At 41.7% G+C, this 125,732-nt stretch overlaps 1 protein-coding gene, 2 long non-coding RNA genes and 1 other non-coding gene across 4 annotated transcripts; 2 read left to right on the forward strand and 2 right to left on the reverse strand.

Moving 5' to 3' along the window:
* Window positions 1-31,568: 31,568 nt before the first annotated feature.
* LOC142141435 (uncharacterized) lies at window positions 31,569-36,831 on the forward strand. Its single transcript, XR_012688670.1, has 4 exons — window positions 31,569-31,629; window positions 33,480-34,041; window positions 36,313-36,355; window positions 36,727-36,831. It is a non-coding gene; the product is annotated as an uncharacterized LOC142141435 (long non-coding RNA).
* A 9,564-nt stretch (window positions 36,832-46,395) lies between these two features.
* LOC142141437 (uncharacterized) lies at window positions 46,396-54,067 on the reverse strand. Its single transcript, XR_012688671.1, has 4 exons — window positions 53,919-54,067; window positions 47,274-47,658; window positions 47,086-47,196; window positions 46,396-47,000 (listed from the first exon to the last, which is right to left on the reverse strand). It is a non-coding gene; the product is annotated as an uncharacterized LOC142141437 (long non-coding RNA).
* LOC142142029 (U2 spliceosomal RNA) lies at window positions 50,537-50,722 on the reverse strand. The gene has a single exon (XR_012688984.1). It is a non-coding gene; the product is annotated as a U2 spliceosomal RNA (small nuclear RNA).
* A 1-nt stretch (window position 54,068) lies between the features above and the next one.
* On the forward strand, window positions 54,069-103,803 carry IPO5 (importin 5). Its single transcript, XM_075199927.1, has 26 exons — window positions 54,069-54,248; window positions 59,782-59,862; window positions 60,654-60,846; window positions 61,459-61,561; window positions 64,025-64,121; window positions 64,671-64,775; window positions 66,041-66,163; window positions 66,255-66,375; window positions 66,508-66,595; window positions 66,888-66,994; window positions 71,457-71,581; window positions 71,830-71,919; window positions 72,269-72,442; window positions 74,224-74,442; window positions 75,427-75,510; window positions 76,012-76,144; window positions 77,548-77,669; window positions 89,976-90,072; window positions 90,380-90,552; window positions 97,025-97,136; window positions 99,993-100,048; window positions 100,390-100,512; window positions 101,003-101,222; window positions 101,306-101,534; window positions 101,871-102,012; window positions 102,986-103,803. Exons 1-26 carry the CDS (start codon window positions 54,168-54,170, stop codon window positions 103,070-103,072), a joined length of 3,285 nt encoding a protein of 1,094 aa, XP_075056028.1. The 5' UTR covers window positions 54,069-54,167; the 3' UTR covers window positions 103,073-103,803.
* Window positions 103,804-125,732: the final 21,929 nt, after the last annotated feature.

Below are 125,732 nucleotides of genomic sequence, written 5' to 3' on the forward strand. Positions count from 1 at the left end.
GGTAGGCTCATACAACACTGGCAAGACAGTGGGGCTCACATAGGGGAAGCAAACAGGAAAAAAAGAAAAACTATTCACACTTTGCCAATAGGGCTGCACTCTGCTGGAACATAGCAGGAGCTGGATCTGAAACTAACCACCCTGAGGGTGGTATAGTTTCAGTTTTGCCTTAAAGAACATTTTATTGAAGCATATGGTGCAGTGCTTCCAATGACCCAGTGTAGGGCAAGGACTGTGTTGGAGGCTTGGGACACCTCCTGAAGGGAACAAAGTAAAGAATGTAACTTTTGTCATGGTATTAATACACTGCCCCATTTGTCAAGATACCAAGATATTGGAGCTGGAGCTCCCAATACAATCCCAGTAGGGGAGGGTTCACAGATTACACAGCCAAGGACAATAGAAAAGACACAATATTAGATTTAATACACAATATTAAGATACAGTGAAATAAAGTAATAAACTATGTACAATAACACATTTAACAATAGCCATTCTGACCCTTACTATTCTCTGAATGGTGCATCCTCCCAAGTGAATTTATTTCCAGCTTCAAGGGGAATGTTATTTCCATCTTGAGATCCCAGCTGCTCGCCATGTTACCTGCTACCAGTGTATTAGGAACCTGATACCCAGTCTATCTACTCTTGTAGGCTCACCAGGTTATCAGATTCATGGGTTCTCCTGATGGAGGCAGCAACATAGGATCACTGCAGGATAATAGTATAGATCAGCAGTCTAGTAAAATAACAGCACAGGATCTGGTTGAAGCCAAAATTCTAACACCGGAAACCCAGAGTAGCATACAGTGAGGAACAGCAATACCTGGTAGGAGCCTAGACACCAGTCTCCAAAGAACCACACAAAAGGATCCGTCCAACTCCTTATTTTAATGTGAGCCAAATTCACACAAGTTTGGGATACACCTTGGGTTGGTACAAGATACCTCAAAGCTCCAGGATTGAGAATAAGTCACAAAGGAGCTGACCGGCTTGTCTCTGTTCATTACCTGCAATCCCTTCTAACCCCTTGCATGCGTGTAAATGAAGCACCAGTTGTTCTGGGCTTCCTGCCTGGGAGAGAGTGATATAGACCAGTGGTTCCCAAACTTTTGCAGTTCGCGGCACCCTTAGAGTCTCCAAATTTTTTCAAGGCACCCCTCCAAAATAATTATTGAGCAGTCCTGTTTTAGAAGTAGTTGGGTCAAAAAATTGTAATAAGTATTTAGGTCAGGACAGAAATACTTATTTAGTTGTATGCAAAAATGCCCCCTCTGCATCCAGACACTCTGCCCTCAGGCACTCTGCCCCCTCTGCATCCAGACACTCTGCCCTCAGGCACTCTGGCCCCTTTGCATCCAGACACACTGCCCCCTCTGCATCCAGACACACTGCCCCCTCTGCATCCAGACACACTGCCCCCTCTGCCTTCTGTCACGCTGTCCCCCCTCCTCTGTCCTCTCTCACAATGTCCCCCTCTGCCCTCTCACACGCTGTCCCCTCCTCTGCCCTCTCACACGCTGTCCCCTCCTCTGCCCTCTCACACGCTGTCCCCTCCTCTGCCCTCTCACACGCTGTCCCCTCCTTTGCCCTCTCACACGCTGTCCTCCTCCTCTGCCCTCTCTCACAATGTCCCCCTCCACTGCCCCTCTCACGCTGTGTCCCCCTCCTCTGCCTCGCTGTGCCCCTCCTCTGCCCCGCTGTCACCATCCTCTGCTCTCTGTCCCCATTCTCTGCTCTCTGTCCCCCTCCTCTGCCCCGCTGTCACCACCCTCTGCTCTCTGTCCCCATCCTCTGCTCTCTGTCCCCATCCTCTGCTCTCTGTCCCCATCCTCTGCCCCGCTGTCCCTATTCTCTGCGCTCTGTCCCCATTCTCTGTGCTCTGTCCCCATCCTCTGCCCCGGTGTCCCCATCCTCTGCTCTCTGTACCCCTCCTCTGCCCCGCTGTCCCCATTCTCTGCTCTCTGTCCCTATCCTCTGCCCCACTGTCACCATCCTCTGCTCTCTGTCCCCATCCTCTGCTCTCTGTCCCCATCCTCTGCTCTCTGTCCCCATCCCCTGCTCTCTGTCCCCATCCTCTGCCCCGCTGTCCCCATTCTCTGCTCTCTGTCCCCATTATCTGCTCTCTGTCCCCCTCCTCTGCCCCGCTGTCCCCATCCTCTGTCCCGCTGTCCCCATCCTCTGCCCCGCTGTCCCCCTCCTCTGCCCTGCTGTCCCCCTCCTCTGCCCTGCTGTCCCCATTCTCTGTTCTCTGTCCCCATTCTCTGCTCTCTGTCCCCATCCTCTGCTCTCTGTCACCATCCTCTGCTCTCTGTCCCTCTCACTCTGCCCCGCGCCAGGCGCCAGCCATAAAAGAAAAAAGAACACAGAAACCTACCAATCCGTCGGGCGCCGGGACCCAGCAGCCTCCTCTCTCCCGCAGCTTGTTAATGACGTCGATATTCAGTGATAGCTGCGGGAGAGAGGAGGCTGCTGGGTCACGGCGCCCGACGGATTGGTAAGTTTCTGTGTTGTTGTTTTTTTTATGGCTGGCCCGCGGCACCTCAGTGACAGTTTGGGAACCGCCGATATAGACTATACCATATATGGGCTTCCTGCAAAAACTTTTCCCAACAGTCTGTCAGAATTACTGATAGCCCACCTGACAAAAGCTTACCTAAGAGTAACACGTGATAATACTCCCAACCCCAACGCATGAAGAATAGCACTGCACTTGCATATATATTACAACATTTCAACAGGGTTATGGCACTAGCATATAGGGTTATCGAGTACATCACAATTACATTAGGACATAATCACAGGGTATACTTAACCGCCAAGTAAAGTGACATTGTCTCTTTCCCAGTGTTCCCTGGAATCTGGGGAACATCAAAGAGGCTATAAAATTACCAGTTCTTTAGTACATATTTTATGATAAATGAGTTACAGTGTAAGTAAAGTGAAAGCAACCCCTGTTTCATCACACCATTCTAGATGAATGGAGTAAAAACCCTGCTTAAGAGTCAATGAACATATATATATATGTTTAAAGGTATTTTACCAGTGAACATGCAAATCCACACTGGTCACTATTGTTCAGCTGTATTGTTGTTATTTTGTATTGCTTATTTCAATTGTCTTCAGATATTTTTATATATATTGTCTTCTTATATGGATTTTTTACCTCAACTATTTTGTATGTACCAATGAATCTATGGCCAATCTTAGCTGAGAGAAGGCATCGTTGACTGTTTACAGTAGATAAGCAAACTTTGTCACTTATTTTAAGATTAGGTTCTTGTCTCTCGTGACTATCTGGAGACCTGAAAGCTTTTCAGATTTGTAAGATATGCTCAGAACTGGTATCCATTACTTCAGAAGAGAAAGAAATGAACAACATTTAAATTTAAATTTAAAGTTCCTGTAAAGGAATTAGGTGAATTATTGTGAGCAAAATCTGCCAATGCTAAATATTTGGTCTAAACAAATTGATTATCAGATGTGTATTATCCTCAAAATTGTTCCAAATATTCTTTAGTCCTTTCAGTTTGGGCATTGGTTTTCGAAAAGTACAAGGAAGAAAAAGATAAGTTAATTCCAAATAATTTGCAGAATTTCCAGACTATGCTAGCGGGAATTCCATGATACTTGAATACTCGATCCACATATATCATGGCAAATTGTTTCACAGAAGGTATTGAGACATTTTACTTTAGTGATCTACAACTGACATACTATGGTGTCCATTTTTTAATGGTAAATCGACTGTCACACATTGCACCAGCTAAACCTGCATTATGGTCACTGTTCTCACCTGTTTCCCTCTTCCTGCATTCACTTGCTGGTCTGAACTGAGCATGCACACACCTGGTCTGCTTAATACTTCCTGCATCCTCTTGATTGGCTAATTGCCTGTCAGCTCTGTTTATTTAAAGCACCTGCTTCTCTACCAAGTTGTCAGATCTTCAGGTCTACGCTCTTATTCAGATGTCCTGTTCCCTGGCTCCTGCTTGCTGCCTGTTCTCTGAAGTCTCCAGCATATCTATCCGCAGATCATCACAGCCTCTGTGACTACTCCACTATCCTGTGGTAATGCTCTGCAGATTATTGCTACCTGTTCTCTGAAGTCTCCAGCACACCTATCCACAGATCATCACAGCCTCTGTGACTACTCCACTATCCTGTGGTAACGCTCTGCAGATTATTGCTGCCTGTTCTCTGAGTCTCCAGCACATCTATCCGCAGATTATCAGACTCTGTAACTACTCCACTATCCTGTGGTAACGCTCTGCAGATTATTGCTGCCTGTTCTCTGAGTCTCCAGCACATCTATCTGCAGATCATCACAGCCTCTGTGACTACTCCACTATCCTGTGGTAACGCTCTGCAGATTATTGCTGCCTGTTCTCTGAGTCTCCAGCACATCTACCCGCAGATCATTGCTACCAGTCTCCAGTATAACATGCATACTCGCCTGCTGTTCCTTACTCTCAGTACATTGGCTTTACCATTGCCCTGGGAAACTGCCTCTTAGTCTCTCAGTCATTGAACTACTTCTCATCCGTGGCATCTTCAGTTATTATCTTGGTTCTCAATAAAGCCTCGCTCATCACCCCTTAAGAGGGCCGCGATCTGTGGTCTGGGAGCAGCTAACTCCAAACTCCCTTGCGGGAGTCCCTGGCAAGCACCTCCCTCATCGTTAGACTCTGCGCCACTCGGGAGGTAATGTCACGTGAGCCAGCTGACGGGCAGTCCTCTGACCCTAACTCAGTGACATTGACTATTAAATATGTGAATAAGCAGATCAAATGGAGCAGAACATGAAGATTTATTTCTAGCACTCATTTCACAAGCCTCAATATACATCTTAATATTTCTTTTACAAGTAGGCCACAAAACACTCTTGTAAGTAGCCATATATTTTAATAAAAACCTGGATCTGAGCAGTTTAGAGTTGTGTATTTATTATAGGATTAATAGACAGAGATTGATTGGAAAATATAGTCATTTAGGATGTTTTTGAAATTTAGTCTCTGGGCTTGTTAAAATTGATGGAATAACGTTGGACTTAGAGCAGCAGGGAGAATGGGAAGGATTTTTAGATGAACCTTAGTGTTCAAGCAAAAAATATGATATAGAGCATTGGCTATGATAGTTTTAGTTCCTACTATGTAGGTAATGTTAAAGTTCAATCATGAGAAGAGAACATGGACCATCTAATCTGCCGGCAATGACATTTACTGAATCCATATATGCCAAAGTTTTATTATTTCTACCATGGCAGGATGTAGAGCAGGCCTGTCCAACCTGCGGCCATCCATGTGTTGTGAAACTACAAACCCCAGCATGCTTTGCCAGTAGATAACCTGTTGATAGCTGAAAGGGCATGCTGGGACTTGTAGTTTCACAACATCTGGAGGGCCACAGGTTGGACAGGCCTGATGTAGAGTGTCTTCTAACCAATGACACTATTCTTCAAATGCTTATTTGATTGCTAGCAGTTATCTGTTATCTACATCATAGTTCTTTTCAACAGAGGAAATTTCATGGAGAAATAGGCACAAGGTGAAGATTTTTGGGTGTTCCAAAGTACTGAGAGAGAACTACCAACACCAATCACAGAGCCCTCAGCCTCCACAATAAAATGTTGCAGAGTATCAGTTAAACACAATATTGGAGTTGAGACACATTTTTCTTTAATTTTAGTGAAGGTCATATCTGCTTCTGAAAACTAATTCCCTGGATTAGAGTTCTTTAGTAAAGACAGGAAGTGAAATTATTAATGAATTGTCTATAGTAGTTGGCGAAACCCAAAAACCTCTGCATGATTTTTTTAAATTCTTGGGTTGAGCTCAGTCTAATATATTTGGAACCTTTCCTGGATCCGTGTATAAACCTGAGCTGGTGATGTCATGTCCAAGAAAAGGAACTTCAGGGGCTTCAAAAATAAATTTCTCTGCTTTATCATACAAATAAGTTTCTCTGAGCTTGGCCAACACTAAATGGACGTTGTTACAATGTTCTTTCAAGGAAGAAGAGAATATCTATATGTCATCATATAGTATAATAAAAAGCCCTAAAAAATGGCAGCGCATCACAGAGACCAAATGGCATGACTAAATATTCATAATGCCCATCTCTGGTGTTGATATTCATTTTCCAGTCATCACCTTGCCTGATCTTTATCAAATTATATGTTTCTCCTAAATCTAGTTTAGCTCCACATATATGATTAAATACAACAATTAATGAGGTAAGTTATATTTATACTTAGATGTAATTTTTATTCATATATTTGTAATTAATACAAGGGTGGAGACAACCATATGTTTTTAGAAGAAGGAAAAAAAGAAAAGAAAAAACTTTAGCAATAGAAGTCCAAGGATGAATATGCTTAAGTGTCAGGCTCTGTACTAGTGCAAATCTTATATGATCTGCCAGCATCACTGTGAGCACACGGGTCACCATTTGAACCTATTTTATAAAATGGCATAGCTGCCCCGCTGCCGCAGACATAGGATATGCTGTGCCACCTGACACCTCAAATGTCTATGAGAAATCTAGTGCTGCTGGATTTGAAACAAGAACTCTTGGGTTGCAGCAGTGCAGGCCCTGCACTTTGAGCCACAGGCTCAGATAACCTTCTGAACCCTTGTCATTTTCACTTCATCTGTGCAGATCTGCAGCAAGGAATGGTCTAATGAACTGCTTGCTAGCAATGGGTTGCCAGCACCTGCGGCTTGTTACCACAGTTTCAAGCCTAAAAAAGCAGTCCTCTATTTTCCTGCATAGTCTTGCTACAACTAGGTATAAATATTTGCTTTTGGGGGCATGGTAGCCAGTAACATATCAATAAGACAGTCATCATTGACTCTACCCTCTACTTCACTCCCTGCATCTAGTGCCTCTTGCCATCCAGTCAACTTCATCTTCAAAACATTGCCAAGATTTGCCCTTTCCTCTTCCTGGATGTCACCAAGATTATTGTCCATGCTCTTATCATATCCTGCCTTGCTTATTGCAATCTTCTCCTCTCTGGCTTGCCTGAGAGTTGTCTGTGCCCCTACAGTCTGTTCACTGTGCCTCTCTGCAAAGCCCTCTATTTGCTCCCCATTCACTCCAGAATATAAGCTACTTACCCTCACCTATCAAACTCCCTTTAATGTCTCCTCTCCTACATCCCTGACCTTATTCACTACGTGCCCACTCCATTCTGCTGGTGACCTTCTCCTCTGCTTTTCTATTACCACCTCATACTCTCACCTGCAGGACTTTGCCCATACTACTCACCGCCTAACCAGAATCGAGCCCAACCTCCAATCTTTCAAGCGTTCTCTCAAAACTCACCACTTGCTTACCTTTCCAACCCCATTCAATGAAAACTCCCTCCTTACGCTCCATCTGCTCATTCCACTAACTTCCCACCACTACCATTGTTTCCATTTGTTACCTTGCCCCTTTAGAATGTTAGCTCTCACGAACAGGGCCGTCTCTACCTGCCATCTCCTGTCCTCACCTCCTTGACTTGTTAAAAAGGCTTCTTTATGCTAAATTGTTGTATGCTATTGTTTGTTCTCTTGCTCCAATATTAATCTGCATTATGTTCTGTTTGTGTATTGCTGACTGTACAGTGCTGCCTCAAATAAATGTTGATGATGATCACAGTCATAAGGTCTGTGGGATTGTAATATTTTAGCACATTTCTTTCAAAACAGCATATTCTGAATAACATAATGGTATACTTTGTGGAACAAGAAGCAACACTAATAGCTTCATTTAAACAGGTTTGAAGACAATATGAACTCTATTTTAGGGATGAGCGCACTCGGATTTATGAAATCCGAGCCCACCCGAACGTTGCGGATCCGAGTCGGATCCGAGACAGATCCGAGTATTGGCGCCAAATTCAAATGTGAAACTGAGGCTCTGACTCATAATCCCGTTGTTGGATCTCGCGATACTCGGATCCTATAAATTCCCCGCTAGTCGCCGCCATCTTCACTCGGGCATTGATCAGGGTAGAGGGAGGGTGTGTTAGGTGGTCCTCTGTCCTGGTAGATCTCGTGCTGTGCTGTTTAGTTCTGTGCTGTGCTGTTTAGTTCTGTGCTGTGCTGTGCTGTGCTGTGCTGTGCTGTGTTCTGCAGTATCAGTCCAGTGGTGCTGTGTCCTGTGCTCTGTCCTGCTGAGTTCCGTAGTGCTGCTGGGTCCTGTGCCGTGTCCTGTTCAGTCCAGTGGTGCTGTGTCCTGTGCTCTGTGCTTCTAAGGGCATAGTTATTTCCCCATTATTCCCAAGTTTTTAAAAAATAAAAAAAAAGTAAAAAAAAATAAAAAATTAAAAAAAAAAAAAATATATATAATAATTATAACCAAATTTGCAAAACCAATCCAGCAGTATAAGTCCATTGGTACTGCAATATTACAAAGTTCACACATTCTGCAGTATCAGTCCAGTGGTGCTGTGTCCTGTGCTCTGTCCTGCTGAGGTCCGTAGTGCTGCTGGGTCCTGTGCCGTGTCCTGTTCAGTCCAGTGGTGCTGTGTCCTGTGCTCTGTGCTTCTAAGGGCATAGTTATTTCCCCATTATTCCCAAGTTTTTAAAAAATAAAAAAAAGTAAAAAAAAATAAAAAATTTAAAAAAAAATAAATAAATATAATAATTATAACCAAATTTGCAAAACCAATCCAGCAGTATAAGTCCATTGGTACTGCAATATTACAAAGTTCACACATTCTGCAGTATCAGTCCAGTGGTGCTGTGTCCTGTGCTCTGTCCTGCTGAGTTCCGTAGTGCTGCTGGGTCCTGTGCCGTGTCCTGTTCAGTCCAGTGGTGCTGTGTCCTGTGCTCTGTGCTTCTAAGGGCATAGTTATTTCCCCACTATTCCCAAGTTTTTTAAAAATAAAAAAAAAGTAAAAAAAAATAAAAATTTTAAAAAAAAAAAAATATATAATAATTATAACCAAATTTGCAAAACCAATCCAGCAGTATAAGTCCATTGGTACTGCAATATTACCAAGTTCACACATTCTGCAGTATCTTGTGCTACATATAATGGAGACCAAAAATTTGGAGGATAAAGTAGGGAAAGATCAAGACCCACTTCCTCCTAATGCTGAAGCTGCTGCCACTAGTCATGACATAGACGATGAAATGCCATCAACGTCGTCTTCCAAGCCCGATGCCCAATCTCGTAGTACCGGGCATGTAAAATCCAAAAAGCCCAAGTTAAGAAAAAGTAGCAAAAAGAGAAACTTAAAATCATCTGAGGAGAAACGTAAAGTTGCCAATATGCCATTTACGACACGGAGTGGCAAGGAACGGCTTAGGCCCTGGCCCGTGTTCATGACTAGTGGTTCAGCTTCACCCACGGATCTTAGCCCTCCTCCTCCTCCCCCCCCCCTACAAAAAATTGAAGAGAGTTATGCTGTCAGCAACAAAACAGCAAACAACTCTGCCTTCTAAAGAGAAATTATCACAAATCCACAAGGCGAGTCCAAGGATGTTGGTGGTTGTCAAGCCTGACCTTCCCATCACTGTACGGGAAGAGGTGGCTCGGGAGGAGGCTATTGATGATGTAGCTGGCGCTGTGGAGGAACTTGATGATGAGGATGGTGATGTGGTTATTGTAAATGAGGCACCAGGGGGGGAAACAGTTGATGTCCATGGGATGAAAAAGCCCATCGTCATGCCTGGTCAGAAGACCAAAAAATGCACCTCTTCGGTCTGGAGTTATTTTTATCCAAATCCAGACAACCAATGTATGGCCATATGTAGCTTATGTAAAGCTCAAATAAGCAGGGGTAAGGATCTTGCCCACCTAGGAACATCCTCCCTTATACGTCACCTGAATAACCTTCATAGTTCAGTGGTTAGTTCAGGAACTGGGGCTAGGACCCTCATCGGTACAGGGACACCTAAATCCCGTGGTCCAGTTGGATACACACCAGCAACACCCTCCTCGTCAACTTCCTCCACAATCTCCATCAGATTCAGTCCTGCAGCCCAAGTCAGCAGCCAGACTGAGTCCTCCTTAATACGGGATTCATCCGAGGAATCCTGCAGCGGTACGCCTACTACTGCCACTGCTGCTGTTGCTGCTGTTAGTCGGTCATCTTCCCAGAGGGGAAGTCGTAAGTCTAAGTCTTTCACAAAACAATTGACCGTCCAACAGTCGTTTGCCATGACCACAAAATACGATAGTAGTCACCCTATTGCAAAGCGTATAACTGCGGCTGTAACTGCAATGTTGGTGTTAGACGTGCGCCTGGTGTCCGCCATCAGTGGAGTGGGATTTAGAGGGTTGATGGAGGTATTGTGTCCCCGGTACCAAATCCCCTCGAGATTCCACTTCACTAGGCAGGCGATACCAAAAATGTACAGAGAAGTACGATCAAGTGTCCTCAGTGCTCTTAAAAATGCGGTTGTACCCACTGTCCACTTAACCACGGACATGTGGACAAGTGGTTCTGGGCAAACGAAGGACTATATGACTGTGACAGCCCACTGGGTAGATGCATCCCCTTCCGCAGCAACAGCAACAGCTGCATCAGTAGCAGCATCTACAAAATGGCTGCTCATGCAAAGGCAGGCAACATTGTGTATTACAGGCTTTAATAAGAGGCACAACGCTGACAACATATTAGAGAAAATGAGGGAAATTATCTCCCAGTGGCTTACCCCACTTAGACTCTCATGGGGATTTGTGGTGTCAGACAATGCCAGTAACATTGTGCGGGCATTAAATATGGGCAATTTCCAGCACGTCCCATGTTTTGCCCACACCATTAATTTGGTGGTGCAGCATTACCTCAAGAGTGACAGGGGTGTGCAGGAGATGCTTGCGGTGGCGCGCAAAATTGCTGGACACTTTCGGCATTCAGCCAGTGCCTACCGCAGACTAGAGGCACATCAAAAAAGCATGAACCTGCCCTGCCATCACCTCAAACAAGAGGTTGTGACGCGCTGGAACTCCACTCTCTATATGCTGCAGAGGATGGAGGAGCAGCAAAAGGCCATTCAGGCCTACACAGCCACCTACGACATAGGCAAAGGAGTGGGGATGCGCCTCAGTCAAGCGCAGTGGAGACTGATTTCCGTGTTGTGCAAGGTTCTGCAGCCATTTGAACTTGCCACACGAGAAGTCAGTTCCGACACTGCCAGCTTAAGTCAGGTCATTCCCCTGATCAAGCTGTTGCAGAAGCAGCTGGAGAAAGTGAGGGAGGAGCTGGTAAGCCATTGCGATTACACCAAGCATGTAGCTCTTGTGGATGTAGCCCTTCGTACGCTTTGCCAGGATCCGAGGGTGGTCACTCTTTTAAAGTCAGAGGAATACATTCTGGCCACCGTGCTCGATCCTCGGTTTAAAGCGTATGTTGTGTCTCTGTTTCCGGCGGACACAAGTCTACAGCGGTGCAAAGACCTGCTGGTCAGGAGATTGTCCTCTGAAGAGGACCGTGACATGCCAACAGCTCCACCCTCATTTTCTTCCACATCTTTGGCTGCGAGGAAAAAGCTCAGTTTTCCCAAAAGAGGCACTGGCGGGGATGCTGATAACATCTGGTCCGGACTGAAGGACCTGCCAACCATTGCAGACATGTCTACTCTCGCTGCATTGGATGCTGTCACAATAGAAAAAATTGTGGATGATTACTTTGCTGACACCATCCAAGTAGACATGTCAGACAGTCCATATTGTTACTGGCAGGAAAAAAAGGCAGTTTGGAAGCCCCTGTACAAACTGGCTCTATTTTACCTGAGTTGTCCCCCCTCCAGTGTGTACTCGGAAAGAGTTTTTAGTGCAGCGGGGAACCTGGTCAGTGAGCGGCGAAGGAGGTTGCTTCCTCACAACGTTGAAAAAATGATGTTTATAAAAATGAATAATCAATTCCTCAATGAAGTACAGCACTGCCCTCCAGATACTACAGAGGGACCTGTGGTTGTGGAGTCCAGCGGGGACGAATTGATAATTTGTGATGAGGAGGAAGTACACACTGTAGGGGGAGAGGAATCAGAGGTTGAGGATGAGGACGACATCTTGCCTCAGTAGAGCCTGTTTAGTCTGTACAGGGAGAGATGAATAGCTTTTTTGGTGTGGGGGCCCAAACAAACCAATCATTTCAGCCAAAGTTGTTTGGTAGGCCCTGTCGCTGAAATGATTGGTTTGTTAAAGTGTGCATGTCCTATTTCAACAACATAAGGGTGGGTGTGAGGGCCCAAGGACAATTCCATCTTGGAACTTTTTTTTTGGCATTATATGACCAATCAACAGTCGTTTGCCATGTTCAAAAAGTAAAACCAAATTTTAAAAAATTCAAGAAATTAAACCAAAAGTAAAATGCCGTGTCATAATTTAAAACAAGAGGTATTGACGTGCTCTAAAACTACTGTATTGTTGTTTATATTTTATAAACACTACACTTGAAAGCTTGAGTCTTTCAATAAAAAAGTAACTGTCCATTGCACGAATATTTGCAACAGGGACAATTTTAGGGTTAAGAAAGCCAACTAATAACACTTCGACGCTGTCTGTCTTTATAAACACTACACTTGGAAGTTGGAGGCAGTATTGTGGCCCCGGCACCAAATTTACTACCGGGGCCACTCCACTGTGCAGTCCATATTTAGGTGTATCAGATATTAAACAACGGTGACAGTTGATGCCCAATTTTTTAATTATATTGTGGCCTCGGTACCAAATTGTGTATCGGGGCCACCACACTACGCAGTCCAGATACTTGTTTGGTGGAATTCAGACCAGTTGAGGGTTTTATTATTATATTGTGGGGACCACTCTATCTATACCACACTACAACTCTATACCACTCTATTTCATACTTTAATTCTATTTAATACTTTAATTCTATTTCATACTTTAATTCTATTTAATACTTTAATTCTATTTCATACTTTAATTCTATTTAATACTTTAATTCTATTACTAATTACCATAAAGAGGAACTGCCGCTTCTATTTAATACTTTAATTCTATTAGTAGTTACCATAAAGAGGAACAAAATAAACCAATTTTACCAAAAGTATAATATGACTTAGACTTACAAACACTACACTTGAAAGATGGTGCCTTTAAATGAAAAAGTCAGTCTTCATTGCACGACTATGTGCAACAGGGACAGTTTTTTGGTTTACAAAGTCAACCAATAACACTTGGACCCTGTCTGTCTTTAACATACTTGATGGGATCTCAATGACGAATTGTCTGTACCATGTTTGGAGGAGGTATTGTGGCCCCGGTATCAAATTGGGTACCGGGGCCACCCCACTACGCAGTCCAGATACTTGTTTGGTGGAATTCTGACACGTGGAGGGTGTATTTTTTTTATTGTGGCCCCGGTATCAAATTGGGTACCGGGGCCACCCCACTACGCAGTCCAGATACTTGTTTGGTGGAATTCTGACACGTGGAGGGTTTTTTAATTATATTGTGGCCTCGGTACCAAATTGTGTACCGGGGCCACCACACTACGCAGTCAAGATAGATAGATGCGTATCATAGATAAAGTACATTCAGTGGTGTGGGGCAAATTGAAAAATATTCAAAATGCACTGACATTATCAAAAACAAGAGGTTGTCACACGCTAAAACTCCAACATGTATATGATGGAGAGGATGGAGGAGCAGCCGTATGTGTAGTGTAATGCAGACCTGTTGAAGGTTTTTTATATATTTTATTGTGGTGCCCAGTGCCCACTCCTCTAGGCAGTCCAGGTACATTTATTGGTGCGATTCATAAAAGTTCAGGGTTTTTAATATATTGTGGTGACCCACTCCTCTACGCAGTCCAGGTACATTTATTGGTGCGATTCATAAAAGTTGATGGTTTTCTTATTATATATATTGTGGTGACCCACTCCTCTACGCAGTCCAGGTACATTTATTGGTGCGATTCATAAAAGTTCAGGGTTTTTAATATATATTGTGGTGACCCACTCCTCTACGCAGTCCAGGTACATTTATTGGTGCGAATCAAACAAGTTGATGGTTTTCTTATTATATATATTGTGGTGACCCACTCCTCTACGCAGTCCAGGTACATTTATTGGTGCGATTCATAAAAGTTCAGGGTTTTTAATATATATTGTGGTGACCCACTCCTCTACGCAGTCCAGGTACATTTATTGGTGCGATTCATAAAAGTTCAGGGTTTTTAATATATATTGTGGTGACCCACTCCTCTACGCAGTCCAGGTACATTTATTGGTGCGATTCATAAAAGTTCAGGGTTTTTAATATATATTGTGGTGACCCACTCCTCTACGCATTCCAGGTACATTTATTGGTGCGAATCAAACAAGTTGATGGTTTTCTTATTATATATATTGTGGTGACCCACTCCTCTACGCAGTCCAGGTACATTTATTGGTGCGATTCATAAAAGTTCAGGGTTTTTAATATATATTGTGGTGACCCACTCCTCTACGCAGTCCAGGTACATTTATTGGTGCGATTCATAAAAGTTCAGGGTTTTTAATATATATTGTGGTGACCCACTCCTCTACGCAGTCCAGGTACATTTATTGGTGCGATTCATAAAAGTTCAGGGTTTTTAATATATTGTGGTGACCCACTCCTCTATGCAGTCCAGGTACATTTATTGGTGCGATTCATAAAAGTTCAGGGTTTTTAATATATATTGTGGTGACCCACTCCTCTACGCAGTCCAGGTACATTTATTGGTGCGAATCATAAAAGTTCAGGGTTTTTAATATATATTGTGGTGACCCACTCCTCTACGCAGTCCAGAAAGATACCTTGTTGCAACGTTTTGGACTAATAACTATATTGTGAGGTGTTCAGAATACACTGTAAATTAGTGGAAATGCTTGTTATTGAATGTTATTGAGGTTAATAATAGCCTAGGAGTGAAAATAAGCCCAAAAACTTGATTTTTAAACTTTTTATGTTTTTTTCAAAAAAAATCCGAATCCAAAACCTTAAATCCGAACCGAGATCTTTCGTCAAGTGTTTTGCAAGACAAATCCGAACCCCAAAAATAACGAAAATCTGGATCCAAAACACAAAACACGAGACCTCAAAAGTCGCCGGTGCACATCCCTACTCTATTTGACTATCTCACCCATCTGCCAATCATCAGAGGATTATGTGTATGCAAACAAGGAAGACTAAAGACTGAGAAGAATGAATGAATCAAAAATAGCATATTTTCTCAGCGTCTTTAGTGCAAACAGTTATATAAATCTCAAAACAAATCACAATGTCTGTTATGCAAACAATCTAAACATGTACTGAATTCCCAATGGGCATAAATTAGAATACTTTAGAAACTGATGATCTATGAATTATCTTGCAGAATTACAGTCTAGGAATGCTATGAATACCAAATTCCCAATGCAATTTGGAATTTTACTATATATATTGTATGTATTTTCAAATTTTGGAGAAGATACCTACATGGGATTCTCCAGGAAGTCTGAATTACTTTTACATGGAAACTGATAATGCCCATTTACATGGGTTTTTCTTAGGAGAATTTGGTTTATGCTTGAAGATAGTCATAAGTTAAATGGGTGCAGATAATCTTCATTTCGGCTATCTATGGTCAATTTTATTGGCAAGTTGCATGGTGCTTTGCAAACTATCAGCATGATAGTGTACCATTGTATATTTTATAACTTAGGAAAGCTCCACAGAAAACGTTTTATGAAGGGCAGGATTATTCCATTGAGATTCAGTAGCCACTGACAAATCACTGTGAAGTGTTCCTCAGCAGAACTCCTACCCTTTGTCACAGAACTCAGACTTGCTGGCGGATCTGTCTGGGACATCATAGAGAGTCTCAAGGAAGGAATCTCTGGGGATTCAAACCAAACACCCAGATCTGAGGATCGCTATAAAGTAGTGAAATAATCATACTCTTTATTGTGGTCACAGTTTGAATTGCAAACTGTCAATGAAAGTGACATTTTTTTAATGTTCATGAGTCCACAGAGAACCTGTCAAAAAGGATACATTTAGGTTTATGTATAGAAGTCATGTTCAAACTCCTTCTGTTCACTGTGTGGCCTCAGCTCTCAGGCATGTAGTTTTAGTCAATAGCCAGAATGGCTAACTTGAGATCAATGAGGCTAAAGCATACACAAATGGATGAAAGTGGTACAAAATTGTCTGGCAAAATGTCAAAATTAAAACAGGCACTAAGGTCAGGGCAGGCAACAAAGAACAATTTTCAGGCACAAACTGAAGGTCTGCAACAGTAAACCAAAAGGCAAGAACACCCAGGTTAGGAAAATCTAGGATGATGTGCTATCATTTTAAAGTGTACATATGCACATGGACATGGTCATCCCCCTTTTGCGTATCCTATCACACATAAGGTTTGGCATGAACCATAACTTAAATGATATTTCAATAGGTTGCTGATTTGGATCTAACCCATACACTTATCTTTTCCGCTGAATAAATTGCCATGTAAGGAATATCATCTAATAATCCATTGCACATTACAGAATATACTGTATGTGATTACTCTATGCATCTGGTAAACTTAATTTGCACAATTAAATTTAAGTGAACAGCGTTTCCCTTCATGACATTGGGATTTTCTTATCGACATTGTGGAAGGCTAATGCTTTAAACAGCCGAAAATGGGAATGTACACGTGAAGATAATTGTAAGTATTTGCTAATTAGGGTCTGTGTGTTTTCCATGACTGGAGTGACTGTTTCATCATTCTGCTATTTCTAAATCAATATCGGTGACTATTTACCACGGGTGTTCTTGATGTACAACTTATCATAATGATGCTGTGGAAGTCTATCCCTAAATTCAACCTCAAACTGGAAAGGACACATGAATATATCCACAAGCATTTGCTAACAAGTGTACATTTGTTTCCACCACTGAAGGAACTTTTCCGTACTTCTTTGTCACAAATCAAAAGTGATTTATTGTAATCCAACTTTGCTAACTTGAGTTACTGCTCACTGGTGAGTTTTGCTTACAGAAACAAAATGCTAATTATTCTCACAACATATTTCTGAGAATCCTTGTGCATATTATTGAGAAATTAAATTGTGCTTGATGCATGCAGGCATGTTTTAGGAGATGAACATCAAAATTATGTTATACAACTGGGTGTAGCACTAAATCTGTTGATTTGGGGTTTTTAAAAACAACTTATCTTTTTATTTTTCGCATTAATAAATTATGAATTTCTATTATTAATATATTCGATATATATATGTATTTATGAGTAGAAGTGTCTTTGATCTCAGCGCTGTGCATTAGGCATAGACTGGGAAAGTTTACCTGTTATAATTAATCCGTATCATTTACAATGTGCATATTAAAAAACTTAAATAAAAAATTTATAGTTTGAGATTTTCTGTGTTCTCAAAGACTGATCTAATTATAGGATTGTTATCGCAGTTAAAAGCCTTCCATGCAGGAAAATTCACCAATTCATGACAAGATTATAATTTAGTGTAATGCCATGATTTCTAAATTGTCTGAATTGCAATATTGCATACTTTTGTATATTCAATCATCTATGTTGGCATTGTGTATTCAATGTAATATATTTGACGTAGGAATCATCTTTCTTAGATTATCTGTTGTTTCGACAGACTGCCAGACTCTGTGTTAATTAGGTGTATAATTATAGATTGCAATTTCCCTTTTCCTAATGTGCAATAAGTATTTTGCTCTTAACGATCCAACTCTATTTTGAGACACTTGGAGCCAATTCCAAATGCAGCCTGTTTTCAATGCTATGCAGTACACAATGTTATCCTCATGTGTTGGTTGTTTATGTGTACTTATTGACTATTTACTTTCATTTAGACAGTATATAAATGGTGTTAGATGCTTTAAACATTAATCTTGTACAGCTAGACTATCATTTAGATTTTTTTAATTATTCTGTTCTGACACATTGAACTGAAGAGGGAATGCTCTTCCCTTTCACATTTTCAAGACCTGTATGCGATATTTTCTGAATGTAAGCCCTCACACATGGCAGAGTGTGACGATTATGTAGTATATCTAATGACTGATTGTTATTTTCTGTTGAATTCATGCATGACAATGTGAAAATTTTATGTAACTTTTTAATGTAATCTCAGTGTGTGCTTTGCTAGATGACATGAGTTTGAAGTTATGCAAGTGCATTAATCTGTTGAAAATAGCCATATCAGTGAGATATAGGCATCTTAGGAGTTTGAAACCCCAAAGTTATAAACCATCTAGCCAAGCAGAACGAGCAGAGGTGAGAACTCAAGGTCCTGTGAAAATTCCCGATCTCAGGACATCCCTAGCTCACTTTGAAAGCCTTCTGAAATTTTGGAGATCAATCTGTCCTTATAGACAGCTAAACTCCAAAGGTGTTGGGTGAGGGCTATGTGGAAAAAGGTTATAAAATCTTCTGACTTAGACAATAACGTGTGCAATTCAATTCAGTTATCAAGACTGAAATGTCCTATATTTCTCAATAAGTAAGTAGTGACTCTGATCTTATTTCCTATAATATTTGCTGAAACTTATTTGTGCAATATATTGTATGTCTTGTTATTACTTTTTGTAACTAAGCCTTGGAACCATTTTTCAGATTAAATAAATTTAATCTAGTGTGTTCTCCATGATTCTATGTGAACTTGCGAAGCCCAGGAAGGCTCATGGTACATGTGTATGAGATTTAAGTGTGAAACATTAATAAGTGGTTCTAGTGAACGTAAGGACACCATAATAAATCCTTTGTGGTGGCAGAAAAGATGTATTCATTGCTAAGTGACTAAGGTGACGCCAGTCACGGCCAGCTGTTCAGATTGCTGTATCTGTAACAGGCTGGGCATTCGTGACACAGAGGATGGGCATTCTTCATTCACTTAAATGTGTCCGCATGGAGTGATTTGAGCACTGTGGTAGCTGGTGGTTTTCTAGATGTAAATACGCTAGTGTTCATGTAACTTTTCATATAATAAGAATCTAAATATGAAACAGCCTTATGTATCTAAACATTGTGCAATTATTTAAACTGTCTAGGCATGGTCTAAAAGCAAATTAAAAAATGTCCAAAAAGGAATAAAAAGACTGTTGGCCCATTATATATCTTATATATAATATTCATTGGTCTGTTTGTTTGTCTGTCCGGTTATGCATTCGGAAATCCCTGCGACCCCTGAGAGGCAGACAGAGATCCTGCCCGGAAGTTCTTATTGTGTAGTAAACACAATCAGAGTGGCCAGGCAGAATTATCTGCTGACATGGAGAAGAATAAATTGTGAGACTGACAGAGAGAATAGGGTGGGGTATAAATTCCCCCCCCCCCCCCCTGAGAAGGAAGGCTAGTCCCCCCTGGCCTGCTAGTGACCGAATTATACGTAACACAGAACATTCTAGATGATATGCTATTAATCAGCCTATATTGCAATCCTCATATAAACCATTAGGGGGGCATTTTTATTCAAAAACACCAATGACTTGAGTATACTCCAGACATTATCAAATGGCATGTATCTAACCTTAATCCTGCTAAGAAAAATCATTTGGTAGAAGGTATGCTTTCTGGTAGAGCTAAAGCTGATATTGTTATGGTTGATGTTTGGCTTGATAGTTAGATTCATAGTGCTATCTCAATTCAGTCTGAATACACAGGATTATAGTTCATATACAAAGTAAAAATGTATAGATGACAATACTCTTGTACTCTATTAAATTGGATGAGCTCAGAGTGAGGAAACAGATTAGGACACAAAGAAAATACCTGCTTAAACATATGGATTTAAAAGTTTTTCAATGCGTTTATTAGAATATGTGCAAATTGTCACACTGGAGGCTATAGCTTTCATGGTGAATAAGGGTGAATGTCTGGCAACACGTGAGGTTGTCAGACATAGCTGGAGTCAAGGGTCACAGTGCACAACTGCAGAGAGACAAAGTTTAAGGACAACACCAGAAAATCAGACACTCAGGATGTAGTTTGCACAACAATTCAAAACCAGTGGTTTCCAAACTTTTTCAGTTCGAGGCACCCCTAAGCCAAAATAATGACTGTGTAGCCCCGTTTTTTAAAGTAGTTGGATCAAAATAGCGTAAGTAGTATTTAGGCCCCTTCACCATCATAATGTGCCCCTTCACTGTGTCCCTTCACAATGTGCTCCTTTCCAATGTGTATGTGCCTCTTCACAATATCACATGTGCCCCTTTAGAATATCACAATGTGCCCCTTGTCTTACCTTTTACTTGCCCTTCTCTCCTCTGCCTTCTTCAGCTCCTCACTGCCTCGCTCTTCACTGAAAATGTCGAGCGTGGTGATGTCATGCCCAACATTCACATTCAATGAGAATGGAACAGAGAGGAGGGCGCTAGGTGCCCTCCTCAAGTTGTTGTTTTTTATCCCCGGCTGACGGACAAACGGGTGTTGGCAGAAGGAAGCACCTGGCGCCCACCCGTGCCTTGCCTACTCTCTGCTTATGGCTGCGGGACCCCTGGGAGCCGCAGCGCAATTTGAGATTCGCTGACCTAGGCATTAGCCCAGTAGGACTCTAACATCTCACAGAGGTTCATACCTATACTAGAGCCCAAGACACGTGTATACTTCGTTCCATATATAGTGATCTGGTAAGATGCAGGTGGGCCATTAGTGATAACATCCTTCTGACTGGATTGGTACTCTTCTTTCTGACTGAAATCCGGGATGATACTATTGTATGACCAGAAAACAGTATATGTGCCTGCAAACACCTTGGATTCAAAGGGGAGGGCGAAAACAAAATGGCACCAATATTTTTCACAGAAGAATTGACACTGAAGAGTCCTAAAACAGTAGTGAGAGGTTGTAGATAACTGTAAAGTATTTTCTCCAGATGTAACTCTAAGGGGCACATTTATCATTTATCGTTGAAATAGAGAAATGGTTATCAATCCTTATCGGTACGGATAAGTATTGATTCATTTCTCAAATTTATCAAAACCGGAGTACAGAAACAGCAGTCCCAAAAATCTGCTGTTTCTGTGAAAAAAAAAAACATACTTACCCCCCTCTTCGGAAGCGCTGTCTTCGGGTCTTCTCTTCACTCTTCAAGTGCGCATGTCCAGTTCCAAGAACTGGACATGCGCACATAGATCGCCTCTCTGTCTCTGCAAGAGAGAGAGCGCTGAGTGACAGGGAGGGATTATGTGATCCCTCCACACATGCGCTGTACAGCTCTGCTCTCCGGAGCAGAGCTGACAGCATTAGATTTCCTCAATTCGGATGATGTACGCCAGCTGCAGCTGGCGTACATTAACATGACAAGTTCCCGAAAAAAATGTTTTTTCGGGACTTGTTAGATTGCGGCCAGGAGCAGTCACCATTCTGTTGAATGGTGACTGCTCCCAAAAACGAAGAGGAGTGCAAAGCAGCAGATATCCATGATATCTGCTGCGATGCCCCCTTAATAAATTTGCGGAGGACACTGTGGGACCTTAATTATCCGTTAAAAGCACTATCGTGCTTTATTAAATATGCCCCTATGTCCTTTCAAGAGGCATCAAGACTTATGGACAATTTTAGATCATGTTGCAATGTGCCACTCCAGAACAGTGCTTAGTTTTTATCTGAAAATATCAAATGCCTACTTTGTTAAATATTTGTTTGCCACCTAAAAATAAAAGGGAGTGATGGATTTCATGTTCCATTAGTGGATCCTCCTAATGAGACAGTTCTCATGATCAACACTTCTTCACTATCTGATGCTGCGCCCTAATGGGGGCTTACTTTATTGTTACAAATTCCTACATCAGACCATGCAAGTCACAATGTTTAGCACGACACATGACAACTTTCATAATTCCTGTAAAATATTCACACCTCGACCTGGTGGCTGCCTGGGAGGAATTTTTTTCTCTTACTATAACTACAGTACACCCACTGCTCCTTTGGGACGTATTTAAGCCATTTCTGCAGGGCACCCTGGTTCACAGAGTTGAGGGCCACAAAAGATTTTCTCAGGAGGAGAAATCACGATTGGAACAGTCTTGTTATGATTTGGAGTAGGCTTATCTGGTGTTGTGGTTGCTCAATGATCATTTAACTTGGTTACATGCGCAGAAGGCAAGGGCTGACTATTTACTTGATAGATCTGCCTGCTGGCTGCTCTTCTCCAGGCATGCTGTGTATGCACAGGGAGACAAAAATAGTAGCCTAGGATGGAATTACAAAACAATACTATATCTGCCATAATTGATGGGTTGGGCACCACTTATTTTCAGACTGAACATATACCTATTGCATTCCGGGCCTATTATTCGGACTTATATACCTGAAGAGCAGACTACTCTGAACCTCAGTTGCATGACTATTTGGCATGGCTGCATCTCCCTAGATTCTCTGTGGAGGTCGTGGTTTGCCTTGAAGCACCTATTACTGAAGAGGAGATTGATGCGGCTATAGCGTCCTTCCCCTGCAATTAAGCTCCGGGTGTTTATGGGTTACCATTGAATTGTAAAAAAAAGTTTGGGGACTTATTCATACCTAATTTATTAGCCAATTACAATGAGTTCCTTGACGCAGCCACTTTACCACCATCTATGTCAGAGGCGCTGATAGTATTCCCAAACTGGAATCTTATAGACCTATCTCTCTTCTGACAACAGATGTCAAAATTTTGGCTAAGGTACTTGCTATACAATTAAACATGGTAATTGCCCAGCTGATCTAACCAGACCAATGGGTTTCATGCCCGGAAAATCTACGGCCATTAATCTCAGACGACTTTTTACCCATTTGCAGATGCCAGGTGGGCATGTGAGTGAGGCAGTGGTAGTATCCTTGGATACAGCCAAGGCATTTGCTTCTGTGGAATGGGAGTATCTGTGGGCGGTTATGCATAAATTCGGTATTGGTCCCATATTTCTATCCTGGGCGAGACTGCTGTATTCGATCCCTGTAGCCAGAATTAGAGTTAATGGACACACTACCTCCCCTTTTAGCTTGGGCAGGGGTACAAGGCAAGGCTGTCCCTTTTCTCTGGCCCTTTTCGCCATTGCTATAAAGCCTTTGGCAAGTTCGATACGTTCGCATCCTGGAATCTGCGGCTTCAGGGCACAAGGAGGGGGGGGGGACACAAAGTTCAGCTCTATGCCGATGCTATTACTTTGCTGCACAATGGTGCATCTCCAAGAGTGGTTGGGGGGCTCCCTTGCAGCTGACTTGTTGAGCCTCCTGAGAGGATGGACGGGGTTGATAGACCACCCATACATGCCCTATTGGGTTCCTGGAATAGGGGAACAGTCCTGCCATTACTTAGACAGGCCTTGATGATATGGAATGTACTGAGGGCGACGTTAGAGAGTGTGTGAATAGACTCTGAAACCCCAATGTGGGTTAACTCTACTCTCCCTGAACTATTTTAACTGAAACAGGGATTACCTCTCTTGTACAGATATATTGTAATGGTAACCTTAAACCATTTGCTCAGTTGCAATTAGACTTCAGCCTACCAAATTGTTTTTTTTATACTTACCTTCAGTTTCGATTTGTCTTGATGGCGTAGTTTGGCAGCACTCCTCTTGTCTTCGGTCCGGATCCTCTCCGCTCACTCCTTAGGCAGGTTGGCTACATTGAAGCCATTTCAATACTCTATGCTAATGTTCTCCTCACCACTGATAACTTGGAGGATTTACACCGAGGATGGGAGACGGATCTGGGTCCTGTGGCTGATAAGGATTGCATGCTGGATAGTGCTAGGGAGGTTACCTCTTGTACCAAATATAGCCAAGTTCAACTTATATCTTGCATAGAGATATACTATATACTATACAAAATACCACTCTCTGCGCAGGTTGCTTTGGATGCGTGCCAAATCAGATGCTGTAAACCCAAAACGCGGAGATGCTGGTGCTACCTTCTGATACCTACTCTGAAGTTGTCCTGTTGTTGGAGGATTTTGGTCAAGGGTGGTGGAGGGTACATGGGATATATGTATCATGGTTTCATTGCTGTTCCCCAAAACATGTGTGTTCAGTCTGGGAGTGAATCATTTGCTGGGTCAAAATGCTATTAGGTATGTTCTTAACCTCTTTGCCCTGGCCAAGGTAATTATTGCTAGAACATGAATGGCCCAGGGGGGGTGGCTTTGCTGACTGGGTGGCCCTGGTTAATGAAGCTGTAGGGCATGAGCGAATCACATATCATGCATGGACTGCTATGCCAAAATACTTTAAAGTGTGGTCCAGATGGGCAACGGCAAAATATGCGGTGCAGTCCCTGGCTGCCGACTTTGATCTGGGCTGAGAGCCCCCCCCCCCTTTCCCTTCATCACTCAATCCGCATTCATATATACATTATGTTCCCCAGGATTGGCTGTTCTGGGGCACTTGACCTACCATCATTCCTATTCTTCGACGCCTCCCCTTCAGAGCTGAGAGTGCCTGAGATAGATATGCATATGTCTCTTAATGCATCATATTGCAAATCTACTGTGGTATTACAATGTTCCTTTACTTGGACTTATCAAGTGTATGATATATAATGGAACTATATATGTTTGTTTTGTTTTTTGTATTTCTTTTCTGTATTGTTTGGAAAAAAATCTAATAAAAATATTATATATATATATATATATATATATATTCACAGCAAATCATCTAATTTCATGTCTCTTCTCACTTGGAAGTTGTTTTCTCCATATACCGTAGTTTAACATTATCAAGAATACATAGGTTTGCAAGTAGAACCATATACTCATACAACAGTGACACCATGTGTTGGATATCTTTAATTGAAGTTTGAAGTGTTCTTCCCATAAATGTAACGCAGTGTGATCTTGTTGCCATGGGAACATTCCTCACTCTGAATGATTTCATTTTATTTTTGTCCCACATGAAAAAGACCATGCTATTGTCCTCTGTTGTGCATTAATACATACACACACACAGTAATGATTAAACAGACCATTGGTTGGAAGAATTTGCAACAAAATAAAACAATAATTGTTATATAGTAGACAGAATGCAATGTGTAGATACATTATTTAGGCCTAATGAACTCATAACTAATTTCTATTAGTGAAACTAATTTAAATAGGCTGCAGAGCATATTTATATAAAGAATGGAGGTAATTTATGAAGCGCACTTTGAAGTCAAATTACTTTACAACTGTGCGCAGTTATCAAAGTGTGGGTGTATACTGCAGTTTGCCATTCCGCTACTACTCCTACTGCCTTCATGGTAAAATTATACATTTTTCATACTGCCACTTCTAAATTTCCACTTCAACCAATAGTCCAACCTACTACCACAGCAAAACCACTACTTTCATTAAATTAAACTTTGCACTTAAATACTGATCAGTGAGGGGAAATGGCAATTCCTTTTGTTTGAATCTTTGTTTTATTTTGCTTACAAATGCATTTCCCATAAAAAGTTTAGGACACAATCCCATCTCCAGCCCAAAGCCGCTGCAAAGACCAAGCATTCTTGTGGTATGGGAATAAATGTGTGTCCCACAGTGTCCTTAAAGTTGCACCCTCCCCACCCCTTTAATAAACTTGCGCCACAAATTTACATTTTGCTTTTGCACTGCTCTGAAAAACTGGGCACGCTCATGCGCCTATTCCGTACTTTGCAAGGACCACCCACAGTCTGCCCAATTCCTCCCATCAGCTGGTGCAAACTTCTATAAACAACACCAACTTAGTCCATAAACCTATGGAAATTTAGGCTTTTACACACATTGAGGTGCACAGTGCCTCCAAAGAGGGCTTTTTGCAGCACCTCAGCCATTTTCTGCTTTGTAGATGAGGCCTAGTGTATTCTCCAGTTTGAAAATGATGTGTTAGTTTATTTACTCAACTTCTGCATTGTGTGCTCCAACATCCTTTAGCTATACATGCTTGCCCTTGATACTGACCTGTTGCTTGCAAACAATTTGTATTGATGGCCCTCATATTTCATTAATATCATGTAAATTAATAATGTATTTCATACAAACACACATGATGAAATGTGCATGGTATTTTATTCTCTGATTTACAAAAACAATTACAAGCAACAATATCACAGAAAATGTAGCACTCCTTTCCCTAGCACACTGAAAGGGTTGGTAAAATGTTCTCTTTCTCTTCAGTGCCTCCACCCACGTCTTCTACACAGTATGGTGAGATGCGGACTGTGACTAAATCCATCAGGGATTTGACTCGGGAAGACCCTTATACCCGACCACTCTAAATAATAAGGTACCGCCCACTGTGGTTACAAACAATCAACTGGGTGTTTATTTTGAGGAAAATGAATGGGAGAGGTGGCTTTAAATAAGGGGAAGTTATAAACACGATAAATTGGACAGCGGGTAAGATATTAATCAAAGGCAACAGTACAGTAAAAACAGCTCTCAAAGTCTCGACCTTGGTCAGAGTGAATGCATGCTGGTATACCATAGTGCACAAAGAACTTCCCCCATAGCACCTTAGCAACTGTACCAGCCCTCTGGTCTTTGGTGGTGTAGGCTTCGACATAGCGAGTGTAATGGTCAGTCCCCACCAGCACGTTGTTCCCTTCATCCGGCTCGATGGAGTGGAAATCAAGGCAAACTAGCTCGAGTGGCCCACTACTAGTGATATTCACAAGGTGAGCAGATCTGGTGGGTAGAGTCTTTCTTAATATACACCTGCCACAGATCTTGCAATATCTTTCGATGTCTGCCTCCATCCTCAGCTAATAAAACCTGTCTCTATTGAGCCCGGCAGTCCTAGATGACCATGTTCGTCGTACAGAGCCTTAAATGCCATATCCCGATGCTTTTTTGGCAACAACAACTGCATTCAGGACCTTCCATTCTTCCCTTGGGACTCTCAATATAGTAGTCCCCTTCTCACTACTAGGAATTCTCTCTGACATAACAGTAGAGCTGTCTCCTCACCCTTCACTCCACTGCTCAGCAACTTCTGTTTGTACTGCTCTGGTCCAATGGCTGGATCCTGCTGTTGATCTTCCTTCAGCTGTGCAAAACTTAGCTGCTGGAGGTCTCCCGTCTCCAGATTGGTCAACCAACAATATGATGGCGGTAAGGCCTTCTCAGTGGCTCCTAGAGAACTGATGCTCTCCCTCACAGGAGGGATGGTCACTTGCCCTTCATGGCACATCCCTCTCACCCTTAGGAACAGGGACTTTGACCCAACCTTCCTCCTTTCCTCCACACGGTCACTCATGCAATCTTGAGAGAGCATCCGCAGCCACATTAGTGTTCCCAGGCCAGTATTTGATGCTAAAATTGTAGATTGCTAATGCCAGGCAACGATGTCTAGTGGCATCAAGCTTTGCACGTAGGTCAAAGGAATGTTATCTGTTTGCCCCTCAAAAGTAGCACTGCAGAGGTAGTTATGCAACTTATCCACTATAGCCCACTTTTGCACCAGAAATTCTAATTTGTGGACTGGATAGTTCTTCTCACTGGGAGACAAACTTTGGCTAATATAAGATACTGGGCGAAGCTTCCCATCATGCTCCTGGTACAATACTTCCCTGAGTCCTATGAATGAGGCAGCAATGTGGAGTACATACAGTAGGGTTGGATCAGCATAGGCCAGTACTAGAGCCTCTGTCAGGCACCTCTTCAGCTTCTTGAAAGCCTTCTCACTGGCCAACGTCCACCTCTGTCCAAATTCTTCATTCACCTTATGAAAAGGTGTCTCTCTTTTTCGGGGGAACTACTCCTCTGGGTGGTGGGTAACCTTACGTCAAGTCAGTCAAAGGCTTTGTGAATTTAGAGTATCCAAGCACAAACCTACGAAAGTAACTACAGAAGCCTAGGAAAAACCGGAGCTCCCTCAACTTCATGGGCAGAGACCACTCTAGCACGGCTTCCACCTTAGCTGGATCTGTGGCCACTCCCTCTCTGCTGACCACGTGCTCCACATATTTTATAGTGGTCTGGCATAGGCGGCATTTGTCCACGGAAAGCTTCAGAACATGTTCCACTAGCCAATCCAGGACCTTGAACAGCCTCTCATGCTCTTGAAGGGTCTGTCCAAAGACTATCAGGTCATCAAGGTAGACTATGACCTCTCTGAAGTTATTGTCTCCCACAACCTGGTCCACACAGGTCCACTCTGGCATGTGGCTGGGGCCCTGGAGATTCCCTGTGGCATCCTCTTGAACTGGTAGAAACCCATTGGGCAGATGAATGCAGTCTGTTAGGCAGTCCAAGGCCTCATCAATCCTTGGTCAGGGATTGTTCTCTTATTCAGTTTCCGTTAGTCCACACACTTGCGGATGTCCCCGTTCTTCCTTCGAGCCACCACTATTGGAGAGACATAGGGGCTTTCAGACTCCATGATGACCTCTGTCTCAAGAAGCTACTGTCACAGTGTTTGGTGTGTCTCTCTCCCTTTGACTGAAGATGAGAGTCTTAACCACTGTTGGGTCGTGGACTAACTGAAAGCCTGATCTTGCTAGCTGTCCCTCTCTGCTCACATGCAATTCACTAATAGCGAGAGTCTCCCTCTCCGCACATCAGCTCGCTTTGCTGGGTTATCTCCCTCAGGCTGCTTAGGCAGCTTGATAGTGAATTTTCTGTAGTGATCCAGCAAGACCTCTCTATGCAAATCTACGCCCAGCTTCTCTTTTCATAGCTTGGGTATCCCTCTTTTCCTCTGTAAACTCGGTTGTTTCAGCAGACTCTGCTTTCCACACACACCTCACTAATTCTCCTGTTGCTGCCACCTCTCTCAGTCTCCCAGTACCTCTTCCTGTCAGCTTTTTCCTTCCTGCCTCTCTCTCTCTCTCTCTCTCTCTCTTCTCCTCACAGACTCTCTGGTATGGCTGATCTCTGCTTCACCCTGCATTTCCATAGCAACCTCAGCACTTGGTTGCTCAGTATTAGCCAGCCTGGTTACACAAATAATAACAACAAGGAATTTTCTACCTTGATTGAGGTGTGCAACTGCACCATACACCCCAGCTACCACACTGCGATGATGTAGATACAGGGTTAAAATTACTCAGATTAACATAATTAACCTTTAAGACTTTGTAGTTTTGGAGGAAGTTGGATAGAACTGAGAAGTATAATGTGTGACAGTATTTTCTCCTAAGCCCTGTGTTTGGGAAACAAATAACATACAGTAGATTCCCTATTAATTCTTCATAATATCACTAAGTTATACCTGTACTGAAATCTATGTACCATTTATTTGGTTTTTACCCTTTTCTACATAAATATTATTTTAACAAGTGACAGACTATGTAATAAAATATGTAATGATAACTGGAATGATAAATCTTCAAACAAACTATTAATATTCCTAGAGAGATACATTTATTTTGTATATCCTGCTCTCCTGAACACACAACATTGTTCAGGATTAGCACTTTTATATCTCAGGTTGGCTAGCTGTTTGAATCTGTCACTGCTGAAAGGGTTTTTTCCACTTGTATTTTGCTAAAAACACACACACAGAGTAGTTGTATAGTACAAGGTTTCTCTCCCTTTGGAATATGTACACCAAGGGGTATATCAAACAGGTTTAACTTTAAGCTGTTAAATTAAACTGAAAATAACAATTTAATATATGTGATGAATAAAATATTCTTTAAAAAAATGAATTTGCAGATTACCCATCGATCAGTATCAAGCCACATGCTATGTTTAAACATTTATAGATTTGAGTTCCAGGGCCCAATGTAGTGCCACATAGTAAAAAAACAAAACAAAACACTGATGCCGTATTAAAAGTAATTTCATTTACATAAACACTCCCCTCGATTATTCATTGTTCAGTTTATTATACTCCTAAATTGGAAGGGATGCTCTTCTTTCCTCTTCTATTCAATTAAATCTTCTATGGCAATCCAATGGTTACAAACAATAAAGAAAATGCGATAGACATCAAGAATTTGCTCCCTGCTGAGCAACAACACGAATAACAGGTAGATCTGCAAGTAACAAATCAAGAGTAGATTTGCTTTGATTGAATAATCAACATTTATTTAAGTAGCGCCAGCAAATTCCATAGTACTTTACAAATGGGGACAAACACAGTAATAAACAGACTAGGTAAAACAAAGAGGTGAAAAAGCCCTGATCGCAGGCCTACAATCTATCGATCGAAAGTGTCACCTGTCTATAGCCTAACAAAAGGAGCACTCTGAATTGTCTGAATTGTACTAGGTCAGGGGCGCACAGAGGATTGTCAGGGGGGGGGGGGGGGTTTCTCCCCGCCGACCGAAAAAAAAAAAAACACGAGAGAGCTGCGGCGCATGCGCCCACGCATGCGCAGCAGCTCTGTTTCGCCAGCGCTGTCCTATACAGAAGCCGCGGCGCTGTCTAAGAAGCGTCTGCGGCGGTGCTGTATAATACAGCACCGCCGCGGACGCTTCTTTGACAACGCCGCGGCTGCTGTATAGGACAATGCCCACTTAGTTAGCGCATGGGGGGGTTTCTAGAGACTCAGAAACCCCCCTGCGTGAGCCACTGTAGGTGAAAAAATTTGGGGACATCTTTGTAATTGTGACTATCAGTAGCCACAACTAATGAAAGGCGTGTGCGCACATTGCATTTGGTACAAAGCTGTGTAAACAGTGCTGAAGCACTGTCTGCCTCATTTATCTTATCTTTTTAATTTTGAGCCATTTCACACCTATAACACACTGCCACAAAACACAATTGTTTCCTGTACTTGTCATTAGCGCCATTACCTATGTAGGTGTATAAATAACAGGGCAATACATGGTATTAACCAGTGTATTTGCAGAATGCAGCAAGTTGTGTAACATCTCTTTTCAGTACTTCCCATTAGTGTAATAGTACATAGGCAATTCACTGGGATCTCTACAGCTGTATTTGTTTAAATACACTCACCAGCGCAAAACACAATTTTTTCATTATTTGCCAGTAGTGTCATTATCTATTGAGCTATATAAAATCACAGGCAATTACTTGTAATATCAATCCGTGGATTTGTTAAAACACTACAAGTGTAGAAAGGGCAATATTTGTTCAGCATCCGAAAGGGAGTCAATACTTCTGCATTGCCACAAAACATGTACACCAACTCTTCAGTTATTCATACATTATGAGGTCGATTAAATTCAGCCACGTTATTCTAGGAATAATGCGGCGCTAAAAGTATTACCATTATTATGGTCATTTTAATCTGGATTTTTGCTCGCGGCCCCGAGGGCTGTGAGCAAAAATCAGCGTTAAAATTAACATCCTAAGGTAATTTGGCGTACTTTTACCGTAGTAACGGCAATAATGTGCAGGTCGTGTTACTTTCGGCAGTATCAAGCCACCTGAATTGTTTCAATGTTCACAACAACTTTATGCCAGTGATAATGAACATAATAACAAAATCCAGGCAACTGTCACCAAAACTGTCTCCCAGAGAAAATCTATTAACAATCCCCCCAAAAAAAATCTATGTTGAAAAGTAGTATGAAGAGTCAATCAATTTTGCTACCTAGGGACAGAAAATTGTGAAAACATTCCTGAATTGCCCTGTACTACTTCCACCTGATTGTGATCCGCTATGAACCACTGAAATATTGGAAGGAGCCTGGACACGGTGTGCACAAAAGAGTTAATGTTTTTCTCTTTCACATTCTTTTCCTGATGTGGGCATGACTTGAATGTGGGTGGAACCATATTATTCATCTGATCTGTTTACTACAGGCAGCACAGACAAGGAAAACAAGGTAAAATTATTTTACAAACATACTGCAAGTTAGCTTTTGTGTTGACATTCTTCTTTAACACAGTACAGTACATCTATTGGACTTTCAGCACAGGTTGCTGTTTAAAGGAACAGTATAAAACAGAGTTTATTCTTAGAGCAAGTCCTATTTCCTGATACTGGCAATGTATGTCTTAAAGAGCACAGTGTCATAGAATTGTATAGTGATGTTGCAGCGAAGTTTTATGCAAAGCTAGTTATGTGTTGAAACAGTTAGCTTGACAGAGGTGCAAAGCTGAAAGCAATAACACATGGTACATTTTTTAGAATGCAATAAATGTGTGCTAAAATGTTGAAAGTAATGTGTTCCATTTGCAATGCACTTGACAGGCTAATCAACACATTAAAAGTGCTTAGTTAGAATTGAAAAGCAACCCTGACCCAATCACTCTCTTGCCCTCCCGCCTATAACAATAAATAAATGTCAAGTAAAAATTTTTACACTTCAATTGTTCATTTGGAAAATTACCTAGTAATAAAAAAACAAAAACAAACCATGAGACAGTGACTCTCTAAAACAATCAGCATTAAATAATTATCTTGATGAACAATATTAAATTTCAGTAAATAAACCAAAAATATTCCCATTGACATTCGTGTTGCTCCCCTGAATGATACAGTACCCAAGTTCAATTCTAACTAAAAAAATAAAACAAAAAACAGGAGCTCAGTGTCTTTTATACAGTTTGCTTACACAAGTTGTTTTACTTATCTTACACAAGTTGCATTAGTCACTCATTCTGCCTTGCTTAACATCTGTCACATGACCCAATCCTTATATTCATGGAAATGATAGTATGTCTACAAACAATTGGTTGCAAACAAAAAGAGGTGTTTTACCCCTGAATATATAAATGGGATATCGTATGAGGTGTGGCATCACAATTTAGAGGCCTGCCAATTTTGCAAAAATTAGATTTATCACAGTGAAATTATGACAATCCAGTTAAGAAAATAAAGGTCTTTTCTGTACCCTCACTCATTTCCCACCTTGCTTACCTAATATCTACAAAACGTAGTATAAATTGTATTAAAAAAAAGAAAGAACATACAGGTCACCGTTTCCATATGCAGAAACACATTCATAGTGGGCAGATTCGTTTAACTCTGTATTGTTCTAACGTAAAACAAACAGAGACAAAGATCACAAAAATATTATGTTTTATTTTGATGACAGCATTTACATAGTTATGTTGTAAGTTTTAAAGTCAGCAAACTAATCTAGCTATTCTCACTTTCCTTATTGCACTCTCCCTACTGCCAATGTATAGAAATAAAATTCTCTGCTCAAAACTCACATCCCATTCTACATGTAATGCTGTCTTTATTTATATTTACACATATTCTTACCTGACAATTTTAATTTAATCCTTACCATGTTCCTAATTCTTACCATGTCATGCAGATCACTGTATTAAATTGCATTCCTTCCCAACAGCTGAAATGACATATACTATTACGAAAATAAATACCTAATAAATGATTGGTACCCATTCCCCAAAATGAAAGCTGGAAACATAGGGGTGATTTACTAAAGGCATAAGATCTCTGTTAACTCCCAATGGCAAATGCATGCTCTCAATACCAAATCAGTATAGCATAAAATTCTAAAAATCACCTAGATTTTATTTTCCCCTATTCTGATTGGTCACTTTAAGTGAACACAGATTGCCTATGCTGGCATAAAAATTCTGCCTTAGTAAATCACCCCCATATTCTCAATATTTTTGCAGATTGCTTAGTTAATAAAATGTAAATCGAGTGCCAATGTATAATTTTTCTTCACAATTATTAACTCCACATTTCTTGCAGTTACACTTTTGACATGTCGTTGTTCCTCAAAAAATTATTATCAGAAGAAGAATTTAATGACAATTTCAACAGTGTGGAATGGGTAAACAAAACATTGGTATGCTTTAGCGTGGAGGACCAGCCACCACTGTGGAAGCTTTGGGGTTATACATACAACAATCCAAACGTTGAACATGCTGAGAGAATTGTTTTACGTGAACTCTCCAAATTTGTGGAATCAAGTGATTCAAAAAAAGATTTACAGTATAACGTCAACCTATATACAACCTACAGTCCCTGTCTGTCGTGCTGTGAAGAAATGTGCAAGTTTCTCAATAATTTCAAAGGCAAAATAATTATGAATTTAAACATTTCCAAATTGTATAAATTTCATGATAACAACAATAAAAGGAGCTTACAAATTCTGAAAAACTGTGGAGTGCAAATTAAAACAATGGATCTGGAGGACTATGAAAAGTGTTTTTATCTTTTTGTAAATCCAATAGAGAAATTCCAACCATGTGAAGAATTAGACATTCTCAGTCTGCAAAATAAAAGTGAACTTGATCAACTTTGGAATCAGGTACAGTATTACATTTGGCAGAAAGTGAAACTGTTGTGTAAACAATGGGAACCAAAAATAATATTTCAGCTATTATTTAAATAGTATAAATTCCAATAGTAATATGAATTGCCGAATAAGGCAACAAGTGAATATTATTCTTTTTTCTACTTTTACTCCCCCATTATTTTTACTGTGCATTTATTTCTTAGTACCAAGGAGGGGGCTACAGAAATTCGAGGGAAGAAGGTAGCTTCACAGTATATAAATAAATTTAAATTGTGTTATAGATATCATAGAATTCAGAATCTCAATGGGAGCTATATATTTTACCCCATAATTCCCACACTTTCAGTTTTTAGTAGTGTGTTGGGTTGTTATACAGAATTATTCACCGCATCGCAATATTGCATCTCATGGAAGGTAGTTTGTTGGTCTACCAGGCTTGTGCAATGAATTAAAAGATTTGACTGTGAGGTTTAGATGTCCTGCAATGTATCTTAAAGGATTATGCCCCCAGATAAATTTGGATCAGTGCTATCGTAAGGTCTTAGGACAGTTGTAGATTATTGAAGTTAGAAATTAAACAAAATACTGCTGTCTATATGGGTATGACCAAAAGACATGAAAGAGATTTGATTTGTAAGACATTTTCCCAAATGGTTTGGGGTAATTTAATGTTTGTGGGGGTTTTTTTGCAAAATTTAGATGGACTTGGGTGTTCTTTTTTCTGATAAATGGCTTCTCTCTTGTCACCCCACCCCATAGCCCAGACAGGTGCAGAATATGGGGGATTGTTGTCACATGCAGGCAGTGACCATTTCCTGTAAGAAATTCCTGCTTCTCCTTTAATGCTGCTGTATGCCTCTTGGTATCCTCCCTGATGAGTTTTCTCCTTGTCCTGTAATTAGCTTTGGTGGGATGTCCTGATCTTGCCAATGCACATGTTGTGCCACATTTCTCCACTTATTGATAATAGTTTTCACAATGTTCCATGGTACATGTAATGCATTTGAAATTCTTTTATACCCCTCTCCTGATTGGTACTTCTCAAAAATGAGAACCTGTATGATGTTTTGGAAGCTCTATGTAGGCCATGGCTATCTCAGTAGGATGCATCCAAGAAAACTGTATGGATATCCTATAGGACAGCGGATCTTTATTTGGGATTAATCACAATCACTTTCATTGCTGACAGGTGCATGCTATTTACATGTTTACCTTTTGATTTTGAATGTGATTGTTTAACTCTGAACTCAGATACAGCTTTATTATGAAATGATGTGCATCTAGGGTACTGTAGGTTTTTTATGTTCACTTGTTTCCTAAAAAATGTCTAGTTGTTTTTCACTTGAATTTTGTCAATTTGAATGTCAAAATAAAGGTTGGAAAGGGTCTGACAAGATTTATCTTTATTTACAGCTTTATATCACAAACACCTGTAATTTCAATAGACTTTTATTTTTGTATCCCTGCACACACTGTTGTATTGTTTATTGTTTATATTGGGTGAAAAGGAGAGGGTTTTCTGTTTGTGAGAGATCTGTTTCCTGGTCTGCATTTGGTAGGTGTGGAATGAACAAGTTAAAGGACAACTACATTTAAAATATGAGTTGACTATGTCCAGGTTTCTATTTTATGTTTTTTAAAATCCAGGAGGTAAATGTATCAAATAACGATATTTGCAAAGTGCCGATATGGTAAATTTAAATCGACAACAGCTTTAAAGGCAAGTTTTGTCTTTAAAGCCATTACCGCTTTAAATTTACTATGCAAAGTCGCCAGATATCGGAGATTTGCAAACATCAATCTTTGATACATTTACCCCCAGGGAAATTATTTAGTATATTGGAAAGACAGCTTTCCTAAAAGCTTGGCTCAAGTAACAGACTATCGGACTGAATGTCAAGGCAACTGAAGCGACTGCATTAGGCCCCAATGTGTTAACGACCCCAATTTGAATATCAAGGAGTCAAAAGGTTTATCTCCTATCTTGTCCATAAGACAAGTTCTGTGTTACTTACAACTTGTGTCCACCAAATCTGCAAAGGTTGGCAGCATGACAATGGCCCATTGGTCTTTTTCTGATTTAAAATAAAAAACAATGTCTCTATGTATCTGTTGCATTGATGACATAGAGTTTCTGACATAAAACATATTATTTATGCCTCACGCTCCTAATTTTGTTGAAACAGTCAAGGAAACATTGCATCCTGGTTGCTGAAATAAACATCTCTGTTTTAGCCATGATAGCTAAAGTTTAATGAGGCAAAACTATTCTTGTCTTTTCAGGAATTTGATGACACTGTTTTTAAAACAAATGAAGAAAATTTAGGTAAGTATGGTTCATATTGTATCTTTTACATAGACAGTTTTTTATGACATTATGAGAGTTCAACCATTCATTTTCAAATTGTAACAAAATATATACAATTTTGCTTTATCTTGCACTTGTAATCACAAATGTGGTGCTGTTATCACACACAAAGCACCATGATTCAGGAGACAAGACTGAAACCACTACATTAGCAGGCAGAGTTCACTAGAAAACACATGGAAGGAACCTGAAAATTGAGTGCTCAAACTGACCACTGAGAGCTATTCTGACCAAACGACTTAATAGTGTAGCCAGATACAAATGTATACACATTTATTTTATATTGGTTGGCTAACTTTCAATTTCATGTTATTATTTATAAAAATCAGCACTTTCTGGTTCAGAGGAAGAGTTTTCGGAGAACAGCAACTATGCTTCCATCATACTACAAAAGGATATCTCAACACCGAAGACAAATGAACATGGAAAGAAAACAGAGACAGAGACTCCAATGAAGTTATATCCAATGAAAGATAAGGATCAGCACAGAGGATTTAAGAGAAAGCTCTCATTTGATTAACCAAATTATTTTCTACAGTCTTTCCACATCAAATTAACACAGGGTTTCAAACTGACCATTACAGATTGTAATGTAATTTGGTATAATAAATGTTGTCATGGGTGTAAAGAAAACCTCAAAATCTTAGTCTGATATGTGCATTGGTTTTGAAGTTATATGCCCTTAAAGTTGCACTTTTTTAACTAAAAATTTGCTTTTAACATCTTGTTTTAAAATTGCATTTGGACAAGGTCTCATTTTAAACCTTTTATGGGTTTTTATACAATATAAAACACAGCAAAATGTTTCAATAAAACTTAAAATGTAACATATTTTCAAAATCAGAATTTCGTTTTTCTCAAAAAGCCATATTTTTACACTTTTGAAAAACATTTAAAAAATTGTTCATACTGTTGTTAATAAATCTATAAAGTTTTATTAAAAGCAAGTTTTTTTGTTAAAAATTGCAGCTTTAAAGGCATATAACTTCAAAGCCAGTGTACATATCAGCCTTTGGAAGATTTGGGGGTTTTCTTTACACCCATGGCAGCATTTATTATACCAAAATTATTTGAAATTAGAGAATGTAAAACTGTGTTGATTTGATGAGGAATGACCCAGTATTTAAATAGATTTATCTTTTATGAATGTAAAAGTTAATATCATTTTAAAAAAATCTTATGGGAAAAAAATGAAATCTAGGCCTGACTGTAGCAATCAGTGCTATAAATTATCATAATTATTATTAGTGTTTATTTATAGGGCACCACAAAGTTCTGCAGTGCTGTACATGCCAGTAGTACAAACAAGGTAGACATAGGTCACATAAGCAAAGTTCAATTGAATTGAAGGATGAGGGTATGACATGTAGAGTACAAGAAGGAGGGGAAAGTAGGGAGTGGTTATGCAGCAGTCTGGTAGGCTTTGGTGAATATGTGAGTTTTATGGGAGCATTTTAAATATTGGAGTCAGAGAGAGTGTTGCAGAGAGAGGGTGTGTGTACCAGACATGGGGAACAGTGCAGTAAAAGTCTTTAAGGCGGGAGTGAGAAGTGGTAAAGGGAGGGGATGCAGATGTCATTGGCTAAGAAGAGGGGGTGGGAGGGATTGTGAAAGGAGATGTCAATGCATTTGGCTGTGGATTCTTTCAAAATTGCTATTACCTGCACAGAGTTTCTCAGGAACTATGGGAGTCTCAGGCATGGAAATCACAAAGGGTATCTAGGAAAAACTCAAAGGAAGAAGCAACTTCTGATCTAGTGTTTTGTTTCAACTCAAAAAAAACTTAATATGTACACAAGTAAGATTGTACAATATTTGTACAAAAAAAGAAGGAAAAGTCTACAGTCTACATAAAACACTGCTAATTGTATTGAGGGGTTAACACAAATTTCCTACAATATTGCTGGTTTTGTATAAAACATATACCTTTATTCTTCTAGTAGACATGTTTGCCCCAACACATACTCAAATCCAACAGGATTACAGATGCATATAGAAATAAAACAAAGAAAAATAAATGAACTACACACCACTGAAAATAAGTTAAGGACAGTTTACTGCCCCTGGTATTCTGCTGCCCTAGGCCTGGACTTATGTGGCCTACTTAAAAATCTAGGTGTACTAACTACTGTTATGCACTTTTTATCGCTATCCAATAACGATTGTCGACTCTCGATTTGTGTTTCCAAAGCACAAAGTAATTTAATATCCAAAAGTAGCAGAATAATAATGCAAAATAAAACAAGTACAGCCGTTACTTATCGCAGGCTCTTTGGATCCAGTGAACAGTCATTCAGGTCTGAAGGCTGTGGTCAAAGAAGACTGGTCTATACAGTAAAACAATGCAGATGATGTGGCTTTCTTCTATTGGTCCAGGTTTCAGGAAGGTCCAGTGTACTGCAGGTCATAGGCCAGTTCAAACCAAAATATACAAAGGTAGGGGTCATCTCTCCGGGGGATGTGCTCCGACTTTCCCGCCAAGAATCCAGTTTCAACTAGTCTATTAGCATTTTACAGTCTGTATCACTGTAAAACATTTATTCCCTAACATCGCTAACATTGTATGCAATGTGCGATCCCTTCAGGGAATAAACCGGACAACTGCTGATGAAAAGGGGATTAAAATGATACTAAACATGACATAGTTCCTGCAACCTGAACCTTTGATATCACTAACATGCATATAACTTATAATACTAAACATAAAAACTGCTATATTTTGACATAAATAACGATGTGTTGCAACTACAATTAATGTGTACTAATTACAAATGTGTGTGTTCGTGTGAATGTGTATAAAAGTGTAAAACCTGTTATTGCCACGTGTTGCGGCTGGATACGCCCTTCCACGCTGTAGCGTGCTCTACGCATAATTTCAGACAAAGACAACCAAGTTTGCGCGATATTAATTGAAATGACTTTAACCAATTTGCTGATTTCAACATTACATAGTTTATTTCTTGACACTAGTCATTAGCTTGTAATATGTTGTGGATTTTCTCAAAAATATGGCAATATTCAGTAAGCAACTTTTGGATAATTGTATGAGTAAGCAGAAATTAACTGAAAATCAAGAAAACACAGTTCATCCTCTTATAAAAAAATTATGTTGCAAATTTGGGAATTGGGACATTGGAGGCTATGATTTGCATGAGCTATACCTCCAAATAACAAAGCCCGCCACTAAATTGCAAAGCCATGGCCATTTTTGCCGATATATTTAGCTTATTGCCCATTGAACACATGACTGGCCAAACAACATTGGGAATATTGAGGGTATATAGATCTATCTACATATTGCTGAATGATATAGGAGCTGATGCTAAATTGAATGTACAACCATTAGTGCTAATTTGCACAGCGCATATCCACAGTCAACAGGAACCCCATGGTGCGGGTTTTCCTGTTATAGTGTCATCAGCCCAGCCTGTCATTGTCTAGGGGCTTTTTCGGAGGGGGACAAAGAGCATGGTGCCATTACCAGCACAGGCTTTGAGCACCGCTGCTGAGAACCCTTTTGTTTGGAAAGGGGGAATGTTGTTTTAAAAATAAAATAAATTATAATCATTACAATATACACCAATCAGCCACAACATTAAAACCACCTACCTAAAATCGTGTAGGTCCTCCAAAAGCTCTGACCCATCGAGGCATGAAATCCACAAGACCTCTGGAGGTGTCCAGTGGTATCTGGCACCAGGACGTTAGCAGATCCTTTAAGTCCTGTAAATTGCAAAGTTTCACTACCTTCAGTGCCCTGCTCTGCAGCCCATTGCACCTTGTGTGTTATCTCCACTACTTCGTGGTAAACTCCTGGAGACCATCACATTCAGTATCTGCTGTTTACTGAGTTCTTTTGCTATTTCTGCCATACCCTACCGTATTGCATTCTGAAACTTGTGTAACCAGTGTTTAATAAAACCCACTTAAGTTAACTTCGCTGTTGTTTCATATTGGGAATCCTGACAAACAGGAAGGGCCTGCTTCATTAAGGAAATGCCAATATGTGCCATATTTCGTGTTAAATTACACCGCGTATGCCCAGAAACAGACTATATGCCAGTGAAAGCAAGTAAACCCAATTCATCTTCGAACGCAAATGACATCTCTGAGGTACGTGTTTTTCAGCTGCATCACTTGCACCAGCTGCAGGGCAGGTGTAAGTGCCAAGTGATGACAGTCACGCATGCATGCTAAAAAGTATCTGCAATCAAGAGCAACTGTAAAAATACATTTTATGTACAGTAGGCATTAATAACATCCAGAAAAAAGTATTTAATTGGGAAAAAAATATTTATGTTTTTTCCATTAATTATTATTAGCAGGTGACAATACTGAATGTTTCTGTGTGCTCTCCTGGGACTTTATATTCCACATTTTTAGCGTACGTATCCTGCAGTGTAGTGTATGTCTCAATATGGCAGGTGCCGTATGTGCAGAGCATACCTACACCCTTATTGAAGAGACATTTCTTCAGATCTGCTTCTAGTTGAGTTAGTGGCCACCTTTCAAACGGTGGTACTCACCATCACGATGAAAAAAACTCTGACGCTGGTATGGGCGACTTGAAGAATCCGAACCTGACATGTCTGATGAAAGTGTAACAACGATTCTTTAAAAAAATTACGTTTGGTAACTGCGACTATGCGATATCCAGCTGCTAGTAAATGACGTCACTGGAGAACGCGATGCTACTATGACTACTGTTAAGGGGGTATAAAACAAAGCGGTGGATGTACAATGTATAAGTCTTTAAAAAAAAATTGAACAGGCGGCGCTTTGTTCTATACCCCCTTAACAGTACTCATAATAGCGTCGCGTTTTCAAATGACGTCATTTACTAGGACCGGCATGTCGCATAGTCGCGGTTACCAAGCGTCATTTTTTTAAAACTGTTGCAATTACACTTTCATCGGACATGTCAGCTTCGGATTCTTCAAGTCGTCCATACCAGTGTTGGGAGTTTCTTTCATCGTAAAACCCCTTTCAAAATGTCTTCTAGTTCTCTATGAATATGGTAATAGGACATATTGCATTTTAGGCAGAGTTGTGTTTTAGGAACTGATGATATGGCCTCCACAGAGCCCTGATCTCAACATCATTAAGTCTGTCTGGGATTATATGAAGAGACAGAAGGATTTGAGCAAGCCTACATCCACAGATGATCTGTGGTTAGTTCTCCACGATGTTTGGAACAAACTTCCTGCCGAGTTCCTTCAAAAACTGTGTGCAAGTAAACTTCGAAGAATTGATGCATTGATTCTGTTTTGAAAGCAAAGGGTGGTCAAAGGGTGATCAATATTGATTTGACTTAGTTTTCTCTTCTGTTCATTCACCTTGTATTTTGTTAATTGATAATAAACTATTAGCACTTCTATTTTTGAAAGCATTCTTACTTTGCAGAATTTTTTTCCACACCTGCCTAAAACTTTTGCACAGTAATATCTATCTATATCTATATATATTTTGACAGTGCAAATGATTGAGGGCGAACAGATTCAGCAGGCATTCTAGAGGCTAATCACTTTGTGATTTTTTTTCTCTCAGGGGTTAAATGTGTAAAATAGAACCCCTATCCTCCCGCCAACAATGGTTAGTCAGCTGTAGTGAGTCTAATGTCTACTGCTAGCCTCCACGAACACATCAGAAATGTCCGGTAATGCTTCTCCACAACTCTATTAAAATCTAATGTTAACTACGGCCAACCCACTTAAGATGGCATGGACTTCTAGATACATTTAACCCTTAATATAAAAAACTTCACAAAAGTGGAGCTAGCCTTTAAGAAGTAGCTCTAGGAAAAATTGCTTTCAAGTGAGGAATGCAAAATTTCTGGGAAAAAATTGTTTCTAATTTGTATGCACATGCAACTAGAGAAAATCACAATTTATGTTGTAAAAAAGCAATATGGTGACAAGATCACAATAAATAGCAGTTATCATCTACACACAGTGGAGGCAGCTATTTTGTGGGTTCAAGCAATATTCATGAGAATGCCACCTCACAATTCACTAGATAACTACATCATCACTTAGGCATGTGGGACACATTTTTTTTAATATTTATTGCCGCATGTCCTAGAGATGTTACTAGTGAATTGATAGTCTCCATTCTCTCCAATATTACTTCAATCCTGAGAATGGCTGCCTGTCTCCACTTTTAAGCAATCCTTATTTTTTCTTGCATCAAAAATGGTGAAAGAACCGCAGATCACACTCCCAATCAGGCCATGGGCATTGTTTACTGTGTAGCATCCTTATTGTCCTCTGCATGTAGGTTTTGGCGAGGGCTATCAGGACGAACCCTAATATTTTGGGAATTAAAGTTGGGAAGGTAGATCATAAATTGGCTCTCTTTGCCAATGGTCTCCTTGCGGTGGTTACTAATCCGGTCGTTGCTCTCCCAAATTTGGTGGGTAAATTTAAAAAAATTGGCAAATATTCTAATTTTAAAATTATTCTTAATCTGTAGCTCTGAATATTTCTTCCCTTCCCCATACGGTATAAGGCCTCAAATATTCTTTTGCTTTTAAATGGCATACAAACCATCTTAAATATTTAGGAGTAATCATTAATAGAGATATTTCATAACTTTTTCAGCATAATCTATTCCCCTTGCTGGGCAGTCTGTGCAGACTTGAGGGGGCGGCGAAGGATGGGATTCTCCTGAATGGGCAGGATTATCATTATTAAAATGAATATTCTTCCACGAATATTGTACTTTCTTCAAACTCTGCCCATCCATATTCCACAGTCCTGGTTCTCAACTCCGAATTATAAAAGACTTCGTTTTGTGCGGAGGGAGGCCCCGGTTTAGTCACAACACTCTCTATAGACGCATCTGAAAGGACTTCAACTCCCACATTTCACTACATATTATGATGCCATTATGCTTGGTAGAATTGTAGAATGGACCAAATTGTGCAGAGATAAACAGTAGGTAGCGATTGAGGGCTACTTTCTTCGGTATCCCATTGAAGTTTTCCTTTGGCTCCGCAAATTTTCCATCCTACTATAGGCCCAACGTTGATTTGTTGGGACAGATTGCAGAAGTTGGATTTCATCTTTTCCCCAGTCTCGCCACTGACACCATTGTTTGCCAATCCTGACTTCCCTCCAAGGCTCCCAGAACAAAGCTTCCTACAATGGAAACAGGTGGGGATCCTGCATGGTGGCCAGTTGGTGTCTTCATCGGATGTGTCCTCATTTGTTGATATTCAAACTAAGTGGAAGTTACCAAACTCAGAGGTTTGGCGCTATCTCCAATTGAAACATTTTCTGATGTCTGTGGATACCTGTAAGGATGTTGGTAGGGTGTTCACTTTTTTCTAATTTATATGCAAGTCCAATGCATACCCCTCATACTTATTGTCCCCTGAAATTTATGAGGAACTGGGAACGAGATCTATAGGGATGATTGAGGAAAATGACTGATCAAATATCTTTTGGGCTGTCCAAGCATTCTCAACAAATGTATTGGTTGTAGAAACTCAATATAATGTTTAGACTAGATGGTATTGATGTCAAAGTCTTTTTGCTCAATTCTGTTCTGGGGTTCCTAATTTGTGTTGGAGGTGTGGTGTATGTATAATTTATATTGTCCTAAATTACGTGGCTTTTGGTGCAGTGTTTTTGCTCACACTAAAACTATATTGGGAGGGGTAATTTAAGACTCTCCCTCTTTTTGGCTCTTGCAAGAGACCGAAATCCCAATTTCCCAGTATAAAAAATCTTTTCTAATTAAACTAAACTGTGTTGCGAAGGTTGCAATCCCAGTTCACTGGCGATCCGCCACACCTCAATAAAGGAATGGTTCACCAGGATAGAATACTATTGTTAACAAACAAAGATTCAGGAAAAGGAAATACATCATCATTCATTCTATTGTACAGCTTTGTGTATAGTGTACGTTCATCAACTCTGTTGCTTCTTGCTATGGTAAGAATACTGCAAACACAGACTCAGAGGGAAAGAATAAGAAAGAATGGGACTTGTTGGACCAAGAAGTGGTTTCACAGGAGAGACTCCTTTTCACATATGCCCCCTATAGCAGGTACAAGACAACAACCCAGATGACTCCAGGAATTTTCAGAGGATGCGTGATCCCACATTATAGGAACTGCTCCAGTTTGTTACCCCACTCATCCAAAAGGAGGACACCCTTTTAAGTACACCCATTTCTGCAGAGCAGCGACTGATTGCTACCCCACGATTTTTGGCCACATCGAAAGACACTGGCTGATCTCAAACACAGCATAGCAATTACACCGCAAGTTCTGGCTTTGATATTACCTGAGATCTGTGAGGCTATCATACAAGTTCTGCATTGACAATATATGAAGGTCGGTGAAAGAATTTTTTTTTTAATTAAAATAGAGTGAACATATTAACATATTAAAAACATCACAAACAAAATATATATTTTACAAGTAGTAAGCACTTCCACTATATGCCAGCATACAGTGGAAGTGTTGGTTGGTGCCCTACAGACTGGAAGGGACAGGGGCATATTTTCCAATGTGTAGCCGGAAAGATGGCAAAGCAAAATTAATATTTACATGAATTGAGGGGCAAACATGCGTCTCTTAGGGCCTAAAGGCAGGTGGGGTATAGGACCATCTCTGCACACCAGAGATAGGTTGAAGGTGGAAAGGCAAAACGAATATTTACATGAATTGAGGGCAAATATGCGCTTCCACTGTCTGCCAGCATACAGTGAAAGCACTCCTTTGGACCTAAAGGCAGGAGGGTTATGAGACCCATCTCTGGTGTTCAGATCAGAGATGGGCTGAAGATGGGAAAGCAAAACTGTGGCAATTATGTACTATTGTTATTTTCCCTTAATATTCAGGTATGACAATGTATATTGTATGTAGCCTTGTAATGTAATCTCAATGTGTGGTTTGCTAAATGACATGAGTTTGAACCTGTCAATAATCTTTTGAAACTAACCAGGCGTGGGGAGATAAGCATCTCGGATGGGTTTGAAGCCCCAAAGTTGTAAACCGTCTAACTACTTAACCGAGCAGAGGTGAGAACTCAGGCCCTGTGAACATTCCAAATCTCAGGACATCCATAACTCACTTCGGAATGCTCATTTTGGGAATCAATCTGACCTCATTGAAAATGTAATTGCTAAGGTGGGGGGTGAAGAGCCTGTAAGAAAGGTTTAAAATCTTCTGCTTCAGACATTACATTGTGCATTTTCATGAGGGGGTCAGAAATGGCGGTAAAATGTCCTATCTATCTCAATTGTGTTCCCTCACACACACCGGGGGGTAAATGTATCAAACTGAGAGTTTTCCAGCAGGTTTGAAAAGTGGAGATGTTGCCTATAGCAACCAATCAAATTCAAGCTATCATTTTGTAGAATGCACTAAATAAATGATAGCTAGAATCTGATTGGTTTTTCAAACCCCCCGGAAAACTCTCAGCTTGGTACATTTACCCCCAGGTCTTAACTAGCAAGTAGTGACTCTGGTTTTATCTCCTATTTTATTTCCTGAAAAGTATTGCGTCTTATTATTAACTTTTTGTGGCTAATCCTTGGAAACATTTTTCAGATTAAAATACATTTAATTTAGTGTATTCTCCGTGATTCTTTCTGAACTTACGAAGCCCAGGGAAGCTCATGCTACAGGTGTATGTGATTTAAGTGTGAAACATTAATATGTGGTTTTGGTGAACGTAAGGACACCATAGTAAATCCTTTGTGGTGGCAGAAAAGGTGTATTCATTGCTAAGTGACTAAGGTGACGCCAGTCACGGCCAGCTGTTCAGATTGCTGTATCTGAGACAGGCTGGGCGTTCGTGACAAAACGCCCATTTTCAGAAAAAGAAATAGGCAATAAAACCAGAGTCACTACTTACTAGCTAAGACCTGGCGTATGTGAGGAAACACAATTGAGAAATATGGGACATTTCAGTCTTGATAGACCCCGTCATGAAAATGCACTATGTAATGTCTAAAGCAGAAGATTTTAAACCCTTCTTACAGGCTCTTCACCACCCACCTTAGGAATTACATTTTAAATTAGGTCAGATTGATTCCCAAAATGACACCAAGCATTCCGAAGTGAGTTACCACACTTGTACTTCCCATAGGTGTTGAAGTCTGTAGGCAGGAGAGATACGTGCTTGGCTTATCATGTTGTGATGTTGCCTGTGAAGTGGTAGTGGATGGAATGTATGCAATTGGGCCAGCCGGAAATGCCCATGCTCCTGTGTCGGGGAAATTGTGTCAACATAGTGTTTTGTGAAAGATCCCCCCTTTGTGTCCTATAAATGATATCATTCACCAAACATTCCATCTCCATTCGCATTTCGACAGGCAACCTTTTTATTTTTTTGCGAATATTGCTCTAAGCAAGTCGCATTCACCCGATTCCTTTGACATTAACTGGGTCGCAGACTCAATAATTTTCCAAGTAAGCATGTCGCTTTGTTCATGGTCATGTGCCATTTTTTTCCCCCTCCTACCAGTTTGATCCCCTTGTGGCTGGGTGGCTTTTATAGTGTCCTGTGTGGGTAGGTCTGTGCTTTCCTAGGTGACATGCGACGGTTTCCCACATGCTCTGCCACATCACAGAATCCATAAGAGCTGGCTGTGTAGTAAAAAAAGAATGTAAACTAGTTATTATGATAATACATACATGTATTGTTTTAACATTACAATAATCTTTCTCTTACAGTTTCCTGCGACGGTTGAGGAATGACAACTTATTGTTATAGATTTTGAAACACTTCAGAATTTCCCAAATTGTTTTCCCAGATTTGTCTAATGCCATTTTAAATGTTTTCCTAAAAACAAATAACACGTTTTGTTATATTTACAAATACACCCAAAAAAATACAATTACACAAAATCTCATACTTACCTTGCTATAATAGCGATTAAATTAGGTAAATTGTTGTATCCGTTCGTATACTAGGAAAACATCAGTCAAAATTCTTCCGACACAGCTGCAAACACGAGAGCTAGAAACGAATGAACGTTCATCCTCAATGCTCCACTTTACAGCTAGAGCTGTCTTGATTGGTCCACACCAACTGTAAACGTCCACTTAAATTTTAGAGAAGCCAGTCTGCCACAGGCATTACGTGAGAAGATGGTGGATGAACATGTGAAAGAGAAGTCATGGAGGGGTGGAGTGGGATGAAGAAGAAGCAATGCCATTGGAGGATGGTAAAAGAGCCAACGAAGCCAATGGGTCCAAGGGAGATGGAGATGATCGCGAGACTGCTGGACCAGTACAGCTACAACTGTCAAAAGAAGAAATACCAAAAAGTAAATCACTGAAAAGGAACTAGCTATGCAGAAACTCCTAAACCTGCTACGTGAAAAACTTCCAGATTCAAAAAAGGTGGTCCGACAAAGAACAAGGAGCAAAGAAAGTTGAAGAGAATCCGAAACGAACATAAAAAAAAGTGAGTATTAAAAGCAGTTATTAAAACATTGCAACACTAGTTAGCAAACGGTGTTAGTAATTAACGGTAACAATAACAATCAAACAATCAGTATTAGTATATCAGTAGATTTTTAAGGCGCCACAGTATATACATAAAACACTGGCATACAAGATAGACAAAATAAACGAACACAAAAACAAAAGGTATGAAGAACCCTGCTCATGAGAGAGCTTACATTCTAAGAGGGCACAGCTGAAACAAGAGGAGGAAATGTGATTCAAAGTGGAGATTGAGACAGTTGTGAGGGTGCATTAGTGTGAATAGTGTTATCGGGGATAAAGTCACCTCTTAAAAAGATGGGTTTTCAAAGAGCGTCTAAAGATTTGAAGGCTGTGGGAAAGTCCGATTGAGTGTGGTAATGAATTCCATAAGTGGGGAGCAGCACGGGAGAAGGTGGCGGGAGTGAGAGGCGGTTACCAGAGACAAGGTACAGGTCAGAGGTAGATCTAAGGCGGCAGGAGGGAGAGTATTTTTATATGAGACTTGAGATGTATGCAGGGCAGTGTTGTTGAGGGCTTTGTAGGTAAGGGTGAGTAATTTGAATTTGATTTTAAAAGGACACAGGTAGCCAATGTACAGATTTGAAAAGTGGTGCAGCAAATGTCGAGCGGTGAGAGGGGAAGATAAGCCCTGCAGCAGCTTTTAGGATGGATTGACAGATTGAAGTGTGGATACATGGGTTTCAGTAATGCCAGATAGCAGGAGATGAGAGAATCAACAAGAGTTTTGGTAGCATGTTGAGTAAGAAAAGGGCGTATAATGGCAATGTTTTTAAGTTATAGACAACAGGGCTGGGAGAGAGTCTGGTTGTGATGCATAAAGCAGAGAGTAAATTAGTGCCCAAAGAGAAGAGGTGTATAATGAAAATAGTAAAGGGCCAAGAACAGAGCCTTGAGGGACCCCAACAAATAGTGGCAATGGAGGGGAGGATGTACCAGAGGTAGAAACACTAAAGGAGCAGTTCCATAGGTAGAAAGAGAACCTGGAAAGAACTGTGTCACAAAGGCCAATGAAATGAAGGGTATGTAAGAGAAGAGGGTGATCAACAGTGTCAAAAGCAGCACAGAGGTCCAAGAGAACATGTATGGAGAAATGACCCCTTAGACTTTGCAGTAAATATATCATTGAACGCTTTTGTGAGAGCAGTTTCAGTGGAATGTTGGGGACGGAAGCCTGATTGCAGAGAGTGAAAAATGGAATGAGAGGAGAGAAAGCAAGACAGACTATTTGTATTACTATTTCTAGACTTCTCCCTTGCTGGTTGGTGTGTGTTGAGCCACCAATCCTTTAAGAAACAAACTATCTTGGAGTGCTGATAACAGAACTTTTTGTATGTGTATGTATATATACATACACAAACAAAAGGTTCCGTATGTGTCAGAGAACCGTCAGGAACTGAGCCAGAGACTCATTTGCAGTCATCTGTCTAAAGAGAGTGTCAGAATTCACAATATAAGACCACGGAGAGAGCGTAGTGAACAAAGTGGTTTTTATTAAACACCGGTTACACAGGTTTCAGGATTCAGTGCAGTAGGGTATGGCAGATATAGCAAAAGAACACAGTAAACAACAGATACAGAATGCGATGGTCTGCAGGACTTTTCCATGAGGTAGTGGAGACTGCTAGTAACAATCTGCAACAGGTTAGTCCTCTGAAACACTGGAGAGCTGAAAGCAGGTGTTGGTAGTACTACGCTGCAGCAGGATGATGCTGAAACACTGGAGAGCTGAAAGCAGGAATTGGTGGTAATACTGTGCAACAGGATAAAGCTGAAACACTGGAAAGCTGCAAGCAGGTACAGAATCACAGACAAGCCGAGTCATGGGTCACAGGAAGAGGTGCAGAAATGGAGGGACGAGCAGAGGTCAATATCAGGAGATCAATCAGGATAGGCCACAGGAACAGCAAGACAGGTAAAGGCAACAGATGATCTGGCAAAGGCTGCTGGGACAAGCAGATTGGAGAAAACCTAATTGTACCTGGTGGAGAAAAAAACATTGAAGCTAATGGGAAGATGGTGATTCCTGGAGCCACTGATGTACACACCCACTTATAGATGCCATACAGAGGGATTAGCAGGATTTTATAGGCCAAGGACAGGTGTTAAGCATCCTGGAGTAACGAGGCAGCCTGGGTCGTGGTGACTGTACCAAAGTGTCCTTAGATGTATATCAGGTAAATCTACTGCCGGCACAGCGTCTGAAGATCTGCGTGGAGAGATGCCTTTCCCAGCGGGCCTCCTGCGACAGAAGTCTACCCAATGGACCAAAGCTCTATTTTAACGCTCTCTGGCATTCCTGGTTCCGCCCTGTCAGTTGACATATGTCACGACCATGGCACTGTCAGACTGAAGGAGGACTGGAACCCTTGAAGAAGTGCCCAAGCCCCCTGCTGGGGCAGTAACATGACCCTATGGTACAACTTATTTCTGTAGAACACTTTCAACGATCGGGTACATAAAGTCGGATACCGAATGCCACCTGTGGCGAAAGACCACTGCTCTCCAGCCCTATAGGCCGGTATCAGTGTCACCATGTTACATGTGTACAGGGTCAAGGCTTTGTCTGTTGTGAGATGGTCCCGTCTCAGGCACCCATTGAGATATGAGTGTGGAAATCGAATGCTCTCACCTACCATTACAGAACTCACTCGGAATTAACCCACTCGAAGAAGTGGAGCACGAGTCATGGGAGTACTGCCATAGCAGGTCAGTGCCTGTGGTGGCCAGAGTAATTTGTTCTTCTTCCTGTTCTAAAAGTCCCATTCCTAGACTGCTCCCAGATAATAGGCGTATCAGATATCAACTGAAAAGAACGGAGACTACATTAGCTCTTAACGCAAAGGTCGAGAAGATATACAGAATGAGAGCTCGTAGAGCAAGTATGGGGCTGAACAGCCTAGCTGGCTAGGGAACCCGAAGGAAGATGTAATAAAACTCTGGTCTGCCCATGTCTCCAACGCCCTAATGACCCTGCAATGAGTCATGGCCGAGATGTTGTTTAGGTGTGGCCCTAGTCATGTCTGTCGTAGGCAGCGGATACCAGCGGTACAATACTTCAACGTGGCAGAGGATAAGGGTCATAGTTTTGTGAGCCTTCTTTTTGCCATTTTACAATCAGGTTTGTGTCTAATTAAATAAGGTTCCAGGCTTGGTGACCTGCCACAAACAGATCCACAATGCCTTTGTGCCTGGAGGTTTCTTCCTAATCCCCTGTGGGGAGAGGCAGAGTCCTTCATACCTAGCCAGGACAGGTTTGGAGGGCTGGCCTGAGTGGATGCCTGACACTTACATTCATGGCGCCCGTGTAAATGAGACCAAGACCCAGGTCAAATGGCTTAACGCCTCCACTAACCACCCAGCGATCGGGTTGTCCTGGAATGAACCCCCGATGCTATGTGCCCAATCAGGTCCAGTCCAGTATCTACTTTTAGGGCCGGTACTTGCCCACCTTGGAAGGGAGCACAGCAACGAAAAAAAGGCCACAGCACTAGCTTATATCTTCGCCGGCTTGGCAAGTAGCTGAACACGTGTCACTACTGACTGTATCCGCTCAATTGCTCACACTGGTGTAAATATATATATATATATATATATATATATATATATATAATATATGCCCCAGTCTGTACGACCAGTCCCAGGTCTTCTGTCCAGAGAGACTATTATTTACTGCATAACCAGTAAATCCTTATTGCCTGGGTGTTTCTATTTCAGCCATTGTTCTCGTGACCAGGTAAGTGCTGCCCCAAACCAGTTCCTCGTTTTTAATACCTTAGGAAGGCACCACAGTTGTAACAGGTGCAGGATGCGTTAATGTAGGAGATACCTGGTTTTCCTCGGCTCTCAAACAGTATCTCAATTTGAATGTATATAACATGTGGCACCTGTTTCAGAGTATACTCCTTTGTCGAAGATAACTCTAGACAGGATACTGTACACAGCAAAATGTATATAAACTGTGAAATACAATTTGTCACTTAATATACATATCTCTATGCTAAAAAAAAATACATGGCAGTACTTAGCCCTCCAGGAGGCCAAGGACCATCAGCGACATAGAGGAGAGGAGCCTGCAGCCATGTAACTGCCTTGCTGTCTACAGTTCCAGCTTCAGGACTATACCATTGCATTATAGCAAATGGGGAGGGAGCCATTTCTGGGCTAATCCACCGTGCTTTCTCCCTTATCTGCAGCTGTATCTGTCAAAAACGTCTGTAAAGTAAGCCTGTGTCAGCCTCATGCTCCTATGTCTCCATTGTGGCCCGAATCGTGATCTCTAGTCCCTCCCACCCCTCTCCGCATCTGGCGGTAAGTTGCATGATCCAAATTAGAAATGGCCGGCTTCATTTGCAGTATCCGGCACACTCTGCCTAATGGTAGCGCCAGGGATCGAACATGGTACTTATAATTTTTACAGATATATACAATAACTATATAAAATAATAGTAATGACTGAAAAAAATAGGTACTTAGCCCTCCACTAGTGCTTCAGATATAGGAGCCTGTCAGGAAGTTTGTATCTGCAACCTCTCCGTCTCCTGTGTGTCTTTCTGCTTCAGTAAGAGTCCATATAGCCTGCAAGGACAGGGGAGCTGAGTACCCCACTCCCTTCATGCAGCCTCTGTAATGGTACCTGCTGGCTGTCTCGCTGCTTCTATATGTCTAAGCGCGCCACTGCCATTACACATGCCACCACATATGTCTTTATCCTAACAAAAATTGCAGGAAAAGTGTGTACTCTAGTTCCCCCTATTCACTGATGAGTGGTAGACTTTGTACAATGCATCAAAATGGCAGGCACATCTACCAAGTGCTGGCGCTCTCTGCCCATAATGGTATCGTCGGTACTCTGAACGGCAGTGACCTAATAGTTTTGCTATGCACAGAAGGGGGCTCCGGTGTTACAGCGGCCCCTAAAACCGCTGGCAGCACCTGTCATGAGGAGCTGGCAGTGACCCATCTGGCTCTCACTGAACTGTTTCTCTCAGCTGCAGCAGTTTTCTGCATAGAAGCCCCCTGTCCGTTCTGCCTAATAACCTAATGAAAAGAGAAAAAAGAGTTAAGGAAAAAAACTTATAGGTGCAGTAATGAAAACCAAGCACAACTCCTTGGGCACTCAACAAACACTGAGGCTACACCTAAAATATTTATAAACTGTATCCCCTTTCGGCGTTGCACTCTGGGCAGTCGCCCCTATTGCACAGCCCTAGTTATGGACCTGGTAGGTAGTAAGTCTAACTTGGTACATTATAAAGTACCATGACAAATCCTGGGTTCTTGTTTGTGACACCATTGTGTTTAGCTTTACAGAACACCTACTGGACAGTATGTAGTGCAGTATATATTCAATAATACGTCTGTTTTTATACACAGATGCAAAAATATATATTGTTTCCGCGAGGGTCGAACTTGTGCGTGTTCTGGGAATTCCTAGTTTAATGGGAGTGGATATAATGAAAAGGGCACTTTTAACACTATCTCATTCATATGTCTGAGAAAATAACACTTACAGAAACAAATATGAATACCTGAGAGCACCGCTGGGAATTAAAAACGGATGGTTTGCAAAGTACAGGACAATCCCATCTAATGAAGTCTACATAAGAGATGGAGAACGCACACGCCCAACCCCTCAGAGTATTATTATTATTATTATTAATTTTTATTTATAAGGCGCCACAAGGTGTCCGTAGCGCCACACAGGGACAAACAAATTACAATACAATACAATGGGAGACAGCACAGTACAGTAAACAGTAAGCATAGTAACTCAATAGGCTCAATGCACAGCTAGAGAGGGCGGGGGAGGGGGAGGGTGGATCCGCAAACAGAGTATAAAGAAGATGTTCACTATATAAATACATAAAACCCCCGGCAACTGCCACTATATCTCCCGCGCTTTGCGGACAGCAGGGATTTCTATGACTCCGCAGTCACCACTCCCCCTTCCCTTCATCCTCTACTGAGCGAGACGTCACCGTCTGAGAGCGCTTCACAAACACACCCCGGTGTCTACCAGCTGCTGACCGATCAACCAATCTGCTTTCTTACCCGAGCACCCTCCTCGCCCGCGTCACGGGCCTCTTACCGGCTTCTCCTCCCATAGAACCCTCCTCCCTAACGGTCGCGTCCAATGTGCTGCCAGGGAATCTCCAACGCGCGGGACGTGTGAGGTCAGAGCGCGCGCGTCACCTCTCAGCCCTCCCTGGCCCCGCCCCCTTAGGCTGTCCCTCCGGCCCGCGCTCGGTCTCGCGCCCTCTCTCTCTCTCCCTCTCTCCCCGTGCGTGTGGAGCTGCGGATATGGCGGCCGAGCAGCAGCAATTCTATCTGCTCCTGAGCAACCTGCTGAGCCCGGACAACGGCACCAGGAAGCAGGCCGAGGTGAGCAGGGGGCCGGGGTTGGTTGTGTACTGTGAAGCGTCCCCTGTGACCGGCTGAATCTCACGTTGCACCAACGCGGCCCACGTGTGAGCAGAGAGCGGCGCTGCCCGGCTGATGAGCAGGGCACAGGCTCCCCTCAGTCCATAGTGATCCTATACACACCTGTCACTGGGTCTCTTACCCCTCATCTCCATAACACAGTACCCCTCAGTCCATAGTGATCCTATACACACCTGTCACTGGGTCTCTTACCCCTCATCTCCATAACACAGTACCCCTCAGTCCATAGTGATCCTATACACACCTGTCACTGGGTCTTACCCCTCAGTCCATAGTGATCCTATACACACCAGTCATGGGTCTCTTACCCCTCATCTCCATACCACAGTACCCCTCAGTTCATAGTGATCCTATACACACCTGTCACCGGGTCTTACCCCTCATCTCCATAACACAGTACCCCTCAGTCCATAGTGATCCTATACACACCTGTCACTGGGTCTTACCCCTCAGTCCATAGTGATCCTATACACACCAGTCACTGGGTCTCTTACCCCTCATCTCCATACCACAGTACCCCTCAGTTCATAGTGATCCTATACACACCTGTCACTGGGTCTTACCCCTCAGTCCATAGTGATCCTATACACACCAGTCACTGGGTCTCTTACCCCTCATCTCCATACCACAGTACCCCTCAGTTCATAGTGATCCTATACACACCTGTCACCGGGTCTTACCCCTCATCTCCATAACACAGTACCCCTCAGTCCATAGTGATCCTATACACACCAGTCACTGGGTCTCTTACCCCTCATCTCCATTCCACAGTACCCCTCAGTTCATAGTGATCCTATACACACCTGTCACCGGGTCTTACCCCTCATCTCCATAACACAGTACCCCTCAGTCCATAGTGATCCTATACACACCTGTCACTGGGTCTCTTACCCCTCATCTCCATACCTCAGTACCCCTCAGGCCAATGCTGATCCTGGTGTCTACTTATCTGTTGTGGAGAGCTTACCACCCCTGTCCACCTTTGGCAAACTCAGTGTGCTGTATAAAGTATGTCACCAGTAAACCAGGAATTAATGTGCTGATGCGACTACTGCTCTCGCTTGTCACTTTATTTCATTATTTGTCTACAAGGTCCATAAATACAACATAGCCAGTGAAAATGTCTGGGTCTCATCACACATTTCTAAAGTTTTGTGGTAATCCATGTGCCATGGATGTGTTGTACGATCTTCACACTTTCATTATTCTCAAAAAAACCAAAAACTTTTCACAACCAGCTAATGTCTTTGTTATTCCTAAAGTGACTTAATCCTTCCCCAGCAGGGAGCATTGTGAGGCTTGCAGGGGAATCACTGTTGAATGGAACTAAACTCCAATGTCTGTCTAAGGACATTCTCATTGGCTGCTTGTTTTATCACTGACATCATTGCACAGTTCAGCACTTTCTTTCTTGTTACAATTGAGAACAGAAATGCCAGGGTTTCAATCCCTTTTACTCTATTCACTGACTTCCATTGTTCTGTGTGGCTGGCTGTATAGGATATATGGGCACATAGATTTATACTTTAAGCAAATAGCTGACTTTTTTAAGTGCTTTAAGGTCCACCTGTGAGATGAAACTGGTACCAAAGTGATGCTGCCCAGTTCACTAAAGTTTTGTTGCGCAGGCTATCTGCTTAGTAGTTAAAGCTAATCTGTATGACAGTCTAAATAATATGTATGTCTGCGTGTGTATATATGTGTGTGTGTGTGTATGTATGTGTGTGTATATATATATATATATATATTTATTTTCTATCCTATCCCTGGTTACCTTTTTTAAATGTAGTTAAACCTTTTCAGTCCCCTCAATACTTCTTTAGATTTTAAGCTTTTCTAACATTCCATTTTTCTTTGTATTTATTGCCATTCCTGTTTGTTACCTTAATGCCAAAACATTATTGTATTAGAAATTCTGTCAAATTAAATGATCTCGAAGCAGATTATATATACATCTCAATAAGTGTGCTTAGGCACATTTTTTTTGTCTGTGTTTAATCTATTTTCGCCTATATCTGTAAACATGAAAGTAAAATGGCATTGTAGCTTAAAGAAAAGTGTAATCGTTTTTTCCCCCCACCAAACTTTGTAAGCTATTTTGTAATGGACAACGCTTTTTGTGCACAGGAGCGTTGTCATGTTGTAACAGGAAGGAGCCTTTCCTAGGCAGTTGCCACAAGATTGGGAGCACACAATTCTCTAGAATGTAATTGTATTCTGTGGCATTAAGAATTACCTTCACTGGAAGTAAGGGCACAGACAAAATCATGAAAAACAGCCTCAGACCGTACCATTATTCATCCTCCACCAAAAGTACAGTTGACAGTGTTTGGGTAGGAAGCATTCTGGCATCTACCAAACCCAGATTTCTCTGCCAGACTATCAGATGGTGTAATGTAATTCTTCACTGCAGAGACTGCGTCTCCACTGCTCCAGAGGCCAATGGCGATGTGCTTTACACCATTTTATTTTAAATTTGGCATTGTGCATGGTGATCTGAGGCTTGAGTGTGGCTGCTCGAACATGGAAACTCAAATCATGAAGTTCTCAATGAACAGTTATTGACTTTTCTACCAGAGGCAATTTGGAACTTAGTTGTGAGTGTTGCAATTGAGCACAGATTATTTTTATATGCTACTTTGAGGTCCCGTTCTATGACTGAGTTGGCCAAACACCAACAGTAAGAGTAGTAGATGAAGAATTCACCTGCATCTAATCATCCCAGGCTGATTGAAGAAAAATAATATAAGTTGATAGATAAATAAAAAAATGAGTTGCCTTTTCATTAAAACTCCATCATAGGAGATAATCCTGGATTAAGTCTTAGCACAAATGTCATCCCTGCAAAGTGCAGAAAAGCCACTACTATAAACTGGTCATTATGAATCTGACTTTGCAAATTTATTTATTTAAAAGGAAGTGAGTAAAACTAACCACAAACTAATGAATCAGAACAGTCATTTCAGTTTTTGTTGACCAATCTGCTTTTGTAGTGCTTCCTGTGTATGGCAAATTGATCAACAAATCATACCCTACAAATGAAAACCTCTGCAAACTTCCTACACTCATGCTGGAATTAATATCTTTATGGATTCAGAGCTGCATCAGACTTTCAAAAGCATACATATTTGGTATCCCATCTGGAGGGATATTTCTGTTTTTAGTCAGCATTTCCTTATACCGTATGTTAGTTACATTTCTGCATACAAATATGTCATGACAGTATGGTCAACTTAAGTATTAGTGGTGCTGGTTTCTAAGAACTGTGTTTTTGGATGTCTACACACTTCCTTGAATTATTTTGCTGTCTTAATCACTTATTTTGTCTTGACAAATGAAAAAACATATCCTTGCATTACCTACCCTACAGGTGTTAAAAACCACTAGTAAATGCAAGGTTTTTAACTTTCATAAAAGCATGTAAATGGGGATGGAATTGATTGGTTCCAATGATCCCATACCTACTCACGTTCAATGCAAGTGAATGAAAGGGGGAATCAGTGGAAGAGAACAGCATCAATGGAGTCTTAAAGCTAACTGGTCATTATGCTGTACTGCATAGTGAGAGGTGCCTCCAGTACACTTCTGTTTTGTATGCAAAGTGCAATAGAAGCACAATCCTTTCGCGAGCACTATGCGCAAAGCATTCAGCATGTAAAGCAAACCTCATAAATCCATTCACAGTTATGACACTCAACGGATAAAGCTTGTTCTTGGTGGACGTCTCCCTAAATGCTGGTTCCTAATATGACGAGGGGATTTTTTATTTTTGGGGGGGGGGAATTTAAGGTTTTCTGTTCCATTCATTTGAATTGTAGTTCAATGGTTCCAAATTGTTAAATGACCAAAGTCCACCTGGTGTAGATTAGATAGAGATATGTATATTATATATAATGTATATGTGTCATGGTGATTTTGATCAATTTAAAAACTGAACAAAATATCCTTTCATCGTCATTTATATAGCGCCACTATTTCTACAGCGCTGTACAGAGAGCACACTCGCATCAATCAGTCCCTGCCCCATTGGAGCTTACAGTCTTAATTCCCTAACATACATACAAACACAGAGAGTGAGATAGCAACCAATTAACCTACCGGTAAGTTTTTGGAGTGAGAGGAAACCGGAGCACCTGGAGGAAAACCTCCCAAACACGGGGAGAACCTACAAACTCCACATAGATAAGGCCATGGTCTGGAATCAAACTTGTGACCCCAGTGCTGTGAGACAGAAGTGCTAACCACTGAGCTGCCCCATATTTTACTAGAAGTCACAAAAATTCTGAAGGTTTACCCATTCTTGTTTACCACAGTAATTGCACTAACCTCTAGGTAACTTTTTTTTGCTAATGTTTCCCTCCCCATAAACAGAGTCTTGGAAACAGGGCTGCATGTAGCTTGTCCTGTAATGCAAAACTAAAAAATCCGTTTACCATTCATTGGCTACAATTTCTTCTTTATTTTATTTTTCTTTACATTGGAACGCATGAAGCTGCTTTGTATCATTAATCTTAGTCTAACATTCAACTTGCCCTTTCATGAGTGCGAATGGTTTAAACAGTAAACCTAGTTGTCGTGTCTGAACAGGTCTGGCTAGAAAATTGTTCAGAAGTTGCTCTATGCATGCTGCTGAGTGCTAGCATATTTCTGTGAAAGTTGATCCTTATAGCCTTTGTCACTGACTTTAAAAACTTTTATAAATGAATTTCTCCCGATGCGACCTCTTTAATGATTTTAACAACTACAGGGAAAAAAAGTCCTGATCAGCATGCCAATTCATGTGTACACACTAAACGCATTTTACAGGATTTACCTTCAGATCTGTGCTCTTCATCTGTCATAAACATCGGTTAAAAAGATCATGACTCTGCACACTCCATAGAGAGATATGGATGCTGCTGGTCTTTAGTGCATACACACTGCAGAATTGGAACAACATTGTTCCATCATTGAACAAGATTTTTAGTCTGGTGTAAAAGAACAAATCTGCTTTGGAACAATCATCGTTGGAGAGTACGCACTGTAATCTGGCCGAGCGGTAGTTTGTGGTGTTGGCACAATAATTGGCTGAAAACCCTGTAGTGTGTACCCAGCCTTATACTATAAATCACTACCATCCATTCTGCTGTAAATGTGCAGCTATCAAAATTGAAAATTCTATCTAGAAACCAAATTCGTGGGTTGTTAAAAATATAAATAGTGTGAGACGACCCATGTAATCTAATATTTTGTGGGCAGAGAAACATTTGATAAGTATAGTGCATTCACCCTAACATCGAATGATGGTTCAATGCAAGAGCAGTAGAACTATTACCAGACTGAATTTTTTTACATCAGATTTCTAAATGATGCCAATAAATACATTTGAAGCTGTAGAGGTGTTTATTTTTCTGGTTAGAAAACGTTTCTAATACTATGGCACCAGATCTTATTTTAATTTTTAAAATGTTAAGGTATGTTATTGCTTTTACAGGAAACCTATGACAGCATCCCTGGTCCATCCAAGATCACGTTCCTTCTGCAAGCAATAAGAAATGCAGCAGCTGCTGAAGAGGTGAGATTATACCCTGATTATCTGTTTAGCTTAGTGCATTTTTAAATCTAAGACATGTAAAGTGGTAAAAAAAACTCCTGTATGAGATGAATGAACTGTACAACAATTACTAGTAAGCAGATAAGGCTTATTATACAGCTCCTCATAATTTGTGTAAATTAGGGGAATGTTGTACAACAGCTGTATGTGGATTTAAAGTGAAAGTTTAGTTGAACCATTTAAGAGTGGCACTGCTCACTTTGTTCTTCCATGCTATATTGATGTCAGAAGATACCACACCAACACCCTCTTCTCTCTTACTATTAATATATTTGTTTTGGTGGACAGCACTTAAGATGTTTCATTTCAATCTTCCAGATTTTGGCAAATAGCATACTTCACACAATAAAGCGCACAGGTCAGAATAATAAAGATTAGGTAGGGTAAACTACATAAAAACTCAATATTGAAAGGTTATAAACAAAATCGGGACATTCACTGTTTTTTTTGGAATCTTTTTGCTGCAATGAACAGTGTTCATTTCCTAATGAGAGGAGCTTATAATAAGTAAGACTGTTCCAGAATGACTTTGGATACCTCTGCTGGTGTTGAGAATACACAACATTTTTAGCTGCTTCAGAGGCCAATCTTAATTTTGATAATGAGCAACAGCAACAACAAAAAAAATTGACACATGAGTTGTAGATGAATTTGGAGACATTTTCTTATTTGTGACTGCTTTCAATTCTGACTTCTTGTGATATTTGTCCACAGATACTACTCTTGAGCTTATTTTGGGTTATTTGTTTCAGACAAGACAGATGGCAGCCGTCTTATTGCGACGGCTCCTGTCATCCTCCTTTGAAGAAGTCTATCCATCCCTCCCTACTGAAGTCCAGAATGCTATTAAAAGTGAACTACTACTTGTCATTCAGCTGGAAGCTCAGTCCAGTATGAGGAAGAAGATCTGTGACATTGTCGCAGAATTGGCTAGGAATTTAATCGGTAAGGCCAGTCATACAATCTTAGTACATTATTTTTAATAGGATTGAAATAAATACTGCAAGTTTTCAACTCTGTCCTGGCTGATACATGCAATGAAACCTAGAAAATGCATTTCCAGTTTTGCATTCCCCTTTGAGGTGAACTAGTCACTGTACTGCACTTGAAAATGTCGTAAGTTGGATAAGTAAATGGTTGTTTTCTGTTGGGTTTAACTGCAATTTTTTTATATACTTCCGGGTAATTCAATTGACTGCGAAGTGCCACCAGAGCCTCGAGGGATGTGCTCCTGTGCATTTTTTTCTGGTTAAAATGGTTGAGGAATTTCCACTCGTTTTTTACTTGCACTTCTAAGGGGAGATTTCAGGCCAGACATTGCTGTGGAATCTCATCGCGTATGGCTTCGGTGACACTTTGCTTATAATTGAATCTCACCCATAGACATACAGGAAACCAATAACCACTCCATCTAAACATATGCCATTCTTGTTTTTACATACTGTATATATTTACTGTAATGCTTACTTTGTATTAGAGTATTCATGTATTCTTTCAGTAAAAAATAAACCTTTTTCCTTGTTCATGGCTAGCATTAAGATGTTAATGTCTTATCAGATGATGATGGCAATAATCAGTGGCCTGAAGCTTTGAAGTTCTTATTTGATTCTGTGAGCTCTCAGGATGTTGGACTGCGCGAGTCTGCTCTGCACATCTTCTGGTACTGTTTATTTATTTATTTTTTAAATGCAAGACCAAGCTACAGAAGGCTTTAGTAATACACCATATACTTATAACATAATATGTAGAAGATAACGAACTGTAACGAATGTCAGATCAATAATACAGATATACCTTGAGTTGCTGGTAAAATCTACAACAATCCAAAAAGAAATAAAGGTACATTGGAGTGATTTACGCAGTGTTATCCACTTGACGGCAGGCGAACACAAGTACAATAACAAACAGGGATGTTGAGGGAAGGTAGGGAGACAAGGGAGTGATTCATGCTACAGGATCTCTCGAAGTCCCTCCAATGGACATAGTGGAGGAAATCAGTGATAGACTATTTTCAGTCATCTTCAGGATGAGGCGGATTATATGGTTCAGTGTCGGTGAATTCTAACCAGCTGCCAAAGGTGGCATAATAGATAATTACATTTATCGACTGAGGATAACATAATGTCCATTCTCCGGAAAAATTCTATCTTGTCAAACCACTTTTTTAATGTTGGGAGTGTAATAGACCGCCCATGAACCAGGATTACCGTTTTTGATGCACGAATTGGACTATTTATAAGAGGGTTTTTTCTATTGGGATATTGGCATAGTAGTCCTATTAAGGAGCCAAAAAGATGGAGTCTCTGGGGTTTTGCTTACCAATGTATTTTTGTGAAGTAGAAATCGCCAAATTGCAGAAGGGACGTATTTTGGAAGAGGTGTTCCAACTGCCTCATTAAACCTTCAACTAATTTTTGCAGTCCCTGGGTAGATTCTCGACAAGAGGCTAGGGCAGCGGTACCATCTGGTTAATACTTTATATTGTGTTTCCAAAACCATTACACTAATCGAGCAGGCCTGAGTGGCTCCAAATATGTTTGCCCAATAGTTTTCCACAGCTGCACCACCAAGAGCTCTTTGCCAGTCCCAATGAATTTTGTAATTGCGTTAAACAGTTTCTCAATGAGCAATTTGTAAATCATAAATGGCAACTGAGATGGGCAAGCTGACGATATATATACACATAGACTCAAATATTGAGTTCCTTGCAATCTTTCTTGTGAACATTAGCTGAAGTCAGAAAATGTTTTAACTGGAAATAGCGCCAGGTTTCGGAAATTAAGCAGCAACTGCTTAGTTTTTATATCGCCAAATAAGGAAACGCCCAAAGAGGTCACCAGCTAGCCGGCACTTGAGATCCCCTCCTGATTCCAAAGAGTAAAGAGCCGTTGATAAGGAACAGCGTCAGAGGTGAGCTTTGGGATGTAAACAACGTTTGTGTCCACAACTTGCCCCATCAAGCCAGAGTCAGAACTATAGTGGATGATGCATAGTTGGCAATTTGTGGAGCCAGGAAACAAATTCAGTGGCAGTTCAAAGAAAGCTTTTATTCCTTCACATTTTTGCATTTAAGACTGTTCATACTAGCAAAATGCATTATTTTTGAGTGTAGATCTTATTATGATAACTTATGTATACCTGCTTTTTGCTGTTGGAAAGGTGGACTGATGCTAAAGCAAGAACCACAAATTATTTATTGGTGGTTATATGTAGAAAAATATGTTTGGTTTAGATAGCAAGTATTTTATAAAAAAATGTAATCTCCTAGGGAGTCATTGAGAGTCTACAATGTTGCAAAGCTAATATGTGTAGTGCCTTTAACCTGTTAACAAAGTTTCAAATGTTTGTCCACTGATAATCCTGTGGTAGACCAAGTATGAGAACGACATAAGAAATAATGTTGGGAATTGGATACTTTATGAATTATTGAAGTAATTTGCTGATTACAAATAAGTTTATTACAAAATCTCAAACAAGGGACCATTCATAAAATATCAAAGGTTGTCCATTTATGGACAACACATTCTTAATGAAACCTCCCCCCTATATATAAAATCATCCGTCCACTCCCAGTGGGAATTACCCTTGTTTACCTGAATATGTATTTATAAATATCTGTCATTAGAATGTTTAGTGCACACCTCTGTCAAATGAAATGTAACCATGCCTACTAAGATTTCAAATCTGAGATCTTCATCAATATTTAACCATCCTACAAGTTAGATGGCTTCCATAAAATGGTCATGCCTACTGAACAAGGATATAGTTTTTTTTTGTCCTCTCATCGCAGATACTTAGTCCTAGATTGACATTGTGCTCAACACAACATAAGAAATGACTGCTCCATCTTTCTAATGCTAACTTTAACTGTCCGCTTTGGCTGAGTTTGTAGTGTGTGATGTAATAAAAAAGGGACTTATAGTTTGAATTATATATTGTAATGCAGTATTTACATTTTGTTGAAGGTAGCATAACGGCTTATAAGGATGGATCGCTATAGTATAAGCAGTTTTGATAATTTTAATACCATCTTAAAATGTACTGTATATATAATCCAGACTGCACTGTTGATACGCAGCACCTGAAGAGATGCAGAAGTGTAACTATGTCTATATTTTCACAGGAACTTCCCTGGTATATTTGGAAATCAGCAGCAACATTACCTAGAAGTAATCAAAAGAATGCTTGTGCAGTGCATGCAGGACCAGAATAATCCTGGAGTAAGTATTTTTATCTATTGGGGATAGCTATATAATCTATATCTTTGCTGCTTATTCTTAACTACTAGTTGTATACATCAAGAAAAGGTTTTTCTGATATTTTAAGAGTGTGATTTGAGAATGACTATACATATTTTTAAAGAAATATGTTAAAATATGATGTAGTAAAGGTTAATGTATTTAACGCTGTTAAATGCACTTGCCTTCATTCTTAAAATCCCCAAATGAATTATGTTTGAGGAGCAGATTGGAAGGATAGCAGGAATCTTAAAGCTGCTCTACCACCTATTGTCCCTCTGTAAGTTCTGTGGCACCTGTAGGAGTCAGTGTTGGCATTGCTGTCTATCAACAAATGCCAAGCTTAGACAGTGCTACACTTCATCACATTGTAGTTATTTGCTTTGTTTAACCATGACCGTCCTGCTTTCTCCTCAAGACAAATTTATTTTTACTTGAAGTACTTTGCACAGAGTGCTTCTTATTAAAATCACTGTTACTAATGGCATGTTTTCTTGCATATATTCTTTATGGTTCTCTTTTCCCCTATAGATCAGGACATTGTCTGCTAGAGCTGCTGGTGCATTTGTTCTGGCCAATGAACACAGTGTCCCATTACTGAAGCACTTTGCAGACTTATTACCTGGAATCTTGCAGGTAAGATCCATGTGGCACTTTGAATTTACATATTTCTGGTCTTTAATACCTTTATATATCTTCTCACTTCAGACGATTATGACCATGCTGAATGTTTTTCAGTCAATGGTTTATTCCTTTTTTTTGCTTAATTTTTCTTTAATATTTTGACTTATTTCCTCTGCTGCCATTTTTACTTTATATTGCATTATGTCTTTTGCTTTATTTTGGCAACAAAAAAATGTTGGCTATAGATCAATCCTTTCATTCGGCTAGGTTTCAGATGCAGCGTCCCTAGACCACTTCATATACATCTTCAGTACTGTCTGTCATTCATGGATCAGATGGAATTTAGTTATAAAAAGGAATTAAAAAAAAATACGTCTAGAAACCTAATTTTGGAATTTTCAGCTTGTCACTGATCCCTGTTACCAGGAGTCATTTGGTCTGGTTCCTCACTTTAGAATTTATTTTGTACCGTCCATCCTGGCAGGAGTCACCAGGTGGATACACAGGAGTTTGTAGATCTGTATAAGCTCTTAAAATGATTTAGGATGTCCTAGAGCACTAAGATTTCAGTTTCCGACATGGCGTCCTTAAAGGCTGCTTTAACTAATAGAATGGAATGGTTTCTAAAGAGCCTCTCTTCACATCAGGGTTCCCTCTTCACAGGAAAAATGTTGGATCTTGGTATAAATGCCGTTTATTGCTTTTGTAGCTCTAATAGGAACTGTTAAGTTACACCACTCGAAGGTAATAATATTATACACTACATTTTTACTTTTTTACATATTGAGCTTTTGCTGGCTAAATCAGCCCTTTATCCAATCAAGGTTGAACCTGTTATCAGTGCACAATGATCGGTCTGGTCGTTTGACCAGGTCCCATGGGTTTAGTCCTGTAGTGCTGAAAACTAGAGATCACTGAGCTGCACTGCATCCTGGAGTCCCATGAGGTGGTGTGCGATTTCGCTATTAGCAGAACCTGTATAGTGCTTTTGTAGAGACCTGCATCATTGCTGCCCTCTAGTCCTTGTTTGTGAGTGCGACAGCCAAACCTTGCTGAGCCCTCCAGCAAGCATTGTGCTCCTCCAGGGTTCATAGAACAGACACTGCAAAAAAAATCCCTATGTAGACATTATCCTGTTTATTTCAGTGTCTGTTTAAACTATTACTAACATTTTTATTCCTTCATGTAATTGTGCAAACTGCCTTGGGCTGTGTAAAATTTAGATATTGACACTGTTCATTTGTTCATGATTCCATACCATTTTCCTGTCTTTTTAGTCTGTTAATGAATCCTGTTATCAGAATGATGACTCAGTCCTGAAGTCACTAGTGGAAATCGCAGATACGGTTCCTAAATATTTGCGACCCCACCTGGAAGCAACATTGCAACTCAGCTTGAAGGTACGAGTGTGTCCCAAAAAACAAATGTCACATCTGAAAAAATATTAAGCCAAGCCTGAGGTTTTATTTTGTTTTGTTTTTTAAAATGTAGTTGTGCGCAGACACCACTTTGAGTAACATGCAGAGACAGCTGGCACTTGAGGTTATTGTCACGCTTTCTGAGACTGCAGCAGCTATGCTGAGGAAACATACAAGTATTGTTGCCCAGGCTAGTAAGTAATCTTTGATTTATGCTGAAGAACTGAATATTAGAAAGCTGGTAAATTTTTACTGCACCAAGATTTCAAGTCTGTTTGTTCAAATACTTGGATGAAGCACATGATCCTTTTTTTTTTTTTCCCCAGTACCACAGATGTTGGCAATGATGGTAGATTTGGAAGATGATGAAGATTGGTCAAATGCAGATGAGTTGGAAGATGATGATTTTGACAGGTATTCTTCAATATGTGTGCAGTGTTGTACATTTTGATCGCTGCACTCTTTAAAAACTAAAACCCAATTTGACACTAAAGCCAGTTTTTTTTTCCTCTGAACTTTTTTTTTAAAATGAAAACATTGTCCACTAGGTCACTTTAAAATGCATCGCCTAAGAAAGGATGGCACAATACTTTCATATGATCCATGCCAAAATAAAGGAAATGGGATTCTAAATTTGTCTAACTCTTTGAAAATGGCTTATTTAACCTAAAAAAAACAACAACAATCTTCTGCCCCCTTAATTCAGCAATGCCGTGGCTGGTGAAAGTGCTTTGGACAGAATGGCTTGCGGCCTTGGTGGAAAAATTGTTCTCCCCATGATTAAGGAGCACATCATGCAGATGCTACAAAACCGTAAGTACTTTTCTCTTTTTTTTTTTTCCCCAAAGATGAAATTCATATTGCGTTACTACAATTTAATGACATTGCAAAGATTAGTGTTAAGTTTCAAATATATCCATCATATTAAGGGCCAGTGCAAAGTGCCCAGCTGTCTGTCTGGGTTGAGTTTATTCACTTAAATAATGGCTTCGTAGGGGAGCATAAAGCATAGATAACAATTAAGAATTGTCTTTTGCAGTAATTTTATAATACATCCAGGCTAAAGATACTGCACAGAAAGTGCATTCTTAATGTATGAATCCCTTTCAAAATAGCTTGCCTCGTTTTGCTTAGGGAACTTAGGTTCACTTTTCCTTGAACAGAAGAAGGCGATCTCCCTGGGTAAGCGACCCATCATTCTGACTTAATTTGAGGGTTTGGAAACTGGTCAGTTAGCTGATCAGGGCGGTTTCCCTCTTTTGCCCTCAATGCAAAGCCTTATGGAATTTAGAACATCTATCTTTCCCTGAGAAGTGTGAGGGCAAAAAATTGAGGCCTTCTAGGCTTTGATCATTAACAAGGAGGAAAGAACTTTTCATCTGTGTCCTGACTTTATCCAGTCTAGAGCCAAAAAGTACATTGCCCACAAAAGACTCCGTTATGCTCTTGGACTGCGTATCCGCTTTTCAAGCTTGAAGTCAGAGCATACATCTTTCAGCCCCAATTAATCCTGTATCTCCCAGATACTCTGATGCTTCCCTGATTCAGGCAATCAATGTTAACAATTCAGACCTTGGGTTACTAGACTAACCCTTCCATGTGCTGTACTGATCATTTTCATCTGCCCCCATTAACCCAGGCTGGTACTAATATGGTTCTAAGCGATGAACCAACAGCAATGTACATAGGAAATTAAAGCTATTTTAAGGTACCTCATTGTTTCTTTTAAGAGCTGCTGCATTAAGAAATGGAATTGTTATGGTCTTTATAAGGGCACTATGGGGGCATCCAGCTTAAGAGAAAACTCAGATTTTTCTATATCCTCACTAGGGAAATGATCAATGGACTGTAGCCTACTTGATGGTCCACGCTTCACAAAGCAAATCTTGAAGCTGTGGAGGGAGGTAGGAAAGGAAATTTAATGTGGATAAAGAAACAAGTTAGGTCTGGAATAACTGATTCTTCGTTGTTGTGAATGCTAAGGGTCAATCGGAAGGTCTTTGCTCAATCTTCACCCCTCTGCCTCCTAGAAGTCTCCTTGACCAAGTACAAGGAATCTTTCATATCTGAATCTTCAGCTAATTCACCTTGGCCAAGTGATCCCACCTGCACAGGTCCTTTACTTGAAGGTGTGTGTGGGGATAAAAGAAATGTTATCTGCGCTCACCACCCCACCATAGGATGTGCTGCGAGATGAGGAAGCTTTGGCTAATAACCTAAAGCTGTTTCTGCCAGAAGGGCTGCACCCAAACTGTCTGGGCTAAACTATCAACTAGACAGTTTTGCCTGACTGTAGAAAACCAAAGTTTTTTTTTTTTTGTTTTTTTTACAAGATAGACCAAGAAGCCACAGATGTATGTTTCTGTGTTTTTATTGTTTTTATTTGTTTTGTTTTTTTAAGTTTTAGCAGGCCTGTGGGTAGAGATTAATAAAGTTACCATAGTCGCACCTCAGGTATGCGATACTGTGCCGTCCACCAGCTGGTGGTGTCATTAACACGGTCAATCGTCATTCTCAGCAGATCTGGGTGTAAAGAGGTAGGAGTTCAGACACTGTCAGATTTCTTGGTGACAACTGCCTGATTCTCTCTATCCCCAGGTTCCAGTATTCCCAAGTTGCATGTTTGAGCATTGTGTGTACATGTAACTTCTAGTTGCTATTCCTGTCACTTCGCTTTATAAAGTGGTTGCATTGAAAGCCTACATCTTCACTGTATAGATACATATTTTCACGTCCTGGTAATTTGTGAGCGTGACTGAGTAAAATTAAGCAGTAATTGTGTACTCTCTCCCTCATTTAGATAAGCAATGTCCATTCTTTGGATACACCACATGTCCTTGGTCCAATTCACATGTGGGAACTTTTTAAATGATTGCGATACATGTTGGAGGATTGCTTGAATTTGTGCAGCTAACGAAGATCAAAATTATTATTAACCTTAATTTTAATATTGCAAGATGTTTCAAATGTTAGTCCTTTCTACATAATTTAACTTTTTTTTGTGTTGCTACAAAAAGCAAATATTTTTTTTTTATTTTTTTATAATTCTTTATTTTGAATGGTCAAGCAATACAAGGCATACAAGATACAAAATCAGAAGACATTTATATTGTAATGAAATCCAGTGAGGACATCCACAAAAAACTTGAGATGTAAACTGACCAGTTTGTTATGTTATTTCTTGCTTTACCTTACATCGATCAGACAACATCAAAATAGAACTGGGGGGGGGGGTGTTTAAATAAAAAAGGGGGAAGGGAAGAAGGAAGACCACAGAAGATAGACAAGGATGCGGTCAGAGAGAAGGCAATGAGTGTGTTAGAAGGTCGAGGGTTGGTAGAGCAGGAGCAGGGTCCCACTCGCCACACATGGGCCTCCACAAGGAAATTAAGTGTCAGAGGGAAACGCGCTTTCAGCCATTTGCCATAGAGCCCAAACTTGGCTGAAAGCGTAACCTCTGTCGTATAGGTGGGAAGTAATCTCTTCCATTGCAGCGACATTCCAAATTTGTTTTTTAAGGGCCGAAAAAGATGGAGAAGAACTGCGCTTCCAGTTGAGGGCAATGAGAGATTTGGCGGCTGTGAGGATGTGCGTTGTCAATTTTTTGGAGAATTTATCAAGATCCAGGGGAGGGTAGCAAAGGAGAAAGATCCAAGGGTCCTTCGCAACGGGAGTCTCAAATAAAGTATTTATAAAGCCACGGATCGTGTCCCAGAAGGGAGCAATGATTGGACAAGTCCACCAGATATGTATCATAGAACCCCTGTGGGCACAGCTCCGCCAACAGTCAGGCGACGAGGAAGGGAACATTGCATGAAGTCGAGTGGAAGTGTAATACCAGCGATAGTAAATTTTATAGGATGTTTCTTTTAGTCTGGTCGATATAGAGCTTTTGGCTATCCCCAGTCTCATGTCCTCCCAGGCCTCCTCATCTGGCGGAGGGCCGAGATCTCTCTCCCATTCAACCTCATGGGCTAGCTGAGGGTGAAGAGTGGAATCAAGAAAGATACTATAAAGCTGTGATATCATGCCTTTGGACATGGGGTGGAGTTTGCATAGGTTCTCAAATGGAGTGAGGGGACGCAGTATAAATTTGGGTGGCAGGGATCGCAAAAAATGGCTGATTTGAAAGAACTCAAAGGGTCTAAGCGTCCGATCTGGAGTGTGGGACTGGAGCTCAGCCAGTGGAAGCCACTGGCCTTGTTTCAAGAAGTCTGATGGAAATTTAAGTCCAGCCTGAGTACAGAGACGGTGTCTCAATCTAGAGTCCGGGAGGAAATATGGGATTAAACCAGATGGGGATCAGGGGAGAGAGGGCAGATGTAATCTTTAGTTTAAAGGAGTAGGAATCCCAAATCTTAATGTCAAATTTAATGGTGGGAAGGCGTTTAGAAGGCGAGGGGCGATGTATAGGGGGCAGGCCCCAGAGCGGGGTCAGATCAGGGAGGGCAGTATGCGCCGCCTCCAGGTCAAGCCATGACATAGAACCTGAGGGGGCATATGATGCAACAATTTTGCCAGGTAGTACTTCTTAATATCGGGTAGGCCCCTACCACCACCGGGAATAGGTTTCTTCAAGACAGCAACCGAAACCCGTGGAGGCCTATGATTCCAGATAAACAGAGTAAGAGCCTTCTGGATGTTGGATAGGAGGGTGGCAGGGACAGAAACTGGCAGGGTTTGGAAGAGGTACAGCCATTTGGGTATGATATTCATTTTTACTGTGATGATCCTGCCCAGCCACGAGATAATAAGGCGGTTCCAAGAAGCCAAATCAGATTGAGTTTTGGAGAAGGGAGGTGGGAAGTTCTCCTGGTAGAGGAGATCGTATCGGGATGTGAGGTAGACTCCCAGATATTTTATTTTCCTAGTCTGCCATTTGAATTTGAAAGAGGACCGTAATACTTCAGCCTCCTGGGGGGAGACATGGAGCAATAGGGCATCTGAATTTGTATAATTTATTTTATAGCTAGATACGTCACCATAGGCCTGGAGAACATTATACAGGTTAGGGAGGGAAATCGTTGGTTGGGAGAGTGAAAGCAGGACATAGCAAATAGATTTTAATACTACACTGGTGAGAACATTTTAGAGTGATATGCCTAATGTTACAGATAGCTGTGCTCTAACTGCTTTCATCACTAAGTATATACCAACAGTGGACCTGAAAATGCGCTCAATCAATTTCTAAAATGGTAGCCTATGTTTTTTTTCCGATGTTTGAAGGTATCTGCATTGACATACTTCTATAAATTCTCACTTTGGTTTTCTACAGCTGACTGGAAGTACAGACATGCTGGTCTTATGGCATTATCAGCCATTGGAGAGGGTTGTCATCAGCAAATGGAGAGCATCCTTAATGAGATGGTCAACTTTGTTTTGCTCTTTCTTCAAGACCCAGTAAGAATCCTATCTGTATACACTTAGACATTTGGCCGTCTCTTTTAGTTTTAATTGGGTCACTGGATAACAAAATGTCTGAACATACCATCTTAAAAGTTCACCCTTTAAATCAACCTTAAAATGGAAACACATATTCTTCTTTATAGGATCATGCTATGAGGAGGTGGTAATGGGTGCATTTTTTTAATTTTTTATATGCTTATGACACTGAAAAATCTGAGTATCTCTTGTGTTCACTGTTTTAGCACCCCCGAGTGCGTTATGCTGCATGTAATGCTATCGGACAGATGGCTACAGACTTTGCTCCTGCCTTCCAGAAGAAATTTCATGAGAAAGTAAGAACCCACTATGTTTTCCACTATGCATTAATATTTATGTTTTGCAAATGCAGTTTTGCTTATTTTTTTTTCTTTTGTTTTTTGCTCTTCTCTGCATAAACAGTGCTGTGTGCAGGGGCATGACTTGAATTATTACAATGCCCATTCAGTTGTAATCTCATTGGCTGGTCAGGGCCAAACAGGTTATAGTGTAATATGGGAGCAATAAAGACTTGGGAGCAAACTGAGCGTATGTGCTACATTCATTATTTCCAGTTTGTTGCTAATGTGTTGACCCACCAAACCGAAGTTTGATCACTAAAACAAAAACCCATTCAACCATACCACTATCTTTTTCTCTCTAAAGGTGATTGCAAGCCTGTTGCAAACCATGGAAGATCAAGGTAACCCTCGTGTCCAGGCCCATGCAGCTGCTGCACTGATTAACTTCACAGAAGATTGCCCCAAGTCACTCCTGGTTCCTTACTTGGATAATCTGGTTAAACACTTGCATTCTACTATGGTGGTCAAGCTGCAAGAGGTATGAATAAAATGAATGGCCCATCTTTTGTAATGCGTACTGTATGAAAACTGGGCAAACTTCTCTATTATATTGTGTACTATTTGTTAGGTAAATGTTTAGGAAAAATTGGTATTTATTAAACCAATGTATTAGTTAATATCTCTTAACTGATTAGTTTACTTTAAATGTAGATATTTGTATTTAGAAAATATTCCCATTACAGTTAAATAAACTGCTTAGAATTAGACATGTATAATTAATTTCTGGAGTGTTTGGCTACATATAACTTTACACGAAGCCTATCCTTAAGTATTTTAGATGTATTTTTAGAGGTTAATTTCTAGCAGATATTTGTCCAAGGTGGTGGTGGAGAGTAACACACATGATCATTACCCAACTCCCCTCTGCACTTTACATTTGTAATGCTGTATTTTACTAGCAGTAACAAGTTTGTTGCAGCTTTGGATGTATAAATAGTTATCCTTTTAGCTTAACACATTAGTGTAAGAAACTTCGGTATTTATCAAATAAGCATGTTAATGGACAAACGTTTTCGGCAATATAGAGGCAAAGTTTGTTTAATTTCCCTCCAATAAGTGCTTTGATTAAAGGAGGACCCATGGTTTAGTTTTGTATAACATCTTCTGTGATGTGAAATATTTAATAGAGATTTTAATAATTAATTTGAATACATGATATATAGTAGGAATTTTTTAACTTTGAACAATTCTGGTACAGGTGGTATACACTCCCAAGCTTTGGATGAATATCTGGTTACCCAACAGTTGGGATTGCATTAACCTGGTGTTTTAAGTTAGGGTTGTAGTATTCACCTTTATCAATTATTTTATCAGCTTGAATTATAAAGCCATCTTTTTTGGTTCTTGTGTTATGCCTGGTTAGTATAGCCCAATTTTAGCTATTGGGTGTATACTGATCCTTTTAAGCATAAATGTTCATGTAGGCATCTACTTTCATTTCCTAATGGCACACAAGAGTTGATGCTTCGTTATTAACCTTTAGAATGTTGTGGTAGTTGAGCAACTACTGTTTGCTCTTGATATGTATATCCTCTATTCAGAAACTGCTGTAGAGGTCCCATAACTTTAGTTGTAGGGAAGTTGTAATGCATTATTTCATTTGTAAGGCATAATTCATCAAGTACTTTTTGTCTTTTGATCCCTAAAGTTGTCAAGTTTTACAAAGTGATCTTTGCTGTCATTGAATTCATTTGTATGACCACTTTTCTTATGTTTGTGCTGAGAAAAGTAATTGTAGTTACGGTCATTTTGAAACTAGTCAACATGGGATCAGATTTTTTGAATTGTAGGCTGTATGTTCAGTGAATATAAACACTGTTTCGTGTTACTGTAATTCTCCATTATTTTTTGTAACTTTTTTTGACTACTCATGGAATATAGCTTCTTGAAAGTGCATTTAATTCTTTGTTTGGCCCGGAGATGGGCAACAGGCGGCCCTCTGAGCATTCACCTGTGGCCCCTGGCTTTTACCTGCTTTGTTAAAATAGTATTTTTTTTAGCTTGTAACACTTGTTTAGAGTGCCTGCTCTCTTATATATAGGTGTGTCTTCCTTTTGATTAAATGTATTTTAACTTCTTACTGTGATTTAAGGGTAATGAGCAGCCCTTGTGAAGTCAAAGGTCCACACCATGTGGTCTTTGAAGTGTCGTAGTGCCCATCGTAGGTTTAGGCTGAGAGAACAAAGCATAATCACTTTGCACAATGCACATGAATATGGAACGGTTAAGTAATCCTTCTTTTTTCTCATTGCCCATCAGCTAATTCAGAAAGGCACAAAGCTGGTATTAGAACAAGTTGTGACATCAATAGCCTCTGTTGCAGACACCGCTGAAGAAAAATTTGTTCCCTATTATGATTTGTTCATGCCCTCCCTGAAGCATATAGTGGAAAATGCTGTACAGAAAGAACTCCGCCTTCTCAGAGGAAAAACTATTGAGTGCATCAGTCTTATTGGTCTGGCTGTTGGTAAGGATAAGGTAAGACTTATGCTTGGCTCCAGTGGATTTTATTCAGTGAGTTTCAATTTTTGTAGTGCTATATGGTGAAACTTTAGTGCTGACATATGACATGAACTAAACCGTACAGGGTGCTGTTCATGAGAGCTTACAGACGAAAAGCTTATTGAGTTAGTAACCGTAATAGTAACTATTGCTAAGAAAATTACACAGTGACAATGGATAACCCTGCCACCACCTCTATTGGGAGCTGTCAAAATAGGGTAATTTCAATAGGGGAGCTACTCTATAACTGTTGGGAAAGATATTATATACACACACTAGAAGTGTACAGCCCCTTAACATTTGTATCAACTGGGCTTTTGATTAAGCAATTATAAACTACTTTTTCATTGTCCCCCTGAAAACTAGAGCCGACTTGAACTCCTGTTCCTATACCCTTCTCCTTCATCTTGCTTCTAATTTTTCCCACCTATACTCTCCTGTCTTCCTGTTTTCTAGGTGGAACTCTAATATCCACCTAAAGTCTACTCCCTATAACTAATAAATTATATGCGGCTATTCAAACAATGCGAAAATGGAGAAGCAGCAAGGTTACTTGCATTTCTTTAGTGAAAGGTCACCAAGTGAACTGTTACTATGTTTTGTTAGACTTAAAATATTGAGTTAAATATGCTGTAAATGAGAATGTTTGCTATTTTAAAAAGAAAACGTAAGAAAATGTTGTCTACAGTAGAAGATTAAGAAGTTACTTTCTTTCATATGTTATCTTGATGTAAAACAAAATGAGGGAATGTGAAAACACACTTCAAAGATTCAATAACTTGTTTGATTTTATTGTATATTATGTTGTACAATGAAAGTTATAAACAAACTATGTAACTTGTTGAGAGATTGAGTATAAGCTTGGTCACCTGTGGCTGAAGTTTTGCGGGAGACTAGCGTATGGAAGGATTCCACTGAGTTAACTGACTGAATATTACAAGCTGTCCCTTGTTGTTTCAGTTCATGCAAGATGCATCAGATGTGATGCAACTGTTGCTAAAGACTCAGACGGACTTCAGTGAGTTAGAAGATGATGATCCTCAGGTGTGTGAAATGTTCGCATATTGACTGTGCTGATTGTTATCTGTACAACTTGTTTGCTTATAAGAGTAAATGCCTTACCTGCATTTATATATTCATTTCTATCTTGCATGTTGATCACCAAACATATGTACTAGTTAGCATAGACTCTATAGTGCACAAAACATTAGAAAAAATAGCACACAAATTTTAATTTAACATAAGCTTAGCGATAACATGCAACATGACATAAACCGTACATGAGAGCTTACAGACTAAAAGATTATTGAATTAGTAACAGTAGTAGTCACTATTGCTAAGAACGTGATACCACCACAATGGATATTCTTGTCACCACTTCTCATGGGAGCAGTCAAAACACGGCAAGTCAAACTGGTTGCCTCAAACGTTTTATACGTTATTCTTTTACAGCTTTTGAAGATAAAGTTGTAGATGTTATCTTGTACCTTTTTCAATCAACAAAATGTGTACGGGCACTTAATTGTATACATTGTTTCTCCTAAGATTTCATACATGATTTCTGCTTGGGCACGTATGTGTAAGATCCTTGGGAAAGAGTTCCAGCAATACCTCCCTGTGGTCATGGGACCTCTCATGAAAACTGCATCTATTAAACCAGAGGTGGCTCTCCTTGACAGTGAGTTCATTTCCCCTCCTACTTATAATTGTGTAAACTTGTCTAACACAATATTCAGTGAGAATATAGTATGTAAATTACCCCAGAGAATAGAACAGGATCAGATAAGTTATATTGATACAGAAAGCAGTCAATTGGTACTTAAGCAGTCAAAGACTTTATAGATATGTTCCAAGAAGATTTAACAGAATTGTCAGGCGGGTTAATGTTTGTGCTTTAATGACTAACTGAACATGGTAACCGAAGGGTTTCTCAACTACAGTTCCTAAGGCCTACTAACATTGTGTTTCAGCATATCTATTGTGTATGAATGCATCATGGTGAATGCCTCTCTTTAAAGATTCTACATGTAACCAATTTCACCTATTAGTGCAGTCATACTAGAGCTTTAGAACACCGTCAGTTTCTGAGCAGGAATCATCCATTTCTAAAAGAGAATATGCTTGGTGAGCGTAACATTTCCCTGTCTAACAATAGTGATTATGCTCTCAGAACGCTACTCCCAGTGTTATCCTATTTAGAATGGGTTTCTTGGTCAGATCAGTGTCTTTCAAAAACCTCATCTGACTTGAGCTCGTTATACTTGAGTGATGACAAATACCCCTAAAATATTAAAATTTATCACAATAACCGTATGTACGTGGACATTCAGTAGACAATATTTCTCAAGCCTTCAATCAAGGATGCGGTTTAAGCCACGGAAGTGTCGAGCTAATGTTTAAGACAAAATATATTCGTGTATCCTACAGATTTTGTTGTACAAACATAACTGAGCCACCCCCAGTCACAAGCACACTGTTGCTGTAACTCTAATGTTGAAATAATGTTGCAGCATTATGACGTTGTATGATAACTACAGTGCTTAAAAAACCTAGTATTTGGCTCTGTATGTTTTTGTAAAACTACTGTAATAAAAATGGAAATTTCACTTTAGTCCTTTTCTCTCTTTTTTTAAATTAGCATGGTATTAATATAATACTGTTAGATTGTACATCCCTATCTCACACTGCCCTAATTCTGAGAGTGGACTTGACAGTAAAATGGTTACCATTAATGATCCCTGAGGACTGGAGTTACTAGATATTCCACCTTAGGCAAGTACTTACTGTTAATTAACGGTATAGTATTGTGGCCAAGAGACTTGAACATAATTGCCCTGCCACTGTCCAGCGCAGCCCTGTTCTCACCAATCTAATAACACGAGTGAGAATCACAGGATCAGAACTCCTGTCTCCTACTGATGGTTTGGTTGTGTAATAAATGGTACACATGGATGATCAGGAGAATGAAGATTATTCTAAGTATTAACTTATGTAAAAGTATGGCAATCTTTACATAGTGCTTTATTAATAGTACAAAGTGACCTACTATTTCAATTATGTTGGCTTTCTTCCTCTTCACAGCACAAGATATGGAGAGCATGGGTGATGATGATGGATGGGAATTTGTTAACCTTGGTGACCAGCAAAGTTTTGGCATTAAAACTGCTGGACTTGAAGAGAAGGCAACTGCATGTCAGATGCTTGTAGGTATCACAGATACAAGTAGTAATGTTTCGGAATTTGTTTCACACTCCTTTTTAATTAAAGCTTCAAGACATATCTAAATGTCTGCATTTGTACAAGAATTTGTTGGTTTAAAGAAGTGTAGGTAAATGACATAGTTTGCTATTACTTTTTACTTTTAGCTGTCTGTTAAATAATATTCAAATAGTTCACATAATTTTGTGAAAAGTCATTCACAACATCCGCAAGGCGATTCATACATCAAGTTTCGCATTCAGAATAGTGGAAGATGTGTGAACACACCAAGAGATGCGTATTTGCTAAACAACTCTATTGAATAGGGCAGTGGATCCCAATTTTTTTCAGTTCAAGACACCCTTAGGGTTTCCATAATTTTTTTTCAAATCACCCCTAAGCCAAAATAATTACCAAGTAATCTCCCGCCTTGCTTACTACTGGCCCCGACCGAGGCACCTCAGTGAGCCAAGGCGCACAGTTTGGAAACACTGGAATAGGGTATAGAGACAAGAAGGGGAAAGACGGAGATTGAAAGGAGGGGATGAGGTGAGTTTGGGCTTCACTTGTTCCACTGAGCGTACAATATGGTGCCTTTGAACTCTCCATTCAAACCATAGCAAGTAGTATACTCAATTTATTCCTTTTGGCTGATATAATATCATCCATTGACATATAGAAGTCCAGATGTGCAAACAATTCATTTATAGAAGGAGCTATTGGGATCTCCAGTGGGAACGGTATCACAGCCTTGTGGGTCACTATTTTTACTATTGTACTCTTTTTTTTTTTTTTTTTTTTTTTTTTTTTTTTAATCTGAGTACCTTTTTTCCACAATTATCACTCTACACTCTTATTGAGCACTGACCCTTTCCTAAGTTACGTTTCAGTACTTTCTCTGTATATTGAGTGTTCTCTTTAAATATTTAATTATATCAATATTTAATTCAATTTAATATATATATTAGCACTTGAGTAAAACTGTTAGATCAGTCATTGTTTTCTACGATTTGTTATTTTTTTTTATTTATTTTTCTCTTTCATCCAGTCTGGGGGACACTGCTTACCATGGGTTGTGGAGGGGAGCATGGGAGTTGGCACCTAGCTAGTTAATCTTTAGCACTGCTGACAGACCCCTCCCCTCTACAATCCCCCTGCCTCTTACTCTTCAGTTTTTTTTCTAGGTGCCCAAAGGAGTTGGGCAAGTTTTAGAAACAGCTAGTTTTTCTTTTATTTTATCTTTAATTAACTTTAATTTTCTTTATTTTTTAGTTTAGTTAGACTTAGGGCAGAGCTGGGAGTGTGCTCTATTATGGAGAGCACACTCCCAGAAAGGATGCAGCACTGACCGGGCTCTGTCAGAGAGAGCAGACTGCTCTTAATGGCAGAGCATTAGCGGTCAGATTACAGAGCAACAAGCGGTCTCCCGGCCCGCTGTCACTCTTGGAGGCTCCCCCGATAACCGGGGCTGCCACTGCAGGCAGAGCGCCGGTTATCGGAATACTGCGCCGGCGGCCACGATGACGTCATCGGTCTGCGGAGGTGCGCAGCAAAGGAGAGAGAGAGCGGGGGCCATACCAAGACCCCCCTCAGGAAAACAGGAGGTGACATCGGGGTATATATCGCTGCAAGAGACCTCTTCTAAGGGGTCTCCATAACTCTGCCAGAAAGATAAGTTCCTTTAAAAAAAAAAAGGAGAGACAGAAAGCTGCAGAGGGGGAACTATCACAGAGCTCCCCTGCTCTTCAGCACAAGTGGTACAGTCCGGTCTTCTGGCGCCAAAGAAGCCTGGGAAGGAACTTGTCTTGGAGGGAGCAGGCACCAGGACACTGCTGTTGGACTTCTCCCCTGTGTGGCCCTTTTGGCCAAGTACCAAAAAACCTTTTCTTTAACCATTTACAAACTGTATTTTATGGTTTGAGGAGGGAGGCTAGTAAGGATTATTGTAATTTTCTTACTTGCATAAATATTACACTGTCAGTTACACACATACAAGTACAACTTTTATTATAGATTAGTTGGTTTCTTGTTGCTTGCTCTCTCTCTCTCAATATATCTTTATCTAGTGTTTGGTGTGCTTTTCCTTTTAAAATGTCAGATAAGGGAAAAGGCCCTATTGCAAAAAATTTTACATGTTCCAGATGTCATGTTAAATTAACCTGTGGGCAGAAGGACCCGTTGGCGCTCTGCTCTGACTGTGAAGCAGGGGTCCCCTCTGCGCAAACCCCGCTTAGTCAGACCCCACTGACGGAGGAACCGGCCTGGGTGGCCTCCCTGACAGTCGGTTTCCTCTTTAGCACAGATTATCTCTCAATATACTCAGTTGCTATCTAGTGTGGCAGCCTCGGCCGCTAATAATGCTAGTTCATTGGACCTCCCTGCTACCACAGGTTCTATTGGAACGTCTATACCAGGACCTTCCTCATTGCTTACGGACCAGGCCCCTGTTCCCACAGAACCGGCATGGTCCGCAGCATTCCCCATGTTAAAAGAAAGCGGCTTAGATCCACTTATCCTCTTATGGTTGTTTCAGATTCTGAGGGTTTTTCAGAGGAGGAAGGGGAAACAATTGTTGATCCTGACCAGGTTCAACATTTGGAACAGGAAGAGAACACAGTCAGTTTATTGATTGGTTTTAGCGGTAAGACAGGCGTTGGACCTTCTGTCTCTAGGAGTAGTATCCTCCGGCTTCGGAAGTCTTTTTAAGAAGGCCAAAAGGAGGGTTATCTGGTTTTCCCCTTCTGTAGAACTGAGATATTGCAGAGGGAGCCTGGAAACAGCCTGATAAAAAGTTTTCTGTTCCCAGGAGGTTCTCTTCCCTGTATCCATTGCAGGAGGAGGACGTGGCTCGCTGGGAAGGTATTCCTAAAGTGGATATTCCAGTAGCCCGTTTGGCCCGACACACACTCCTACCAGTCCCGGGCTCAGCAACTCTGCAGGATGCCACTGATCGCAGAGTGGAATCTCAGCTAAAATCTATATTTCTAGCAGCGGGTTCTTCTTTTAGACCCACATTTGCTTCAACTTGGGTTGCTAGAGCCATGGAAGCATGGGCAGATCAACTGGCAGAGGCTTTACAGGACTCTGATTTACTTCCCCTAGCTTTACAATTGAAAGAGGCATCGGGGTATCTTTGAGGCGGCCCAGAGCACAGCGTCTGTGTCCTCCTCTATTCAAGCTGCATCTATTTCAGCAAGAAGAACGTTATGGCTGAAACCCTGGGAGGGAGATTCGGAATCAAGTCAGTTGAAACCATTCCTTTTACAGCAGCAGGTTTCTACGGCCCGGTATTGGATACTATGATTTCCCAGGCAACGGGGGGCAAAAGCACCACTTTGACGGTACTCTTAGGTAGGGGACGGGCCCCACGGTTCAGCTCCTTTCATCAGCCCTTTCGGGGGACCCACTTGCTAAGGGGGGCAGTCATTTAGAGGTAGACAACCGAATGCTCGAGGCCTATCGGTCAGGCAGGTCCTCGTTTGCGGCTAGGCGTCAGGCCTCCAAGTCTCAAGAGAAGCCTGCGTCCTGACTTCCACTCTATTCCCCTGGGGGTGGCGACAGTGGGGCAACGTCTGTCGCTTTTTCAGGAACAGTGGGCAACGTCATCCTAAGACCCTTGGATTCGGGGCATTATATCAGGGGGGTACAGGATAGACCTGCTGGGTCTGGTACCACATCGTTTTTTTGTAACCGCTTCCCCGAGATCCACTAAGAAGACAGGCAATACAGGCCTGTGTCGCCTCTCTTCTTTTGCAAAAAGTAATTTGCAGGGTCCCGGACAACCAGAAAGGGAAGGGATTTTATTCAAATCTTTCTGATCAAGAAACCGGACAGGTCCTTTCGACCCATTCTGAACTTAAAAAGCTCAACGTGCACTTACGAGTAGACAAATTTTGGATGGAGTCCCTAAGGTCGGTGATAAACAGCTTAGAGAAAGATCAGTTTATGGCCTCCATAGACATAAAGGACGCATACCTCCACGTTCCCATTTGGAGCGAACATCAGTCTCCTAAGATTCACAGTGGGGACCTCCCACTATCAGTTTTGGGCTCTTCCCTTCGGCCTCTCCACAGCGCCGAGGGTCTTCACGAAGATCATGTCGGTGATGGCAGCGTGTCTTCACTTAAAGGGGGTTTAGGTTGTGCCTTATTTGGATGATTTGCTCATCAAATCCTCCTCAGAAAATTGCCTACGTCAGCACCTATCCCTCACAATATCGGTTCTCGAGAGCCATGGGTGGCTGATAAACTTAAAGAAATCCCAGGTGGTCCCGTGCCAACGCATGGTCTTCCTAGGACCCCTCATGGACACCAGCCAGCAAAAGGTGTTCCTGCCGGTGGAAAAAATTACTTCTATTCAGAGTGTAACATCTCGGGTATTGTCCTCTCCCAGTCCCTCAGTTCGTTTGTGCATGCGGCTGCTGGGAAAGATGGTGGCCTCCTTCGAAGCGATCCCCTACGGTCGGGCTCATTTTCGATGCTTCCAGTGAGATCTGTTGACAAAATGGTCGGGTTCCCACCTGCGTTTGGATCTCCAGAGGATCTCGCTCTCTCCGGGGGCGAGAGAATCGCTCCAGTGGTGGCTGAATCAGGATCACATGTTGATGGGCAGGTCCTTTGCTCCATGCTCGTGGATCATAGCCACAACAGACGCCAGCCTGAGAGGTTGGGGAGCAGTAGTCCTTCACCTCAGGCTCCAGGGGCTCTGGTCAGTTCAGGAATCAGCCTTCTCAATCAACACGTTGGAGTTGAAGGCAATTCTTTTAGCGCTTCGGGGGGCCCAGACTCTCCTTCAGGGGCACCCAGTCAGAGTTCAGTCCGACAATGCCACGGTTGTGGCATATGTCAACAGACAGGGAGGAACAAGGAGTGCAGTGGCAATGAGAGTTGCAGCTCAGATTTTTCTTTGGGCAGAACAGTATGTTCCAGCAATCTCTGCGGTGTTAATTCCAGGAATAAAAAATTGGGAGGCCGATTACCTCAGTCGCAATGCGATGATGCCAGGGGAGTGGTCCCTCCATCCGGAAGTATTTCAGACTCTAGTTCGGAGGTGGGGTCTTCCGGATAAAGATCTCATGGCCTCCAGACACAACAAAAAAGTTCACAGGTTTTGCGCAAGGGCAAGGGACCCCGTAGCGGTGGACGTGATGACCATGTCATGGGAATTCAGGTTGGGATATCTGTTTCCCTCGATTCCCATGCTTCCTCGAGTACTCAGACGAGTGAGGCAAGGCGGTCGGCCGGTGATTTTAATAGCTCCCCCGTGGCCGCGTTGAGTGTGGTACGCGGACAGTCTCCATGGCGATAGGACAAGGATATTGTCTTCCGTCACGAGACGACCTTCTTCTACAAGGTCCTTTTCGTCATCAGAATTTAACTCGGCTCAGTTTAACGGCATGGCTGTTGAAGCTAGCCTCTGGAGAGCTAGGGGTTTTTCCCCCAGTGTAGTGAACACTATGCTGTGAGCTCGTAAACCTGTGTCAGCTCTCATTAATCATCGGATTTGGCGAGCCTATAACAGATGGTGTGAAAATAAGTCCTGTCACACGTCTCTTCGTCTTACTCGATTATTAGCGTTTCTTCAGGATGGGCTGGAAGCAGGACTCCGTTTAGGGTCCTTAAGAGTTCAAGTATCGGCGTTTTCAGTTTTCTTTCACCTGAAGTTAGCGGAGTTGCCAGACGTCAAGACCTTCAGGGAGTCTTACATATTCAGCCTCCCTACGTTCCGCCTACAGCACCTTGGGATCTCAACCTGGTACTGAATATGCTTAAAGGGCCTCCTTTCGAGCCACTACTGGCAGCAAATTTTAGGTGTCTGACCTGGAAGGTCGTTTTTCTTTTGCCAATTGCATCTGCACGTAGGGTTTCTGAATTGGGAGCTCTGTCTTGCCGAGAACCATATCTGGTTTTTCACAAGGACAGAGCAGTATTAAGAACAATCCCTTCTTTTGTTCCAAAAGTAGTTTCGGCTTTCCATTTGAACCAAGAAATTGTGGTTCCAGTTTTTTCATCGACTTCTCTTTCTGATCAGCAGTCTATGGGAAAAGTTAGACGTGGTTAGGGCTCTCTGTATTTATGTCAAAAGAACTTCTCAGATCAGACGTACAGATTCTGTTTGTTCTTTGATTCGAACAAAAGAGGCTGGCCAGCCTCAAAACAGTCCATTGCAAGATGGATTGCGGCAACCATTAAGCAGGCTTACATAAGGGCTAACCGTCCTGTGCCAGAGAGACTTACAGCCCATTCCACCAGATCGGTAGGGGCGTCGTGGGCAGCGAGAAATGGGGACTTCTGCAGATCAGCTTTGCAGGGCAGCCACCTGGTCCTCTGTCCACACCTTTACAAAATTTTACTAGTTTAATGTATTTGCATCCGTGGATTCAAATTTCGCTCGTAGTGCTCTACGAGCAGGGTTTTCAGAGCCGTCCCACCCTTAAGGAGCTGCTTTAGAACGTCCCCATGGTAAGCAGTGTCCCCCAGACGGAATCAGAGAAACGGATTTAACGTAAGTACAAAAATCCTCTTTTTTTTTCCTTTTCTTATGTTTGTTTATACAAGATATCAGAGAGGGAATAGTTCCAGGTTCAAAGCTGCCGGGAACAACTTGCTAGTGTATTTCACCTGTTTCAGGTGTCAAGCAAAGCTGCCTAGTGGACGGTCTGATCCAGATGCGAGGCTTGTGACCTTAAGGATGTAGGTCTGTGTTAATCTGCAGGGGATGCACCCGATTTCTTCGGGCCTATCTGGGCTATGGAACTGGCTAGGTCCATTGTGGATCTTAGACGGAAAACAGCTCGGGCCGGAACGGTATTTGACAATGCTTTTCGTACTCCTTCTCTAAGGGCTCTGTCTATAGATACCCCTCATTAGGGAGAGGTGTCTCAGCGAGTCCTTGGCGCGTAAGAGTCGGGCTCATTTCTAGGTCTAGGGGTTAGGAGAGTTCGATTCGCAACACACCCCTTAGGAGGAAGGGGAGATTCCAGAGATATCTGAGGATGATTCCTCTAGTAGACAGGGGATGGATGACCTTATTTTGTGGTCTGACAACCTGTTTCTTTTCCTTCCTTCCTGCCCGCAGTTATCCAAAATTTGGGGTGAGGCCAGGTTAAAACCTGATTTCAGGATCCAAAACAGTTCCGGTTGTCATAACCTTCTCGCATGCAGACATTGCATCATGGGAGATTCAGCAGTGTGTGGATGCCCTCATTGCACACCTGGTGAAATCCACTACCATTCCTATCCCTACTGCTGCTTCCTTTAAAAGACAGCATGGACAGGAATTGTGAAAGGATTTTGAAATCTATTTAACCTCTGGTTCTTCGCTTTAACCCATTGTGGCAACTATCTGGGTGATCAAAGTGGTAGAAAGGTGGGCGAGTGCACTCAGTGAAGTCGTACAGTCAGGAATGCCTAGATTCGAATTAACAGTAAGCCAAACATATTAAGGAATCGTCCAAGTATTTGGGCGACACTGTCCTGTACGCTGGTCTGGGTTTGTCCAGAACTTCTTCCTTGGCTATAGTGGCCAGATGTGTACACTGTGACTCAGATCTTTGGAGGCAGGCCCCTGGAGGGAAGAGTTCTCTCCTTACAGTTAAGTGCCTCTAGGAAAGGGGTCAGAGGTTTCGGTCCTTTCGCTTTGTTGGTAGGTCATGGGGAGCTGCCACGAGAGGCCAGTTTTATGCCCTATTGGGGGGGGCACCTCCGAGGGATAGGCAGGCTTGTGCAGGAAGATGTTCTGGACCAAAACCAGTTGACAAGCAACCTGCATGACTTTACTCTTCCACTGCCTGGAAGTTCCGTGGTGAGAGCTCGTCTTTTGCGACCAGAGGTTACATCTGGATCTCTTGGGAACGCCTACAGTGTTTCCTTTCTACTCCCCTTTAATGAGACACCACCAGTGGAAGGGCCCTTCAGGGAGTCATTCAGTCCCTGTTTTCAGGTTTGATTGTCCCTGTCCCGAGAGAGCAAAGAGGTTTGGGTGGGTATTCAAACCTTTTTCTTGTGCAAAAGACAGTTTTCTCATTCCACCCCATCCTGAACCTGAAGTCCCTCAACTTACGCTTGAGGGTAGCCAGCTTCAGGGTGGAGTTGGTTCGCTCCATGATCAACTTAATGGAGCGGAACGAGTTTATTGCACCCTTGGATATTAAGGGTGCATACCTTCACATACTAATATTTGAAGCCCGCCACAACTTTCTTAGGGTTACGGTGGACGTGTCCCATTAACAGTTCCGATCTCTACCCTTTGGTCTGGCAACAGCACTGAGTGCATTTACAAAGGTAATGGCAGTCACGGCAGCGCTCCTACTTCAGAAAGGGGTGTTTGCTCTGCCCTACCTTGATGATCTCCTATTCAAAGCTATTTCTGCTCCTCTTCTTTTGTCCCACTTGCGGAAACACTGCAGTCGCACAGTTGGGTCATAAATTTTAAAAAGTCCAGTCTAGTACCGACCTAGCACATGGTTTTTCTGGGTCTCCTGTTCAACAGTAGGTTGTTTTTGCCCAAGACAATGTTCTGGCCATTCAAAAACACGTTTCCATTCGTCAGTGCATGAAACGTATGGGGTGGATGGTGTATTGTTTCGAAGCGGTACAGATTGCTCACTTCCATTCACGGCCATTCCAAAACAAGATACTAGCAAGGTGATCGAGGTCCATTCCTCAATTGGCGACAGTTCCATTTGGCGCCACTGAGCCTCAGTCTCTCTTGTGGTGTCTGAAGACGAGGAATCTGTCAGGGATGTACCCTCTCGATATTTGACTGGACCATAGTAACCTCAGACGCCAGCCTATACAGCTGGGGTGCGTTGACAATGAACTACCGTCTTCAGGGGCTTTGGTCCCGGAATGTGGCAAGGCTACCTATCAATGTTCTCAAGCTACGGGCTATTTTCAATGCTTTGGTACAGAAATAGTTCTGAAGAACAGACCCATTTGAGTCCAGTCCAACAACGCCACAGCGATGGCATGTAATGAACCGCAGTGGTGTGGGAAACCAGAAGTTCCCTTGCCATGAGGGAGGCAACCAGGATCACGTGCTGAGCGGAACATCGTGCCCCGGCCATATTGCCTGTCTTTATCTCAGGGGTAGACAATTGGGAGGCAGACTACTCAAGCTGCCATGCCATTCATCCAGGGAATATCTATTTATCTTGTCTCTTATTTCTGTTACCCCAGGTATTAAGGAAGGCCAAGAGGGAGGGTGTGCAGGTAATTCTGCTGACACCAGACTGGCTGAGAAGTTGCTGGTATGACAGTTTTCTCATTATGGTGATAGAACAGCCCTGGATCCATTCCTTCATCAGGACTTGGCACAGCTTGTTTTGACGACCTGGTGGCTGAGGCCCTAATTCTCCACAGAAAAGGTTTCTCTGACTGGGTCTTCCAGACGAAGATTAAGGACAGGACATCACAGTAGCCTAGTGGTTAGCACTTCTGCCTCACAGCACTGGGGTCATGAGTTCGATTCCGACCATGGCCTTATCTGTGTGGAGTTTGTATGTTCTCCCAGTGTTTGCGTGGGTTTCCTTCGGGTGCTCCGGTTTCCTCCCACACTCCAAAAACATACTAATAAATTAATTAGGTGAATTGGCTGCTATCAAAAATTGACGTCTGTCTGTGTGTGTATGTTAGGGATTTTAGACTGTAAGCTCCAATGGGGCAGGGATTGATGTGAATGAGTTCTCTGTACAGCGCTGCGGAATTAGTGGCGCTATATAAATAACTGATGATGGTGTGATCGGTGTGGTGCTCCCACTTCTTTGTTCCGTCTAGCTTGGTTTGTGTTTTCCCCAGGATGGCCTGCATAAGGGCCTGCGTTTTGGCTTCTCAAGGTTCAGGTCTCCGTCTTGTTTTGTCTTTTTTCAAAAAACGACTGGCTGTGTTGCTGGAGGGTCACACCTTTCTTCAGGCTATCCTTCACATTCAACCACCTTGTTCTGCTGTGGGACCTGAATTTGTTTCTTTCAGGGTTGCAAAAGTCGCAGTTTGAACCTTTAGAATCTGTTCACTTAAAAACTGTCCTGGAAGGTCTCCTGTTTACTCGCTGTGTGTCGGGTCTCTGAGTTGGTGGCCCTGACCTGCATGTTGCACTTCCTTATTGTTCATGAGAACAGACCTATTTTATAGATCAGCGCCTCTTTCCAACCGAAAGTGATGTTCAAATTTCACACCAACCAGGAAGGACATTGTTATACCTGCGTTGCCCTGGGACTTGCAATCTGGTTCTCTGATTTTGCTTTTTCTGTTGGATGCGGTTAGGGATTTGCGATCAATGTGGATCGCACGGTGTCCATGCGTAATACTTCTGGGGTTAAATTTATCAAGCTGCGGTTTGAAGAAGTGGAGATGTTGCCTATAGCAACCAATCAGATCTAGTTAAATCTGATTGGTTGCTATAGGCAACATCTTTTTTCAAACCCAGGGCTTGATAAATTTTTCACACTGGTGTTATACGACGCTCATAAAATCTTTTCGTAGACTTCTCTGGTCCCAGAGGAAATTGTGGCTCACTCCACCAGCTTGGTCAGCATCTCGTGGGTGGCGCGAAATGTAGCTCCGGTCGAGTAGCTACCTGGTCTTCTGTCCACACGTTCACCAGATTTCATTGCTTTACTTTTTTGTCTCCAAACACATTGGCTTTGGCTCAAAAGTTTGCACACAGTCAGCAGTGTCCTCCAAATGGGTTAAGAGAAACAGATCTTACGTAGAGTACAGACATCCTCTTTTGTAGACTTTGGATTCTGCGACCCCTTAAACCTAAAAGTATATGCACAGGATATAGTTTGGTTACTATCTATGTGTACCTTGTGGTTAGTTTGTGTACAGAACCCATTTTCATGATGCAATTGATCACATCAGTAGAAACCAGTGTCTCGTAAATATTTGGAAAGAATTGAAGGAGTTCAAACTTATGTTTAAAAACTTTATTAATGAAAAATTATCTTCTTTCTTGGTTGTTCATAAAACCTATTTAAATGACCCTTAAAATTGCCTGTTATGGAACATTCAACCACTTGACTGATAAAACTGATAGGTTTTCTTGTAACCCCACAAGGGTGATCTCATACAGCGTCACAAGGTCTCATTTATACACACGTGTAATCACAAAGTGCATGTGCCCTCTAGGTAACAAGCACTGTAAATGCCAGTGCTTGGCCTCCGTCTCCCTATCCCCTGCTCAGTAAAACTTTGTGGCACCTTTTTGTTTTTGTAAGACGAAAGTCCTCCTCTTACAAATGAGGTTGTCTTTTTTAATTGCCTGCTGATCATACTGGATATTTAACTTGATATGTAGGCTGAAATGCACAGGGGAACTGTAAGTTTATACTCTTTACTCTTTTGTATGTTGGATCAATATGATAAAGCAGCGTAATTATTTATAAGGAATAGTTGGTAATAAAGTGCAGCAGTCACTTGTTCTTAGCATGAGCATGACTATTGTAGGAGCCCACAAATTTGCTATATACACTATTTGCAAGTTACATATGTACTTTCAAGGGTGTATGGCCAAAGCCAACTGGGATGGAGATTATCATGGACCCGCTTAGCTAATCTTCAAGCTGGGGATTGTTTCTGTGTGACGGTGAGGAGGGAAAAACTATTAAAATTGCTTGACTGATGCTGAATGTCTTCAATGTATTTCTTCCTCTTATAGCGTGTGGCAAAGATCTATAATATAAATGCCTAGTGGAGTGTGTTAGTCTGTGTGTGTGTGGAAAAAATAAAACCAAGCTGCAGCGCCACCTGCTGGGCGGAGTTATACACTGACCGACTAAATTCTTAGTGTGTGTGTAAAAAAAAAATCAGAAAGGGCTGAAATTTGGTATACCAAGATGTTTTTAATTTGTTAATTGTTAAAAGTGTTTATAAAGATTTAAAATATATATATATATATATATATATATATATATATATATATATATATATATATATATATATATAATTTTTTCTTGAAGTAGAAGTGACAGTTGGGAGTGGTTGGTGGTTGCCGGAGGTGACAGTGGGGAGTGGTTGGTGGTTGCCGGGGGTGACAGTGAGAGGAGTGTGATACTCAGGACCGCTGAGAGAGATCCCTGTGTCTGGATAGACAAAACCACGTTAAAAAAGGGCGCTTGCGTCGGGAAGTAACGCTCTTCCCCTGAGGAGGCCTGGGCTATGGCCCAAATGCATGACAAGAACCTTTTTAACACCTTAAGTAGCTTGATTTGACTAGAATGCATGAGTATCATGCACGGGTTAACTTGTAGATATATATATTCCCATGATTTTTATTTTGCAGGTAATACTCTGCTCTTATTTTCTCTGCAGGTTTGCTATGCTAAGGAACTGAAGGAAGGCTTTGTAGAGTACACTGAACAAGTTGTAAAACTTATGGTTCCACTGCTTAAATTTTATTTCCATGATGATATCCTTTTTAGAACTTGATGGACTAATTTTAACTGTGAATTTTCTCTGTACATTCTTTCATTTTTGAATTTTTTAAAAAAAACCTTGTAAAAATACACACGCAACCTTTATGTCCAATTTTAACCGTGAACAGGGACAGTCAATCTATTGAAAACTTAAAAAGTTGCTATGAAACTTACATTATGTAACATAAAATACCTGTATTTTACTTAGGTTTTTGTCATCCATGTACAACTCAAATACTGTAGAATGTAAAAAGATAAATTTAAAAACTTTTGCCCGGTTCACCTTAACTTCCATTGTACGTGTAAGAGTTGCTGCTGCCGAGTCCATGCCACTGTTGTTGGAGTGTGCCAGGGTACGTGGCCCAGACTACCTGACACAAATGTGGCACTTCATGTGCGATGCGCTTATCAAGGGAATTGGAACGGAGCCAGATTCAGATGTTCTGTCAGAAATAATGCACTCTTTTGCCAAGGTAAATTTTCTACATACACATGTCCATTTCTTTTATTTACTATAAAAAATATTGATTTATTTATTAGATTTTAAATGATCAATGGTACCATAACGGGATGTTTGTATTTGCATAAAAACTTTTCTCTGAATCCATTCTGGGATAATGGAACCGTGGGGATATGGAGGCTCATGCACACACTTCAAAAAATCTGACACAGAATCTAAACTCCTTCCCCTCTACATCTCCTGTCCTGCAAACCTGCTGGAAACTCAGCTTGATACATTTTACCCCTGAGTCCCCTTGTCCTAGAGCAGTTATTCTCCACCTTGTGGTTCAACAGAGATGCTATCATGTTGACATCAAGCTGATCCCATTTGTCCACAATCTAGAAAAACCTCCAGGTGAAGAAACTATTCTCCAGGTTGTAGGACATGCCTGCTGTATCTGCTTCCCAGTTTTCCACCCCTGGAATGAACACTATTGGGATTGCTGGAACATTATTCTGTTGGTTTACTTTATTGCCTGAGAGCTCATGGTGCCTCTTTGGTTGATATATGCCACCACTGTTGCATTTGTCCAACTGAATTATGTCCACCTGTAGAAGACTCTGCCACTCACTAAAGTGACTTACATTTTGAAAATGAGCTTGATCTGCAACACCCTCGAATGGAACAGTGCACTGCTTCAGTGGAAGAAAACATCCTTCAGAAGACCTTCATGCATAATGGAATCAATATCTGTCTTAACACCAATAGAGACTTTTAGTGTGAGCAGATCTGGTCTTCCGGTAAGAATATACTATGTTCTATATAACTGTCTTAAAAAATGTTTTTAGAATAATTTCTCCCTGGGTGGATAATAGGTTTGATTTGTGGCAGGTTATGATCCACCCATGGGACTCTTAAAGCCTGGACTGTCATCTGCAAACGAGTGGAGAAGAGACAAGGATGAACGACAGGTCATCCAGATAAGTAACACCTGTTACTCCATTGGATCCCTGAAAAACAGCCATAACTGCCATGATATTTAAGAATACTGCACTGTAACCTGGCTGAAAGGCAGAGATGCTAGTATGCATCCCTGATGTCCATGGAGACAATGAACTTGTTCTGCTTCATTATGTTTATTACAGGTCTCACACTTCATCTACGAGAACACGCCATTATGTTGACCCCTACAAAGAGTGGAGGATTGCCCTCTAGAATTAGAACTCCTAGCTTTTCCTGAGAGGTGAAATGCCTGACATTAGTATGGAGGAAAGAGCTATTTACCCCTGTGGCCTGACTAATAATTGTATCCAGTTCAGGACCAAACAGGATATTGCTAATTTGTGAATGGAATTGTTATGGTCTTAGGTGAACAGTGGTTGCACCCACCTTAGGAAGAGACTCCCATTTTTCTGTATCCTCACTAGGGAGAGGAAATGGGGACTGTAACCTGTGAGACCTGAAACCTTTTAACAGGTTTGGTTCATGCTTCACAAAGCAAATTTTCAAGCTGAGAAGAATGTATGTTGAGAGCCCTACTATTTATGACCCTCACCAAATCGCCCTCAGCCCAGTCTATTGCGCCCGTACTTGGTCAGTGACTTAGCCCAGGCTGTTTCTGCCAGCCCAGCTGCACCAACCGGGGCATATGCTGCAACCTAACCTCAGCCTCCCAAGCTGCGCACAGATTGCTTTCCCAGGACTGTCCATTCAGTAGTTTTGCCTGACGTTTTGAACAAGTAATAAAAAATAACAAAAATTAAACTGATGATGCCCCACCAGACTTGGCTCTGGTACTACTCCCTTTTATCTGACCCTTTTAAGTGAAAAAGGTAAGGAAACGGTTGTTAGTACACAATCTGAAATAGGTTGTGACTACAAGACCACACAGAACAGACTAACCCCCCCAGTGAATGCCACTCAGATGTCCCCGCAGTAAGAGTAAAGATGAGTGGACGAGCAGCTCTGGTTGGTCAGTTTTGGTGTTCTTTCCACTGCAAGGAAAATCCTGCCAAGAAGGTTCAGATTTGAAGTGATGAGCTCCATCCCCAATTCCCCCAGACCCAGCTCAAACTCATCCGTTCAAGAGACCTGTTTCCTGTACTGCCAGAAGTGTCTAGTGAACCCCATTTTCGGTTTTGTTGCTGCTAGCCTCTCATTAAAACTCCTAGACTAGAAGATGAGATCAGATTCTGTATCGGATTTCTTAAAGTGCGAATTCCTTCCTGAGCCTCCATATTCCCATGGTTCCAGTGTCCCTCAAGTGGATCTATGAGAAAATCCTTTTTTCTCTTTCATCCAGTCTGGGGGACACTGCTTACCATGGGTTGTGGAGGGGTGCACGGGAGTTGGCACCTAGCTAGTTAATCTTTAGCACTGCTGACAGACCCCTCCCCTCTACAATCCCCCTGCCCCTCCCTGTTCAGTTTTTTTAGGTGCCCAAAGGAGTTGGGCTGTGTTTTAGTACTGCTAGTGTTTTTTTTATTTTATTTTTCACTTAATTTTAATTTTATTTCATTAGATTCCTTTTTTAATAGGAAGCTCTTCTTTTGTTGGCAGACCTGGGAGTGTGTTCAACTATAGGGAACACACTCCCAGAACAGCAGCGAGGGCACAGCTCTGTTAGATGAGAGCCAGAGGCTCTCATTGGCAGAGTAAATAGGGTGCCTGAAAACAGAGTGACAGGCAGTCTCTCCGGACCGCTCTCACTCTTGGAGCCTCCCCGATAACCGGCGCTGCCACTGCGGGTATGGAGTGCCGGTTATCGGAAGAATCTAAATGCCGGTAGCCATCTTGGATTCCGCGGAGGAGAGGAAAAGAGACAGCAGAAGGGGGCCATACCAAGATCCCCCCTCATACATAGGAGGGGGCATCGGGGTTCAAATCCGCTGCGGAGACCTATATTGAGGTCTCCACTACTCTGCCGTACACCACCCGTTTTTTCCAAAGGTGGCTTCTAAAAAAATTTCAGAAAGACAGCTTTATCAGAGGGGGGGGAGAGCTAGAACATAGAGCTCCTCTACTCTCCAAGAAATATTGGACTAGCCTGGCCTTCTGGCGCCAAAGAGAAGCCCGGGAAAGGACACAGATCAGAGGGAGCAGGCACCAGGACACTGCTGTTGGACTTCTCCCCTGTTTGCCCTGTGGGCTAAGTATCTGATTTATTTAATCTCATATTATTGTAATTGCTGATTGCAAAGTGGGCTAGTAGGGGTTATATTGTAGTTCTCCTACTTGCCAATATAATATTTTCTGGTTTAACAAATTACAAGTACAACTTTTATGTTAGATTAGTTGATTACTTGTTTTTTTCCACTGTTCTCTCAGCTGCTCTCTCTCTCTCAGCTAAATTAACTATTTAAGGCTGTGTGTTTGGTGTGCCTTCCTTTATATAAAATTACAGATAAAGGAAAGGGCCCTATGGCAAAGTATTTTACATGTTCAAGATGTAATGTAAAATTACCATGTGGGCAGAAAGACCCATTGGCGCTCTGCTCTGTCTGTGAAATAGGGGTCCCCCCTGCGCAAACCCAGCATATTCAAGCCCCCACTGACAGAGGAACCGGCCTGGGTGGCCTCCCTGACACAGTCGGTTTCCTCTTTAGCACAGATGATATCACAATCTACTGAGTTGCCATCTAGTGTGGCAGCCTCGGCGACTAATAATGCTAGTTCATTGGACCTCGCTGCTACCACAGGTTCTATTGGAACGTCTATACCAGGACCTTCCTCATTGCTTACGGACCAGGCCCCTGTTCCCACAGAACCGGCATGGTCAGCAGCATTTATAAAGGGTTTGGACAAACTAAACCAGTTACTTGAAGCCCCAAACACCCCTCCTGCTAAAAGGAAGCGGACTAGATCTGCTAATCCCCCTTATGGTCCTTTCAGACTCTGAGGGGTTTTCAGAGGAGGAGGGGGAAATAAATTCTGATCCTGACCAGGTTCAACCTTTGGAACAGGAAGAAAACACTAAAAACCAATTTATAAATGATTTGGTTTTAGCGGTGAGACAGGCGTTGGACCTCCCAGAACCGGAGGATCCTACTCCTAGACAGAAGTCTGTTTAAGAAGGCCAAGAGGAAGGCTATCCGTTTTCCCCCTTTTGTAGAACTCAGAGATATTGCAGAGGGAGCCTGGAAACAGCCTGATAAAAGGTGCTCTGTTCCCAGGAGATTCTCTTCCCTGTATCTATTGCAGGAGGAAGACGTGGCTCGCTGGGAGAGTATTCCTAAGGTAGATATTCCAGTAGCCCGTTTGGCCAGACACACTTTACTACCAGTCCTAGGTTCAGCAACTCTGCAAGATGCCACTGATTGCAGAGTGGAATCACAGCTGAAATCTATATTTGTGGCAGCGGGTTCTTCCTTTAGGCCAACATTTGCTTCAGCTTGGGTTGCTAGAGCCATGGAAACCTGGGCAGACCAACTTTACTTCCCCTGGCTTTACATTTGAAAGAGGCATCGGGGTACCTTTTATGAGGTGGCCCAGAACTCAGCGTCTGTGTCCTCCTCTATTCTGAAATCCTGGGAAGGAGATTCGGAATCGAAAAAGTCCGTTGAAACCATTCCTTTTTCAGCAGCAGATTTGTTCGGCCCGGAATTGGATACTATGATCTCACAGGCAACAGGGAGCAAAAGCACTTCCTTGCCGGGCAAGAGATCCCTTAGCAATAGCGGTGGACGTGATGTCCATGTCATGGGAATTCAGGTTGGGTTATCTGTTTCCCCCGATTCCCATTCTTCCCAGAGTACTCAGACGAGTGAGGCAAGGCGGTCGGCCGGTGATTCTAATAGCTCCCTCATGGCCTCGTTGAGTGTGGTACTCAGACATAATATCCATGGCGGTAGGGCAAGGATATCGTCTTCCGGCTCCTTTCGTCACCAGAATTTACCTCAGCTCATTTTAACGGCATGGCTGTTGAAGCCAGCCTCTGGAGAGCTAGGGTTTTTTCCCCCAGTGTAGTGAACACTATGCTGCGAGCTAGAAAACCGGTTTCGGCTCGCATCTGGCGAGCATATATTAGATGGTGCGAAAATAAGTCCTGTCACGCATCTTCCTTTCGTCTCCCCGCTTGTTGGCTTTTCTTCAGGATGGGCTGGAAGCTGGCCTCCGTTTAGGTTCATTAAGAGTTCAGGTTTCAGCACTTTCAGTTTTCTTTCACCTGAAATTAGCGGACTTGCCAGACGTCAGGACTTTTCTTCAGGGAGTCTTACATATTCAGCCTCCTTACGTTCCGCCTACAGCACCATGGGATCTTAACCTGGTACTGGATATGCTTAAAGGGCCTCCCTTTAAGCTATTACCTACGGCAGATGTTAGGTGTCTTACCTGGAAGGTCGTCTTTCTTTTAGCTATTGCATCTGCACGTAGGGTTTCAGAATTAGGAGCTCTGTCTTGCCGGGAACCATATCTGGTTTTCCACGAGGACAGAGCGATGTTGAGAACTCTCCCTCACTTCGTTCCTAAAGTAGTTTCGGCTTTCCATCTGAACCAGGAAATTGTAGTTACGGTCTTTTCATCTACTTCCCATTCTGATCAACAGTCTATGGAAAAGTTAGATGTGGTTAGGGCTCTCCGCATTTATGTCAAAAGAACTTCTCAGATTAGACGTACAGATTCTCTGTTCTTTATGATTCTAATAAAAGAGACTGGCCAGCCTCAAAACAGTCCATTGCAAGGTGGATTACGGCAGCCATTAAGCAAGCTTACATAAAGGCTAACCGTCCTGTGCCAGAGAGACTTACGGCCCATTCCACCAGATCAGTAGGGGCGTCATGGGCAGCGAGAAATGGGGCTTCTGCAGGGCAGCCACCTGGTCCTCTGTCCACACCTTTACAAAATGTTATCAGTTTAATGTATCTGCGAATGCAAATTTTGCTCGTAGTGCTCTACAAGCAGGGCTTTCAGAGTGGTCACACCCTTAGGGGGCTGCTTTAGAACGTCCCCATGGTAAGCAGTGTCCCCCCAAACTGGATGAAAGAGAAAAGAGGATTTATGTACTTACGTTAAATCCGTTTCTCTGATTCCGTCTGGGGGACACTGCGATCCCTCCCTTCTGCTTTTCTTCTGTGTGTTCTTGTTTGGCCTTTTCTCCTTGGGCTTTTTAATTAACTGAACAGGAAGGGGCAGGGGGATTGTAGAGGGGAGGGGTCTGTCGGCAGGTCTAAAGATTAACTAGCTAGGTGCCAACTCCCGTGCTCCCCTCCACAACCCATGGTAAGCAGTGTCCCCCAGACGGAATCAGAGAAACGGATTTAACGTAAGTACATAAATCCTCTTTAATTGTACACTGTAGGAAACCTAAAGAAGCATACAATTAATTGGTTGGTGCAATTCAGTGAGTGGCTTAGTAAAATAGTTTATGTTCAGACAAAAAATACATTTAATTTCACTTTAACATTTGTAAATATGTTGTGTGTGTATACAAATGTTTTGTTTTTCAGTAATTTAGGCTGGAGTTTGCTTTAATTTTAATCTGCTATACATTATTTTTATGGCAGTGCATTGAGGTAATGGGAGATGGATGTCTAAACAATGAACATTTTGAAGAACTTGGAGGCATACTCAAAAGCAAACTAGAAGAACATTTTAAAAACCAAGAACTACGACAAGGTATGTTTAGACACTATTGTTGTATAATGGTACTGTGTACATTTACACTAGCATTCAGGTTTGCAACTCCTTGCTATGTATCATTCAGGTGGTTCACATACTAGTACCAGTTGTATCTGTGGCTTAGGTATATTTGTTAAAGCAACAGTGCCATGAAAAAACTATTTTTTTTTATTTTTTTTTTAACCTAACTCGCTGCTATTGATTTATAGTTCTGCACAGTGATGTGACGATCATGGCACTACAGTCACACGGCAAATTTTGTAGTGAGCGATAGGGGCAAAGAGTTCGTCCTCAATGGTTGCTGTAAGCTGTGCTCCCTGGCTTAGCGTCTGGGAGACAGATGTTAAGTCCAAAAGGAATCTTCCAAGACTGCCTTACATGTGGAGGTTTGCTTTGTCCCTGAGCTGGGCAAGATAATTTTTCTGGCCACCCACCCCTTTTGTCCATCTTGTAAGTAGTCAGACCTTCATAGGACAAGCCTCTACTCCTCATGGAGGTCAGTAGCATAACGAGCAGGGTACACATGTAGTGGTAGCCTAGCAGCTTATCGTTGATTCCATGACAGACATCTGAGCGAGATGTATCATAACACGATCTTCTGAAGTCTACAACCAGACTATTCTTCACCTGCCTCCATATAGATCACAAGCATTGAGTTGGGCTTTATGGGAAGCCATTCAGTCCCTACTGTGCTCAGGAGTAGTTGTTCTAGCCCCAAGAGGAGTAGAGGGAAGTTTGAGTTTTACTCAAGCCTCTTGGGTCAGAAACCGAATGGTCCTTCAGATCATTCCTCAACCTCAAGTTCTTCAACATCCAGCTTTGGGTGGACAAGTTCAAGATAGTCTGTGCCTACTTGCACGTTCCAATCTGGGAGGGACACCACTGGTGCTTCAGATTTGCTGCATAGTCCCAGTAATTTCGGTTTGGAGCCTTGCCCTTTTGGTCTCTTTACAGTGCCAGAGGTGTTTACCAAGATCATGGCTGCCCTTCTGAGAACCAGGGGGTAACTATTATTACTTAACTAGAAACTTTCCCAGTGGTGGGAACAGCAGCCTCAAAATCGCCAATCACCAGAGTGTGCTCTTGGCTCAGTGGTGTCCGTCCTCTACTGCAGGTAAATGCTAGGCAAGATGGTCTCCACCTTTTTTTGGTGGTGCAGTTTGCATGATTCTTTTAGACTCTGAAGTAATTCAAAGTTCTCAATAAATAAAACTGTTATTTTCAATGCCCTAGTTCAGGCCGGTCCAACCTGCGGCCCTCCAGGTGTTGTGAAACTACAAGCCCCAGCATGCTTTGCCAATAGACAACCAGTTGATAGCTGGAAGGGCATGCTGGGACTTGTAGTTTCACAACATCTGGAGGGCCGCAGGTTGGACAGGCCTACCCTAGTTAGAACTAGTCTGTTCCTACGTATCAGGACAGCAAATGTCCAGTTGCAAAATGTCTCATCAGTGGCATATCTAAGTCATCAGGGAGGCAGCAAAAGTGCTCCAGTATGAGAGACCAGCAGGGTCATGAGTTGAGAGAAGCATTCCGGTCATCTCTCTAGTGTTCATCCCAAGAGTAAAGAATTGGGAGGCAGAGTTCCCCAGAGAGCATACTCATCCTGAATATTGTTTCGTCCAGAAGTTTTCCAGCAGCTGGTGGACAGGTTGGGTCTACCAGATTTTAATTTGGTAATTCTGTTGGACATTCTGTTGGACATTGTACCTACACATGTTGATAAACACTTGATCAGTGCTCTGGGATTTACACCTGATTTTACCAATTTCTTCTGGTAGCAATGGTTACGCGTGTGCTCAAGAAGGTAAAAATCGAGGTCGCTTGGGAAACTGTTTGCTCCAGATTGGGCAGGAAGTTGTGGTTCACAGACCTCCTCTGCATGGCAGAGTGCCCTTCGTGGCTTCTCCCTGTAGGGCCAGACCTGTTTAAACCAAGGTACTCTTCTGTACCAGAATTCATCTTGGCTGACTTTAACGGTGTGACGGCTAAAGCAGGAGAGTCTGTATGGGGTCTTGAAACTTAGCTCCTCGAAGTGTTGGCCTTTCTCAGTTTTCTTTTTTCTTCTATATGCCTGGTTGTGTCCTTTTGGGACTTTGTTAGAAAAATGCTGAGGTGCTTGAGGTTTTTTTTCTGATAATTTTTTAAAGTGCCAAAGCTTCTGTGACTGCACTCTATAGCCCAGTTTTAGTGTCCCCTATTGGTTTCAGCAGGGAGGGGGGGACGTAACAGTACAAAATCCTATTTTCATCCCTCAATTTCCTCTCACAGATTGCAAAATTGAGTGAATGCTACCCCTTGACGTTCAGAGTGATAACAGGCAATCAAGTTTAAGGCTTGTAAAGTTTAGACTATTTTTCAATTTAATATAAAAGGTATATTACTTAGACATGTTAAAAAAAAAATTATACATTGCAAACATTAAGAAAAAATAACAAACCCCATACATGACCAATGTTCAGATTTCTGGTTTTGAAACAGGAGTAATAGTTTTTTCAGCTATAATTTTGCTCAGAAATTCGGGCAAAGTGTTTCTGAAATCGGTGGGTGGTTTTTATTTTTTGTAGTTTTATTTCTGAAGTCTAAGGGATATGATCTTGACTGACAGATTAGTGTGTCTACCTTGGCTCACTTTGGCCATGCTCCTTGGAGAAAGGGTCTCCCTTTCTGATTACGATCGCAAATGTATTCACACTTCCCTAAGTTGAGGGTAGTAAGTTTCTCAAAGACTTTAGTAATGAGAACATATTTCTTTAATATACCTAGAAATGCTTGATCAGTGTGAGCCTGGTAAGTGTAGATTTTCACATTTTAATTTGCATGATTAATAACTTTAAATGTTTTGAATTTTAGTAAAAAGGCAAGATGAAGACTACGATGAAGAAGTTGAGGAATCCTTGCAAGATGAAGTAGGTTTTACCTTTTGCTTTTATAAATTGCTTGACTGTAATTATTAGAATTGCAGTTCCAGGTTTTAAAAAGCCAAACCTCTTTTGGTTTTATTTTTCTGATCTGTTATGTCAGTACTTGTGTGCATACTTCTTAGGATATAAATTTGGTTATATGGGCCAAGGGTATCATAATTTTGTAAATTTAGGCTAATTTTAGTACAGGTAAACTACAATTTGTAAAGTGTATTTAAATGTGAGACATTGCAAACAGTGGATGTGGTACTACATTGTGGTTTTGTTTCAACTTGTTATACCTGAGTTGCTCCTACTTAATGAATTTCTATTTCTTGTTTTCACAGGACGACAATGATGTTTACATTTTGACTAAAGTAGCAGACATTTTGCACTCTATATTCAGCAGCTACAAAGAGAAGGTGTTGCCGTGGTTTGAGCAATTACTGCCATTAATTGTCAATTTGATTGTAAGTTCTGTGGGATTTTTTTTGTTTAAAACAGTCTCAAGTGTATATTATAGTAACCACCGTTAAGTTTTCAAGAATTGTTGTTATTTCCCAGTCTAGTATTTTGGTAAAAGGTTATGGTGTCATCTTTTGCTTAGTTACTACTGGAGTCTGGCAGGATTTTCTCCCTGCATGGAAGTAGTTCTCCCGGACCTTCATTACCGCATATTGCACTTCACATCAACTATAAAGTTTACTGCAACCATCTGATCACTTCACGTCTTTATGCTTCAGGGGTCATATGAGAACTTATAACTAGGTTTCCTTGTCACCAGCAGTTAAAGAATGCAGTTCAAGTCTTTTTCTGTTCTTATAAAAACAATTTAGATTTTTACACTAAATATCAATAATACCATGTTATCGTTATAACCGTTGTAAAATAACTGTGTGGTGGTAAATCTTTCTGAGAATGCCCTTTGCATGTTTTGATATTTTCTAATCCTTTCAACAGTGTCCTCACCGGCCCTGGCCAGACAGACAGTGGGGGCTGTGTATCTTTGATGACGTTATTGAGCACTGTAGTCCCACTTCCTTCAAGTATGTTGAGTACTTCCTGAGACCTCTGCTACAGTCTATTTGTGATAACAGCCCAGAGGTTCGACAGGCGGCTGCTTATGGTATGGGTGTGATGGCACAGTTTGGGGGTGATAATTATCATCCTTTCTGCACAGGTATGTGATATCTGTATGGATATAATGTAGAAATTTTTAAAGTCAGGATAATTTTTCACAAAGTCTCATCTCTTTCTTTATAGAAGCGCTTCCACTTCTTGTTGGGGTAATCCAGGCCCCTGACTCTAAAACCAAAGAGAATATTAATGCAACAGAGAACTGCATCTCAGCTGTAGGAAAAATTATGAAGTTCAGACCTGACTGTATCAATGTGGAGGAGGTCCTACCTCATTGGCTATCATGGCTGCCATTGCATGAGGATAAAGAAGAAGCAGTTCATACTTTTAACTTCCTGTGTGACCTCATTGAAAGGTATACATCTGTCCAATTATATGTAGACCTGCACCATAGCAATAAGGTTGTGCAACAATGAAAATAATTGTTTAATGTGGATTCATCAGTTAATGCAGCTAGAGCACAGTTAGAATTTTACTTATGTAGTTTTGTTTTGTATTTTTTATTTTAAACTATTCTTGGTTCATTGTATTTGGAAGATATAGGAAAAAGTTCACAGCTATTGAATATGCTGATATACATGGAATGTCAGGGATAAAGCTACATTAATGCCACTTAGTCCTTTCAGAATTTTAGTATTATATTTATTTTTTTAAATTATAATTTTTCTTATTTTTTATTTTTTTTTCACAGTAACAACCCTATTGTGCTAGGGCCCAACAATTCAAATTTACCCAAAATATTTAGTATTATAGCAGATGGCGGCGTTCATGAGTCAATTAAAAATGAAGAAGTATGCGGCAAGCGACTTGCTAATGTAGTACGACAAGTTCAGGTAAGTTCCAACTAGTGAAAATAGAGAGGTGCATATTTGTGAAAGATGTGAGTTTAGTGAAGTGTTAATATTTTTGTCAGCTAGAGTCTTTAATCAATTAAAAAATAAAAAGTGAAAATGTAGTGTGTGCTAGCTTCATTTCTTTGTAAAAGTTGACTCAAATTCCCTTTGCAGTAGTTGGTCATTTGTGAAATGTTATATAAAAAAGAACAACGGAGTTGCAGCTTGGATAAAGAAGCATGGAAGGGTTGCTTTATTACAAAATGGTCAAAACGTTACCTGAGGAGAGCCTCTGAAATATTGTACACTTCAGCTGTTTTGGATTACAGCTACTCCTATAGAAGACCCTTTTTCTTCATCTGACTGATTTGAGGCTGCTTGGTTCTTTTTGTACAACATAGCCTTGAAACCATGCGACTCAGTTCTGCTATAAGCCAGCCGCAGTCATTCTATGGATGAAACTGTTCAGTGTTGCATCTTGGACTCTGCTTGCTGGGTGACACTAGATTCCCATCAAGTAGAAGCTGCAAACTGCAGTGTAATCTATTTTCCTTCAGTTTCAGTGATCTTACTATGAAGACTTGTAAAGTATGTGTAAGGAGTGTTATTTAAGTGTACTTTATTAGATGTTAAGGCAGTCTTTTAGGGAAGTATGCTGCATTTACAAAGTGCCTCCATTTCCTTTAAAACTTGAAAATATGGTCTTTATAGTTACAATGCCTTAATGTCAAGTTTGTAATTGCTATAATTGTCATAGACTGCTATGGTGATTTTGCCTTTTATTAAATAACCATATGGATGCTGCCACTTATCCTACTGCTTTGATTGGAAAGCTATAAAATTCCATGTACTTTGCGCCACACATCTAGGTATCATCTTTTCTTTTAAAATTACATGACTAGTTTAATTTCTTAGGCCTTGGACAACATACTACAGTATGTGATTTGATTTTGTGTTTTCAAACCTGTTGTAGGCCTCTGGAGGACTGTTCACAGAATGTGTATCACAGCTGACTGCAATTCAGCAGAAGGCTTTACAAGATCTACTCAGCACTGCGTGAAGGCCTCTACCATCAGCATATATCAGGACGATGAATAAACTTAACTCTTCTGTTTAGGTTTCTTTGTTTTGAGCAAAAGAAGCAGTAGTGCTAATAGGCCATTTTTCTGCAGGTCATCAAATTGGGAGAAATGCACCGTACCCCATACTGAAGTGTTAACAATGGATTTTTCCAGAAGGATGTTCCTGCGGGCCTAAATAACTTTAAAAGGATTATTCTTTCCTATCCTATGTCTCCTGTCCACTTCTGTGGTTAGGAAGAAACTGCTTTCCATTGTCCTCTATCAGCAATTTAGTAGTCTGGGTGCTATAGATGGGGTTTAAGACAAATTGACTTAAATCCTATGTACCCAAAGGGCCTGCAATGCTTTTTAAAAATGGTGCTCCCCACACCATTTGTCAGAGTGGTATGGTGAGTTCATAATTAGCACGATGTTATAATCGTCAAGACAGATTTGTTTCCACATAGTATTAACTTGGTGTGAGTGGAATAATTATTATAAAATAACTGCTGTATCTTGGGAAGTCCAAGTATGGTATTCAAGAAAACATTTTTTTTTGCACAGATTTATATTGGCATTTTATTTTTTAATTTTTGCTCACCCATTGTGCCCAAAGGATATGTGGATTGATGCAGGAAAATATTTAGCTTCAGGCCCTTCAATGTGAAATGTCTCTGGCATGTCTGGCAATATCTCCTTCACTCCTGAATAAACAACAATGAAATACAAACACCAGCCTGTGCATCAGTTCCCTGCTGTCTTGCTTAATTTGTTCATAACCACTATAACTTTGTTGAACAGTATACTGTGTAAGTAATCAAGTTAGTTTTGTTTTTGCTAGCTAGTTTAGGTCTACTGACTCAATTTTTATGTTTATTGCACCTTTTTGGTCAATGAAACATTTAACAAAGTGTCATGTTCTGTTTTTAGCTTTAATCCGTATGCATAGTTTATAGCTTGCTGATGCATAGTACCACATTACAACTGTGTCTTTTTATTAATTTTTACCATGTGTAATTTGACATATTACACTCCATTGTGTTAATGTTTCACAGCAAAATAGATATGCATATTTCACATAAAAGGCAAATACCAAAAATAATAAACAACAAATGAGTTAGATATTTTAATGTGTAAATGAACTAGAAATGATAAATCGAGGTAAATGTTTTTGGTTTTTTTTTTACATAGAAAACAAATCTATTCTGTATACTTCATGGTATATGTATGTTTATGTATGCCAGATGTAGACATTTTACTAAAGGATGGTCCTATCCATTAAAACCAAAAAAACATTTTTGGGGGATTTGTTTTGTAAATGTCTACCACAATATGCAGTATTTCAGAGGTTTAGGCTGTTATCAGTCAGAAGTATTGCAGTAGACTCATTACAGTGAAGAGACCCTCATACCATGCCCCAAATATATTTTGAGACTCAATCTGTAGCTTAATCTTTATTTGTTGCTGCAGTTAATAGTTTTTTAGGTATATTAACAATTCAGACTAACGTGTGGTAATCTGAGAAATAAAATTTGAAGTAGATTGAGATGAACTGTTTCCCCTTTTCAATTTCTTAAGTTATTCATATACAGAGTTCATTACCTCTGATTTTCTGCCATGTGTTCCCTCTTTCCCTTTGCCTGTCCGTCTCCACTTTCACTTCTGTTAGCTGTTATTATCCTTTATAAAAAAAACAAAACTTGTCATTACAGAGCACTGTACATTGGGGGAATTAATGACATACATATGTTGACAGGAAACCAGGTGAAGATGGCTTTGCCTAAATAAGCTTATCGAAGAGGTGTGGGGAACACTTGCTAATATAAGGTTGCACAATATCAGTTGTGGTTGCTGATTAGGAAAGTACATATTTCTGTAAGGCAGCAGCATTATCGGTCCCCAATAATAAAGCAGCCACTGGCATTTCTGTGCAGTGATTTGGTACAAGTGGATGATATGATGGCTAAATGGAAGCATGTGACATAAACTGGACATTGTTGAAATTTTAAAACTGTTCATTGGAACCATTACTATCCTTCACCATTTATCTGAACTCCATTCCCATATTGTCACCAATATAAAATGGAGATTTTTGCAGTAGCTGCCATAGCAATTGCACAATTGCCCTGCTCTAATTTTAAACATAACTTGAAGTGAATCATAAACATGGTGAGGTTACATGTATTTCGCTTTCCTCCGACTTGGTACAGTGTCCATGGGGCAAAGAGGTTGGAGAATAGGCACTTACCGTATATACTCGAGTATAAGCCGAGTTTTTCAGCACTTTTTTTGTGCTGAAAAAGCCCTCCTCGGCTTATACTCGGGTGATGGAGACGCAGACCTCAATAAATAGTACTGAAGGGAATGGTGGTATATCCGGAGGCTCCCAACTGTATAGGACATAACAATAAGTAACAATGCAGAGCAGTGTTGGAGTGTATAACTCACGATTTCTTGATAGCAGTTCTCAGTCCGTCCGCGGTTTTCCTTAAAGACTGCAAGCAAACAGATGGGGTGCGCTGACTATAATAGCCGTCCAGACACAGTCTTTTGAAGGAAAGTTCCTAGCTCCGTTTGGTCCTACCACTCCAATAGCGCTGGTTGAAGTAGTGATGTTTCCATTCTTCAGACGGAGTGGTAGGACCAAACGGAGCTAGGAACTTTCCTTCAAAAGACTTTGTGTCTGGACGGCTATTATAGTCAGCGCACCCCATCTGTTTGCTTGCAGTCTTTAAGGAATACCGCGGACGGACTGAGAACTGCTATCAAGAAATCGTGAGTTATACACTCCAACACTGCTCTGCATTGTTACTTATTGTTATGTCCTATACAGTTTGGAGCCTCCGGATATACCACCATTCCCTTCAGTACTGTTTATTGAGGTCTGCATCTCCTATATATCCTTTGTGATATATTACATGTTGGTATTGCTACACCAGTCAATCATCCTATTTATTTATCTAGTCTGGGAACAATACATTTGTTTTTATAGATTGTCTATATCATTTTTATTTTTGAAATTTACTATTAGCTGCTGCATTTCCCACCCTAGGCTTATACTCGAGTCAATAAGTTTCCCCAGTTTTTTGTGGTAAAATTAGGTACCTCGGCTTATATTCGGGTCGACTTATACTCGAGTATATACGGTAATTTGAATTCTGCATAATTTTATAAAACTTGCCTACATTCAAGGAACCTCATTTATTATACTTTATTTTATGTTAATCGCTGCTATAGCAGCGACTTATTCTGAGCTTGGAGAAATCTGTACTTTGAAGGTAGGTGGAGGTGTAGCAGTGTCCAGCACCTCAGGTTCCACCCTCCCTCCGATCTCGTTGGGGGAAGGCTTTCAGAGGGGAGGTCTGGTCACTGTTTATGTACAATTTCTAACAGTCACACTCTGGTGCTTGTCTGCGGTAAAATACCTAAAGCTCCCCCTCTCCCTGCAGGGAAGATGGCGAATGTCTGTTATCTGTTGGCATTGGCTGCAAAATCCTGCACAGAGGATCTGTGGTTGTCTGGTGGCTGAGAGGCAGTTACAGCAGTCACCATTAAGAAGGGTGTCCATTAGGACATATCCCCCTATACCACAGTGGCCATTTCTGGACTGGACCTAAGTGGTGAGTTGCTTAACTCCACCAATTGGTACTTCCTCCTTGGCATGCTTTACTTCAAAGTGACAAGCCCAGCAGAATTGACACACTGCACTTAGGCTTGTTGTGTCAGTTCTCCTGTTCGATATTCCCTCACAGGGTAGTGCTACTGAGGAAAATCTTCTGTTTAGTGTGATACTTTTCTCAGTTTACTGCTAGAAGTAGAAGTCGGTCACTGTGTATTGTATTTCAGGGGGCTTGGAGGCTGGTCACTTAGCTTACCAGGCCTGTTTCCCCTGTGAAGAGGAAGATTTTCCTAGAAATGCAGACCCTAGATTTACCTGAGAAACAAACAAAAAGTTAAATCTTTGACCATTAGATGTGGAAAGATTAACTGGAAGAAATTTGCTTTCTTCCTGTGGCCTGATTAATGATTTTCCAACTCTGGCCCAAACAGGATGGGGAGTGAGTCAAGAGTCCTTTTGGATCCTGCATCTGCATCCCAAACTCTAAGGCAGGCTTGGCCAACCTGTGGCTCTCCAGGTGTAGTGTAACTACAAGCCCCAGCATGATTTTCCTGCTGATAGCCTGCCTATAGCTAGCAGGGTATGCTGGGAGTTGTAGTTTCACAACACCTGGAGAGCCACAGGTTGGCCAGGCCTGCTCTAAGGAATTAAGCTCTAAGGAACTTTCTGAATTCATGCAGAATTAAACTTGACGTGCCCTACTCCTGGGCCAACGTCTATAGCCCATGGTTGCAGGGTCCCTAAATTAATTTACCGTAAGGACAAAAAACCTGTTTTTAAATTTTTAGAAGCATGTCGTGAGTAGCAAGTGTTTTTAAAAGGGGGGAAAAAAGTCTAGTGCGACAGGAAGCTGTATTTTCCATTTGTGGCATCACTGGATAGGCTTTATAATGCTGGTTTAATGGGTGCAAGAATACAGAACTTCAAATTGCCCATGCAACACCACCATTAAATATTATACATACTATATTGCCCCGTGAATGTTGGCTGTATGACAAAATAAAAAAATTGTTTATTTCCTTTATTAGGGCAGAGAGAGATTGGTTCAGTTCTTAAGGGTATACACTGGTCATGCCAGTGTCTGCAACTGCAAATGTTTGATGCATACTAAAGCAATTCCAACAATTGTTCAAGGGAGAAAAATGGTAAATTTAATTAGTTCCCTGTTAGTACCTTTCTGATGAGGCCTACAGAAAAATAAGTTTGACATATGTATGCCAAGATAGCTCTCATTACTGGGCAAATCATCAGTAGGTGTGTGAAACATGAGATGCTTTGTGAATAATATCCACAACCCATTATGTTGGAAGCGTCCAATCTCTTTTTAGATGGCACTGGCTCATGTTCAAAAATTCTGAAGATCGAACATTGAGTCATAGTGTTACCGCCACCTACTTATTTATCAACATATATAAACTAGGTTTCTTGAAACAAAACTGCTAATTCGCCCATAGAATATTAACTTTCGTAAACCATACACGGTCACTTGTTGCAGCTAGTGGTTTAAGTTGGTTTTCTCAGGGCAGACGGGAAGGACTATATTGAAATGCCACCATAAAACCAGATCATCATGTTTTATCAATACAGCAGCTGGAGCGGTAAAACTGTCAGTTTTCTGGCAAATGAGCCTGATGTGGAAGTTTAAGAGGACACTACAGTTAATTTTCTGACCACCAAACTAAATTTCCCATACCATTTATATGTTCAAGGAGCATCCACTCTGCCTGCCTGGCTGGCTGTCCATGTTGTGGATCAGATGGTCTACTTTCTAATTGCAGAGTCCAAAATCTGTCAACAGACAAACAAGAAGTCCATATATTTTAAATAGTGGTCACTGAACACTTTCAAGTTTCTTTGCAACTATAATTCTATAAATAACTGGAGAACATCTTGGATTGGAGAACGGGAACAATAATGTCTATGGTAGATATCTGGCCTAAACTTGCTCTACCCACAACCTGCTTTTACCTTTTCTGAAGAACTAGAGGAAGGAGCAGGATAGTGCTGCTGTTACTTGGAAAATGGCCAGCCAATGACAACTTGACCTAGCTACATTGCTGTGGTTATTGGATCAGCAAGAAGAAGCCATTTACAAAACAGGAATCTCCTTGTATGGTTATAGGTCATTGCTGTTTGTAATGCACTAACATTCACTTCAGACTCGTCTGAGTGGAGAAGCGGTAAAAGAAAGCCGATGGCAAGTGCCAACCTTGGGATTTCCAGAGAAATTTACTGTGAGGGCCCATACAATTAAAAATTGCATAGTACATCCCTAATTTTTATATTCTCTCTAAAACATACCCTTTTATCATTGTACATGCAGCCCATGTCCTGCAGTGGTCTCGTACTGAATGGTGCTAGATCCTAGATTCAAAGTTCAGAGAGAAAAGAAACTGCATTCTCCAGATCTGTTCACAGCCATTTCTGCAGGGCATCAGAAAAGATGTTCCCTCTAAACAAACTATGCCCAGAAGTCATCATTCAAGCATACAAGTGGAGTGGGCAGACAGTATAATCATCATTTATATAGCGCCACTAATTCCACAGCGCTGTAAAGAGAACTCGCTCACATCAGTCCCTGCCCCATTGGAGTTTATAGTCTAAATTCCCTAACATACACACAGAGAGACGGGTCAATTTGACACAAGCCAGTTATCCTACTAGTATGTTTTTGGATTGTCGTTGGAAACCCACGCAAACACAGGGAGAACATAGAGGCTCCACACATAAGGCCATGATTGGGAATCAAACTTGTGACCCCAGTGCTGTGAGGCAGAAGTGCTAACCACTAAGACAGTACTGAATCCTTTGAACATTAACGCTTTATCTTCATCTTGGGCAAATAAGGCTCTGACTTTAGTGACAGAGTTGTGCAAAGCAACAAAATGAACATCATTCTATACATAGTCATTATAACATGTATATTCTATCATCAGGTGATTCTCAATTTGGCAGATATGTTCTCTTCTCTAATTGGTTCTTATCGCGCGCCCCCTTCCCGAAGTATTTCCTTTCAAAAGATGAAGGGGAGGATCTGGCTTATATAATCTCTGAGGCAGTGGTTTTGTTTTACCTGCCTCTAACGAAACAAAATTGATCAAATCCACAGTAAAGGCTGCCATGGAATACTCTGAGGAAGAGGAATTAATGGTTATATAATTTGCAGATAGAACCCCAGTCTTTTTGTCCTAAGATACTCTGTATGGAACCTTTCTATTTATTTTTTTCTCTTGTAACTGCTGCTCAGAAGGGAGTTCAAAACCAAGAAGTCTGGGGCATGCACACAGTCATGGGGTGATGAGAATTTTGCGGGCCTCCAGGCGCTGTGTGGTTCTTCTGTGTGTGACGGCCTCTTCCTTGGATACACTTTTTCAACCCCAGTTAGTGAGAGGTGTTTATAGGTTGCGGGGTCTCTAAGGCTCAGCTCGCCCATTTGCTTTAATGGCAATGGGCAAGCTGATCTAAGCCACATAGTGGCTTTTAGCAGGAGTTAGGCCACTTGCTGCTTTTGGGGAACCTCACTGGGTATTTTATGATTGTAGCAGGACCTAGCAGTCCTTGGTATCCTCAGGTGACTTTTATGGGTGATTTAGTGCATTGTGGATTCTTGTGGGTTATTTTATGCTGCCAGGAATAAAGATCACGGTTTGCTGTTGTCCTAAATTGCTGCCAAGGAGGAAAAATTGGTATTGCGGACCAGTCCGTATCCTCACTGACAGGCAGGGTGGGCTCATCTGCGACATCACCGACCAATGCTAGTTTGGACTGTCCATGTTTCCCCGCAGGTGGATGCTTTTGTGGAACTCCTGCTGTAACTCCCATGATGGCATTCCGGTTTGGCGGTTCCCAAAGATCGATATCGAGATGTTGTGGATTCTTAGGCGGTTCCTTTAAGACCGGGCTTCCGACCGTTGCATCAGTTTCCGGCATGTCCGGCCAGAACTGCTCACCGAGGACATCATTTAACAGTGGGAAGTCTCGCCCCAAAATGAAGTGGATATGGGAGTTTAGGTGCTATGGCAGCTACCACCATAACAATTTTGAGTGTGACTGGTATTGTTGATTCATACTCCTCTGTCGTGCCATGTACGCAAAGAACCTTCACCTTGGGCAACCGAGAAGATATGGTTTCGGGTAAGGCAGAGCTGGAAACCAATGAGAGTTCACTCCCCGAGTCAACCAAGGCCAGAACAAGTCTTTGGTTGATTAGCACAGTCACCCGGAACAAACATGGACTTCCTGATGTGGGACTCATGGTAAAACAGCTTGGAAACGCAGGCCCAATATGTGCTACAGAACAGTCCATGGGTTCCTGTAGTTTAGTACACTCTGCCTTAAAGTGGCCTGGCTCACCACATTCAAATCACTTCAGATTAGACAGCTTTGCACCTGGCCCTCTGTCCGTAGCAAGGATGGTCAAACCTGGCTTTTGGCGTGGCAGCGGCTTTGGCAGGTTCTTTAGTCATTTGCTGTAGCGCACAAAACCTTTCTACCACGGTGGCAAGCTCTTCATAAGTTTGTGGGTCTGATTGCAGAACCCACCTTTGCAAATCGCGGTTCAGCCCCCGGATGCAGTGATCTATCGCCAGAACTTCAATAATCCGAGAAGGCGAATTCTCCTCAGGCTGCAGCCATTTCTTTAAAATTTTAGAAAGCTCAGCCACTTGCGCTCTGACCGGTTTTTCCTTATCATAGCGCCATTGGTGATAGCGCTGTGTTTGGCCTGGCCCGGAAACTCCTATGTGAGCCAATATCTCAGACTTTAGGCACAAATAATCAGAGGCCCGTTTCTCACAGGTGTTAAGGAGTTTCTTAGGGAGTGCGGCCTCCAGCTTCTGGGGCCCTTCATTTTACCTTGCAGCGTTTGGTTCTCGGACATTGGCCGCTGGTGGCGACACCTCCCTTCCACCTATCTCTGTAACCAAATCTAAACGGTTGCAGGTTTTTTTTCTGACACTCTTTTTATATCGTCTAGGGTGGCGCAGTGGCGTTGGAAAACCTTATCCTTGGGGCCAGAGGTTCTTTGCAGGGAGCTGCTTGGTACCTTGAATAGAGCCTGCAAGGCATTTTCCTCATCCGTTCTCCTTGGTCTGGAAACAGTACAGCGTTTGGTGCGAATCCTAGAGTTTTCACACGTCCCAGTGCTGCCCTCTAAGTCGCTTTCTTTCGCAAGCTTGCTCTAATAGGGGACTTCGCCTAGCTTCCTACATGGTACAGGACCACGGTATCTTCAGTCCTTTCTTCGAGGGGTCTCTTCTGGTTAAGCCCCACTTTGGTTGGTGAGGTGAAGCCGTGAAATCTAGTCTGGGCGATCAGAGCGCTTTATTTGGTCAATTTTCACTTGCTGACTCTGGGAAAATGTTTATCTCGGGATAGGGGTGTTCCCTTACATAACAACCCTGTTCGCAGGGGTTTGGTGTCGATAGTGTGGATTGCACTCAAACATTTTATTTTTCCAGTAGGATAGAGAGGGGCGTGGCTCCGGCCACTATTGGTTCAGAGGATAGTATCTGCATTTCATTATTCTTCCTCCTTTTCGCAAGACACTCTTCTTTGGCTGGATGCAGTTTGTGCCCTTCAGTGCCAGATTGACTGCAGGGTCTCTATCCCTGTAATATATGTCCTCTTCGTCCTTTCGGACACTTAATAGCGGGACAGGTCTGTTTCCAGACAGTCTCATGCCCGCTACATCCCTTCCTCCATTCTGTGGGATGTTAGAGCTCACTTTCCAGGACGGTTGGCGCTTCTTGGGCATCATGTCAGGGTTCTTCGGTAAAGCAGTTGTACGGGATGGCAACGCCTACGTCTTCTGCAGAGTTTCTTGGTTGCATGGCTTTGCATCTGCTGATGCGAGCTTTGGGCGCAGGATGTTGGGCGCAGCCGTTCCACAGCAATCCCTCCCTTAGAGGCAGCTTTGGTATCACCCAATGTCTTGCAGTGTCCTCCAATGGTAGGAAAGATACTCCATTGGAGGACACTGCACACCCTCCCTTGCTCTGAAAGTAGTGCTGTTTTTGATGCTATTTTCTGCATTGCTTCTCTTTTTCTTCCTGGCTTGGTTATACAAACTGAGGTCTGAGCCGGAGAGGAGGGGCATAGTAGGGGAGTAGTGTGATGAACAAATAAGTTGATAAGTGCCTAAACTTCTAGTCCCACCTACTATATACCCAATGTCTCGCAGTGTCCCTCAATGGAGTAAGAGAAATCGATTTTACGGTGAGTAAAAATCTTCTTTTTTTTTATCATAAGAACTTAAATTAATTAGTGGTGTGTTATTCTAGAAACAGTCAGCATCCTAATTGACTGGAGGTTACGCTCAACACTTGCAGAATTTTAAAAGGCATACCCTGCAAATAGTTAGGATATCATTCTCCAGGAGCAGTTCTTCACACTGTGCCCAGCTGAGGTGAAATAATGTGTTGAGGATTGTGACCCTAAGACTTCACACGGGGCTGCCAACCTGTCAAACAGGTATAGCGTTACCAGGGCTCCTGTGATGAAGAAGAGTTGGGAATCGCCAGGGCAAACTGCGTGGAAAGAGGCAACCTGGAGGATCACCACTGAGTTCCCCGTCAACCAGTTTTGACAACTGGCCACAGGTGTTGTACGTATGATGAAGTCGTGCACCTCAGTGTCAATTGTCCCAAAAATAAGAAAACAATACCATCTCCTGTGGGGGGCCCAGCAGGGAAGCCAGTGCCGGCCGTCCTGTGTACAGGAGGACCCCAAAAACCCCCCAGACACAATCTGCATGTAGTTAATGTAGGACACCAATTCGCACTTGGGTTGTTAGACTCTGGTGCAGACCTGATACTTTTCCAGATGGGCCCTGCTGACCAGCGCAACTTGAGTGCAAAAATATGTAGTGACATTTCATGTGCTGCTGAGAATACTCAGGCAGATTTACAGGTAGCTGTGATGCAGGGGGAGGGATTATGTGCCAATATATCTGAAGGTAATGCTCTTGCTGGAGAGACTAATGCTTTAAATCCCCTGGGTTGTGAATTGGATCAGGGCAAAATGTGTGCGATTGTGCCTAAATGTGACATCATGTCTGCTAATGTTTTAGCTAGTCAGGTCAATTTAAATGGGCTCAGTTCTGAAGGTGACCCAAAGTGTGAAAATGTGGTAGTTGGGAAGTCTGGTGACGTGGGGCGGGCGCCTCTCATTTCCCTGCCTGCCATATTGTAACCCTTTGAATGGATTGCTGTGGATATTATGGGTCCCCTAGCTGTTGCTAGTAGCTCAGGGAAAGAATACATTCTGATTCTAGTGGATTATGCTACTAGGTACCCAGAAACAGTTGCTCTTTCCTCCATTCACGCAGACAAAGTAGCAGATGCCCTTATAACTATTTTCTTCAGGGTGGGGATCCAAAAAGAAATGTTAACTAGTAAATGTTTAACCTCATGCAGAGTCTTTGTACAAAGATGCAGGTGAATTATTTAATTACCTCCCCGTATCACCCCCAAGGCCAACTGGCTGTGTGAACGCTTTAATAGCACGCCAAAACAAATGCTTAGGACTTTGTGGAGTTGCAGGGAAGAGACTGGAAGAGGTTCCTGCCACACCTCCTCTTTGCATCTCGCGAGGTACCGCAGGAATCCACTTGCTTCTCACACTTAAAACTCCTGTACAACCACTGGGTGAGCAGCCCCTTAGATTTGATTAGGGAAGAGTGGGAAGGGAAATTGATCACCCCAGAAGCGTCACTGTTACACTATGTAGTGCAATTCAGGGAAAAATTGCAGTCCTTAAAGGGGATGGAACAGTGCAACCTGAGAGCTGCGCAGGTGAAACAGAAGCTGTGGTAATGCGAGAGAATGCATATTTGAGGTGGGGCAAAGGTTCTGGTTCCTATGCGGCAGAACAAGTTTCAGTGTGGGGGCACTTGGTTCTGTGTAGGCCAGTGTTGGCTAACCTGTGACACTCCAGGTGTTGTGAAACTACAAGTCCCAGCATGTTTTGCCAATATATAGCAGCTTATTGCTGGAAGGGTATGCTGGGACTTGTAGTTTCACAACACCTGAAGTGTCACAGGTTAGCCAACACTGGGGTAGACTATATGAAGTTAAACAACGCCACAGTGTTTGATGCTTATCCTAAGCCTAGGATAGATGAACTACTAAAACAGCTTGCCCAGGCACACTACATCACCATCATGGATCTCAGTAGAGTGTACTGATAGATCCCATTAACACCAGAGATCTGTGAGCGGTACACATTTATCACCTCATTTGGGCTGTTTGAGTTCATGGTCATGCCCTTTGAAATGAAAAAAAACCCTGCGTCCTTCCAGCGCTTGGTCAATAACCTGTTAGAGGGCCAGGAGGGACATGCAGTTGCCTAGATGGATGACATTGCAGTGTTCAGCCAGACCTGGGAGGAGCACCTGATCTTTCTGAAAAGTGTGTTAGGCCAAATCACTGGGGCAGGTCTGACTATCAAACCAGAGAAGTGCCAGCTTGGCATGCGTGAAGTGCAGTACTTAGGGCACTGTGTAGGGGGAAGGTATCCTTCGCCCAGAACCAGGCAAGGTAAACGCTATCGCTGCATGGCCGACCCCTACAACGTGTCTTTTTTAGGTACGGCTGGGTATTACTGAAAGTTTGTATCCCATTATAGCATCCTTGCCAAAACTCTGAGTGACTTGACAAAGCAGAAATTACCACATGTGGTTAATTGGACAAAGGAGTGTGAAAATGCCTTTACAACTCTGAAATCTGCTCTGACCCAGTTCCCTGTACTACAGGCTCCAGATTTCAAACGGAGGTTTATAGTACACACTGATGCGTCTAATTATGGACTAGGAACTTTAGCCATGTGACAGCCCAGGGGGAGGTGCACCCTATCATTTTCCAGAGTAGGAAACTACTCCCCCGAGAGGTGGTTTATGTTACCAGGTTGGGTACGCTAGTGCGGCTACCACAAACCCGACACCACTTACCCTCACTGACATGAATACAGGTGGCGCCTGTACAATGTGTTTTAGCAGCGCTTCTACATTGTACAGGCGGCGCCTCCTGGCATAACCCCTTTAACACCAGAAATACTTCTGTTGCCCTTGAAAGTGACGTCATTTAGGTGTCCCGGCATGTTCATTCGTCGCATTGGAGAAAGTTCAGCTTTTTCAACATTCGGGTTTTAGTGCTCTGCCGGGGTTCAAAAGTTCGGGTAATCCATGTCAGGGTAAGTGGTGTTGGGTTTGTGGTAGTCGCTGCAATGATTACCACCAATATTATCATTGAACGAGATTACCTAGCTATCGCATGGGCACTTCAAAGTCCTACCTGTATAGACCAGATTTCACTATTATTACAGACCATAATCCTCTAAGCTGGCTGAATAGAGTTTCAGGGGATAATGGAAAGCTTTAAAAAGTGGAGTTTGATTCTGCAACAATATAACTTCACCATTCAACACCGGATGGGCGCAGAACACGAAAATGCAAATTGCCTCTCTTGCCAAGGGGCAGAAATGGTGAATGGGCAGGAGTGACAGGACACAGTTCTCTGTGCCCTAGGTTTAGGGGTAGGTGTGGCGATTATGTATTGCGCCTAATCACTGATACTTACTTTCCCAAGAATATTCATGTATGTCCCTGTGTATATTTTATATGTAACAAGTGTGCTTTGCTAAATGATATGACTTTGACCTATGCAAGTTTCAAGAGTCTTTTGAAAGTAACCAGCCCAGACAGATAACATCTCTAAAGCTTTACAGAGTTTGTGTAAGCAATCTGAATAGCCAGAGGTTTGAAATCCTGCCTTTTGAGATGCCAGACCTATATCTCACATAAATAACTCCTTTTGAAAGCCCTGTATCATTCTGGGAAATGCTCTGACATTGGGTTAACATAGTTAATTTCCAAAGGTGGAAGTTAGAGCAGTGTTAGAAGGTTAAAAAAAAAAAATCAGCTGCTACCCAGTAATTTTGTTCATTTTCTATGGGTAGACCTGTCAAGGTGGAAATGCTCCCAAAGTGTACTTCTCTCATACCTAGGGGTAAATGTATCAAGCTGAGGGTTTTCGGCGGGTTTGAAAAGTGGAGATGTTGCCTAGAGCAACCAATCAGATTCTAGCTGTCTGTTTGTAGAATGTACTAAATACATGATAGCTAGAATCTGATTGGTTTTTCAAACCCGCCGGAAAACTCTCAGCTTGATACATTTACCCCCTAGTCTTAAACTAGTAAGTTCGTGACTCTATTTTTCCTATTTCTATATTTCCTATTTTATTTCTGAAACTTATTTGTGCAACTTTTTTTGTATGTTATTAATTGTTTTGTAATTAAGCCTTTGAATTTTTTTTTTATTAAATACATTTAATTTAGCATATTCTCCATGATTCTCTGTGAACTTACGAAGCCAAGTGAGGCTCTTGCTACATGTGAATGGGATTTAAGTGTGTAATATTCATAAGTGATTTTGGTGAACATAAGAGCTCCATAGTAAATCCTTTGTGGTGGCAGAAAAGATGTATTCATTGGTAAGTGACTAAGGTAACTCCGGTCGTGGCCAGCTGTTTCAGATTGCTGTATCTGAGACAGGCTGGGCATTTGTGACACCATTCAATAAAATATCTCCTCATCTCAGATACAGATACACCACACCCTTCTTCTCCAGTCCATACTCATTTCATTCTCCCCAGGGTCAGCACCAGCAATCTTAGACATCACTGGCCTGCTTTCAACAATCAGCAGTCCACTGCTGACTTTCCTTATTAGAATCCTTAACAGAACCCAGCTGGGTTCAGCCTCACACTAGAGATGACACAACACCTCTCTCCGGTGTTACCACTAGCCGCCAGTACTCATGACACATGCTTCACCAATCAACTAGCTACTATGAGAACTTGCTCATTGCCTGAGTATCAATTGTGTCCAACATCGATACTAGTAAGTATACCTACTATTCATGTTTTTTCAACTTCTGTGTCCAGTCTTGCCAACAGCAGCACACCCACATTCGCATTTGGCTCTGCTGTGATTTCGAGTCCTCATACCAGCTAAGTACTCTGCTGCTGTCACGGAGGGAACCAACTGCACTGCCCTGTGACCAGGGTCTTCAATGAACAAAGTCTATATCCTCTTGTGGCCATACCTGGTGAAGTCCGGTGGGAGTCTTCTACTCTGTTCCAGTGTATATGGTTGTGTCAATTCTGCCTGCTAGTTATTGTCATCTGCGTGTGTGTGTTTTCCACTACACTTGCTGTCTAACTTTGTGCTACAAGGTCACTGTAATATAGGCCTTTGTATCCGTTTGCTTACTTAGTGCCAATGCCTCCATGTATCTTATTGCACACTACACGCTGTTCAAATAGTGCCAACACAGCCGTGTTCCTCATTGCAAATGACATGCTGATCAAACAGTGCCAACACCTCTGTGTACCCTATTACAGCTATTCACTGTCCAATCAGTGCCAACACCTTCCTGTACCTTAGTACACGCTGCCCAGGCAGTGCATACAAACTCTGAGTACTCCGTTACACATTATCAAAGCCCCCCACATGTACTCATCTGTAACCTCAGCATTTTGCAGCCAGTGTCAAACACAGCAGTGTATTCTGGTGGGATGACCTCTCTTTGTATCAAATCCATACATCTTCCGGTGTGCTCTCCCTAAAACTAGGTACACACTACAGAATTTTCCACTAACTTTTTATGCCGATCGATTTTACATGCGATTGATGTTCTGATCGCTCGGTCCATGGACTGCATACACACTAACCTTGTTTAGGACGATAAAGGGAAGAGCGGACGTCCATTTAGCGACTTTTTACAGCCATGTTGTCTTGAGCAATGACTGTAATTTCGTACTCACTGTTGTGGACCGGTCGGAAGTTTATACACACTACACAACGGTAACGAGATTGGAACGAAAATATTAAACGGTACGACCAACCAAATGAGGCGACAATCGTCCATTTGGGCAGACTTTCGACAATCGTGTCACTGCACACACTGACCCGACTTTTGAACGAGCAGTCGTATGTCGGCTGATTTAGCCGATTATTGGACGAAAACCGTGCAGTGTGTACCTAGCTATAGATACAAAATCCTAAGTTCTCCAACCCATCAACGGAGGACAAGGTCTCTACATTCATCTTATCTCCCCCTACAACCTGCCCTCTAAATCCTAATTCCTCCCACCTTCTATTCTCTCTCACCAACTACTTTTCCACCGCTAACACATCTCCTTAACCTGTCTCCCTCTGCTGGCACATTCCTATCCTCCTGCAAGCATGCGCACACCTCACCAATCCTAAAGAAAACATCTCTTGTCGTAGCCAAGCATCCAACTGTTTGCCTCCAAACTACTTAAACAAATTGTTTTCAACAGTCTTTCTCATTTTCTCTCCTCTCACTGCCTTCTTAACCTTCCACTGAGTCTGCCCTCACAAAGTGTTCAATGATTTACTTGTAACAGCCCCCTAGTGGTGTTCTAGTAAAACCCTGCACTTCAGTGAATACAGGAGGGGTCACCTAGAGGGTAAGCTAGAAGTTTATAAAAAGTTACATAAACTGGTTACCATGGTGACAACCCAACCCAGCCTGTGAGACTGAGTGAGAGGAAGGAGGGGCTGTCATTAAGGGGGGATAGGAGTAGAGAGAGGAAAGAGAGAGACAGAGGAGAGGAGAGATGTAGTTGGGGACCTGGGGTGGAAGCTCCCAGGCTCCCCCAGCATTGCCTGGCTGTCTGAGCGTGGTGACTAAGCCAGGGCAAGGAATGTGTGCCCTGGATGAGGGGGAGAACTCCATGCCACTATAGATTACCCCACGAGAGAGGGGGACACTTCGCATGGAAGAGGCCCTGGAGTGAGGGCTGCTACAAGAGGGAAGGTAGCTGTAGTGTCAGATCCTGAGGCTGAGAGTACACAGAGTGACGTGTCAGAGCACAGAAGACATCATCCCCGCAGAGGAGGGATGAGCTGCAGTTGAGAGGTACACAGAGTGTGTCAGAGCTGCATGGAGGAGAAGCTGCCTGCCTATTAGCATCCATGTGAGTGCCCTTGCAGAGGAGGGTGATCTGCAGTGAGTATGGAGTGCAAGAGACATGTAAATTATGTTATTTAACATCTGGATAACATTAAGAACTGTGCTGGAGAGAGTGAGGAGCTGTATATATTTTTCTTTATTGCTGCAACCATTATGATTATCGTGCTGGAGGAAGAGGAGTGTAAATAAAAGTTCAGTTTATCATAGAGATGGTCTGGCGCCCAAATTATTGTGACTTTTACACTGCATTACAAAGTGACATTACCTGTGTCCCACTAACTACAGAGAAACACCTGCATGTGCAGGGACCCCCTGATCAATTACACCCATACCCATCAGCTAGCCAGGGCTTGAGGAGGAGGTGCACTGTGTACCCATTGCACCCCACATTACACACAGTGACAGGGGGTTACATACTTAGCAAAGTTTTATGGTTACTTTTCCATATTCATCCTCCTGGACCTGTCTGCTGCCTTCACTACACACACTTTACTCCATTTGTCTTAATGACACAGTTCTTTCCTGGTTACCGTCCTCCTTATCCAACTGCACTTTCAGTGTCTGTACCTCTAGCACAGCCTCACCTCCAATCCCTATATTTGTTGGTGTTCTTAATGGCTCTGTTCTCAGTGTTCTGCTTTTCTCACTGTACACCACTTCTCTTGGTGAACTAATATACTCATTCAGCCTACAGTACCACCTTTGTCGTACCCAAATCTACCTTCTGTCTCTGCTATACATGAAACAGATTTTTTTTTATTTTTCCTCCTCTGAGAGTCAACACAATTTTCTCAGTCTCTCAAGCCACTGCCTTGACTTGGACCTTTGTTTTATTCCTCACATCCTGTGTCTCTCCCAGACATGTCATCTTTACATTCAAAACATTCAAAATATTGCTCCAATTCAAATTACTCACCCACAAGGCCCTTAACACCACCTTTTCATACATATCAAATGTAATCTCAAAATACTGTTCCTCGTACATTTAGAGTTACCTCTGACCTGTGCCTTGCCTCTGATAACCACTTTTCACTCCCGCCTGCAAGAATTCTTCTTTGCCGCTACCCACTTATGGAATACCCTACCAAAAAAGATCGGACTCTCCCCCAGGTTTCAAATCTTTAAACCTTTTCTGAAAACCCATCTCTTTATTAGAGCTTACCCTACTCAAACCTCTATTACTCCCACACTGAGCCACACTAACTTCTATTGTTTCAGCTGTGCTCTTTTCCAATTTACAATTTAATCTTCGTCATGACAGAGGTTTTTTAATTATTATTATTTTTATCATTAGTAAGACATCCTATACTACTTGCTTCACCAAGGTAAAATTTATCATCTTCCATGGTCTCATTTTGCCAACACAACAGAAAAGCTGGCTGGGGACAAGTAATAAGGATCACTTACAAGGAGTAGGCCCATGGTTTATTATGTGTTTCATGGCAGTGAATGCGGTGATAGAAAAGTTTTCCCCTTATGAGAGGAGCTGGATGAATCAGGGTGTTCCTGGCTGAATGTGGGGCAATTGCAGTCACGAGCCTCACACAAAAAGCCTTTATACAAAAATGAGAGAATATGTTGCAAGATAACATTTATTGGAGTATTTAGGGGAGTGCTCACAATTTAGTGGGTGGCAATAGATCACTTTCCCCTAAACAAAACAACTTTCTTGTATACAAGTCCTTGGAGGTGGAGATTGGCTGTTGACCTATATGTTCAGTGCCTGTTGTGCCATAAGATGCACTTTATACAGCAAAGCGCATTTATAGATGCACAAATTCCAATGTAATAAATGCATTGTGGAAATGTGACACATAAAGTAAAGTCGGCCTTTAGTCCCCTATTTACTTGACATATGGAAGACATATATAGGCCTCAAATGAACATTTATTTGGGACAATAATAGAAAAGTTTAAATTAATCAAGGTGGTGGTCTAAAATTAACAGTAGGCAGGACTTGAATTCCCCCCCCACCCAAAGACCGCATTTCCAACCCGGACTAGAAGCACGCAAAAAATTCATGAGAGCACTTCACAAGGCAGAGTCTGCATGCACCTTGTTATTCAAATAGCCGCATTTGCGCACAAGAAATAAGCAGTGAGTGCCCCTATTTTGCTGCTTCATAACTGACCTTTAATAACTTTCAACTGAAACATCGCTCACAAAGTAGTAACACCATTGTTTTACTGAGCAAATGACATCTACAATACAGACATTTATGAAAATGTGCTGTAAATAAACGCAACATATTCTAACTGTAATATTTATTGGACAGTTTACAAAAATGAATCAGATGTCTGGTTGCTAGGGCTTACAGAACTTCTTTCCTGCCCAGCTTTCATAACCATTCCTATACTATTATTTTTTATAGAAATCCCTTGCACTATAGTACATGGTGCGGCCGATCCCTAACCTGTCTGTGTGATTTAGGAGGGCAGCACATGTAGATAGGGCTGTGATGTGATCGTGGGACTGTGTTCATGTCATTTTGCATGTTCCGGACTGTGCATAGTTGGGCATAAGATTATTAAACTTGGTTCAGAACATTATGGTCCAGGCATTGTGGCTGTTGTGGACATGAGGCTTTTATGCTGTACACATAATGCATATAATGGGCATGGGACTGTATATGGTGCGCGCGAGGCTGTTGGCACAGTCCTGTTTCTGGTGGGTACAATGTAGTAACCTGCAGATCACCTCAGGTGCTAAATATAAATATAAAAATGTTATTAAAATATAATTGAAAAGTAGCTGGGTCTGTTTTTTTAAGTTGCTGCTACCAGAGTTTCACAAGCATTGGTTCACATTTAAGGAAAGTGACAGTGCGGCCAAACAGCAGGATTCTCCATCAGGGGCAGATCTAGACAATTGTTCTACCCAGGGCGATTTTAGGGGGGTTGATTTAGGCCCAGCCCCCTTTCTGATTTTTAAGGCTGCCGGCGGCTGCACAGTATGTGCAGGTCCGCTCTGCAGTGGCAGTGTGCTGTCCCGCTGCTCTGAATGTGTTTAAAATACAATCAGAGCAGCCGGGCAGCATACTGTCACTGCCGAGCAGACCTGCACAGTGTGCAGCTGTCGGCAGCAAGCCCCTGCCAGGGGGGGTGATTGCCCCGATCATCCCCCCCTGTATCCGCCACTGTTGTCCATGCAGTCGTGGATTCTGCGAGTGACATTATGTTGGTTTCCACTTCTGTCCTGGCTGGAGCCAAGGTTTGGCGGTTACCCAAACTCGAAGTGTGCTGCACACATGGGGTAACCAGAAGATTAAAAAGGACTCTTTTGACAATTGGACACAGAGGCCAACCAATGGAGGTAGTGGCATCGATAATGTCTAAACTGCCATGTTCTGGGACACGACTTCCCACTAATTAAAGAGGTACTTGGTGAACTTCTGAAAGTTCCAGACTTTGCACAGGACCAGAGAAATGATGAGACTTTACGGCATGTCTTCAAGTTGCATAGCAATATGGGAGATATTACGAATCCTGTCAACTTGGCAGGCTGAATGCCATGATATGTGGCCAAAAATAATGTACTGTTTCAAGTTGCTACTGTGAAGGGGAGAAAAGTACAACAGTTGGCAGTCCCACAAATCCATGTACCCTTAGTGCTAGAAGCTGCACACACACAGGTGGGTGGCAGACACTTAGGGGAGGGTAAAATGAGGAACCAAGTTCTACGCAGGATTGACTTGCCCGGAGTTTATGTAGCTGTAAAGGGGTTTTGAAAGGCTTGATCTAAATGCCAGAAAGCCTGTCCCACTGTTGTAGTACAGCCACCATTAGAAAGGACACAATGGCATCCTTTTGTAAGGATAGGAGGCCACGAGAGAAGAGGCAAGGTGTTTGAAAGAAGGGTTCTTGGGTGTTGTGAAGAGAAGGTCCCAATTAATATGCTGGTGGGCATGATTGTGAGGACATTTAAAAAGACAGTAGAACCTTCCTTGTCTCAGGCCTCAAAATGTCAGGTGGACAAAATGGTTGCAGAGGCTCTCTTCCACAGAGTTGCACTTCTTGCAAGGTCTGCGTCCCCCTACTTGGTGACTCTAGGGGGAAGGATACGTGGCAAAGCGTGGCAAAGTCTATCCGTCAAGCCAAGACTGTGTGTAACGATACTTACCATTCCTCCCCTCCCCCGCTGCTCCGTCGGACCCGGAAGCCGCACTTCCGGGTTCGGCGGTCACATGACCGCAAGAACCAAGGGCGGGGAATTCAAACAGGGACTTCCTATATAAACATCGCTCTGACACCCTAGGAGTGTCAGAGCAACTTACCTGTTCCTGACTCCTGATTTCTGTTCCTCCTTGTGCCTGCTCCCTGTGTATTAGACATCCTGTGTACCGACCCGGCTTGCTGACCCTTCTGAACTTCGTTTCTCCTGTGTACCGACGCAGCTTGCTGACCACCCTGATTGCCTGTGCTCCTGATTGCCTCACGCTTCTCTCTCTACACGTTTATCTGCCATTCTGTGTACCGACCCGGCTAGCTGACTACGCTTCTGTTCTGGTGACCCATGTACCGACCCGGTTTGATTGACTCCGAGATTGCTTCCTGATTCTGTCTGCATTGCCTTCCTGTGTACCGACCCGGCCTGTCCGACTATTCTCATCCTGCTCCTATTCCGCTGTACTACATCTTGGGGCAAACCTGAGGACCGCGACCTGCGACTCCTGGCAGCAAAGCCCATCCCGCCTTGCGGCGGTTCTTGGTGAATACCGGGGAGATCGTTAGACTCCGCACCTCAGGTAAGCCAGCGCTAACCAAGATTAGTAGTGTTATCCAGTAATCCGTAACACTGTGGGAGAAGTCTCAACCATAAAAGACTGAACTGGGCATATGTGCATTGCGACTGATGCCAGCTAGTGGCTAGTGACCACTTAGGGAACTTGGGACTAGTGGTAGGTTGCCTGGTGTCATTCTGACAAAGAAGTGATGCTGTGTTTATTGTGATGGAACAATGTCAGGATCTGCTTGCAGATTTCTACATTTGCATGCTGTTTTGTAATGGCAGCTCCTGCATCCAGGACTTTTGTACTTGTTACATTAAATGTATTATCTGGCAGTACCTCTATTCACCAGAGGTGCTGCTATTTTGCCTTTCCTTCTCATTACTAGGGGTTAACCTGTTGCACCAATTATCTCCTGCACCTGGTGGTTCCCTATTTATACCTACCTCTCTCTATTACCTGTGCTGGTCATTATTGTTTTGTTGCTATTAATTATGGTTGTGTTCTCCTGCTTCTCATGTGCTCTGGGACTTTCACATGCTGCTGCTGACATCACTACACCGGATTTCTTGCTACTCAACCATTCTACCTCCATCCGCTGTATTCGGTTGCTACCAGTATTCAGCTTTACTCAGAAATCCATGTTCACTATTTACTATGCTCAGTTTGTACTATTTCCTGTTTTCTGATTTAAACCTGCTTAATAAACACCTTATGCTTTCATCACATCCCTGGCTCCATAGTTGTGATTTCCATTGAAGCATGACAAACAATAAAAGCACTTAATTTTAAGCAAGAAGTTGTCCATGTGTGAATTACCTGAGGGTGGCTGTGTCACAAGAAGGGTGCTCTTGTTACAATATATACAGTGGATGAAGTGTACTAGTGTACAGTGGCATGCTATACCGCCACTCATTCTACTGCTTTTATTGTAAAGCTATGAAATTCTATTCACCTAAATTTTCCATACTGAAACACCTAACTTTCCACTTTGACCAGTGTGTGTGTGTGTGTGTGTGTGTGTGTGTATATATATATATGTATTGTCACGACTCTGAATGGTTTTGTAGATCCCTTGCCTCTGTCTATAGAACTTGCCCAGGAGTGCGGAGTCTAACGGGTAGGAGGTATTCACCAGGGATCCCCGCAAGGGGATATGGACTCCGCTGCTCCTTTTCCGCAATTCGCGGTCTCCCAGGCAAGAACTAACAGAGGATAGTGGAGGCAACACACAATGAAACAGGAGATGTTACTGTTCACGGCTCAAAAACTTAAGTAATAATAGTAATAAAACACTGGAGATAGTATTAGTGCTGC

Source organism: Mixophyes fleayi, chromosome 2, assembly GCF_038048845.1.
Source record: "Mixophyes fleayi isolate aMixFle1 chromosome 2, aMixFle1.hap1, whole genome shotgun sequence".
Lineage (NCBI taxonomy): Eukaryota > Metazoa > Chordata > Amphibia > Anura > Limnodynastidae > Mixophyes > Mixophyes fleayi.

Excerpts from the sequence above, each read along its gene's own strand:
- IPO5 (XM_075199927.1), top strand. The coding sequence starts at position 54,168 with ATGGCGGCCGAGCAGCAGCAATTCTATCTGCTCCTGAGCAACCTGCTG. Across the intron at positions 66,164-66,254 it reads CATTGCAACTCAGCTTGAAG|TTGTGCGCAGACACCACTTT; the intron begins GTACGAGTGTGT and ends TTTAAAATGTAG. Across the intron at positions 72,443-74,223 it reads TGGTGGTCAAGCTGCAAGAG|CTAATTCAGAAAGGCACAAA; the intron begins GTATGAATAAAA and ends ATTGCCCATCAG.